Here is a 121896-nt window from a genome sequence, read left to right as displayed (position 1 = left end):
TTTGCCAAAGCACAGCCCACACACCACTAGATGGATATCTCCAACCACCAATTTACCATCCTGAGACAAGGCCGAGCATAGCCCACGAAGATCTCCTCCACGGCACAACCCAAGGGGGAGCGCCAACCCAAACAAATCGATGGAACCCAGACTAAGAGATTAGCAATAAAACAACACATTTTTCATTTTTGGGGAGGTGGGTCTAAATCGGACCTTGTGGGCCCGTAAGCTATGCCTCAATTTGTTTAAATTCTGCTAACCACACATGCATGCTAGTATAATGTGCATCTATGCGCACAAGGGTGTGTCAATAGATTAGTTGGCATGTACAGTGGGGCAAAAAAGTATTTAGTCAGCCACCAATTGTGCAAGTTCTCCCACTTAAAAAGATGAGAGAGGCCTGTAATTCTTTGTCCTCCAAACACGACGAGTTGGGTTTTTACCAAAAAGTTCTATTTTGGTTTCATCTGACCGTATGGCATTCTCCCAATCTTCTTCTGGAACATCCAAATGCTCTCTAGCAAACTTAAGATGGGCCTGGACATGTACTGGCTTAAGCAGGGGGACACGTCTGGCACTGCAGGATTTGAGTCCCTGGCGGCGTAGTGTGTTACCGATGGTAGGCTTTGTTACTTTGGTCCCAGCTCTCTGCAGGTCATTCAGTAGGCCCCCCCGTGTGGTTCTGGGATTTTTGCTCACCGTTCTTGTGATAATTTTGACCCCACCGGGTGAGATCTTGCGTGGAGCCCCAGATCGAGGGAGATTATCAGTGGTCTTGTATGTCTTCCATTTCCTAATAATTGCTCCCACAGTTGATTTCTTCAAACCAAGCTGCTTACCTATTGCAGATTCAGTCTTCCCAGCCTGGTGCAGGTCTACAATTTTGTTTCTGGTGTCCTTTGACAGCTCTTTGGTCTTGGCCATAGTGGAGTTTGTAGTGTGACTGTTTGAGGTTGTGGACAGGTGTCTTTTATACTGATAACAAGTTCAAACAAGTGCCATTAATACAGGTAACGAGTGGAGGACAGAGGAGCCTCTTAAAGAAGAAGTTACAGGTCTGTGAGAGCCAGAAATCTTGCTTGTTTGTAGGTGACCAAATACTTATTTTCCACCATAATTTGCAAATAAATTCATTAAAAATCCTACAATGTGATTTTCTGGATTTTTTTTCTCATTTTGTCTGTCATAGTTGAAGTGTACCTATGATGAAAATTACAGGCCTCTCTCATCTTTTTAATTGGGAGAACTTGCACAATTGGTGGCTGACCAAATACTTTTTTGCCCCACTGTAGGTTTTATAAGGAAATTAAGGTGTGTGTGTGTGACGGCGGCCACATAGTTCTTATGGTTCCCCCAACAATATGACACTGCTGAGGGGGGGGGGGGGGGGTCGGCAGTGTTTGATCATACCAGCCAACATCTGGTCATAAGGAGGAGCTAAAGTTAGCAGCACATGCTGCTCTCATTACTGTAAAATGGGAGTCACATTCATGCAGGCATGACCCCACTACAGCCCAGTGCTGTAAAAGCAGGAGAGAGGGAGGAAAATAGAGGGAGAATAAAGCAGGGTGGGTGGAAGCCAAGATGAGATCCTGGGTGAGAGGCAAGAGAAAGGGATGAGAGAAGTGGGTGGGCGTGTTGGGGCTAATGCTGTTGTTTCGTGGTTGATGGTATGCCAGCTGGTTAGTATGAGGATGGCTGCCGTGGTGCTGGACTGGAAGGAGAGAGGAGAGGGACTGGGAGAGGGGCTGCTGGGTAGATCAAAGCTATGACAAGCTTGTTTGATTTTAATCAGCTCTACACACCGAGTGCTGCTAACCACACCTCTCGGGCCAACAAAGCCCAGTACAGTGGTGGATTCTAGCTGCAGCTTTGACCACAGAGCCACCCACCATCCCTGGCAGGCAGACATGTTTGAGGACCACCACCCCATCAGAGACTGGGGCTAATATGGTTTTCTTTGGATCCCTCTGGGTAATTCTTCTCACTGATCTCCTCAACATGATCAGACATCAGCTAACAATTCATAAGCCACCCAGGCCAGGAAAGGTTGTCAGCATCAAACAGCTGAGGGCTCTGATAATGTCATCAGATGTATGTTATTCCCTCATTGAGATCATCAAAGGGACTGGGCTCCCCCAAAGGGTGAGGTCATCACTTGGAGATACAGACATGTTGTAGAAGTGTCTGTGCAGTCAAAGTTAAAGTATGATGATCATCACTGTAACTGGGATGAATTCAGGGGATGTAGAGAGGGAAGAGAAAGAGAAGAACGATATGAATAGGGTCCTTAAGTTCTATGAAAGTGATGATGTTTGAGCCTAAGTTATGAGAAAATTAAAGCAAAAGGATAATATAACCAGTCCCATATGTTCCCTCCCTACACACAATTGTCTTTCTTGGGAAAAGGCTCCTAATCATCTCACTGCTCCCTGTCCTGTCCAGTTCATTAGAGGTGATGTGGATCCCCATGGTCACGGCAAGTCAGAGGCCCTCACATGGCCTCACTTTTTAAACAGAACCCCACCCCTCTACACTCCTACATCTCATTCTGACTGTCCTAGTCTACAGTGTTGTTTATAAGTGACATGTGAAAGTTCAGACACATGGAACAAGTAATCTGTGCTCTTTTACACAATCCAAGGCTGCTGTGGTGGGTGGTGTCTGTGATGATCTGCCATGAGAAACAGAGCAGGATATGGAGTGCTTGTGACGTGGTGATCGTACAGGTCGGAAGGGTTTCTCCCCCACCAGACACATTCAGGGTGGGACAGGAAGGAATGTATTTTTTAATTTTACCTTTATTTAACTAGGCAAGTCAGTTAAAGAACAAATTCTTATTTTCAATGACGACCTAGGAACAGTCAGCTGGGGGATTTGAACTTGCAACTTTTTGGTTACTAGTCCAACAGTCTAACCACTAGGCTACCCTGTCTATTCCAATGTTCTAGCTAATCATCATTATCATTACTATCATTATCATTATCTTCATTATCAGCATCATCGATTTGGGCTTTTAGGAGTTAACACGTTAGGAAGAGAGACCTACCTTCGAATTAAAAGTTTTAGTAGCCCAACACCCAGATTGGAATGTATTTTCTACAACTATTGCCGTTTTGGAAAAATGTATTCGATTTTGATATTGATTTGCTACAGAACAGATAGCACTGCCCACCAAATCTTATAATATAATGATAGTCGCTTTATTAGCCTTTTCCACTTCATTTGCTAAACTTTATATATACATATATTTATTAACCCTAAACAGCCAATGCTAACATAGTATGGTCTGTCTAGACTCTAGAGCCCTGTAGTAGACCTACTAATTACTTTGTTACTTTTGGATTACTTTCCCTTTAAGAGACATTAGAAGAAGTCAAACGACCGCTCTAACCCCAGCTGTTTGATAGACCTCCTTGACAACCGTTGCCGCGTCCTCAACTAGGCGCGCTTGGAAACCGAGATTTCAGCAGAGTGAAGGAAGTTGAAGGTGAATTTGAAGTTAACAAGTGGCAAGTTTTGTCTATTAAAACTCATAGCATCTCCGAGGGCTATTTAAGGTTTAATGTTGTTTAATATATACAGCCTGTTATAAAGTTTCTAACGATATTATTTACTCCATCATGTAGCCTACGTTCTGTGTTTTTTCTAACTAACGTTAGCTAGCTAGCCAGCCAGCAAGGTCATCAGCCAACGTCAATTTAAATGCTAGTCCATGAAATGCATTCATTTCAAGTGCTTTTGTCCTAAATTAGCATAATGTCTAAGTTCTCTAGCTAGTTATGTAATAGCGAATTAGGCATTTGCGATTGTCCAGGTCTGTCTGTCATGATAAAATAATGAGTTGCGCATTGAAAATAATAAATACTGGTAGCTACAACGAAGCGCGTGCTGGAATGCTTACTAACGCTTATTTCTTGAGGCAGACATCTACAGATGTGTGTCTGAAGATGGAATCAAAGCAGGTGCCCCAAAACCATCCCCATGGGGTTGGTGTATTTGTGCCACACACCCCTAGCAAACCTGCAGAACACAAGTTACCCCCACTGCAAAGTCACAGGAGCAAACTTCCCCCTGTCAGAAAGTACCCTGTGATTGAGCAGAAAGGGTACTACTCCGAGCTCATCACTACAGCAGCAAAACCCCACCTACAGGTAATAATTAGCCTACACATTCAACTGTAGTCAGAGGGCAGCTAAAAACACTACCCTGTGATATGTTTGCTCTAAGAAATATTTTATGAAGTTATGAGCTTACACTAACTGCCTATTCATGTATCAGTCCTGTACAGATGGGCCAGAAACCCAACAGAGCTTACTGTGTCAAGCGGGCTATGAGTCCAATACTCCTAAAGGTGAAACTTTTACCCAGGGCCTGTTGGATGATAAAAATCACACTAAAATTACAACAGATACTTTACATATGTGTAAATATGTATTGGTATATTCTGTAAATAACAATTGATTTATTTGGGCCCATATGTATTCTGTTCCTCAGTAACCACATTCCGGACTCCATCTGACCTGCACAGTCTGGTTGAGAGGGACAAGCATGGACCCACCACCCAGCACCAGCAGCACACGGACTTCTCCACTGGAGGTTACACAGCCAAAGTCCAGCTGCCCTACCACAGCCTGCCTGGACAGCACCCCCGCAAGATAGAGATAGAGAGGTGTGTGCATCTGTGAGGGTCACAGCTAAATACACACACACACAGTATGGGGAAGTGAATGCTCTGACATGTGTTGAGTCTCTTCTCAGGCGCAGACGGGAGTACCTGAAGCTGGATATTGCCCAGCTCCTGACAGAGCAAGGCATAGACTCCAACCTCCTGATGCCTCGACACCATAGCATTGAAGAACATGTAACCACACCAGAGAATCCACTCCCACCTGTCTCAAACTACCTACCTCTGGAGGTGAGCTCCTCAAACATCTTTATAGATAAAACATACATTTTTCATTAATAAAACACTATCACATTGTGGTCCTTGTTTGACTCACTCGTCTTTCTTGGTTTTCTCCCCTAGGTGTTTGACAATGAGGAGTTTGACTGTCGCACTCCTCAAGACTGGCTTGCCCTGGGCTATGAAAACGGATCAACTGATCACAAACCCATACCTGCCAAAGCTCTGCTGCCCACCACTGACAATATACCACCAGGTTGGTGCTTTGATAATAGCTCTTAATTTGAATGAGATGTTTACATAGGGATGTCCCAAATAGAAAGGATTGTAATCTACAGGTTCTGTCTGTTGTAGTGAACAGTGCACCATATCATCATTCTTCATCATGAGAACAGAAAATAGGTAGACAGTTTCCTCTCTCTTGTCTTCTCTGGTTCTGTAGAGGACCCCAAAAGCCCCAACCTGGAGTACAGCTGGCAGTTTGTTGGGGTTCTTGACTACAGCCAGGAGAAAGGGCTTTATCTGGTCCAGAAGGCCGACAAGAATGGCAGAGTGAGGGATGCCAATGGAAAACCAGTCCTAAATGAAGGACAGAGAACAAGTAATAGTTTATTACCACTTCTAGTGTATCAATGCAGTATTTTCTTGACCTGTATACAGCATACACAAAGTCTCATTCTCTGTCCCATCTCCTTGACTTTAGTAGGTGTGTTTCTGCTGTCAGCCACTCAGTACTGGATTTCCAGGATTAGGCTGCTGTTCAGTGCAGAGGACCCTTGTCTGTTTTCCCAGCGGGTGCAGTTTGCCCAGCGCTGCAGAGAGAACACAGAGGCCCTGCTGCTCTACCACCTGTCTGTAGACTGTATGCCAGTGTGGAGTGGCACCTCGTCTCTCAATGCACAAAGTCTTGCCCGTGTCAAAGAGCATGCCCTCTCTACACCTGGCCTTCGACTCAAACTGTGAGAGACATCCCTCATTTTCTAATCTAATACTCATATTTTACAGTTAGCTAAACAGTCTCTACCATGAATGAAAGGCTATCTTTTTCTAAAGCAGACTGACCATCAGGCTGTGTTTATTGAATAAGAGCAGGATATGAATGTCAGGAGACTGAATTGTGCATAATACTGTACAGTAAATGGAGCATTACCCTGTGTAATGTTGTGTTGTGGTGGCAGGCTGCAGGAGTGTATTGTACGTCTGGAGAAGGAGATCAATCTGGAGTATGACCGCACCATGAACCGGATCAGCTTTGACAGGGTAGTGCTCACCAACCCTGAGGATTTCTCCCACATCACCCTGCCCCAGAGAGAGCCAGAACGTGTGCCCCAGAACGGTGAGTTCACTGGAGGAAGGGCATGTTTATTCGAATATCCAAACGGAGTGGACGTTAGTGTTCGATTACTTGTGTGAGTGTTATACTACAGTTTACTATAGAATAGTACAGTACTTACTATATAATGATGTAGTAAACTAGTATATAGTATATTCTACACACTGTTGTATCCCTCGATTGTGTAGTATTTACGATATATCGTTTTGTAATATACTAGAATACTATAATAAATAGTACAGTATACTACAGACTGCAAAAACACGACAGTAAATACTACAGTAATGACCTCAAAAACTCTACAGTCCGCAAAAACACTACAGTAATTACTAAAGCATGTACTACAGTATTTAATTTGTATATACCCTGCCCATTCCCATTCTCCTCTCCCATATCCCAATTTGTGCCACCCATAAGTGAGAAACCTACATGACAAGTATAGACCATATATTGTGTTCCCTACAGGTTATAGATGCGAGCAGAAGATCTGAACTATCCATTCACACCTCAGTCCTACTTACGTATAGGTTATGGAAAATGTGCTCTTTGAGTATTTTGTCCAATAGGTTTCCTCAAGGAAGCCCCCACTTCTATGTCAAAGATAATAAAACAAAACCACTATAGTAAATACTACAGTAAGGTCTGCAAAAACACTACAGTAAATACTACAGTCCGCCAAAATACTACAGTAAATACTACAGTATACTACAGTCCGCAAAAACACTACAGTAAATACTACAGTATACTACAGTCCGCAAAAACACTAAAGTAATTACTATAGTATATACTACAGTTTTTTTCCCCCAGTATTTATACAATAGTAAATGGTAAATACTACAGTATACTAAAGCCATGTCTGCAATACTGCAGTAAATACTACAGTAAAGTCCGCAAAAACATTACAGAGAATACTATGGTATTTTTTCATGTGGGATTATAACAATGAAAAAGCTTTGTCTAAATTCAATTATATTTGTGACATTGATACATACAGGGATATAGCATGACATTTGAATTTCCTTTATTTAATTAAACAACAAACTTTTAAATTGAGTTTTTATGACAGTGCCATGAGCTAGCGCATTTAGCACTCCAGTCAGCCCTGACAACGATATGCTATTTTCTCCTCTTCAAATAGCAATTACATGCGCACACAGGAGGTTCCACAAGACCTGATGTACATTTAACATTTTAGTCATTTAGCAGATTTTTCACCTAGTTGGCTAATGCTCTTAACTGCTAGGCGACCTGCAGCTCTGATGTAACGGCGTTAAGAACGTTCCGTAAGCTCACAAGTGTTACGGATGGAATCATCCAATCGGTACCTTTTGGGTGGCTCAACCCACTGGCTCAACCCACTGTTTCCAATAACTACCGGAGAACTGCAGGCAGGGGGGGATCTGAAAAGAAATCATGATATTATTGGAATAGTGAAACATTTAAAATGACCATCCCCGGCCTCCCGAGTGGCACAGCGGTCTAAGGCACTGCATCGCACTGCTTGAGGCGTCACTACAGACCCCGATTCGATCCCAGGCTGTGTCACAACTGGCCGTGAACAGGAGTCCCATTGGGCGGCGCACAATTGGCCCAGCATCGTCATGGTTAGGGGAGGGTATGGCCAGGGGGGGCTTTACTTGGCTCATCGTGCTCTAGCAACTACTTGTGATGTGCCGGGTGCCTGTAGACTGACCTCGGTCGTCAGTTGAACGGTGTTTCCTCCAACACATTGGTGCAGCTGGCTTCCACGTTAAGTGTTAAGAAGCGAAATTGGGGAGGAAAAGGGGGTAAAAAAAAGCCCATCCCTCTACTAGTAAGACATAAGATTGGGTTCAGGGGGCCAGGGTCTCTTTGTGAACCCTGACAGAAATGGGTTTACGAGATGAGCAGTCGATGACACCTGTAATGACATCTCTTAAACATTGTACACCTGACATGTCCACAGGCTTTGTGTCTGTCCCTACATACCCCTTTGAGAAGAACCGTGCTGCGTTTGCCTTCAACTCCCTGCTCACCAAGCCGGAGGTGATCTCTGCCTTGTCCAATGTGCGGGGCGAGTGCAACAGGGTGGCTGCTATGAGTCTGTTCCATATCACCTTCACCAAGTCGTTGCGTCTAGAGGAGTTTGAGCTCACCCAGTCTCAGACACATGCACAGGTATTGTAACACACAGCCCTAGAAACATTATTATACTCTGCTGGCATCAGTCCTGCTCTCTGAAGAATATCTTTGAAGAATTCTAATTGTTGTGAAATTCAAGACAGTTACTAGCAGCAAAAGCTAACCCATCCCTGGTCCCTCGTGGCCCCTTAGGTGCAGCTGTTCCTGCGGGACTCATGGGTGACCACCCTGTGCAAGGGCATCCACACCAGCCTGAGAGATGTGGGCCCTGGCTGGTTTAGTCTGACGGAGTCCCGCTGGGAGGTATACAGGATGTCCAAGCTGTGCAGCCTCATGGCCCTGGTGCGCTACAGCCTGCAGGACTCACTGCGCTTCCTGGTGCAGGACTCCCTGGTCAGCCTGGCTCAGCTGCTGCTGGATGCCTGCCACAGTGTTCTCCACTGCCCACAGGACCTGATCTGGGGCTCCAACCTCATCAACAGCCCCTACAAGTGAGATCACATCACCACTCTGTCTCTATTGCTCTCTCTTTCTCTCTAACTACTCTCTATTCTCTTTCTTTGTGTCCCTCATAGGGTTGCGAAGTGAGGGTATATTACTGGTAACTTTAGAAGTTTACAAGTAAACTACCAGATTCGGGTAACTTTCAATTTTTTGAATAAACTCAGCAAAAAAAGAAACGTCCTTTCACTGTCAACTGCGTTTATTTTCAGCAAACTTAACATGTGTAAATATTTGTATGAACATAACATGATTCATCAACTGAGACATAAACTGAACAAGTTCCACAGACATGTGACTAACAGAAATGGAATAATGTGTCCCTAAACAAAGGGGGGTCAAAATCAAAAGTAACAGTCAGTATCTGGTGTGGCCACCAGCTGCAAACCAGTTGCGACGAGCAAACCCGTATCCGGGAGCGTAATCATAGCCTCAAACGCATTAGCATAACGCAACGGACATAAATACCCCTAGAAACTTTTCCTATTCATGAAAATCGCAAATGAAATTAAATAAATATATTCAAACACAAGCTTAGCCTTTTGTTAACAAACATCTCAGATGTTCAAAATATGCGTTACAGCCAACGCTAGACAAGCATTTGTGTAAGTTTATCATGGCATAATGCTATGCTAGGCTCTGCTGGCAGCAGGCAACATTTTCACGAAAATAAGAAAAGCAACCAAATTAAATCATTTACCTTTGAAGAACTTCGGATGCTTTCACTCAGGAGACTCCCAGTTAGATAGCAAATGTTCTTTTTTCCAAAAATATTATTTTTGTAGGCGAAAAAGCTCCCGTTTCTTCACCATGCTTTGCTGAGAAATCGACCAAAAAATGCTACAACTATTAACGCCAAACTTTTTTCAAAATTAGCTACATAATATCGACAGAAACACGGCAAACGTTGTTTAGGATCCATCCTCAAGGTGTTTTTAACAAATATATTCAATAATATATCTGTGGAGGCAGTTGGTTTCTCATAAGAAGCGATTGGAAAAATGGCTACCTCAGTATTTTACGCAAGGTTTTCTGCGGGAGACACCATGTGACCACATGCCATATATGGTCCCTTACAGCCATTTTTCAAGGGAAATGCCTAAAAAGAGTTCACAATACTGTAGACACCTTGGGGGAAACGTGGAAAACGTAAGCTCATTCGTAGCTCATTCACAGCCATATAAGGAGTCATTGGCCTGAGGCGGTTTTAAAAAATGCGGCACTTCCTGGTTGGATTTTTATCTGGGTTTCGCCTGTAACATCAGTTCTGTGGCACTCACAGACAATATCTTTGCAGTTTTGGAAACGTCAGAGTGTCTTCTTTTCAAAGCTGTCAATTATATGCATAGTCGAGCATCTTTTCGTGACAAAATATCTTGTTTAAAACGGGAACGTTTTTCATCCAAAAATTAAAATAGCGCTCCCTAAATCCAACTGGTTAAGTACTGCAGTGCATCTCCTCATGGACTGCACCAGATTTGCCAGTTCTTGCTGTGAGATGTCACCCCACTCTTCCACCAAGGCACCTCATCTAAAATGATCTGCCGCAATTGTTGCAACCCCTCTTCAAAGGGGGAGACACTCTAGACCCAAACTGTTACAGACCTATATCTATCCTACCCTGCCTTTCTAAAGTCTTCGAAAGCCACGTTAACAAACAGATCACGACCATTTTGAATCCCACCGTACCTACTCCCCTATGAAATCTGGTTTGAGAGCTGGTCATGGGTGTACCTCAGCCACGCTCAAGGTCCTAAACAATAAGAGACAATACTGTGCAGCTGTCTTCATCGACCTTGCCAAGGCTTTCGACTCTGTCAATCACCGCATTCTTATTGGCAGACTCAACAGCCTTGGTTTCTCAAATGACTGCTTCGCCTGGTTCACCAACTACTTCTCAGAGAGAGTTCAGTGTGTCAAATCGGAGGGCCTGTTGTGCGGACCTCTGGCAGTCTCTATGGGGGCGGCCACAGGGTTCAGTTCTCGGGCCGACTCCTTTCTTTGTATACATCAATGATGTCGCTCTTGCTGCTGGTGATTCTCTGATCCACATCTACGCAGACGACACCATTCTGTATACTTCTGGCCCTTCTTTGGACACTGTGTTAACAAACCTCCAGGCGAGCTTCAATGCCATACAACACTCCTTCCGTGGCCTCCAACTGCTCTTACATGCAAGTAAAACTAAATGCATGCTCTTCAACCGATCGCTGCCCGCACCCGCCCGCACTTCTAGCATCACTACTCTGGACGGTTCTGACTTAGAATATGTGGACAACTACAAATACCTAGGTGTCTGGTTAGACTGTAAACTCTCCTTCCAGACTCACATTAAGCATCTCCAATCCAAAAATTCAATCTAGAATCGGCATCCTATTTCGCAACAAAGCCTCCTTCACTCATGCTGCCAAACACCCTCGTAGCACGCGCTTCAGCAGGTATATCTCACTGGTCATCCCCAAAGCCAACTCCTTTTTTGGCTGCCTTTCCTTCCAGTTCTCTGCTGCCAATGACTGGAACGAATTGCAAAAATCACTGAATCTGGAGTCTTATATCTCCCTCACTAGCTTTAAGCATCAGCTGTCAGAGCAGCTTACCGATCATTGCACCTGTACATAGCCCATCTGTAAATAGCCCACCCAATTACCTTATCCCCATATTATTATTTATCCACCGCAGTATCTCTACTTGCACATTCATCTTTTGCACATCTATCACTCCAGTGTTTAATTGCTAAAATGTAATTATTTTGCCACTGTGGCCTATTTATTGCCTTACCGCCCTAATCTTACTACATTTACACACACTGTATATCAACTTTTCTATTGTGTTATTGACTGTATGTTTGTTTATTCCATGTGTAACTCTGTGTTGTTTGTGTCGCACTGTTTTGCCTCATCTTGACTAGGTCGCAGTTGTATATGATAACTTGTTATCAACTTGCCTACCTGGTTAAATAAAGGTGAAATAAAAATAAATAAATGTTTAAAAAAAAGTTCCCGGACATTTCTGGGGGGAATGGCCCTAGCCCTCACCCTCCGATCCAACAGGTCCCAGACGTGCTCAATGGGATTGAGATCTGGGCTCTTTGCTGGCCATGGCAGAACACTGGCATTCCTGTCTTGCAGGAAATCAAGCACAGAACGAGCAGTATGGCTGGTAGCATTGTCATGCTGTAGGGTCATATCAGGATGAGCCCGCAGGAAGGGTACCACATGAGGTAGGAGGATGTCTTCCCTGTAACGCACACCGTTGAGATTGCCTGCAATGACAACAAGGTCATTCTGATGATGCTGTGACACACCGCCCCAGACCATGACCCTCCACCTCCAAATCGATCCCACTCCAGAGTGCAGGCCTCGGTGCAACACTCATTCCTTCGACGATAAATATGAATCTGACCATCATCTCTGGTGAAACAAAACCGCGACTCGTCAATTAAGAGCACTTTTTGACAGTTCTGTCTGGTCCTGCGACGGTGGGTTTGTGCCCATAGGAGACGTTGTTGCCGTTGATGTCTGGTGAGGACCTGCCTTACAACAGGCCTACAAGCCCTTAGTCCAGCCTCTCTCAGCCTATTGCGGACAGTCTGAGCACTGATGGAGGGATTCCTGGTTCCTGGTGTAACTCGGGCAGTTGTTGTTGCCATCCTGTACATGTGTGATGTTGTGATGTTCAGATGTACCGGTCCTGTGCAGGTGTTACACGTGGTCTGCCACTGCAAGGACGATCAGCTGTCCGTCCTGTCTCCCTGTAGCGCTGTCTTAGACGTCTCACAGTACGGACATTGCAATTTATTGTTCTGGCCACATCTGCATTCCTCATGCCTCCTTGCAGCATGCCTAAGTCACGTTCACGCAGATGAGCAGGGACCCTGGGTATCTTTCTTTTTGTGTTTTTCAGTGTCAGTAGAAAGGCCTCTTTCGTGTCCTAAGTTTTCATAACTGTGACCTTAATTGCTTACCGTCTGTAAGCTGTTAGTGTCTTAACGACCGTCCCACAGGTGCATGTTTATGAATTGTTTACGGTTCAGTGAACAAGCATGGGAAACATTATTTAAACCCTTTGCAATGAAAATCTGTGAAGTTATTTGGATTTTTACGAATTATCTTTGAAAGACAGGGTCCTGAAAAGGGGACGTTTCTTTTTTTTGCTGAGTTTTGTTTTTATCACATGATATCTTGTGGCCTTTTTGGCTACTTCAGATTTAAACAATAAAGGAGAGCCGCACACTCTAGGAGATCAGATGCAAAAATATTTTGTGTCCAACGTTTTCACAGACAAGCTGCCTTCATCAGGGTATAATGACAAACATTGTTGGGTGACTCGTTTATACAGTGGGGCAAAAAAGTATTTAGTCAGCCACCAATTGTGCAAGTTCTCCCACTTAAAAATATGAGAGAGGCCTGTAATTTTCATCATAGGTACAAAATGAGAAAAAAAATCCAGAAAATCACATTGCAGGAATTTTTAATGAATTTATTTGCAAATTATGGTGGTAAATATGTATTTGGTCAATAACAAAAGTTTATCTCAATACTTTGTTATATACCCTTTGTTGGCAATGACAGAGGTCAAATGTTTTCTGTAAGTCTTCACAAGGTTTTCACACACTGTTGCTGGTATTTTGACCCATTCCTCCATGCAGATCTCCTCTAGAGCAGTAATGTTTTGAGGTTTTGCTAGGCAACACGGACTTTCAACTCCCTCCAAAGATTTTCTATGGGGTTGAGATCTGGAGACTGGCTAGGCCACTCCAGGACCTTGAAATGCTTCTTACGAAGCCACTCCTTCGTTGCTCGGGCGGTGTGTTTGGGATCATTGTCATTCTGAAAGACCCAGCCACGTTTCATCTTCAATGCCCTTGCTGATGGAAGGAGGTTTTCACTCCAAATATCACGATACATGGCCCCATTCATTCTTTCCTTTACAAGGATCAGTCGTCCTGGTCCCTTTGCAGAAAAACAGCCCCAAAGCATGATGTTTCCACCCCCATGCTTCACAGTAGGTATGGTGTTCTTTGGATGCAACTCAGCATTCTTTGTCCTCCAAACACGACAAGTTGAGTTTTTACCAAAAAGTTATATTTTGGTTTCATCTGACCATATGACATTCTCCCAATCTTCTTCTGGATCATCCAAATGCTCTCTAGCAAACTTCAGACGGGCCTGGACATGTACTGGCTTAAGCAGGGGGACACGTCTGGCACTGCAGGATTTGAGTCCCTGGCGGCGTAGTGTGTTACCGATGGTAGGCTTTGTTACTTTGGTCCCAGCTCTCTGCAGGTCATTCACTAGGTCCCCCGTGTGGTTCTGGGATTTCTGCTCACCGTTCTTGTGATCATTTTGATCCCACGGGGTGAGACCTTGCGTGGAGCCCCAGATCAAGGGAGATTATCAGTGGTCTTGTATGTCTTCCATTTCCTAATAATTGCTCCCACAGTTGATTTCTTCAAACCAATCTGCTTACCTATTGCAGATTCAGTCTTCCCAGCCTGGTGCAGGTCTACAATTTTGTTTCTGGTGTCCTTTGACAGCTCTTTGGTCTTGGCCATAGTGGAGTTTGGAGTGTGACTGTTTGAGGTTGTGGACAGGTGTCTTTTATACTGATAACAAGTTCAAACAGGTGCCATTAATACAGGTAACGAGTGGAGGACAGAGGAGCCTCTTAAAGAAGAAGTTACAGGTCTGTGAGAGCCAGAAATCTTGCTTGTTTGTAGGTGACCAAATACTTATTTTCCACCATAATTTGCAAATAAATTCATTAAAAATTCTACAATGTGATTTTCTGGATTTGTTTTCTCATTTTTTCTGTCATAGTTGAAGTGTACCTATGATGAAAATTGTAGGCCTCTCTCTCATCTTTTTAAGTGGGAGAACTTGCGCAATTGGTGGCTGACTAAATACCTTTTTGCCCCACTGTATAGTGTCAAAAGACAGACACAGGTGTGTTCCACTCTGCTAGCCAGCACCTCGCATAAATAGGTGTTCATTTCTTTCACCTCTGGGTACTACAGATTATCACAGGTGTCTGTAATTAGCTTTGGCTTTGGTAAAATATATCAAATAAGATTATTTTAAATTGTTACCTGGGTGGTTTGAGCACTGAATGTAGATTGGCTGACAGCCGTGGTATATCATACCGTATACCACGGGTATGACAAAACATTTATATTTACTGCTCTAATTACGTTGGTAACCAGTTTATAATAGCAATAAGGCACCTTGGGGGTTTGTGGAATATGGCCAATATACTATGGCTAAGTGCTGTGTCCAGGCACTCCACGATGCGTCGTGACTAAGAACAACTCTTAGCCTTGGTATTTTGGCCATATACCACACCCCTCGTGCCTTATTGGAGCAGTTTAGATTAAATGATTGAACAACATGTATGTGTACATTTATTTTGCAACGCTTGCGCACACAATGCGAGCGGTGTGATCAGCATTTTAGTTATGCACTCCTATGTATCTCCACAGGCCGAAGAAGAACCCGCTGTTCTTGGTAGATCTGGTTCTGGATGTGACTGGGGTCCACTACAGCACTCCTCTGGAGAATTTTGAGACTTCCATCATTACCCTGTTTGATAAGGGGATCCTTTCCACCCACAATGTGCCTCAGCTGGATAAGGCAAGATAAGACACCATGCATTCCATCATTTTGACAATTTATTTAAATTACAGTAATGAAGTTAGAATTTATTTGTTTCACACTTCTGCCGTATATGATGATGGCTTTCTGTGTCTCTCAGTTTGTGATGCAGAAGATGTTCATCAGTGGCACTCCTCTGTTGGAGTCAGTGGGTCTGTGGGAGCCTGCGGTGGCAGAGCTGAGGGAGAGGGTCCGTGCCGCCCTGCGTCAGGCTGCCATCCCACTCCGGGCCTACGCCCGCGAGTATGAGAGATACCTAGAGCTGCACAACTCAGACATAGAGACCTTCCTTAAGTAAGACCTGTCTCAGTAGAACTTGTAGTTGTAGCACTTGTGTCTGTGACTATGTCTGTAACTAAGTCTTTGTGTGTATGTGTCCCAGGGCCCACAGCCAGGAGGAGCAGACTCCCCAGGAGGTGAAGAGGGAGGTGGTACAGCACCTAAAGGAGAAGGAGCGTCTAGACCACTCCTTCCCATCCTCCATCGTCATCGGCCCCTTTACCGTCAGTGTGGAGAGTGTCCGCCAGAGCCTGTCCAAGAAACGCAGAGCCCTGGCTAACGCCGTGCTCGACCGGCTTGCCCTCAAGCTCCGCAAGCAAGTGGAGGACGTAAGTCTCAAGACTTTTCAATAGATTTGTGTAGCAAAGTACAGGAATATCATACTTGAGGATGTACATGTTGTGTCAATGTTGTTTAGTAGGCATTGCATGTGACGTTAAGTGCAGATATGTTTGTTAGTATTCATACCAGTCTGTACGGTGTGTTTTGTTTGTTTCCAGGCATGTGAAGAGTGTAAGGCTGTCAGCAGGAAGCTGCATGAGAAGCCGAACAGCATTGAGGAGCTGACCGACCAACGTGAATGGATGAAGCAGATCTCAGATCAGCTCAAGGCCCATGAGGTACAGAGAATAAATGATACAGACTTGCAGAGAATAGAATACATAATTTTTGGTACTGTAAAGATCATCCTCTTGATTAGAGAGTTCTCATTTTGTGTGTCACTTTCCTCAGGAGCTCCTATCCAAAGCCATGTCAGACTACGAGTTGATCGATGAGTTCTTCTACACCCTGTCAAATGAGGACTTCAATGGAAAGTAAGGCTGGCTGTTACAACACTTTGAAAGATTGACGTACTGATTTTGTATTGGAGATTTTAAAGTTTTATTTATTTTACCTTTATTTAACTCGGCAAGTCAGTTAAGAACAAATTCTTATTTTCAATGGCGGCCTAGGAACAGTGGGTTAACTGCCTGTTCAGGGGCAAAACGACAGAGTTGTACCTTGTCAGCTCGGGGGTTTGAACTTGCAACCTTCCGGTTACTAGGCTACCCTGCCTCCCCGTGAGAACGAGAGGTCAAACTAGGAGTGTGGGAAGTAAATAATAGGTTTGCGTGAATGCTGAAAGTGAGAGTGCGAGTGTCTGTCCCTTTTGCTGTGCAGGTGGACAGCCATTGGGTGGCCACATAAGATTGTGACCCAGATGGAGATGGTGTCGTCCCAGCATGTTGAGGATGAAGAACGCTTCAACAAGATCCAGCAGGCTGACCAGAACAACTTCCAGGAGCGCCTGGACTCTCTACAGGTGAGCCATGCTTTCAAATCCCCAGCCTTTGAAAAAAATTACCCTTTTCTGTTGCCTGCCTCTGCATATGTTGGTGCAGATGGTGGTGGCTGGCTTTTCTGGGTACACGGACATCAGCCGAGCCCACGAGGTGGCCAACGAGGTACGACGTGTGGGCAAGCAGCTGAAGGAGTCCCAGACCATGGCCCAGACATACAACAACCGGGACCGTCTGTTTGGCATCCCTATCACCAACGTGAGTGTGGCGTTATTGACTCCATCTGTCTCCCCAATGGCTTCTACTTGAGTTGATGTAGACTATGCTGTTGTTGAGCAATCAACCAACATGTAAAAACAAAGGCTGACTTGTACTGACTGACTGGCTGCTGTGTCTGTGTTGCAGTACGACCGTCTGCAGAAGCTGATCAGGGACTTCCAGCCGTTCAGAGACCTGTGGACCACCACGTCAGACTGGCTGCGGTGGCACGAGAGCTGGCACAATGACCCCCTTTCCATCATTGACCCCGAGCAGCTGGAGCGCAACGTCACAGACGCCTTCAAGACTATGCACAAGTGTGTCAAAATGTTCAAGGACATCCCCGGTGAGCAGTGGTAGATAAAGTACTCATTTGTCATTCTTGAGTAAAAGTAAAGATACCTTAATCGTAAATGAATCAAGTGAAAGTCACCTAGTAAAATACTACTTGAGTAAAAGTCTAAAAGTATTTGGTTTTAAATATACTTAAGTATCAAAAGTATAAGTATAAATCATTTCAAGTTCCTTATATTAAGCAAACCAGACGGCACCATTTTTATTTTTTATTGACGGATAGCCAGGGGCACACTCCAACACTCAGCAATAATTTATAAACAAAGCATTTGTGTTTAGTGAGTCTGCCAGATCAGAGGCAGTAGGGATGACCAGGGGTGATCTCTTGATAAGTGTGTGAATTGGCCCATTTTCCTGTCAAAATGTAACAAGCACTTTTGGGTGTCAGGGAAAATGTATGGAGTAAAAAAAAAGTACATTACTTTCTTTAGGAATGTAGTGAAGTAAAAGTAAAAGTTGCCATAAATAGTAAAGTAAAGTACAGATACCCCCAAAAATGACTTAAGTAGTACTTTAAAGTATTTTTACTTAAGTACTTTACACCACTGCCGGTGAGTGACGCTTTATCAAGTAATCAAATCTGATTTGTATACAAAGTGCTTAACACAACCATGGCCTAAACCTCCCTTCTGCAGCCTAAACCTCCCAAAAGCAAGAATCAATGAGTGGCAAGGGGAAAAAGATCTGTCTCTCTACCTCTTTCCTTCTCTCTCTCCCTCCCTACTTACCTACACACACACACACACCAGCGTGTCAGGAGGTGGCTGCTGACATCCGGGGGAAGATAGATGACTTCCGTCCCTACATCCCTCTGATCCAGGGCCTGAGGAATCCTGGGATGAGGGGCAGACACTGGCAGCTGCTGTCAGACCGCATCCACATGAATGTCAAGCCCAAGGCCAACCTCACTTTCTCCCGTTGCCTGGAGCTAGGCCTGCAGGACCATGTGGATGAGATAGCACGGGTGGCCGAGGTGGCAGGGAAGGAGTACGCCATCGAACAGGTACTGGATAACTGCGTGCAGTAATAAAGTGGCTAATATCTGTTACAGCCAATAGCGCTGACGGACACAGTTATCTAATATCCTAATTTTGGGCTGAACTGAATGTGTCCCTGTCCTCCCTCTCCCCATTCAGGCTCTGGATAAGATGGAGCATGAGTGGTCGACGGTGGCCTTCGAGGTGTTGCCCTACAAGGAGACGGGCACTTACATCCTGAAGAGTCCAGATGAGGCGTCACAGCTGCTGGATGACCACATCGTCATGACCCAGAGCATGTCTTTCTCCCCCTACAAGAAACCCTTTGAGGAACGCATCAGCACGTGGGAGAGCAAGCTCAGGATGACTCAGGTACAGCAGAAAGATACATAAGTCTGACTGGGTGTCATTGGAAGGAGAAGGAGGCTAAAGTAACATTGAAAGTGTCCAACTAGGTGAATGGAGAGCCATTCTCACCATTTTAAAATCCCTGTAGTAGATGTTGTTCATTCTTCATGAGATGTTTCAATGCCTCATTAATGTTGTGTGACTGCCCTCTGCTGGTGCTTGCAGGATGTGCTGGAAGAGTGGCTGACCTGCCAGCGCTCTTGGCTTTACCTGGAGCCCATCTTCAGCTCTGACGACATCAACCGCCAGTTGCCTGTAGAGGGAAAGAGGTACCAGACCATGGAGCGCACCTGGAGGAAAGTGATGAAGAGCGCCTATGACAACAAACAGGTGAGATACTGTAATCACAACACAATACAACAACAACCCACATCATGCTTAGATTGACTTCAATAAGGTTTAGTGTTGATACTGAGTGTAAACTAAATGTGTATTGTGTGTGTGCATACATGCATGTGTGTGTCTAGGTGATTGACCTGTGCCCGGACCCCCGTCTGTTGGACAGTCTGAGGGATTGTAATAAACTGTTGGAGCTGGTGCAGAAGGGTCTGAGCGACTACCTAGAGACCAAGCGTGGCTCCTTCCCCAGGTATGCTGTCACTATTGACTGTGTTTCAGCACTAACCAATGTGACTGTTTATTTAGATTCAGTATTACAGATGAATTCGATAGTTGTTGATTAATACCATTAGAAACAACTTTGAATTGATCTTTCTCAGAAATGGCAACATAGAGAACTTTTGCCTTTGCAGGTTCTATTTCCTGTCTGACGACGAGCTCCTGGAGATTCTCTCCCAGACCAAGGATCCCACAGCAGTACAGCCTCATCTGCGCAAATGCTTTGAGAACATTGCACGGGTTAGTCTGTCTCTCTCTATCCCCCTGCACCCCTTTTCATATATTCCTTTTCTCAAGTTTTAACTCTTTCTATCTCTTCTCCTTCTCTGTGTCCCACAGCTTAAGTTCCAGTCAGACCTGCAGATCACTCATATGTACTCTGGGGAGGGGGAGGAGGTCAAGCTCTGCCTGCCAGTGTGGCCCTCTGGGAATGTGGAGGACTGGCTGAGAGAGGTGGAGAAGTCTATGAAGGCCTGTCTGAGGGACAACATTGAACGCTCGCTGAAGGTCTATCCACAGGTCAGCCCCTTACCAAATCTACAGTAGTAGTGCATGGGTAAAATTTTTGGGGAAGCCAAGCCAGGGGGAAAAAAGCCATGTTACAATCTATGTGTTGTGATAATTGGGTTGTTTGCTCTATAACCTGTTAGTTCATATGCCACCGTGATATATAGGCCTAAGGCCCAGACAATAAGAAGACAACAGTCACACAGTGGCAGAATAAATTCAACCACATGGTTGTTTCATCACAAAACCGGAGAGCAACATCTGTCTTGTGAAGTCCACAAAGGATATTTGAATGTAACAGTTACATGACCTACAGTATGGGCAAGCAAGTTAATAATGTTTTGTACATTTTCGAACTTGTAAACAACTACTGATTTAGAACCACAGAGTTACCGCAAGTCACAAAGAAAACAGGAGATGCCTCCTCTATTCAAGCACCATTTCAACTTCAACATTTCAATATCATCAAATCACCTATGCTTGTTCTAATACAGTGACAACTTAAAGATACCAAAAACAATTTAGACCAATCAACGTAAGCTAAATATGTGTGGCTGTCCATGTTACTGATTTCTGTGCGTGTGTGTGTGCAAGTAGAAAAACATGTAGAGTCGCCGTACTTGTAGAGAAATGCCAATGCCATTCTCCTGTCTTTCATGTTGACCAAATGGTCTATGACTGTCATACAGTAAACGCTTTACATTTTTGTTGTCCGAGGCTACCTGGCAAAAATGCTTGCTCGCTAAACCTAACTTCCTTTAATGGGCAACAATGAGCCAGCTAGTTAATATTAGTCTTCTACATCTAGCTACATATTGAACTCCCATCCTCTCAGGCCAGGGGCACAAGGTATGAATTTATAGTTGGATCAGATTCACCGTTGTAATCATTGGCCAGTATGGAGAATTAAGTAAAAGTCCAAATCCTTATCTCCATCCATGGCTAATTTAGGAAAGGGACGATTTTAACTAGCTAGCTAGCCAGCCATCGGAAGACAACGACACAGTGAGATGCAACAATTCAAGTTTTTTCTGTCAATTACGTTATGCTTTTGATGTGATGTGATTGGTGTGAAGATAATTCCGAACTGACTTCCCTTGACACTTTTCTTTTGGTTCGCCAGGGCCAACCACAGTTGAGCTCACTGATTTTAGCTCAACGCTGATTGGCTATTATTTTAGAATGTTTTTATCATGGGAGACCAAATGCTTGTTGGCTTCCCTTGCTATCGAATTCAATGCTGTGGTTGGCAATGATATCATACATGTTTAGGCCAGACAGCATCAGATACTTAACCTCTTGAGAATAGTGGGCAGTATTTTGATGTTTGGATGAAAAACGTGCCCAAATGAAACGGCCTATTTCTCAGGCCCAGAAGCTAGAATATGCATATAATTGGCAGATTAGGATAGAAAACACTCTAAAGTTTCCAAAACTGTCAAAATATTGTCTGTGAGTATAACAGAACTGATATTGCAGGCGGAAACCTGAGGAAAATCCAACCAGGAAGTGCTGTTATTTTGAAACCTCTCTGTTCGATTGAATGCCTACCCTCCATTTAAAGGGATATCAACCAGATTCCTTTCCTTATGGCTTCCACATAGTGTGAACAGTCTTTAGACATAGTTTCAGGCTTTTATTCTGAAGAATTAGCGAGAATGATCACATCGCGTCAGTGGATAGCTGTGTGTCCCCAGAGTTTTGCATGCACGAGCAGCTGGAGCAGACATTTTCTCTCTTTCCTATTGAAAAAGCTACCATCCGGTTGAAATATTATCGATGATTTATTGTAAAAACAACTTGAGGATTGATTATAAAAAAAGTTTGGCATGTTTCTACGAACTTTACGGATACTATTTGGAATTTGTGTCTGCCCGTCGTGTCCTGCACGAGCCTGTGGATTACTCAACAAAACGCGCCAAAGAAATGGTTTTTGGATATAAAAATAATCTTTATCGAACAAAACAAACATTTATTGTGTAACTGGGAGTCTCGTGAGTGCAAACATCCGAAGATCATTAAAGGTAAGCGATTAATTTTATTGCTTTTCTGACTTTCGTGGGGCCTACTTTGCTGCTAGCTGTTTGTAATGTTTTGTCTGCTGAGAGAGCTGTGCTCACATAAACGCTTGGTTTGCTTTCACTGTAAAGCTTTTTTACATTTTTTTATCTGACACGCCAGGTGGATTAACAACAAGCTACGCTGTGTTTTGGTATATTGCACTTGTGATTTCATGAAAATTTAATATTTTTAGTAATTTAATTTGAATTTGGCGCTCTGCAATTCAGTGGATGTTGACAAATTATCCCGCTAAAGGGATCGGTGCACCAAGAGGGGTTAAGTGATAATGGCCAAAAAGGCGATGTTTGGAGGATATATCGGCATGGGTGTTGTTTGGCTTTCTAGGGTTGCTACCCAGGCTTTCTGGTCGTTCGTTGTATTAGTTCTGTTGCCTTAGACGTGACCCAGTCTTTCAGTCTTTTTGTTCTGTATCTATGGACGCGACCCAGTCATACCTTCTAAATGTTCCATTGACATACTGGCTAGCAACGTTCTTATCCTTTGCTTGCTATCTAGCCAACTATGGCTAACTTAAAGTGCAGACAGAATAAAAGCAAAGTATTTGCATTTGTTTAAGCTGTTTTCTAGTGACATTTATTTGGATAATGTTACAGCCAGAACATTGAGCTAATGAGGCGGGATTTCGCCTGGCATAGAAAATGTGCTCACTCGTTAGGACACTGTTGTTCAGAGAAGCTATCTAACAACACAATCACTTCAAACTGAAGCTGGAAAGACTGCAAACTAGCTGCACTTTGTTTTGTTTTACCGTTTTTCAATTGAAATTTCTTTGTATATATCCATGGATATGATCGTTTTTTTCTTGGTCCATTTTCGGGGGAAGCCTGACTTCCCTTGGCAACCATGAATACACACAACTACCAATATATCAACCGGTTGACAGAAAACTACACAGTTCAAACATGATTTTGTCTTACTGTATTGTCATCTGTTACACTGGGCTAAGGTTTTTGGATTTTCCAAATAGTGCCCAAGCTTTGTGAAACGCACTGACAACTGTGATGTGTGTGTGCCCTCCTGTCCCTTCCCCTTAGCAACCACGTACAGAGTGGGTGTTATCATGGCCTGGGCAGGTGGTGATCGCTGGCTGCCAGACCTTCTGGACCACTGAGGTGTCAAATGCACTGGAGCAGGGAGACCTGACTGACCGACTCTATCCCCAGCTACAAACACAGGTTTGTATCCTAAGTTTTCCCAAAGCTTGGCTAGACCCTGGCTATAGATGGGTTAGTTGACAACGTTACGAAAACCATGTGTATTTTTGTGATTTTGGATGGCCAGATTGCTAGCAAGAATGACAAGAAACTGCCACGTGGGGAATCGTAAGTGTCTTGTTTTTAAGTGTTTTGTCTGATTTCATGTCAGTACTATTGCTAAAGTGTGCTAGCTAGCTAACAACTGTAACAATGTATTTGAGAGACAACAAGTGCTTATTGTGCAAATGTATTTATGTTTTCAATAAACATTGGAGAGGAAATATAGCTTACATGTTGTCAATCTAAGCTAACCTCGTCTATTTGGCCCATAGTTGCACACAAGTCAGTTGTTGCTAAACAACCAACCTGTCTAATTTGTAGCTGAAGTTCAGATGTGCATGGAAAACATTTGAAATTTTAGTAATTTAGTAGACGCTCTTATCCAGAGGGACTTACAGTAGAGTGAGTGCATAAATGTTCATACTTTTTTCTCTGTGGGAATCAAACCCACAACCCTGGTGTTGCAAGCGCCATGATCTACCTACTGAACCAACTGGGACCATCAGTATTGCTTCAATGGGCTATGATATCATTGTGAAGAATGTGAAAGAGAATATGTGACTGACAGTGTCCTCCCCTTTGTTATGGTGTAGCTGGGAGACCTGGTGCAGCTGGTGAGGGGCCGCCTGTCTAAGATGCAGAGAGCCGTTCTGTCTGCCCTCATCGTCATAGAGGTCCATGCAAAGGACGTGGCAGCCAAGCTGGTAGAGGAGGGCGTCTCCAGCATCAATGACTTTGAGTGGATCAGCCAGCTCAGGTTTGACCTGCCCAACAAAATATACCTGCTGCTCATATGATGTACTTCTGCCTTAAAGAGCTAACAATTTGGGTTGAACCATTGTGTGCAGATGACATGCAAAAATCTGTGAACATTCCAGATTCTTAATTAATATTTGTTTCTAGGTATTACTGGGCTCGAAATGACCTGTATATCCGGGCGGTGAACGCAGAGTTCCTCTATGGATATGAGTACCTGGGCAACTCAGGACGCCTGGTCATCACCCCACTCACAGACCGGTAAGCTTTGGCTACCCTTCATTGGGTCTCAATGACTCCCGCCCTTGTTATGAAAGCATGTCTCACCCATAGAGATAGATTGAGGAGTCTAGTGCCCAAAAGCCCGTTTTAGCATAGGCAGCGCCATTGAGGACTTTCCCCATTTTGAAGTAGTCAATTCCATTTAGATGACCAGGAAGGATCAGCCCATGAATTATACTTGTGATGAAACATTCCATAACTGCAGTTGGCAGTAAATCGCCAACCTTGGCTTTAAACGTGTTCAAACAACACACAAAAGGTGGCAGTGTGCACCCTTTGTTTGCCAACTCATAGAAGTAGTAGAAGTAGAAAATGGACTACTTCAAAATGGAGACGGCCTCAATGGTGCTGGCGATGCTCTCACAGACGCCGTAATGGGATAGATACAATGATGCAATGTTTATCTAAAGCTGAATGTCACTCAAACCGACCACTTTGAGCACTTCAAGCACTCGATCACTCGATATGTGTGTTCACGAGTCAATCTCAAACGCTAGTTGTCGAGTCATCAAGGGCTCCACGGCGCCTTTTGGAAGCCTCTTTATTTAGTGGGCATCCTATGCCGACTGCACCCTTGGTAGCAACTTCTTCCCATGAATCTTAGCATGTTACCTAGCATCAACAGTCACTACTACGTCGCCCTCAAAAGCAGTCAGAATAAATCAAGAAATCTGTAATTAATTAATTTTCAAGTTTAATTTTGAGGATGTCTTAGTCTAGCTGTTTACACCTAGCAAAGTAGTCCAGTGTATTTCTGATCATGTACATGAAAACTTGTCCATAATTTTTTTATTTCACCTTTATTTAACCAGGTAGGCTAGTTGAGAACAAGTCCTCATTTGCAACTGCGACCTGGCCAAGATAAAGCATAGCAGTGTGAACAGACAACACAGAGTTACACATGGAGTAAAAAATTAACAAGTCAATAACACAGTAGAAAAAAAATGTCTACCGTAATTGCTGGACTATTAAGCGCACCTGAATATAAACCGCACCCACTGAATTATTAAAAAATATGTATTTTGTACATAAATACGCCGCACATGTCTATAAGCCGCAGGTGCCTACCGGTACATTGAAACAAATTAACTTGGTCACTATCTTCCTCCTCCTGTGCACTGAAACCACTGAAGTCATCTCCTTCGGTGTCGGAGATGAATAGCCTCAGAATTGCTTCATCCGATGTTGGATCGTTTTCATTGTCGCTCTCGTCACTTTCATCCGGAGGCAAATACCCCGCTGAGCTCATGCTGCCCCTTCGACACGCAGCAGTCCAGCCTTTCGAAACCCGTTGATGATAGTGGATTTTTTGACAATGCTCCACGCTGTCAGGACCCACTGGCAGACTTGACCATAAAATGCTCTTCGCATGCAGCCCGTTTTAGTGAAGGATTTCTCCCCACTTGTCATCCAAGCCTCCCACTGAACACGGAGCGCCACCTTAAATGCAGGATTTACACTGATGTCGAGTGGCTGCAAATACTTTGGGCCATCTGCTTTTCTTCCCTCTGAAAGGTTTGTTGTTTTTTTGCACTGAGTCAGTTCCTCACGCTGCTGTTTACAAAGTCTTATAATCGACTCATTAAGGCCAAGCTCCCGTGCAGCAGCTCTCTTTCCTTTTCCAACAGCCAGATCGATCGCCTTCAACTTGAAAGCTGCATCATATGCATTTCTCCGTGTCTTTGCCATGATGAGGGTGACAAAATTACTACCGTAATCAGAATGATGGGAAGTTTGAGCGCGTTCGATTTTACGTCACATTATGTGACGGTGCTCAGTTTTTTGGCGGCATGAATCTTGTGAAAGCAGGAAAAATCCATAAATTAGCAGCGTCATTGTATGCGAGGTTCAAAGCGTGGGAATAAAGTAGCGGCTTATAGTCCAGCAATTACGGTATATACATTGTGTGCAAAAGGCATGAGGAGGTAGGCGAATAATTACTTATTTTACAGATTAACACTGGAGTGATAAATGATCAGATGGTCATGTACAGGTAGAGATATTGGTGTGCAAAAGAGCAGAAAAGTAAATAAATAAAAACAGTATGGGGATGAGGTAGGTAAAATTGGGTGGGCTATTTACCGATAGACTATGTACAGCTGCAGCGATCGGTTAGCTGCTCAGATAGCAGATGTTTGAAGTTGGTGAGAGAGATAAAAGTCTCCAACTTCAGCGATTTTTGCAATTTGTTCCAGTCACAGGCAGCAGAGAACTGGAATGAAAGGCGGCCAAATGAGGTGTTGGCTTTAGGGATGATCAGTGAGATACACCTGCTGGAGCGTGTGCTACGGGTGGGTGTTGCCATCGTGACCAGTGAACTGAGATAAGGCGGAGCTTTACCTAGCATGGACTTGTAGATCAGATCAAATCAAATCAAATGTATTTATATAGCCCTTCGTACATCAGCTGATATCTCAAAGTGCTGTACAGAAACCCAGCCTAAAACCCCAAACAGCAAGCAATGCAGGTGTAGAAGCACGGTGTAGATGACCTGGAGCCAGTGGGTCTGGCGACGAATATGTAGCGAGGGCCAGCCGACTAGAGCATACAGGTCGCAGTGGTGGGTGGTATAAGGTGCTTTAGTAACAAAACGGATGGCACTGTGATAAACTGCATCCAGTTTGCTTAGTAGAGTGTTGGAAGCTATTTTGTAGATGACATCGCCGAAGTCGAGGATCGGTAGGATAGTCAGTTTTACTAGGGTAAGTTTGGCGGCGTGATTGAAGGAGGCTTTGTTGTGGAATAGAATGTTTGATATGAGTCTGGAAGGAGAGTTTACAGTCTAGCCAGACACCTAGGTACTTATAGATGTCTACATATTCTAGGTCGGAACCATCCAGGGTGGTGATGCTAGTCGGGCGTGCGGGTGCAGGCAGCGAACGGTTGAAAACCATGCATTTGGTTTTACTAGCGTTTAAGAGCAGTTGGAGGCCACGGAAGGAGTGTTGTATGGCATTGAAGCTCGTTTGGAGGTTAGATAGCACAGTGTCCAAGGACGGGCCGGAAGTATACAGAATGGTGTCGTCTGCGTAGAGGTGGATCAGGGAATCGCCCGCAGCAAGAGCAACATCATTGATATATACAGAGAAAAGAGTCGGCCCGAGAATTGAACCCTGTGGGCACCCCCATAGAGACTGCCAGAGGACCGGACAGCATGCCCTCCGATTTGACACACTGAACTCTGTCTGCAAAGTAGTTGGTGAACCAGGCAAGGCAGTCATTAGAAAAACCGAGTCTACTGAGACTGCCGATAAGAATATGGTGATTGACAGAGTCGAAAGCCTTGGCAAGGTCGATGAAGACGGCTGCACAATACTGTCTTTTATCGATGGCGGTTATGATATCGTTTAGTACCTTGAGCGTGGCTGAGGTGCACCCGTGACCGGCTCGGAAACCAGATTGCACAGTGGAGAAGGTACGGTGGGATTCGAGATGGTCAGTGACCTGTTTGTTGACTTGGCTTTCGAAGACCTTAGATAGGCAGGGCAGGATGGATATAGGTCTGTAACAGTTTGGGTCCAGGGTGTCTCCCCCTTTGAAGAGGGGGATGACTGCGGCAGCTTTCCAATCCTTGGGGATCTCAGACGATATGAAAGAGAGGTTGAACAGGCTGGTAATAGGGGTTGCGACAATGGCGGCGGATAGTTTCAGAAATAGAGGGTCCAGATTGTCAAGCCCAGCTGATTTGTACGGATCCAGGTTTTGCAGCTCTTTCAGAACATCTGCTATCTGGATTTGGGTAAAGGAGAACCTGGAGAGGCTTGGGCGAGTAGCTGCGGGGGGGGGGGGGGCGGGGCTGTTGGCCGAGGTTGGAGTAGCCAGGAGGAAGGCATGGCCAGCCGTTGAGAAATGCTTGTTGAAGTTTTCGATAATCATGGATTTATCGGTGGTGACCGTGTTACCTAGCCTCAGTGCAGTGGGCAGCTGGGAGGAGGTGCTCTTGTTCTCCATGGACTTTACAGTGTCCCAGAACTTTTTGGAGTTAGAGCTACAGGATCCAAATTTCTGCCTGAAGAAGCTGGCCTTTGCTTTCCTGACTGACTGCGTGTATTGGTTCCTGACTTCCCTGAACAGTTGCATATCGCGGGGACTATTCGATGCTATTGCAGTCCGCCACAGGATGTTTTTGTGCTGGTCGAGGGCAGTCAGGTCTGGAGTGAACCAAGGGCTATATCTGTTCTTGGTTCTGCATTTTTTGAACGGAGCATGCTTATCTAAAATGGTGAGGAAGTTACTTTTAAAGAATGACCAGGCATCCTCAACTGACGGGATGAGGTCAATATCCTTCCAGGATACCCGGGCCAGGTCGATTAGAAAGGCCTGCTCACAGAAGTGTTTTAGGGAGCGTTTGACAGTGATGAGGGGTGGTCGTTTGACTGCGGATCCGTAGCAGATACAGGCAATGAGGCAGTGATCGCTGAGATCCTGGTTGAAGACAGCGGAGGTGTATTTGGAGGGCCAGTTGGTCAGGATGACGTCTATGAGGGTGCCCTTGTTTACAGATTTAGGGTTGTACCTGGTGGGTTCCTTGATGATTTGTGTGAGTTTGAGGGCATCTAGCTTAGATTGTAGGACTGCCGGGGTGTTAAGCATATCCCAGTTTAGGTCACCTAACAGAACAAACTCTGAAGCTAGATGGGGGGCGATCAATTCACAGATGGTGTTCAGGGCACAGCTGGGAGCTGAGGGGGGTCGGTAGCAGGCGGCAACAGTGAGAGACTTATTTCTGGAGAGAGTAATTTTTTAAATTAAAATTAGTAGTTCGAACTGTTTGGGTATGGACCTGGAAAGTGTGACATTACTTTGCAGGCTATCTCTGCAGTAGACTGCAACTCCTCCCCCTTTGGCAGTTCTATCTTGACGGAAAATGTTATAGTTGGGTATGGAAATCTCAGAATTTTTGGTGGCCTTCCTGAGCCAGGATTCAGACACGGCAAGGACATCAGGGTTAGCAGAGTGTGCTAAAGCAGTGAGTAAAACAAACTTAGGGAGGAGGCTTCTGATATTGACATGCATGAAACTAAGGCTTTTTCGATCACAGAAGTCAACAAATGAGGGTGCCTGGGGACATGCAGGGCCTGGGTTTACCTCCACATCACCCGCGGAACAGAGGAGGAGTAGTATGAGGGTGCGGCTAAAGGCTATCAAAACTGGTCGCCTAGAGCGTTGGGGACAAAGAATAAAAGGAGCAGATTTCTGGGCATGGTAGAATATATTCAGGGCATAATGCGCAGACAGGGGTATGGTGGGGTGCGGGTACAGCGGAGGTAAGCCCAGGCACTGGGTGATGATAAGAGAGGTTGTATCTCTGGACATGCTGGTTGTAATGGGTGAGGTCACCACATGTGTGGGAGGTGGGACAAAGGAGGTATCAGGGGTATGAAGAGTGGAACTAGGGGCTCCATTGTAAACTAAAACAATGATAACTAACCTGAACAACAGTATACAAGGCATATTGACATTTGAGAGAGACATACAGCGAGGCATACAGTAATCGCAGGTGTTGATTACCTTGCTAGCTGAGCCTGAGCCAGTCACTGACTTATATGAACGAAAGGGAAGCTAACCAACCAGCTAGTGCAACACTAAATGCAATTCTCCTTCTATAAGCATGCTAGCTAGTTACTGTAAAATGCACTGATGCTTCTATACGCAAGCTAGTGTAACGGATGTGAAACGGCTAGCTAGCCAGCGGTGGTGCGCGCTAAATAGCGTTTCAATCGGTGACGTCACTTGCTCTGAGACCCTGAAGTAGTGGTTCTCCTTGCTCTGCAAGGGCAGTGGCTTTTGTGGAGCGATGGGCAGCGATGCTTCGTGGGTGACTGTTGTTGATGTGTGCAGAGGGTCCCTGGTTCGCGCCCGGGTATGGGCGAGGGGACGGTCTAAAGTTATACTGTTACACTAGCTAGTTACCTTGCTATTTTAGTAACATTATTTTATCTCAATGAATGATTTTTAATGAAGCAGTAAGCAACGTGCTCTGCCGTGAGTCTGTACAGTATCGAGTCTGAGGCTGAGCTGTGCATTTATCTGCCCCCCCAATGTTACAACATAGCAATTGGTGCTTTGGAAACATGCTGAAATACAGACTGGCTGCTGGGAACATGTCTACAACTTATCAGCAAGCTGTTAAACTATCGTAAATAAGTGACAAGCTACACACTGTTTATAAGTGCAGTGCCTAAAATCTATAGCTAGCAGGAGATAAAATTCCATCCCAGTGTTTGTCAGTGAAGCTAGCAGCAGGCAGGCTACAATAAGCTAAAACCAGTTGATGAAAACACTGGGGACTGATATACTTGCACATGGCTGTTCGATAAAGGATTTAGGGTTTGTGAGTCTATGGTCTCACCCCTTGCTCCCTCCCCCTCTCAGGTGCTACCTGACCCTGACAGGGGCACTGCACCTGAAGTTCGGAGGGGCCCCTGCGGGTCCAGCAGGAACAGGGAAGACAGAGACCACTAAAGACTTGGGGAAAGCCCTGGCTATCCAGACTGTAGTCTTCAACTGCTCGGATCAGCTGGACTTCATCGCCATGGGCAAGTTCCTCAAGGGACTGGCCAGGTTAGTCCTTATATAAAACACCAAACTGGTATAAATATAACTTGTATGTGCTACAAAGAACACAAGCCTTTTTCTAAAATTAATAAAATTGTATTTTCTCCTCATCAATCTACACACAAGACCCCATAATGACAAAGCAATTTTTAGCACATTTATTAAAAACAAAACACTGAAATATTACATTCCATAAATATTCAGACCCTTTACTCAGTACATTGTTGATGCACTTTTAGCAGCGATCACAGCCTTGAGTCTTCTTGGGTATAACGTCTTGGCACCTGTATTTGGGGAGTTTTTTTCCCATTCTTGTCTGCAGATCCTCTCAAGCTCTGTCAGGTTGGATGGGGAGTGCAGCTTCACAGCTATTTTCACTTTTCTCCAGAGATGTTCAATTGGGTTCAAGTCTGGGCCCTGTCTGGGCCACTCAAGGACAATCATAGACTTGTCCCGAAGCCACTCAGGGTTATTGTCCTGTGGGAAGGTGAACCTTCGTGCTTCACCGTACGGATGTGTCCATGTTTCTTCCAGACGTGACGTTTGGCATTTAGTAGTCCTTTAGGTGCCTCTTGGCAAACTGCAAGCGGACTGTCGTGCCTACTACTGAGGAGTGGCATCCATCTGGCCACTCTACCATGAAGGCCTGATTGATGGAGTGCTGCAGAGATGGTTATCTTTCTGGAAGGTTATCCCATCTCCACAGAGGAACTCTGGAGCTCTGTCAGAGTGACCATCGGGTTCTTATTCACCTCTCCGACCAAGGCCCTTCCCCCCTGATTGCACAGTTTGGCAAAAAAGAGTCTTGGTGTTTCCAAACTTCTTTCATTTAAGAATGATGGAGGCCGAGTGGCGCAGCGGTCAAAGGCACTGCATCGCAGTGCTAGAGGCATCGCTACAAACCCGTGTTCTCCCAAGTCTGTACGGGAGATGCAGCGATGGGACAAGACTTTAACTACAAATTGGGGAGAAAAGGGGGTAAAATAATAATAATAAATGAAAAATAACAAAAGAGAAAAAAACTACAATTTAGAAAACAAATTGAATGATGGAGGCCACTGTGTTATTGGGAACCTTCAATGCTGTAGAAATGTTTTGGTACCCTTCCCCAGATCTGTGACTCGACACAATCCTGTCTCGGAGCTCTACGGACAGTTCCTTCGACCTCAGGGCTTGGTTTTTGCTCTGACATGCACTGTGAACTGTGGGACCTTATATAGACAGGTGTGTGCCTTTCCAAATCATGTCTAATCAATTGAATTTACCGCAGGTGGACTGCAAACAATTTGTACAAACATCTCAAGGATGGATCAATGGAAACAGGATGCAGCTGAGCTCACTTTCGAGTCTCATAGCAAAGGGTCTGAATACTTAAATAAATAAGGTTTCTGTTTTTTATTTTTAATACATTTGCAAAAATGTCTAAAAACCTGTTTATGCTTTGTCATTATGGGTTATTGTGTGTAGAATGATGAAGAAAAAACACAATAAATACAATTCATTTTAGAATAAGACTGTAACGGAACAAAATGTGGGAAAAAGGAAGGGGTCTGAATAATTTCCAAATGCATTGTATATCCTGTTGAATGTATTTAAATTGTTTTGTGGGGCTACTGTGATCTACTGTATCTCCTGTAGTTCTGGAGCCTGGGCATGTTTTGATGAGTTTAACCGCATTGATGTGGAGGTGCTGTCAGTGGTGGCCCAACAAATCGCCACCATCAATAAGGCCCAGCATCAGAGGGTGAACAAAAACATACACAAACACAGTCATAGACAACATGTACACAGTCAAAAGTGCATACACGCATGAAAATATTACAGATTTGTATGTCTGTGCCTGCGTTTGTTTGTGTCTCTCAGGCAGAGCGATTTGTGTTTGAGGGGCAAGAGATCCCTCTTGTTGCGTCTTGTGCTGTTTTCATCACCATGAACCCTGGTTATGCCGGCCGCACTGAACTACCAGATAACCTAAAGGTAGCTACATAAAATTGCCCAAAAACATTTAAAAGTTCACATCCCTGGCAGGGTATTGTAAAAACAAAGCACTGAGGTGTGACTGTAACACATTATTTTTCTATCTGTTTGTCTTAAGGCTCTGTTCCGTCCTGTTGCTATGATGGTCCCTGATTATGCTATGATCGCTGAGATCTCTCTCTACTCCTTTGGCTTCAGCGATGCTAAAGTCCTCTCCAAGAAGATCACCACCACCTTCAAACTGTCCTCCGAGCAGCTCAGCTCCCAGGTGGTACCCTAGTCTACATAGAATCTTTGCCCCAGTACCCATACCCGCATCATGCCTTATTGAGGGTCAAGCTTTATATACAGTGCTGTATTTCTTTGTGAAAGTTGTCGTGGAAATTATAATCAATAATGAGTAGAGACAAGGTCAGTCATCAATCAGGGTATTACTTTATTCAAAATGTATTAATAACATCAATAAATTATTGCAATAATGAAGCTGGTCAACGACCCACCCGTAGGTGATTCGTTGACAGCCCAACGAGCAGATTTGAGCCACAGCATTTTATAGCAAAGTACATGCCCTGAATGTTCATGACAAACAACAGATGTATGGAATGGGTCACAAGGTTAGGATTTGTATGAAAGATACTAATAATTTACAGCAGACTATATCTGCTGTAAAGACTGTTCTCATTGTGTAGAAACCAGGGTCTGACCCCCAAAACAAAGTTCCTCTCATCATTATCCATACCGGAGCCATCTCCACCCTGGTACCTCCCAGCACATAAACACCAACACATTCTATAGAATGCGGGCTCCGAGAGAGGACAAGACCATCATAAATCAGTTGTTAGAGTTAAATCTCAGAAGCTCCTCTCAGTTCACACAGACACAATAGAGTTCTAAGAACCCTATTTTGTTGCATAAAACAACCATTTGATGCAATAACAGTATTATTAACATAATCATGTAATTTCTCCACGATAAAGTTTGACTGATGTATATGTGTGCAGGATCACTATGACTTTGGTATGAGAGCTGTGAAGACCGTGATCTCTGCTGCTGGAAACTTGAAGAGGGAGAATCAAGATATGAATGAGGTTAGAACAACACTTTATATGCCTAAATACACTGACCAGGCTATCAATAATGTAATCGGCCTGATGTAATCGGCCTGTCTCCCACCTCTAACTTCCAGGAACTGATCTGTCTACGGGCCATACGAGACGTCAACGTCCCCAAGTTCCTCCAAGATGACCTCAAGCTTTTCAACGGCATTGTGTCCGATCTCTTCCCCAAGATACGGGAGGAGCCCATCGACTACGGCACCCTGGAGAAGTCAATTCGCAATGTGTGTGCCAAGAAGAACCTCAAGGATGTGGATGGTTCGTACTCTATGGGGACACACAGCTTGTTTTTGTACTGCTTATTAGTGATACTGTGCTATTGAGATTAGAATATAGGTATAAATTAGGAGGGAAATTATATATATTTTTTAACATGGTTTCATTTCCCATGTGTAAATGCAGGATACATCACCAAGTGTATTCAGCTGTATGAGACTACTGTAGTGAGGCATGGACTGATGTTGGTGGGACCGTCCGGCTCCGGAAAAACCAAGGTCTGCATTCCCCAAAAACCTCTCTTTACCAGCAGCACATGATATGTATTTGAAGATGATTCTGGTATTACAAATGAATGTAATATATTGCCATTGGCTTGGATTGTGTGTCAGTGTTATGAGATCCTAGGGAAAGCGATGACGGCTCTTCAGGGCCAGGTCTCTGTGAGTGGTGGTGTTTATGAGGCTGTACAGACCTATGTCCTCAACCCCAAGTCCATTACCATGGGACAGCTCTACGGGGAGTTTGACCTATTGACACATGAATGGTGAGTAATTGCTCCATGTGCACATAACAGACCATCGCATGCCATATGTAGATTTGGGCACATACAATACATAAACACTTATACACCTGGTACATTACAAACACACATACAGTAGATAGCATATTGAATATCCTGTGAACACTCTCACACATCCATGCACACACACTCATGCCTCTTCTCCCTCTGTGTGTCTCCCTTCAGGTCGGATGGTATCCTGTCCTCTCTGATCCGTGGGGGGTCGTCCTCCATGGACGAGGAGAAGAAGTGGTACATGTTTGATGGGCCAGTGGACGCTGTGTGGATCGAGAACATGAACACTGTGCTGGATGACAATAAGAAACTCTGCTTGAGCTCTGGAGAGATCATCAAGCTCACAGACGTGAGAAACCTTTACATCTCTTCTGTCAGTTTTCCCTCTCTCATTTTGTTCCACACCTCATACCAGTTATGCACATTCAGAATACATGTGTGTATCCTCCTCCAGGTGCAGACGATGATGTTTGAGGTGCAGGACCTGGCGGTGGCGTCCCCGGCCACAGTGTCTCGTTGTGGGATGGTGTACCTGGAGCCTAGCATCCTGGGCCTCACGCCCTTCACTGAGTGCTGGCTGAGGACGGTCCCCGAACCCCTGAGGCCCTACACAGACCAGCTCAATTCCCTCTTCATCAGGTTTCTCCAGGTAACATAGAGGGCCGCTCAACAGGCATTTTACTAATGTTTATTCCACTTTACAACTGTATCATACGTTAGTTGTTGTGAGTGTCTGGCTGTGTCAGGCCTTGTTCTGTTGGGTCTCAGGTAAAATTGAGTCTGTGTGTCTCTAGGATTCCATCACGTTTGTAAGGAAATCTGTGAAAGAGGTAATCTTCTCCATGGACAGCAACCTCACATGCAGTCTGCTCAAACTGCTGGACTGTTTCTTCCAACCCTTTATCCATCGAGAGGTCAGTGAACACCACTCCATGCCACAAACACCCATACAATCTACCCACCATCAGGAGACAAAAGGGATGAGTGATCAGCTGAGGTGATGGAGATGTTCATCTCTTGATGACTAGTCTGTCATGTACTGTGTGTTTGGCCAGGGGGAGAGGCCACTTCTGCAGGAGAAGCTTGACCGGTTAAAGGAGCTGATTGAGCCCTGGTTCATCTTCTCTCTGGTGTGGAGTGTGGGAGCCACAGGGGATGCCCCCAGCTGCCAGCGCTTCAGTGCTTGGCTCAGGGCCAAGATGGCAGAGGAGAAGGTTGAGTTGTGTTTTCCAGAGGAAGGCCTGGTGTATGACTACCAGCTTGATGATGCAGGAATCAGCAACATGGGAGACGAAGAGGAGGAGGACAGAGGGAGGAAGGTGAGCATTTGAAAAGCAAACATTCTGGAAATACCTTTAGAGACATAAAGGGCCATACAAGTGACATACATCCTGTTGAGTAGGTGCACTGGGTCAGTTGGATGAAATCTGCCCAGAATGTGGTCATCACGCCAGAGACAAGCTACTCTGACATCATCGTACCCACACCAGACACAGTCCGCATTTCCTTCCTGATGGATATGCTGCTGTCTAACAAGAAGCCTGTAAGTGCCGCCCAATAAGGCACTCATAAATAGTGTATTATCAGTGTATCATTCCTGGTGAAAGCTTTTGTGAGTGTAATGGAGGAGTCTTTCTGTGAGTAGAGTTGTTCTTAGTCAGAGGCTCTGTGTTGACCAGGTGCTGTGCATTGGACCGACCGGCACAGGAAAGACCCTGACCATGTCTGACAAGCTGCTGAAGAACATGCCTACTGAGTACATTACACACTTCCTTATGTTCTCTGCTCGTACTTCAGCCAACCAGACACAGGATTATATTGATAGCAAACTGGACAAGAGGTAAGCCTTTTACCAACATCTCTCTTTGTACTGTATGATCTGTGCTGTAATGTCTAAAGGCATTCTCATTCCTTTATATACTGACCTCTCCAACCAAAGCATGTATTTGTCAGGCGTAAGGGTGTGTTTGGGCCTCCCCTGGGGAAGTATTTTATCTTCTTCATTGATGACCTGAACATGCCCATTCTGGAGACCTACGGGGCCCAGCCCCCCATTGAGCTTCTCCGCCAGTGGATGGACCATGGAGGCTGGTATGACAGGAAGCAGATAGGTGAGGACCCTTCCTCCAAAGCTGAGTCTGCACATCTAGCTCCCATGGCTCTGTGAAGGCCACCACGTTGAACTCTGCTTTGTCCTGCAGGCACTTTTAAACACCTGGTAGACATCAACTTTGCGTGCGCTATGGGACCCCCAGGAGGGGGCAGGAACCCCATCACCCAGCGTTTCACACGCCACTTTAACTTCCTCTCCTTCACTGAGATGGAGGACGCCAGCAAGAAGAAGATCTTCTCTACTATCCTGGGCAACTGGATGGGTGAGACGGCCTGACTGCCGAAAATGTATCCAACTGATGTTCATTTTGGTGAAGGGTTGAGGGTGGCTAGGTATGGTTGAGGCACCAGTCACATTGAGGAGGTAGTTTGTTAAGTTGCTGCAATCCTTTCTAATATATTTGTTGCTTTCTTACAGATGGAAATATAAGTAAAAAGGAACCAGGGAGTAAGTCAGAGAGGGAGACAGAGAGACAGAAGAAGGAGAGAGAGAAAGAGAAGACTGACGCTCTAGAAATATGTTACCATGCATCATTATTTTAAACTCAGCAAAAAAGAAATGTCCCCTTTTCAGGACCCTGTCTTTCAAAGATAATTCGTAAAAATCCAAATAACTTCACAGATCCTCATTGTAAAGACTTTAAACACTGTTTCCCATGTTTATTCAAAGAACCATAAACAATTAATAAACATGCACCTGTGGAACGGTCGTTAAGACACTAACAGCTTACAGACAGTAGGCAATTAAGGTCACAGTAATGAAAACATAGGACTCTAAAGAGACCTTTCTACTGACTGAAAAACACCAAAAGAAAGATGCCCAAGGTCCCTGCTCATCTGCATGAACGATTCTTAGACATGCTGCAAGGAGGCATAAGGAATGCAGATGTGGCCAGGTCAATAAATAGCCATGTCTGTGGCCAGGGCAATGTCACAATGTCTGTGAGATGCCTAAGACAGCACTACATGGCGACAGGACAGACAGCTGATCGTCCTCGCAGTGGCAGACCACGTGTAACAACACCTGCACAGGATCGGTACATCTGAACATCACACCTGCGGGACAGGTACAGGATGGCAGGTACAGGATGACAATTGCCGGAGTTACACCAGGAACGCACAGTCCCTCCATCAGTGCTCAGACTGTCCGCAATAGGCGGTAAGGCTGTTCCTCACCAGACGGTAAGGCTGTTGTAAGGCTGTTCCTCACCAGACATCACTGGTAACAACGTCGCCTATGGGCACAAACCCACCGTCTCTGGACCAGACAGGACTGGCAAAAAGTGCTCTTCACTGACGAGTCACAGTTTTGTCTCACCAGGGGTGATGGTTGGATTCGCCTTTATCGTCGAAGGAATGAGCTTTACACCGAGGCCTGTACTCTGGAGCGGGGTTGATTTGGAGGTGGAGGGTCCGTCATGGTCTGGGGCGGTGTATCACAGCATCATTGGACTGAGCATGTTGTCATTGCAGGCAATCTCAATGTTGTGCGTTACAGGAAAGACATCCTACTCCCTCATGTGGTACCATTCCTGCAGGCTCATCCTGACATGACCCTCCAGCATGACAACGCTATGTGTTACAGGGAAGACATCCTCCTCCCTCATGTGGTACCCTTCCTGCAGGCTCATCCTGACATGATCCTCCAGCATGACAACGCTGTGTGTTACAGGGAAGACATCCTCCTTCCTCATGTGGTACCCTTCCTGCAGGCTCATCCTGACATGATCCTCCAGCATGACAACGCTGTGTGTTACAGGGAAGACATCCTCCTCATGTGGTACCCTTCCTGCAGGCTCATCCTGACATGATCCTCCAGCATGACAACGCTGTGTGTTACAGGGAAGACATCCTCCTCATGTGGTACCCTTCCTGCAGGCTCATCCTGACATGATCCTCCAGCATGACAATGCCACCAGCCATACTGCTCGTTCTGTTCGTGATTTCCTGCAAGACAGGAATGTCAGTGTTCTGCCATGGCCAGCAAAGAGCCCGGCTCTCAATCCCATTGATCACGTCTGAGACCTGTTAGAATCGAGGGTGAGGGCTAGGGCCATTCCCTCCAGAAATGTCCGGGAACTTACAGGTGCTCATGGACACATTATTCAATTTCTGTTAGTCACTAGTCTGTAGAACTGTTTCAGTTTATGTCTCAGTTGTTGAATCATGTTATGTTCATACAAATATTTACACGTTAAGTTTACTGGAAATAAACGCAGTTGACAGTGAGAGGACGTTTCTTTTTTTGCTGAGTTTAGTCATTATTAATACGAGTATATGTTGATGAAATTCTAAACTATTAAATTGTTACTGGTCTTTTACTCACACAAAAAGTAAAGTTCTCCATATGTCTTTGCTAATTTTATATCCAACCCGTCTCCCTTACCCCTCTTTTCCCTCAGGACCTGTTCCAGAGATCCAGCCTCTGAACGGGCCTCTGGTGGACGCCACTATCTGTGTCTACGCCACCATCACTTCCCAGCTCCTTCCCACACCAGCCAAATCCCACTACACATTCAACCTTAGGGACCTTTCCAAGGTCTTCCAGGGCATCCTGATGGCAGAGGCTACCAAGATAGAGGTAAATGACTGACGGCTCAAACATGAGATCATACAGTATAGAAACCCTGAAAGGCTCTTCAAACGGAGGATGTGCTGCTTGTTTTGATTCTCAGGACAAGATGCACTTGCTGCAGTTGTGGTACCATGAAAGCTGCCGGGTGTTCCAGGACCGGCTGGTGAGTGCTGAGGACCGGGACTGGTTTGATAAGCTCCTACAGGCCCGCATTGAGGAGTTTGGCTGCAGCTTTGAGGATGCTGTGCCCTGCCAGCCGGTCCTGTTTGGAGACTTCATGATTCCCGGAGCTGACAACAAAGCCTACCAGCTCATTGAGGACAGGGAGAAGGTGAGACTTCACTGCTAAACTTAAAGGGCAACTCCACCACTTTTCAACCTTGTTTTCATTATCTTCAGAACAATACCAGTGCAAACATACAGTATGTGAAAACAGCACATTTCTACAAAAATATAACGTTACAAAGTTCTACCCGATGGCTTCATCAAAAGTTAAAGAATTTTAAAAACAGTGTTTTTAACACTTTGCTGTGACATGGGGAGCAAGAAAATACCCTCCCTTGGACTAGAAACTCGTTGCACTTTTTGAAAATCACTTTTCTTTAGGACCTTTCTTATCTTTTTAACCACAGATCATAGAATCACGCTGTTTTCACATATGTAGACACTGGTTTGGTATGGGAGATGATGAATATGAGGTTGAAAAGTGGCGGTATTGCCCTTTAAAAGACTTCCATAAAAACGTTTGGTGACACTACTAGGGTAGTAATGAGATTTATGGGTGTTTTTCATCCCAATACTGTCTTGTGACTCCCACAGCTGGCCAGAGTCATGGAGGAGTACATGGATGACTATAACCAGATCAGCACCACCAAGATGAAGCTGGTGCTCTTCATGGATGCGATCCAGCATGTGTGCCGCATCAGCCGCATCCTGCGCCAGCCCCTGGGAAACGCCCTCCTCCTGGGGGTCGGGGGCAGCGGGCGCCAGTCACTCACCAAGCTGGCCACGCACATGTGAGGATCATACCTTCTATTTTATTAAACATCTGAAAGAATGTTACTGTGATAATATGGTGTTAATATGTTGATTTACACCTCAGGTCAGACTATGAGTGTTTCCAGATTGAGCTCGCTAAGAACTACGGCCACACAGAGTGGAGGGAAGACCTCAAGAGCATCATGCTGAAGGCTGGCCTGCAGAATGTACAGATCACCTTTCTGTTTGTAGACACACAGGCGAGTACTTTTTCACAGTGTCAGCACTTACATTTACATTTACATTTAAGTCATTTAGCAGACGCTCTTATCCAGAGCGACATACCCACTTATCGACATGCCCTCTAACCCTGTGTGTTTTACCTCAGATCAAGAGCGAGTCGTTCTTGGAGGATGTGAATAACATCCTGAACTCTGGTGACGTGCCCAACCTCTATGCGGTGGACGAGCAGGAGCGCATCCTGACCGCTATGAAGCCTGTGGTGCAGGACCTAGGCCAGCAGCCCACCAAAGCCAACCTCATGGCTGCCTACATAAAAAGAGTCCGCAGTAACATCCACACCGTGCTCTGCATGAGGTCAGACTCATTGCACTGTATCCATACATGCATTCGGAAAGTATTCAGACCCGTCGACTTTTTCCACATTTTGTTACATTATCGCCTTATTCTAAAATGAATTAGATTTCATTTTTTCCTCATCAATCTACACACAATACCATGTAATGACAACCCCCCCAAAATGGACATTTTTCTCATTTCTTACAAATAGAAAACCAAAATATCACATTTACATAAATATTCAGAACCTTTACTCAGTAGTTTGTTGAAGCACCTTTGGCAGCGATTACAGCCTTGAGTCTTCTTAGGAATAACGCTACAAGCTAGGCACACCTGTATTTGGGGAGTTTTTCCCATTCTTGTCTGCAGATCCTCTCAAGCTCTGTCAGTTTGGATGGGGAGTGCCGCTGCACAGCTATTTTCACGTTTCTCCAGAGATGTTCGATTGGGTTCAAGTACGGACACTGGCTCGAGGACATTCATAGACTTGTCCCGAAGCCACGCCTGCGTTGTCGTGGCTGTGTGCTTAGGGTTATTGCTTCTACACCTGCATTGCTTGCTGTTTGGGGTTTTAGGCTGGGTTTCTGTACAGCACTTTGAGATATCAGCTGATGTACGAAGGGCTATATAAATAAATTTGATTTGATTTTGATTTGATTGTCCTGTGGGAAGGTGAACCTTCGCCCCAGTCTGAGGTCCTGTGCGCTCTGGAGCAGATTTCTATAGAGGATCTCTCTGTTCTTTGCTTCGTTCATCTTTCCCTTGATCCTGACCAGTCTCCCAGTCCCTGCCGCTGAAAAACATCCCCACAGCATGATGCTGCCACCACCGTGCTTCACCGTACGGATGTGGCCAGGTTTCTTCCAGACGTGACGTTTGGCATTCAGGCCAAAGATTTCCATCTTGGTTTCATCAGATCAGAGAATCTTGTTTCTCATGGTCAGAGTCCTTTAGGTGCCTCTTGGCAAACTGCAAGCGGGCTGTCGTGCCTACTACTGAGGAGTGGCATCCATCTGGCCACTTTACCATGAGGCCTGATTGATGGAGTGCTGCAGAGATGGTTATCTTTCTGGAAGGTTATCCCATCTCCACAGAGGAACTCTGGAGCTCTGTCAGAGTGACCATCAGGTTCTTGGTCACCTCCCTGACCAAGGCCCTTCTCCACCGATTGCTCAGTCTTGGTGGTTCCAAAATTTTTCCGTTTAAGAATGATGGAGACCACTGTGTTCTTGGGGACCATCAATGCTGCAGTAATGCTTTGGTACCCTTCCTCAGATCTGTTCCTCGACACAATCCTGTCTCGGAGTTCTACTGACAATTCCTTCAACCTCATGGCTTGGTTTTTGCCCTGACATGCACTGTCAACTGTGGGCCCTTATATAGACAAGTATGTGCCTTTCCAAATCATGTCCAATCAATTGAATTTACCACAGGTGGACTCCAATTAAGTTGTAGAAACATCTCAAGGATGATTAATGGAAACAGGATGCACCTGAGCTCAATTTTGAGTCTCATAGCAAAGGATCTGAATATTTATGTAAATAAGGTATTTCCGTTTTTTATGTTTTTAAACATTTGCAAAAATGTCTAAAAACCTGTTTATGCTTTGTCATTATGGGGTATTGTGTGTAGATTGATGTGGAATTTTATTTTATTTTTTCAATTTTAGAATAAGGCTGTAACGTAACAAAATGTGGAAAAAGTCAAAGGGTCTGAATACTTTCCGAATGCACTGTATATCTGCCTATCACGCCTACACTGTCACTGTTGCATACACACTCCGTCACACACACCACCAAGCACACACCCACCCACTGCTTTTGCTGCTGCCATACTGTTTACTATTATTAAACCTTCTATCGGTCAATTTCTCCTAATCCCCGCCTTCATGCACAGTACCAGTCAAAAGTTTGGACACACCTACTCAGTCCATGGTTTTTCTTTATTTTTAATATTTTCTACTTTGTACAGTAATAGTGAAGACATTAAAAACTATGAAATAACACATATGGAATCATGTAGTAACCAAAAAAGTGTTAAACAAATAAAAATATATTTTATATTTGAGATTCTTCAAAGTAGCCACCCTTTACCTTGATGAAAGCTTTGCACACTCTTGGCATTCTCTCAACCAGGTTCATGAGGTAGTCACTTGGAATGCATTTCAATTAACAGGTGTGCTTTGTTAAAAGTTAATTTGTGGAATTTCTTTATGCGTTTGAGCCAATCAGTTGTGTTGTGACAAGGTAGGGGTGGTACACAAGAACTGCTCAAATATGCAAAGAGAAACGACAGTCCATTATTACTTTAAGACATGAAGGTCAGTCAATACGGAAAAGAACTTTGAAAGTTTCTTCAAGTGCAGCCATAAAAACCATCAAGCACTATGATGAAACTAGCTCTCATGAGGACCGGCACATGAAAGAAAGACCCAGAGTTAGCTCTGCTGCAAAGGATAAGTTCATTAGAGTTACCAGCCTCAGAAATTGTAGCCCAAATAAATGCTTCAGAGTTTGAGTAACAGACACATCTCAGCATCAACTGTTCAGAGGAGACTGTGTGAAACAGGCCTTCATGGTCGAATTGCTGCAAAGAAACCACTACTAAAGGACACCAATAAGAAGACAACACTTTATTGGCCAAGAAAGACAAGCAATGGACATTAGACCGGTGGAAATCTTTGGTCCTTTGGTCTGATGAGTCTAAATTTGAGATTTTTGGTAGGTGAACGCATAATCTCTGCGTGTGTGGTTCCCGCCGTGAAGCATGGAGGAGGAGGTGTGATGATGTGGGGGTGCTTTGCTGCTGACACTGATTTATTTTATTTTATTCAAGGCACACCTTTTTTTTGTGTGTGTGTGTGAATTTTTACCCCTTTTTCTCCCCAATTTCGTGGTGTCCAATTGTTGTAGTAGCTACTATCTTGTCTCATCACTAGAACTCCCGTACGGGCTCGGGAGAGACAAAGGTTGAAAGTCATGCGTCCTCCGATACACAACCCAATCTAGCCGCACTGCTTCTTAACACAGCGTGCATCCAACCCAGCCGCACCAATGTGTCAGAGGAAACACTGTGCACCTGGCAACCGTGGTTAACGCGCACTGCGCCCGGCCCGCCACAGGAGTCCCTGGTGCGCGATGAGACAAGGACATCCCTACCGACCAAGCCCTCCCTAACCCTGACGACGCTAGGCCAATTGTGCGTTGCCCCATGGACCTCCCGGTCAAACCCTAAAAACCGCTGCACCTCCTTTACCGTGGTCGGAGTCAGCCAATTACGCACGGCTGCAACGCGGTCACACTCCATCACCACCCCATAGGTGGAAATGTGATAACCCAGGAAGAAAACGACTTGTTTGGAGAACACACATTTCTCAGCCTTGATGTACAGGTCATGCTCCAGCAGTCACCCAAGTACTTTACGCACCAGAGACACATGCGCGGCGCGTGTGGCAGAATAGATCAGTATATCATCGATATACACCACCACACCCTGCCCGTGCAGGTCTCTGAGAATCTCGTCTACGAAAGATTGAAAGACGGCTGGAGCATTTTTTCAACCCATACATCGTGACGAGGTACTCATAATGGCCAGATGTGGAACTAAATGCGGTCTTCCACTCATCTCCCTCCCGGATACGCACCTAATTGTACGCACTCCTAAGGTCCAGTTTTGTGAAAAACGCGCTCCTTGAAATGATTCCACCGCAGTGGCGATGAGAGGTAGCAGGTAACTAAACCCCACTGTGATGGAATTTAGACATCTATAATCAATGCACGGACGCAGACCTCCCTCCTTTTTCTTCACAAAAAAGTAACTCGAGGAGACAGGTGACATGAAGGGCCGAATGTACCCCTGTCCCAGAGATTCAGTGACATATGTCTCCATAGCCACTGTCTCCTCCTGGGACAACGGGTACACGTGACTCCTGGGAAGTGCAGCGTTTACCAGGAGGTTTATCGCGCAATCCACTCGTTGATGAGGTGGTAATTCTTTTTACAGAAAGCGGTAGCCAAATCGGCATATTCAGAGGGAATGAGCACAATGGAAACCTGGTCAGGACTCTCCACCGTCGTCGCACCGATGGAAACTCCTCTGCACCTACCAGAACACTCCTCTGACCACCCTTGGAGAGCCCCCTGTTTCCATGAAATCTCAGGATTGTGATTAGCCAGCCAGGGAATCCCCAGCACCACTGGAAACGCAGGTGAATCAATAAGGAAGAGACTAATCCACTCCTTATGATCCCCCTGCGTTACCATGTCCAGTGGAACCGTGGCCTCCCTGACCAGCCCTGACCCAAATGGCCAGCTATCTAAGGAGTGCACGGGGAAGGGTTGATTTAGCGGCACCAGCAGAATCCTTAGCCTCAACACGAGTCCACGATCCATAAAGTTCCCAGCTGCGCCTGAATCGACTAGCGCCTTATGCTGGAGAGAGGGAGAAAACTCAGAGAAAGAAATGAGTAAAAACATGTGACCAACAGGGAGCTCTGGGTGAGTCTGGTGCTGACTCACCTGGTGTGACCGAGAAGTGCTCTGCCTGCCCTCTCAGCTCCCAGACAAGGTCCTCCAGCACCGATCGCAGTGTGTCCTCTCCGACCACAACTGGTGCAGGAGGAGCCTCCTTCTCCGGTCCCCCTCGATGCGGCCCCCCCTAACTCCATAGGGATTGGAGCGGGAGTGCCAGGAGGTGGAACTAACAAGGCCCGTTCTGGACACCCGCGGGCAGCCAGCAGGTTGTCGGATCGACATGTCAATGAGTTCGTCGAGGGAGAGGGTGGCATCCCGACAAGCTAGCTCCCCGCGGACGTCCTCCAGGAGGCTAAATCAATTAGTGGTCCATCGGGGCCCTGTCGTTCCACCCCGCTCCCAGTGGCCAAGGTCCGAAACTTCAGCGCATTGTCCTGCACGCTCCTCGTCTCCTGTGGAGCGCCAGACGAAGAGCACTGGATCCGGACGCCGCCGGAGGAGTAGGTTGAACAGGTGGCGGAGGAGCTGGGGGTGAGGTAGGGAGACCACTCCTCTCCCATCGGTCCATTCTGTCCATCATTTGATCCATTGCTGACCCGATTCGGTGGAGAATGGCCGTATGATGGAGGACACGCTCCTCTATAGATGGGAGAGGGGGTGCAGCTGCTCCTGCTGACTCCATGGATATGTTGCGGGCTTCTGTCACACAGCCAGGAGTGGTGGGTGCGGAGTCAAGCGCAGAGAGCAGAGGATAATGGGGGAAACCGAACTTGGGCACCAAACAGTCAGTGAACATAACCTGCAACCAACCTAGACTAACAGAGAACAAGCCCGCACAAAAGCAGGCGGGCCTAACAGGCTTAAATAGTTCTGAACCAAAACTCAAACAAGAAACAGGTGCAACCAATAAGACATAACAAACAGAAAATTAAAAGGGGATCGGTGGCAGCTAGTAGACCGGCGACGACGACCGCCGAGCGCCGCCCGAACAGACAGGGGAGCCACCTTCGGTGGAAGTCGTGACAATAACTTCCTCTCTTATTTGATATTTGTCATGTTTTCTTTATTATTTATAGTTATATTTGTATTCGTTATACTACTGCACTTTTGGGAAGAGCTTGCAAGGTAAGCATTTCACTGTTCTTGTGCATGTGACAATAAAACTTGAACTGAACTGCTCACTCACAGCATCTGAAAGGTACAGTAAAGAGATCAGCTAATGACTTGAACCTCTACTAATTTCTCTTTACCTCTCTCCACCTTCTTTTTTTTTTTACCTCACCTCCATCTCTTCCCTCACTCTCCTGTCCTCACCTATCTTCTCTCCACCTCTCCGTTCCTCACCACGCCCCTCCTCCCTGCCTCTTTTCCTCCTCTCCCCATGTCTAGTCCTATAGGGGAGGTGTTCCGGGCACGGCTCAGACAGTTCCCGTCTCTGGTGACCTGCTGCACTATAGACTGGTTCAGTGCCTGGCCAGAGGAGGCCCTCCAGTCTGTGGCTGCCTCCTTCCTCTACGAGCTGCCAGAGCTGGAAGCCAGCCCCACTGCAATGAAAGGCCTGGTGAGGAGAAACAGAGAGTGTTTGATTGTGTTCTTGTCTCCTGCCAGCCTCCCCTCACCACTGTTGTGTCCCTGTCTAGATTATGATGTGTGTGGAGATCCACCAGATGGTAGCCAGGAAATGTGCGCAGTACCTGGCTGAGCTGTCCAGATATAACTATGTCACGCCCAAGAGCTATCTGGAGCTACTCGCAATCTTCTCCTCTCTCATCGGCCGCAAGAAACAGGAGCTGCACAGTGCCCGGCAGCGCATGAAGACTGGCCTGGACAAGGTGAGAAGAGGGACCCTCAATGCCACAATTTTTGTATCTAAGAGGTCATCTTCTCTTCTGTGTCTTTTGCTTCAAATGTATTTTGTATGCTTTAAATGTGTGTCTGTGTTCATATGGGTCTGCGTTTAACCGTGTGATTTTACTGTGTGCCTGTGTGTGTCTATAGCTATTGAGGACAGCAGAGGATGTGAGTAAGATGCAGGAGGAGCTGGAGATGATGAGGCCTCTGCTGGAGGAAGCTGCCAAGGACACAGTGATCACCATGGAGAAGATCAAGGTAAATTAGACCAAGAACCCTCATCAGGCTCTTCAAATGCCTGTACATGCTGTATCCTTTATATAGCACATGTGTTATGCATGTTAATCTTTGTGTGCGTGTGTATGTGTGTGTGTTGACAGGTAGACACTGTGGTTGCAGAGGAGACCCGTACGGCGGTGCAGGCAGAGGAAGCCAAAGCCTCACAGAAAGCATGTGTGGCCGGTGCCATCGCTGAAGACGCCCAGAAAGACCTGGATGAAGCGCTGCCAGCTCTAGACGCCGCCCTCACCAGCCTTAAGTCTCTCAACAAGAACGACGTTGTTGAGGTGACATTATTTTGCCCTGTAATGGTTTATGGTTGTACTTGTACTTTTGGCTTGTTGTTTTCCTAGATTGCCCTGTACTGTATGAGGGCTTTTGTACTGTATGACTGGGGCTGGGTCTTTCTAGGTGAGGGCCATGCAGCGCCCACCCCATGGGGTGAAACTGGTGATAGAGGCTGTTTGCATCATGAGGTCCATCAAGCCTAAGAAGGTGGCCGGAGAGAAGCCAGGCACCAAGGTGGACGACTACTGGGAGCCTGGCAAGAGCCTTCTGCAGGACCCCGGGAAGTTCCTAGAGGGCCTCTTCAAATTTGACAAAGTATGTCAATGTCCTGAGGACACGTTATCCCAAACAAAGCTTTTTTACTTTCTTTCAGTTTAAATGGAGCTTTTTGACTGGAATCATTTTGGCACCGATCTCCTCTGTAGGAAAATATTCCAGACTCCGTGATCAAATTAGTACAACCCTACATTGATAATGAAGAGTTCCAGCCAGCCAACATTGCTAAGGTGTCCAAGGCCTGCACCTCCATCTGCCAGTGGGTGCGAGCCATGCACGTGTACCACTTTGTGGCCAAGGGTGTGGAGCCTAAAAGAGTATGAATATATTTGCTTTAAATGCTGCCCTCTCTTGTACAACAAGACTATTGCATCTGCATATGCACTATTTGTGTGAGTGTTGATGTGTGTATCTTTCACTCCTGTGTGTGCGTGCTCATGCAGAAAGCTCTGCAGGAGGCCCAGGAGGACCTGGCTGTGACCCAGCTCATCCTGGACGATGCCAATGAGAAGCTGGCACAGGTGGAAGAGGGCATCGCAACGCTGCAGGCCAAGTACCATGACTGTCTGGCCAAGAGAGACGAGCTGGACAACAAGTGCCAGCTGTGTGAGAACCGCCTGGTCCGCGCAGACAAGGTCAGAGAGAGAGAGATGGGGACAAAGCTTCTGCATTTTAGACTGGGTTTCTGTATAGCACTTTGTGACATCTGCTGATGTAAAAACGGTTTTATAAATACATTTAATTGATTGATTGAAAGCTCACTGATAACAACACACATATTTGCGCTGGCTTGGCAGGTGCAGGACAAATCTGAAAGGATATAGAGGCCAGACCGACCATACACAGGGTTGAAAAGAATTTATAAAAAATACCAGATTTAAAAAAAATCTGGGTTATTAACAGGTCATTTTGGTCATCTGTGTAAGTTTGGGTAATTTAAACTTGATTAATATACAGTTGAAGTTGGAAGTTTACATACATCTTAGCCAAATACATCTAAACTCAGTTTTTCACAATTCCTGACATTTAATCCTAGTAATAATTCCCTGTTTTAGGTCAGTTAGGATCACCACTTTATTTTAAGAATGTGAAATGTCAGAATAATAGTAGAGAGAATGATTCATTCCCAGTGGGTCAGAAGTTTACATACACTCAAATAGTATTTGGTAGCATTGCCTTTAAATTGTTTAACTTGGGTCAAACATTTCAGGTAGCCTTCCACAAGTTTCCCACAATAAATTGGGTGAATTTTGGCCCATTCCTCCTGACAGAGCTGGTGTAACTGAGTCATGTTTGTAGGTCTGCTTGCTCGCACACGCTTTTTCAGTTCTGTCCACACATTTTCTATAGGATCGAGGTAAGGGCTTTGTGATGGCCACTCCAATACCTTGACTTTGTTGTCCTTAAGCCATTTTGCCACAACTTTGGAAGTATGCTTGGGGTCATTGTCCATTTGGAAGACCCATTTGCGACCAAGCTTTGACTTCCTGACTGATGTCTTGAGATGTTGCTTCAATATATCCTCATAATTTTCTTTCCTCATGATGCCATCTATTTTGTGAAGTGCACCAGTCCCTCCTGCAGCAAAGAACCCCCACAGCATGATGCTACCACCCCCCGTGCTTCATGGTTGGGAGGGTGTTCTTCGACTTGCAAGCTTCCCCCTTTTTCCTCCAAACATAACAATGGTCATTATGGCCAAACAGTTCTACATTTGTTTCATCAGACCAGAGGACATTTCTCCAAAAAGTATGAACTTTGTCCCCATGTGCAGTTGCAAACCGTAGTCTGGCTTTTTTATGGCTGTTTTTCAGCAGTGGCTTCTTCCTTGCTGAGTGGCCTTTCAGGTTATGTCGATATAGGACTCGTTTTATTGTGGATATAGATACTTTTGTACCTGTTTCCTCCAGCATCTTCACAAGGTCTTTTGCTGTTGTTCTGGGATTGATTTGCACTTTTCGTTCATCTCTAGGAGACAGAACGCGTCTCCTTCCTGAGCGGTATGACGACTGCGTGGTCCCATGGTGTTTATACTTGCGTACCATTGTTTGTACAGATGAACATGGTACCATCAGGTGTTGGTCATGAAATTGCTCCCAAGGATGAATCAGACTTGTCTACAATTTTTTTCTGAGGTCTTGGTGGATTTATTTAGATTTTCCCATGATGTCAAGCTAAGAGGCACTGAGCTTGAAGGTAGGCCTTGAAATACATCCACAGGTACACCTCCAATTGACTCAAATGATGTCAATAAGCCTTTCCGAAGCTTCTAAAGTAGAGGTCGACCGATTAATCGGAATGGCCGATTAATTAGGGCCGATTTCAAGTTTTCATAACAATCGGAAATCGGTATTTTTGGGCGCCGATTTGACGATTGTTTTATATATATACAGTGGGGCAAAAAACTATTTAGTCAGCCACCAATTGTGCAAGTTCTCCCACTTAAAAAGATGAGAGAGGCCTGTAATTTTCATCATAGGTTCACTTCAACTATGACAGACAAAATGAGGAAAAAAATGAATGAATTTATTTGCAAATTATGGTGGAAAATAAGTATATATATATATATATATATATATACACACACATTTGTTAAATATACCTTTATTTAACTAGGCAAGTCAGTTAAGAACACATTCTTATTTTCAATGACGGCCTAGTGGGTTAACTGCCTCGTTCGGGGGCTGGACGACAGATTTTCACCTTGTCAGCTCGGGGGATCCAATCTTGCAACCGTACAGTTAACCAGTCCAACGCAACGAGACTGCCTGTTACGCGAATGCAGTAAGCCAAGGTAAGTTGCTAGCTAGCATTAAACTTATCTTATAAAAAACAATCAATCATAATCACTAGTTAACTACACATGGTTGATGATATTACTAGAAATTATCTAGTGTGTCCTGCGTTGCATATAATCTGACTGAGCATACAAGTATCTAAGTATCTGACTGAGCGGTGGTAGGCAGAAGCAGGCGCGTAAACATTCATTCAAACAGCACTTTCGTGCGTTTTGCCAGCAGCTCTTTGTTGTGCGTCAAGCATTGCGCTGTATATGACTTCAAGCCTATCAACTCCCGAGATGAGGCTGGTGTAACCGAAGTGAAATGGTTAGCTAGTTAGCGCGCGCTAATAGCATTTCAGACGTCACTCGCTCTGAGCCTTCTAGTAGTTGTTCCCCTTGCTCTGCATGGGTAACGCTGCTTCGATGGTGGCTGTTGTCGCTGTGTTGTTGGTTCGAGCCCAGGGAGGAGCGAGAAGAGGGACGGAAGCTATACTGTTACACTGGCAATACTAACGTGCCTATAAGAACATCAAATAGTCAAAGGTTAATGAAATACAAATGGTATAGAGGGAAATAGTCCTATAATTCCTATAATAACTACAACCTAAAACTTCTTACCTGGGAATATTGAAGACTCATGTTAAAAGGAACCACCAGCTTTCATATGTTCTCATGTTCTGAGCAAGGAACTGAAACGTTAGCTTTCTTACATAGCACATATTGCACTTTTACTTTCTTCTCCAACACTTTGTTTTTGCATTATTTAAATCAAATTGAAAATGTTTCATTATTTACTTGAGGCTAAATTGATTTTATTGATGTATTATATTAAGTTAAAATTGTTATTGTTGTAATTGTGATTATTACAAATAAATAAATAAATATCGGGCGATCAATCGGTATCGGCTTTTTTGGTCCTCCAATAACCGATATCGGTATCTGCGTTGAAAAATCATAGTCGGTCGACCTCTATTCTAAAGCCATGATATCATTTTCTGGAATTTTCCAAGCTGTTAAAAGGCACATTCAACTTAGTGTATGTTAACTTCTGACCCACTGGAATTGTGATACAGTGAATTATATGTGAAATAATCTGTTTTTAAACAATTGTTGGAAAAATGACTTGTGTCATGCACAAAGTAGATCTCCTAGCCGACTTGCCAAACTATAGTTTAACAATAAACTTGTGGAGTGGTTGAAAAACGAGTTTTAATGACTCCAACCTAAGTGTATCTAAACTTCCGACTTCAACTGTATATATATATATTTTTCCCTTTATATCTGTGTTCATGTTGTCCATGATTTTCTGGTAGATAGAACATATGGTTCAAGAGAAAGTATCAGTACTTAATTTGTAAATTGGGAGGTGCCGGAAATAAAAAAGTTAGCACTAGAGGAGGGTGACCTGAGGAGCTCTGAGGTACCGGAACACATTAAAAGAATCGCCTTTATAATAAAACATTGCATGCATATCATCATATTTGTGTAGTGGCATAGAGCAGTATAGTAGGTAGAGGCACTTGCAGAGGAACAAATTGGCCTGTTATAAACACATTTCATGCAATTCTATGCCATTTTACATGGCTGCCGACTTAAGCAGAATCTTTTTTTAATAGTGCAAAAATGATTGAAATGACAGATGCCTTTTACATGGACTAACTGAGAATATGAGATCAATTAAAAACAACCTTGTCTTGAATCCATGAATATCCTAGGCCTAGGTGTGTACAATATGAGGAGGAAATTATAGTCCTAAAAAAGCTTTCCACTTTCACTGACTCACCCAATGATGCACAGCTCACTCACCGGCGATGGCCGATGCGCTCGTGCCAAAAGCCTATCTCGCTCGGTTTACTTTAATAAAAAATACTGTTCATGCAATAGGCCAATTTGGAAGTTGATAAAATATGTTGGCAGCCTACCGACACATTAGAGTCTTCTCTTTTCAGCAGGAGCCATTTGCATTAAAAACCTGTGTTTTCCCGTGATTGTATTTGAAATATTGCGAAAGGCCTGTTTTGGCTGTATGCTGTTCATTGACAGATTTGCCACATTTTACCGACTGAAGGCGATGCCTTGTGATTGGGCTACACACAATCCACAGCTAGGCTATTTAAAGAAAAATAACCTATTGATCTCTAGGTTACAATGTTGCGCAAACCATAAACCCGGGCCGGCCAAACCAGAATCAATTCTACAATATCAGGCACGGGCTAAAAAAAAACATTTTCACATTGACTTTTTTTAGGGGGCAGCAGAATTACAGAGGAGGCAACTCAAATGAACTCTGACCACATTTATTTGAATCTTTACATTTCAAACAGTGATTTTTTTTTTTTTTCATGCCTCGAGAAGTACTGGATCCTGGCATATAGGTTACGTAACGAAACAGTCCAAAACGGAGAGTTGACTGTTCCTTTTCTGACATGATCCGGCTCAAAGCACTGCAAAATAGCCTAATTAATGAAAAAACATTAAATTACTTTGAATGTAATTGCAATTAACTATTCCAACTATTGACTTATTTCACAACTGCCACCAGTTTGGCCCTGCAACATTTGCAACAAAGATATGTTGACAAACAGTACTTCATGGGCGACTCCACTTCCTGATTTGGCCTCGTTTGGTTTGTTAAGAAATGCTAGCGGCCATGACTGAATTCAAACGTGAGTTGGTTTCGAGATGACGGCCTAGGAACAGGCACTGGTAAAGGTAAAAAATAAAATTTGTTGATGGGTTATACTTAGTATAATGTTTCACAGCTTTGTGATTCTATTTTCCACATTAAAAATATAATATTTTATATATTTTATATGTTATTAAAATGACCTCAAATCCTTGGAAGTAAAAAAAAAAAAAGATTACTGGTACATTTCCAAAATTACCAGTAATATTCCCCACTTTGCAACCCTACTGTTGATTGTTACACTGTCACTTTGTTCTTTTCATTTTACACAAGTTTCCCCCCCCCCCTTCCAATGTAATTTCTGCAATGCCCTATTTATTTACATCAGACATAACTCAGTGTTGTCTGCTGTGTCTGTGGGTACTGATGATATGAGTGTGTTGTGTGTGTCTCTCCAGCTGATTGGAGGGCTAGCGGATGAGAAGGTGCGTTGGAGGGAGACCGTGCAGCACCTGGAGTACATGGTTAATAACGTGTCAGGAGACGTGCTGCTAGCAGCAGGATATGTGGCCTACCTGGGACCCTTTACTGTGGGTGCTGCTCTGTTGTTGTGCTACTGTTACATGTATGTGTTATGCTGTCGTATTAGTGAGAGTTTTGTACAGTAAGTAGTGCTTTTAGGTATTTTGTGGAGAGAATGACCCATGGATGACCATTGTGTTGATTTGGTGTGCTGTCTGTATATGACCTTGCCAGGGAGAGTACCGGGCCTCCATGGCAGATGAGTGGCTGCGTGGATTTAAAGAGCAGAGGGTGCCCCACACAGAGGAGCCCAACCTCATCAGCACTCTAGGGGACAAGGTCAAGATCCGCTCCTGGCAGGTCAGAACCCCTCACAACACTACTAGCACAGATAGAACATAATATCCTATATCAGACTGACCTGGGGTATCAAATAATATAGCAATGCAAAATAATCCCAATATCCCATTGTGTGCGTGTGTGTGTATAGATCACAGGGCTGCCTAAGGATACCCTGTCGGTGGAAAATGGTGTGATAACACAGTACTCTCAACGCTGGGCTCTTTTCATTGACCCACAGGGACAGGCCAACAAGTGGGTCAAAAACATGGTGAGAATGTTCAGTGATTCCTGTGTACTGGTCTGATTCCAAACATAGTCCACAGAGGGAGCCATAGAGCTAATTCTCTCATTATCCACAACCATTACTGCACAGCTTTAGATAGTATCTTTAGAAAATAGAGAGAACCAAAATGTCCTGCTTTACATTGTGTAAGTAAATGTGTTTTTTTCAGCATCTGTATGTAATGAGACACCTGTATTTAAAAGGGGATATGGTCATATTTACTATGTATATGCAGAAGTTGTTGGTTAGACATGATGGTTGAACCCTACTTCCTTCTTCCTCTCAGGAGCGTGACAATGGATTGGACGTGATGAAGCTGAGTGACCGGGACTTCCTGCGTAGTCTGGAAAATGCCATCCGCTTCGGGAAGCCTTGCTTACTGGAGAACATCGGAGAGGAACTAGACCCTGCTCTAGAACCCGTCCTACTGCGACAGGTCCTTACCTAGGGCACATAGCACGTCGATACGACACTCAGTCAACACACAATAAAGTCAACTCATTGCAGTTGTTGCTTGTTGTCGCCCTCAGACGTTCAAGCAGCAGGGCAGCACAGTTCTGAAGCTGGGAGACGCTGTCATTCCCTACCACGATGACTTCAAAATGTACATCACCACCAAGCTACCCAACCCACACTACTCCCCTGAGATCTCCACGAAGGTTACCCTCATCAACTTCACCCTGTCCCCCAGGTATTGTGCTCACCCACCTTCACTTAGACACTGGCCCCTACTCCCTGGCCGGTTGACCTCTGACCCTGACTTGTGTGTGTGTGTAGTGGTCTGGAGGACCAGCTGCTGGGTCGGGTGGTGGCTGAGGAGAGGCCTGACCTGGAGGAGGCTAAGAACCAGCTGATAGTGAGTAACGCTCGTATGAAGCAGGAGCTGAAGGAGATAGAAGACCAGATCCTTTTCCGCCTCAGCTCCTCAGAGGGAAACCCTGTGGACGATGAGGAACTCATACGGGTGCTGGGAGCCTCCAAGATCAAGGCCGGAGAGATCCAGGTCAGACATGGGGAGCAGTGTAACCACCACACTTCAACTTGACCCCTTTGGATTTCCCAAAATAAGGCTTTTACATGTTATTTCCAAGTGTATTTTTAACTCTGCCCCTTTGCGAAGAACATACTGTTTACTGTTCAATCAACTGTTGAGTCGTTGATGTGGCACTATGACCATGCAAAGGCTAATGTCATTGTCAGGCCAAAGTGATGGTGGCTGAGGAGACAGAGCGGGACATTGATGCCACTCGTCTGGAGTATGTCCCTGTGGCTGTGCGTACTCAGATCCTCTTCTTCTGCGTATCGGACCTTTCCAACGTGGACCCCATGTACCAGTACTCCCTGGAGTGGTTTTTGGGCATCTTCATGTCGGGCATTGCCAACTCCGAGAGGGCAGGTAAAGAGAACTCATACACCCACATAAATGTAGACACACACATACTGTATTTGTACACATTTTAGGACAACCCTTTCACAACTGAATGCTTAACTGCTATCACAGCAATGTAAAAATCGTGGCCAAACACTTTTCTGTAGCATGTATCATTAAGCAACAAAGGTAGCATGAATATATCCAACCCCCTTAACAAACTCTTTTCCCATTGTGTTGTCCCTGTGTGTCCCTCCCAGACACGGTGGAGCAGAGGATCATCAGCATCAATGAGTTCTTCACCTTCAGCCTGTACAGCAATGTGTGCCGCTCTCTGTTTGAGAAGCACAAGCTCATGTTTGCCTTCCTGCTGTGCGCTCGCATCATGATGAATGAGAACAAGATCGATATGGTAGGAGGAACTGGTGGTGTTTAGTGTTTGGTCTGTATTGTTGTTTTTTAAAGTGTATCTGTGCTCATACTCTGTTTGTGTTCCACCTGCCAGTCTGAGTGGCGGTACCTGCTGGCGGGGGGCATGCCCCAGCAGCAGCTGTCCAACCCTGCAGTGAGGTGGCTGTCTGAGCGTGCCTGGCAGGACATCTTGGGCCTCAGCGCTTTGCCCACCTTCAACAGCCTGGCAGACAGCTTCCCCAAACACATGAAGGCCTTCAAGAGGATATTTGACAGCAGCGAGCCAAACAGGTCTTCACACACACAAATACTTTCTTCCAGATTCACAGAGAGGTGCTGTATACACACACAAACACAGAAGATACATTTTTCATAAGCACAGCTAGGGTTGTCCTGATACCCGTATCGCAATACCACAATTCTTAATTTTCCATGTCAAAAAAGAAAACATCAAGCAGACTGAACTTTATGGTCCTATGTAAACTATTGTGTACTATAGCCAAGAAATGTAGTCCGCTTCATGTTTTGTTCACTTGCCATGATACTTCTAATTATCATGCCACTGATATTGTGCCTGCCAACTCTTCACTCTTAGAAAAAGGGTTCCAAAAGGGTTCTTCGTTTGGCTGTCCCCATAGGAGAACCCTTTTTGGTTCCATGTAGAACCATCTTTTGAAAGGAGTTCTAGATTGAACCCAAAAGGGTTCTACCTGGAACCATAAAGGGTTCTTCAAATGGTCATCCTATGGGGGCAGCTTAAGAACATTTTTAGGTAGCACCTTTTTTCTAAGAGTGTAGACACAACACATGCTAGTTTGCAGTGTGTCAATAGATACTGCAAATTACGCCTACTCTGACTGCTGACTGGTGTCTGTGGATGTGTGCGTGTGTGTCTAGGGAGCCAGTCCCAGGGGAATGGAATACCCAACTGGACTCTTTCCAGAAGCTGTTGATATTACGCTGCCTGAGAGCTGACCGCATGACTCACGGCCTGCAGGACTTTGTTGCTGCTCATCTGGGCCAGCGCTTTATAGAGCCACAGGTGCTGCACTTTTGCCTTTCTGGGTAGTGAAGACATCCTAAGTTGCATTTACCTCAGTGCCACTGTCAATGCCATCTTTGGTATATGTTGTTTTGCCTTGTATCTAACTCAGTGTAAACTCTTTACCACCAGGTTTATTCTAAAGCCATTTGGCTTAAATATTTACAATATAAACTCAGAGTTTTTCCCAATGTAGGTCACCTCATTGTTTATTTTATGTTTCTCATACCTCGTTCTGTACTGTATCTCTCTCTCCTTCCTCCCTACCTCCCCCTTCCTTCCATCCATCCCTCCTTCCTTCCATTTCTCCCTCAGGCATCAGATCTGTCTGTTGTATTTAAGGAGTCGTCCCCCTCCACGCCGCTCATCTTCGTCCTATCTCCCGGAACCGACCCTGCCGCTGACCTCTACAAGTTTGCTGATGTCATGAAGTTCTCCAAGAAGATGAGTGCCATCTCCCTGGGCCAGGGGCAGGTCAGTAGGGCCTGGGGAATGCCTGGGAAAACTCACTCCTCCCACCCACGGGACATCCCACTGGAAATTAGTCCTCCCAATGAGGTCACTCTCATTTGTCATGCTAAGAAAAGCTTAGTCTCCCCACCTCAGTGATAATTACCAGTCTATTTCTATCCAGAGGACTAGGACTCTGTGTCCTGTATGTATCCCCTTCTAAAGACGTGCTACATTCACCATCACCATGAGTGCAAGCCAGTCTGAGAAATAACTGAGACAGACAGAATTAAGCCCAGGCTCAAAGTCATGATGTTTGAACCTAAGCCTTGTGATATCTACAGTATTGGTATCATCTTGAGACCTCTGTGCAACTGGTCCTGTGTGTTGTGGTTGTGTGTCAGGGTCCCTGGGCTGAGGCAATGATGCACAGTGCCATGGAGAGGGGCAAGTGGGTCTTCTTCCAGAATTGTCACCTGGCACCCAGCTGGATGCCCTCCATGGAGAGACTCATTGAGAACATTGACCCAGATAAGGTGGGCTCACCTAGAAGAATACATATCCACACAAACACACAACTTAAGCTATACAGTAAAGCGAGATGTAGAAACCTTTGTCACTCTTAAAACTGCCAACACCCTATTCACTCCTCTTTAGGTACACCGGGATTTCCGTCTGTGGCTCACCAGCCTGCCCAGCAACAAGTTCCCCGTGTCTATTCTGCAGAATGGCTCTAAGATGACCATCGAGCCTCCCAGAGGCATCAAGGCCAACCTGTTGAAGACCTACCTAAGCCTGAATGATGACTTCATCACTACCTGCACCAGGGTCTGGCTTCTCTCACTCCCATACTATACTGTGTACTGTATTGTGTAATTCAAGTGGAAAACTACATACCCAGACCCCTCGTCTAACGTTGTCCCCTGTTCCTCCTCTCCTCCAGGCTGCAGAGCTTAAGTCCCTGCTCCTGTCTCTGTGTCTGTTCCACGGTAATGCCATTGAGCGCAGAAAGTTCGGCCCACTGGGGTTCAACATCCCATATGAGTTCACTGACGGTGACCTCCGCATCTGTATCAGCCAGCTCAAGATGTTCCTGGATGAGTACCAGGACATCCCCTACAAGGTGGGGAAGACTCTCTCTCTCTCTCTCTCTCTCTCTCTCTTTCTCTCTCTCCTAGCCTCCTTTTCTTCTAGCTTTTCCTTTAGTATTTCTCTTTTCATCTCCCCTCTCCTTTATCTTTTATCTCCTCTCATTTCTTACCCTTTTATCTCCTCTAATTTCCTACCCTTTTATCTCCTCTCATCTCCTACCCTTTTATCTCTGGTTCCATTCTTTTAGCTATTCTCCACTGTCCACTATTCCTGTCTACAGTCCTAAAACGTATCTCTCTTCTCTCCCTGTAAAGCTTCACACGTCCTTGTCCACTGTCTGATGCACTGCAAATATTCCAAATTGATTTCTATTGTCATTGAAATGTAATTCTTGTTACAGATATTTTAACTATCAGCTGAAACAAATACTTCTAGCAAGATTATGCATTTTTTATGTTTCAGTGTGTCCTTTTTTTCTGGTGCGTGTATGTGCCTGTGTTCTGTAAGTGATTGATTATGCCGTTGTTCTCTACTCTATCTGTCCAGGTTCTGAAGTACACTGCGGGGGAGATCAACTATGGTGGTCGTGTGACCGATGACTGGGACCGCCGCTGCATCCTCAACGTGTTGGAGGACTTCTACTGTCCTGCTGTGCTCGGTGCCGACTACGCCTACTCCGCCTCCGGAGTCTACAGGCAGATCGACACTGAGCTCGACATCAAGGTCAGAGAAGGAGACGGTTAGTTTGGTCTGATTAAGCATTAATAAACACTGGTTAATTCCCAACCATCAACCACTAATATCCGTTTTGCTTGTCTCTCAGGGCTACCTGGCATACATCCGTGGCCTGCCCATCAATGACACACCTGAGATCTTTGGTCTCCATGACAATGCTAACATCAGCTTTGCTCAGAACGAGGCGTTTGCCCTGCTGGGAGCCGTGGTGCAGCTCCAGCCTAAAGCAGCAGCCAGCGGGGGCAAGGCCAGAGAAGAGGTACTGTGTGTACTGTGTGTGTCCTCTCCTGTGTCTACTCTCGCTGAAACTCTACCCCAGCAAGAAACAGGTTTTGAACTTTTGTTTTGTCCTATCTGGGGTCATGTCAGCAGCTTGTCTTACTTATATTTGTTGCTTATACAACTCTTACTCTAGCCTCCTTAGCTGTTAGACTTGTTAACGAAAGCTCATAGATAATACTCAGGGTACCATTCTGTTGACATGCTAACATACAATGCCTTCAGAAAGTATTCACACCCCTTGACTTTTCCCAAATGTTGTTGTGTTACAGCCTGAGCTTAAAATAGATTACATTGAGATGTTGTGTCACTGTTCTACACACCCATAATGTCAAGCTGGAATTATGTTTTTAGACATGTATAAAAGAAAATTACATCTGAAATGTTCTTGAGTCAATAAGTATTCAACCCCCTTTTTATGGCAAGCCTAAATAACTTCAGGAGTAAAAATGTGCTTAACAAGTCACATAATAAGTTACATGAACTCACTCTGTGTGCAATATTAGTGTTTAGCATGATGTCTGAATGATTCCCTGATCTCTGTTACCCACACATACAATTTATCTGTAAGGTCCCTTAGTCGAGCAGTGAATTTAAAACACAGATTCAACCACAATGACCAGGTAGGTTTTCCAATGCCTCGCAAAGAAGGGCACCTATTGGTAGATTGGTTAAAAAAACAACAGACATTAAATATCCCTTTGAGCATGGTGAAGTTATTAATTATACTTTGGATGGGGTATCAATACACCCAGTCACTACAAAGATGCAGGCTTCCTTCCTAACTCAGTTGTCGGAGAGGAAGGAAACCGCTCAGGGATTTCACCATAAGGCCAATGATGACGTTAAAGCAGTTACAGAGTTTAATGGTTGTGATAGGAGAAAACTGAGGATGGATCAACAACATTTGAGTTATTCCACAATACTAACCCAAATGACAGAGTGAAAAGAAGTAAGCCTGTACATAATACAAATATTCCAAAACATCATTCTGTTTGCAATAAGGCAGTAAATTAAAACTGCAAAACAAATGGCAAAGAAATGAACTTTATGCCCTGAATACAAAGCGTTTTGTATGGGGCAAATCCAACACAACACATCACAATAACAGTTTTCATATTTTCAAGCATGGTGGTGGCTGCATCATGTTACGGGTATGCTTGTCCCATCGGCAAGGACTAGGGAAAAAAAAAATTAATAAAAAGAAACTGAATAGAGCTAAGCACCGGCAAAATCCTAGAGGGAAACCTGGTCCAGTCTGCTTTCCAACGGACACAGGGAGACAAATTCACCTTTCAGCAGGACAATAATCTAAAACCCCACTATACACTGAAGTTGCTTACCAAGATGACATTGAATGTTCCTGAGTGTCCTAGTTACAGTTTTGACTTAAATCGGCTTGAAAATCTATGGCAAGACTTGAAAATGGCTGTCTAGCAATGATCAACAACCAACTTGAGAGAGCTTGAATACTTTTTTCAATAATAATAATAATATACAAATATTGTACAATCCAGGTGTGCAAAGCCCATAGAGACTTACCCAGAAAGACTTACCCAGAGATTGCTGCCAAAGGTGATTCTAAAATGTATTGACACAGGGTGTGAATTCTGTATGTAAATGCAATTTTTCTGTATTTTATTTTCGATACATTTGCAAAAATGTATAAAAACTTGTTTTCACTTTGTCATTATGGGGTATTGTGTGTAGATGGGTGAGGAAAAACAATACATTTCATTCATTTTGAATTCAGGCTTTAACGTAACAAAATGTGGAATAAGTCAAGGGGTATGAACCTGTACCTTCAGAAAGTGTGGTGGGGTTGTGTTGAGTGATTGTGTGTTGTATGTTTGAAGGAATTCAGGCTGGGCTGGTAATGGATCTTGTTTTTTTCCCTGTAGATTGTAGAGGAGATAGTGGCAGGCATTGTTGAGAAGGTCCCCCAGCCTATCAGTGTTCAGGAGGTGATGACTAAGTACCCAGTCCAGTATGAGGAGTCCATGAACACAGTCCTGATCCAGGAGGTCATCAGGTAACCTAGTCCTGTCAAAAACCACTGCTGAAGTCCCTAACATTCTGTCTAGTGCCATATCTGTTTCTCCCACCATTAACTTCAAGACAGTTCCAGTTACCATCACAATATTCCATTTCAGAGAGCTCTTCTATAGTCAACATTCTCCTGAGTATCTCTTTCTTTCTCCTATCCCTCTCCACCCACCCTTCTCTCTCAGGTATAACCGGTTGTTAGTGGTCATATCCCAGAGCCTCAGTGATATTGTGAAGGCTCTGAAGGGCTTAGTGGTGATGTCATCAGAACTGGAGCTTATGGCCAACAGCCTATTCATCAACAAAGTCCCTGACATGTGGCAGGCCAAGGTATTTACAGGAACATATACATGAACATATTTAGAGTTACATTATTGTAGTCCTCTATGCTGAGGGACCTGAGTTAATTTAAGTTTGAACCTAGTATCTAGGTGTGTGGCAATAATAAACTATGTAAGCAGGCAGCATGTGAAAATTAGTGTGTGGACTGGATTGGGCCTAAACTAGTAGGTAATATATCCCTAAAGAATATATAGTTTACCCACTAGGAAATATAATATGCACACACAGTATTGAAATACACAACAATTAGATATCCCTTGAACTATGCAAAATAATAATCACAAACAACCGATGGTTATGAATTATTATTAAAAGGAAAACATGTCAATTCAGTTTCAATAAACAACGCAAGTTGAAAACATGGTATACACCAACAGTTATCAACCCCTTTTGAATCACTAAATCAATCACAGCTACTGTATATACACACTCATCTAATTAGCACAGACCTGGTACCAGGGTTTAGTTTAACACCTCAGAGCGCTCATAGATACTTTATATGGGGATCCCCTTCAACACAATAAAAGAAACAAAGAAGTCACAAATAGACTCACAAATCGTTCTAGTCTTTACTGGCGCGTGACCGAGGCACAGCGCGCAAATGGAAACCACTAGTCAACGAACCTGTGGCTATCCCAAATAGATGCGATCAAGGAGTCAATGGAAGATTGGCGCACATTCCACAAATCTGATCTAAAAAAGTGAATAATCGTCAAATCCGTCATGATTTATGTATTGTAACAGGCCTACAATGTGCTTACTTAAGTCCGATTTGGCTGTTTTCACTGTATGACATGTAGAAGTTGTCCCTTTTCAGATTTAAAAATAGTGACTGGTAAATGCTAACTCCCGTTTGTATAAGCTGGTTAGCATATCTAGCTTACAGAAATCGTTGATGGTAGTCAAAGTCGTGTTTAACTGTAATGCAGTTGATTGGTAACCATGACATGAACATGTGTTAGGGATGACATCTATACAAGCATTATACTCAGATTTTTACCTCAACATATTGTGAAATACACATATAAACAATAGCCTAAATATAGACAAACTTTGCTGGGGGGCAATAAGAGCCCCACAGTGCAGGTGTCATAATACCCATAAAACCTAGCAGTCAAATAAGGAAATGGTTACAATCCTTTTTCCACCATTCAGTTTTCCCATAGGGAATTTTATAAACACTTAAAATAAGGGCTGTGTTTCGTGTACACTTATCCTGGCGTGACGTTTTTTAATAACCATGTAAATCTCTCGGACAACGTGACTTTTATAAATATATTCGGCTCTATTAACTCTCAGATTCAAAAATGCTAATTAGCATCAAAGTAGACATCATGCAAGACTACAAATCCCTGCAAGCTCCTGCACATCATATCTAGCAGACACCTTTGCTAACAGTTATTGTGTCAATTTAAAACTTGCACAAGACAGTTCACAGAATTATCCATTTAAAGAAATGTAGGCAATTTATTCATTCCTAAATGTAGCTAACATTAGGTAGTTCATCCAGAGATTCTTACCTTTGCCTCGATTTGGCGGTCTTGTCCAGATCATCGTGACATTTGTAGTTCTTTGATAGCCACATTAGTAGCTAATTAGCATTTCATTTTTAAGGGGTAAATACAAGCGAATATATTGATAAAAGTCACCTTGTCCTAGAAAGACTTATACGGTTATCAAAATGTCATGCCAGGGTAAGCCTACACGAAACACAGCCCTTATTTTAAGTGTTATTAAAAACCCCTATGGGAAAAACTTATGGTGGAAAAATTATTGGAACCATTTCCTTGTTTTACCTCTAGATGTAATGGGTATTATGACTCCTACTGTGGTACTATATGAGGAGATTCAGAATCTTTCCCCCATGGCTGTTTCCCCCAGCCCTTTCCATGGTAATTCCATTGTTTTGGTCAAGTTCGATTGACCTCTTTACCGCATCTATGAAACACACTGAAATCACTCTACACTTTTCCTTTTGTGAAAACCCCCACGGGACCACTCATTAAGTATTCCCTCTGTCTCTCCCTGTCTTCCACCAGGCCTACCCCTCTTTGAAACCCCTGGCCTCCTGGGTGTCTGACCTGCTCCAGAGGATCAAGTTCTTACATGGCTGGATCTCTGACGGTGTCCCACCTGTTTTCTGGATCAGTGGCTTCTTCTTCCCCCAGGCTTTCCTCACAGGAACACTGCAGAACTTTGCCCGCCGCTCTGTGGTCTCCATAGATACCATTGGCTTTGACTTCAGGGTGAGATAGCAGCACACTCTCATTCCCTTCCTCTCTTCCCTCCTCCCCAAATGTGAATGTATTTCATATTGGAGGTTACATTTATAGTGAGCAATTAACCCTGTTGGAAAATGGATTACTTGTTTTTGATTGGGTATTACTTGGCCGATTTCTACGTTGGAAGTTTTTGATGACATCCTTGAACTTAATGACATCTGTGCCTTCTCCTTTATGTCCCATCCCAGGTGATGAGGGAGTCTGCCTCTGCGCTGAAGGAGAGGCCTGAGATGGGTTGCTACATCCACGGCTTGTTCCTGGAGGGGGCGCGCTGGGACGCCAAGGTAGGCCTGCTCACTGAGTCCCGGCCCAAAGAGCTCTACACTGAGATGGCTGTCATCTGGATGGTTCCTGAGCCCAACCGCAAACCACCCACTTCAGGAGTTTACATCTGCCCCATCTACAAGACCCTCACACGTGCCGGTCAGTGCCTGAGCAATACAACAGGCCAATACTGCACCTACTATATACACTGCTGTACAAGGATCTGGCTCCAACAGTGTTTGTGTGTGTGCTGGTGTTTGATTGCATATCCTTATATTAGTGTGTCTGTCTGTGTAATAGTGTATTAGCCCGTGTGCTTCTTTTAGGTGGTTTATTACATGCCCAAAATAGACCCGGTGTCTAATAACGAAATGCTTCATACTGTAGCTATGTATTTTCCATCGTCAGCTTCCAGGGACTATTACAGTTTGTTGACAGATGAGATCACCATGATTTACCTTAATCAGCATAAAAGGGAGTACAGTAGTTTGAGTCTGGTCCTGACTGCAGCTCCGTGTTTTCTCTATAGGAACTCTGTCTACGACAGGTCACTCTACTAACTACGTGATCGCTGTGGAGCTGCCCACACACACCACCCAGAGATACTGGATCAAACAGGGAGTGGCCCTCATCTGTGCACTGGACTACTAAACACAATCAACACACACACACACAGTTTCCCTTTCGCTTACTACAAACACAACAGAAACATCAAAATCAAACAAACTGCACTTTCCTGGCAGGATGCACATTTTTACTGAGGGGGAATGTTTGTATGTTTCTACAGTGCCTTCAGAAAGTATTCATACCCCTTGACTTATTCCACATTTTGTTGTGTTACTGCCTGAATTCAAAATTTATTAAATTGACATTTTGTCTCACCCATCTACACACAATACCCCATAACGACAAAGGGAAAACATGTTTTTAGACATTTTTGAAAATGTATTGAAAATTAAATACAGATATCTCAGTTACACAAGTATTCACACCCCTGAGTCAATACTTTGTAGAAGCATTTCTGGCAGCGATTACAGCTATGAGTCTTTCTGGGTAAGTCTCTTAAGAGCCTTTCACACTGGGATAGTGCAACATTTGCCCATTATTTTTTTCAACGTTCTTCAAACACTGTCAAATTGTTGTTGATCATTGCTAAAACAACCATTTTCAGGTCTTTTCATAGATTTTGAAGTAGATTTAAATCAAAACTGTAAGTCAGCCACTCAGGAACATTCACTGTCTTCTGAGTGAGCAACTCCAGTGTAGATTTGTCCTTGTGATTTAGGTTATTGATCTGCTGAATGGTGAATTCATCTCCCATTGTCTGGTGGAAAGCAGACTGAGGCTGGTTTTCCTCTAGGATTTTGCCTGTGCTTAGCCATTCCATTTATTTTTTATCCTGTAAAACTCCCCAGTCCTTAATGATTACAAGCATACCCTTAACATGATGCAGCTACCATTATGCTTGAAAATATAGAGTGTTACTCAATAATGTGTTGTATTGGATTTGCCCCAAAGTTAATTGCTTTGACACATTTTTTGCATTATTAATGCCTTGTTGCAAACCGGATGCATGTTTTGGAATATTTTTATTCTGTACAGGCTTCCTTCTTTGCACTCTTTCAATTAGGTTAGTACTGTGGAGGACCTACAATGTTGTTGATCCATCCTCAGTTTTCTCCTTTCACAGCCATTAAACTCTGTAACTGTTTTAAAGGCACCATTGGCCTCATGGTGAAATCCCTGAGCGGTTTCCTTCCTCTCTGGCAACTGAGTTAGGAAGGAAGCCTGTATCTTTGTAGTGACTGGGTGTATTGATACTCCTTCCAAAGTGTAATTCATAACTTTACTAGGCTCAAGGGATATTCAATGCCTGCATTTTTTTTACCCATCTATCAATAGGTGCCCTTCTTCGCGAGGCATTGGAAAACCTCCCTGGTCTTTGTGGTTGAATCTGTGTTTTAAATTCACTGCTCGACTTTTAAGGACCTTACAGATAATTGTATGTGTGGGGTACAGAGATTAGGTAGTCATTCATAAATCATTTTAAACACTATTATTGCACACAGAGTGAGTCCATGCAACTTATTATGTGACTTTTTAAGCACCTTTTTATTCCTGAATTTATTTAGGCTTACCATAACAAAGTGGTTGAATATTTATTGACTCAAGACATTTAAGCTTTTCATTTTAAATTAATGAGTAAATATGTCAAAAAACATGATTACACTATGACATTATGGGGTATTGTTTGTAAGCCAACGACACAAAAAAATCTACATTGAATTAATTTTAAATTCAGCCTGTAACACAAATGTGGAAAAAGTCAGCAGGTGTGAATACTTTCTGAAGTTTATTTTAGTTGTGCTATTTTGGAAGAGGAGAGCAATAAAGCAGTTTCCTCCACTATAATCCGATAATATTTAAACTGATGAACCAGTAAGGCACACCGTTTATTCAATGCACTTTAAGACTGTATGCAAAGTTTAGTTCAGTCTATATTTAGTCTCTGCAATAAATTATATACTCTCAAGATGTCAGATTAAGCTATGCCGTCATACTATTTATGTTGGGATTATGTGTTTAAAATGACTGCCAGAATGACAGTTTAGCTAAGCAGGTGATGTGGCCTGCTTCAGTTTTCAAGGATGACCATCCCTCTTTCTTTACCCCCACCCTTCTCTCTATATATCTGTTTCTCTCTCCATCTCTCTTGATCATCAGTTTTTTCCTTGCCACTCATTAATTGTTGCATTTGGGGAGGGTTTAAGCCTGGGTTATATTAAGCACTTTGTATTCAAGTCACTCACCTGGGATGTCCTTCAAAATGTTGACACACTTGTGCATGCTTGAAGGAGAGTTTGTTTAAAAGCAGATACATTTTAAAACACAAATTACCATAGGGTATATCTTTTTATTTATTTAATTCCATTCAATTCGCCCCTGTCGGGCCTAGCTGTCCTAATACAGACTACTAGTTATTTGCCGACAAAATGTACTGCTCCTTTAAGAGGAAGCCTGTTGAGAAATTACTTGAGTAGAGGGTAATGCTTACGCAAACTCCCCTCAGTCATTAGCCCATGTGACAAAAGGACGTTGGAAAGTTACGAGGCCAGTTTAACTGAAGGCATCTGACAAGAATTACACATTTTCTACTCTAGCCTATTCAAATGTGGACATGTTTATTGTTTGTTTTTTTACCCTGCGGAAATGCAGGATTATTGTATTGAACTTGAATTTAATGATTGGTTGAAGAAGATCAATAGGCTGCTGTTGTGTATATACCGTAAAGTATTTTCCATTTTATTTTAGAAAAGTTTTAGTACAAAACCTTTTTAATCGTGGGACTATTAACTCGTAGGCTATTGTCTTTTCAATGTTTTAAACATCCCGAGGCACACAGGAACTGTCCAAGAGAAAGTGAACACCGAATGCGCGCCCTTAGCGGTGTCAAGGAGTCATTTCTGCTTAGGGTAAATTACGGGACATTCGCGTCATTTCACTTTCAAAGTCATATTAGCCTTTTGAGGTCAGTTTTAAAAAATCCTAGGTGACCACTCACAGACACATCTGTGTGACCATGCTACAAAATGGTAACGGTAAGGAGCAACCTTCTGAATCGCCGAAGGCTGAGCCAAAACTTGACACCACATCAGAACCTCAAACCGAACCAGACTCCACTGACAACGCGGCGCCGGCTGCACAGGAAGACACGAATTCCACCCAATTCCCTATGCCCGTTTTCCCAAAATTGGAGATAAAGCGTAACGCGGTGACAGACGAGTATAAGATCTCCAGTCAGGTCCTTGGGTTGGGGATCAATGGGAAGGTTCTGGAATGCACCAATAAGAAGACTGGGGAGAAGTGCGCACTGAAGGTAATACCACCTACCTGTGGAAATAGCCTGTTGCTCAGAGTTTGAGTCCTGATGCCATTTGGTGATATTGGGATCTTGCATAATATATACCTAGTCTTGATGAAATCATCTAGAAAAACTAAGAACTTTGACCTTTTGAGTGTATTTTTTATCAGATTTCTCTCTGCCTCTTCAAACTAATGGACATTACATACATCTTCTATTGAGGAAAAGCAAGGAAAGGCCATGATGGTGTAATAGCACAGCAATTAACGTGTGTTTGAGTGTGGTGTACCAGTATCCATATGTGTGTGTAATGCATCTTCTACATATCTATGTTTTTTTTACGGTGTGCGTGTGCTGGCAGTGGCATATGACCCTTGCGTAGGGTATCCGTTCCGGTGCTGACTATGCACCTGGAAGATGGGCATGGGGGAAAATGCAATGTGCTGAGGCTCAGAACAAATGTGGTACTCTGGTTTTGATTTGCACATGTGTGCTTTGCATGTTACATACACTATTCTGGTTGAGAGGCAACAAACGTGTGATCTGACCAAATAGAACCAACATCATTGGCATGATGCAAGATACTGTTATCCTGCTGAGCTAAACGCCTAGGTTTTGCCCCAGAGCTGGTGGAATTAAAGTTTTCTTATCTCATGCCTCAAATCAAAGTTTATTGGTCATGTACACAGTTTAGCAGATGTTATAGCGGGTGCAATGGAAAGCTTATGTTACTAGCTCCTAACAATGCAGTAAAGTACACAAATAATATAAAAAAGAAGGAAAAACTAAAAACATATTCAACTAATTCAATTAACAAGCCAAGTAGCACTGTAGCAGTAATTCAAATGCAATCTATACAGTGATGTAAAGTACTTAAGTAACAATACTTGAACGTACAATATTTTTTACATCTTTATACTTTACTACTTTCCTAAAGAAAATAATATACTTTTTCTGACACGCAAAAGTACTTGTTCCATTTTGAATGCTTAGAAGGACAGGAACATCCCTGGTCCTCCCTACTGCCTCTGATCTGGCAGACTCACTAAACACATGCTTTGTTTGTAAATCATGTGTGAGGGTTGGAGCATGCCCCTGGCTATCCATAAATAAAAATACAATGGTGCCTAGTTTGCTAAATACTTTTGCTTTTGAAACTTAAGTATATTTTAGCAATTACATTTACTTTTGATACTTAAGTATATTTAAAACCAAATACCTTTAGACTTTTACTTAATTAAGTAGGATTTTACTGGACGACTTTCACTTTTACTTGAGTCATTTTCTATTAAGGTATCTTTACTTTTACTCACGTATGACCATTTTTCCACTACTGAATCTATACGTATATACACCACATGAATTTACACAAGATATACTAAGAATGATATGTACAGTGGTAGGTAGCGTGAGCTATTTCAAGAATATGGTATATAAATAAATATGTGGTGTTTATAAACAGTGTACTGAAAATGTAATGTAGAGTCCTAGGAATATCAGGAACACATACACACGTGACACACACAGACATTGTTCTGGTCAAGCAATGGAAAGCTGTCACCGCCAGTACAGGGCTACAGAGGGAGCGAATTACTGTCCACAGCGGTTCAGCCAGATCAGAATCCCCAAACCAGGGACACAGAGTCACACACACACAGGACAAGAGGGGGGCGGGGTCAGGACAAAATTATTGGATAGAGTACAGAATCAGAGAACAGAGAGAGAGGAAAACAGAAGAGAGAAAGTCATTTTACAGGGGAGCAGAGTCTTATGTGTCGGAAATTGTCCTGAATTCAAGTCAATCTTGTCAATCACATTCAGTTTTTAGAGTTTTCAGAGTTTGAGACAAAATACTGCAGAGTGCAATTAGTCGGGAAAACACCATTTGTCAAGTGGATGGATGCTGTGGATAATTAGTACTGAGCATGTTAAATTGGATTACTTTATATTGGCCTGCTGCCTGACATTGTCTGCTATAGTTGCCTATTGCAGGTAAGAAGTTGTGTTGTTATAGTCTGGTTGACACCTAACTCAAAGTCCTCCTGACTTCAGAGTCTGGAAAGGCTATTGTGATGTTGTCGGCACGATCTGTTGATAATTAATGGGATGTCCCTTTTTACTGATTGGTTTTCTTCTGTGTCTCTCACTCACACCCACATGGACAACCACACACAGCCCCCTAAGCACCGTCCCCTTCCAATACAACGGTTGGATTTTCAAATCCAAACAACATCAAGTATTAACCTCCCAGGATTATTTATTTTTTATAGAGAACGAATCCAAGCTCAGCCCATTTCTGTGTGAATACTGCATTCACAACGGACTCCTGTCCAGACCAGTGTGTTACTGCTCCCCCTCTACTGTGTACCATGTGAGTCGCATCATCCAGTCTAGTGTTGTTTAGCCATATCATTGCAATCACAGCTGGGTGTCTCACCAGGTGCCTGATCACAGCAGTGTAGTTAAGGTTAGGGTTAGGTTTAAAATCAGATTTTAAGATGATAAATTGTAGAAATAGGCAGAGTTTATGACTTTGTGGCTGTGGTAACTAGTGACGACCAGGTCACAGTAACCAGGAACTACCCATGGAGTCGCAGGGCAAAGCTGCCCTACATGGGCCCTCACTCTGACCTCATTTACAAGCTTGTTTAAGGCTGGAGAGCGAGAGAAATTGAAATAAATAAAATATTAATTGCAGGGACACCACCACCCACTGAATGCCAAATAAAACACAAAGTATGACGTGGATTGGAAAATATTCTGGCAGGTGTGTGGTGGTGTTTGTGATTGTACAGAAACCAGCCTCTGTGTATACAGTAGTTATTAAACCTTCAGTTGCCTGGGTGAGCCTTGTGCATAAAGAATCACATTGACACTGCTGGTAATTTACAACTCGATTTCCCCTTTGTTTTTAATACATGACAAACAGGCATAGAGAGAACGAGGCATGGGGGTGAAGGGCTGTCAAGCTCAGTCACTTATTAATTAAGTCCACTCCTGAGTGCTAAGTGTAATGGATGGGTTTAATCCACTCTACTAGACCTTTTAATCTAATTCAATGAAAGCGATCAGGGTTCTCTCGTCTTGGACTTGCCTGGCTGCCAGCTCTAAGAATCAGTGTCTAGCATGAAAATACCCTGTGTTGTTCCATGAAGGAACTCCTGAGATTCAATTTGCTGTATGTTCCATTAGAACCTCTATTTGGCAGGTGAATGTTCCATTCTGGAACTCCCATTTCTTCCAACCAAACTTTTACTACACTCTCTTCATAGCCAAGCTCTTCTTCTTTCAAATAGTTTTTTAGATTCATTTCATTGTAATGTTTTGCATCTATTTGGTTTTAGCTCACTGTTCAGTTTCTTCAGCTTCTGTTCATTTTGTGGTTGTTCTTCTCATATTATGAGCCATTGACAGGGCTTTTCCTTCTTGGCAGGGTTAGCAGGGTTGTGGTCCATCTGTGTCCCACTTAAATTACTATGCTTTCGGTTCACATGAAAGTGATCTGAGAGTCTGTAGTGTGTAGCAGAGGGAACCTACTAACCGGAACAGTGCCCCCAGCCCCAGGAAAGTCAGCCATGCCAATAAAAACAGTTAATCAGTCAGAGAGGGATGGCGGGATGATATGTATTATAGATTAAACGTACTGTTCATGTGAATGTATATTTCAGGATTATATCTGACTACATACCTCAAAGAGGTATTACTATGAAGTACTATATTAGTACAATGTAACAATGTCTACCTATGTAGCCTACAATATATGTTATTACAATATATTTGCAAAGATTTAGCTACATTTTGTTTCAAGTGGGATCTTATTTTCTCGTCAGTATCATATGTTACTAATCTAATATCAGCAGTATCTCTTCATTTTAACATTCATAAGGCCTTCAGTATACACTGAGTCTACAAAACATTAGGAACACTACTCGTTCCATGACAGCTGGACCAGATGAATCCAAGTAAAAGCTATGATCCCTTATCGTCAGTTGTTAAATCCACTTCAGTCAGTGTAGAGGAAGGTGAGGAGACAGGTTGAAGAAGGATTTGTAAGCCTTGAGACAATTGAGACATGGATTATGTATGTGTGCCATTCAGAGGGTGAATGGGCAAGACAAAAGATGTAAGTGTCTTTGAACGGTGTATGGTAGTAGGTGCCAGGCGCACTGGTTTGAGTGTGTCAAGAACTGCAACACTGCTGGGTTTCACGCTCAACAGTGTTCTGTGTGTATCAAGAATGGTCCACCACCCAATGGACATCCAGCCAACTTGACACAACTGTGGGAACAATTGGAGTCAATATGGGCCCACATCCCTGTAGAACGCTTTCAACACATTGTAAAGTCTGTTGAATGAATTGAGGATGTTCTGAGGGGAAAAGGGGGTGCAACGCAACAGTAGGAAGGTGTTCCTAATGTTTTGTACACTTAGTGTACGTGTTAGGTTATTCTTTTTTAAATTCCTGGAGTTAGTGGTTCTTTACACTCCCTAGCTACTTACTCGTTTACTCTATTTTCTTCACTTTATTGGTTGAATAGAGACTTAGGGCTCTATTCAATCCATACGGTGGTAATTCAATGTTACAGCGTGATATCCATGTAAAGGCAATGTTCCCGCGTTAGTGGAGACTGCATTCACGGTAAACGCTGCATATGTCAGAAATGAACTTGACCTTTATCACACTGTCTTGAATAGAGCACTTATAAAGCGAAAGGTATGTTAGACAAACTGTTACTGAGATACACAGATCGATATCCAGACTGCCCTCAACCTTGAACAGTTTCTAAACTTCATCATTCACATCAACGTGTAAAGCTTTGATGTTGTACCAGTGTGTGTGAAAAGGTCTATGAATTGAAAATATGAGATTCTTAAATGGATATCAGGACACAAAGCTCTGTTAGGAAGGGGCTGGGTAGATTAAACCAGATTAAGCCTGTCTCACTGCCGGGGCCTCAGCAGAGAAGGGGCTGACTGGTTGAGAGGGGAATTTTTATTTTATTTTTTTATTTCACCTTTATTTAACCAGGTAGGCTAGTTGAGAACAGGTTCTCATTTGCAACTGCGACCTGGCCAAGATAAAGCATAGCAGAGTGAACAGACAACACAGAGTTACACATGGAGTAAACAATTAACAAGTCAATAACACAGTAGAGAAAAATAAATAAATAAATCAGGGACAGGTGTGCTCTTAGGGCCCATAGTGTCTGCAGAGGGCCCAGATGATGTCACCTCACATTAGAAATGAGTCCATTTGAGGATTAACTCACTCAACTTTGTGTGTCTTAAATCAAATTCATTATAACAGGTTTAGACTTTACAGTGAAATGCTTACTTATGAGCCCTTTCCCAACAATGCAGAGATAAAAAAGTATGAACAATTTGCTGGAAAAAAAAAGGAAAAGGCAACACAATAAAATAACAATAAGGCTATAAGGGCACAAGACGAGACACAAATGTAGACACAGGAGGCAGATGGTAAAGCTCCGATATTTATTATAATAAAGAGAGTAGGCAAAGGCAGGTCGGGGACAGGTGAGAGTTTGTAAACCAGGTCAAAGTCCAAACAGTACCAGAAGATAGGCAGTCTCGAGGTCAGGCCAGGCAGGGGTCAGAAACCAGATCCAAGTCCAAAACAGTACAAGGGGATAGGCAGGCTGGTAGTCAGAACAGGCAGAGTGGTCAGGCAGGCGGGTTCGGAGTCAGGACAGGCAAGGGTCGAAACCAGGAGGACTAGAAACAAACAGAGACTAGGAAAAATAGGAGCAAGGAAATACGCTGCTTGACTTGGCAAACCAGACGAACTCTCACAGAGAGACCGGAAACACAGGGATATATACATTGGGGATAACACGCGACACATGGAGAGGGTGGAGACAATCACAAGGACAGGTGAACCAGATCAGGGTGTGACAAAGGCTATTGTTACGAACCGGCTCGTAGCCCATAACAAAGAGGAAGATAATGCAGAGATTAAACAAGCATATTTATTAAATAAAGTAAACTATATCCATGTAACAATGGTGTGTGTGAGTGAGTGGATGTGTGAAAAGATGTTAATAATGAGGGGTTTTGAGAGGTGCCAAAACTAATTAACAAAAAGATGCCACAACCAAAATCCAAGTGTGTCTGCATGGAGAGAGTCTCCTCAATCTATGGGAGAAAGGTGTATTTATCCCCGGGACACACCCGGGCACAGGCGTGTCCAATTTAGCTGACAACGCTCCCTGCTCCGCCCACCGACATCCTATTAACCTCTCTAGGGTAAGTGGGATGCTAGCGTCCCACCTGGCCAACATCCAGTGAGATTGCAGAGTGCCAAATTCAAATACAGAAATACTAATTATAAAAATTCAGAAAACAAAACCTATTTTACATAGGTTTAAAGATGAACTTCATGTGAATCCAACCACGGTGTCAGATTTTAAAAAAGCTTTAACCTGTTAGTCCTATAGGGGCAGTATTTCATTTTTGGATAAAAAGACGTGCCCGTTTTAAGCGCAATATTTTGTCACGAAAAGATGCTCGAATATGCTTGGAATTGATAGCTTTGGAAAGAAGACAGTCTTACGTTTCCAGAAATGCAAAGATTTTCACTGTGAGTCCCTTAGAACAAATGTTTCGGGCAAAACCAAGATGTATGACCAACCAGGAAATGCACAGGATTTCTGAGGCTACGTTTTCCATGATCGCCTTATATGGCTGTGAATGCGACAGGAATAAACGGACTCTTTCTCTTGTTTCCCCAAGGTCTCTGCAGCATTGTGACGTATTTGTAGGCATATCATTGGAAGATTGACCATAAGAGACTACATTTACCAGGTGTCCCGCTAGGTGTCTGCGTGCCAATTGGTGCGCAAAAGTCAGGTCCCGGTATTTTTCCATTCAAATCTCAGAACAAACCAGGCTACAAGGACGGTGCTTTCAATGGAGAGAAATATGACAAACCACCTTCAGGATTGATTCAAACAACGTTTTCCATGTTTGAGTCGATATTATGGAGTTAATTCGGAAAAAAGTTCGACATGTAGGTGACTGAATTTTCGGTTAGTTTCGGTAGCCATATGCATAGTAACAAAAGGGAACGATGTGTCCTACACAAGAATCTTTCAGGAAAAACTGGACATCTGCTATGTAACTGAGAGTCTCCTCATTGAAACATCTGAAGTTCTTCAAAGGTAAATTATTTTATTTGATTCCTTGGCTGGTTTTTGTGAATATGTTGCGTGCTAAATGCTAATGCTAACGCTAAGCTAGCTATCACCACTCTTACACAAATTAGTGATTTTCTCTGGTTCTAAAGCATATTTTGAAAATCTGAGACGACAGGATTGTTAAGAAAAGGCTAAGCTTGAGAACAGGCATATTTATTTAGTTTCATTTGCGATTTTTAAAAATCGCTAACGTTGCATTATGCTAATGAGCTTGAGGCTGTAGTAACGATACCGCATGCGGGATGGGGCGGACTAAGAGGTTAAATAATACCTTACGATTATTTGAGAACATAGCCCAACAGACAAATCATTACAAACCAGCCAAGTAGAAGAGTTACACAAGTCAGAAATAGAGATAAAATAAAAATCAAATCAAATTAATCCCTTACCTTTGATGATCTTCATATGTTTGCACCCAGAAGACATTCATTTACTCAATAAATGTTCCTTTTTTTCGATAAAGTCTCTTTATATCAAAAAACCTCAGTTTTGTTTGCGTGTTTTCTTCAGTAATCCACAGGCTCAAACACAGTCAAAACAGGCAGACAAAAAAAAAATCAAAATTGTGTCCGTAAAGTTCATAGAAACATGTCAAACAATGTTTATATTCAATCCTCAGGTTGTTTTTAGCCTAAATAATCGATAATATTTCAACCAGACAATAACGTCGTCAATATAAAAGGTAAACAAGAAAGGCACACTCTCGGGATTGCGCATGAAAAAGCTCTGTGACACGGCAGGGTCCACTCATTCAGACTGGGCTTACTCCCTCATTTATCAGAATACAAGCCTAAAACAATTTCTAAAGACTGTTGACATCTAGTGGAAGGCATAGGAACTGCAATTTGAGTCCTAAGTTAATGGATACTGTAATGGCATTGAATAGAAAACTACAAAACCCCCCTCAAAAATACTTCCTGAATGGATTTTTCTCAGGGTTTCGCCTGCCAAATCAGTTCTGTTATACACAGACACTATTTTAACAGTTTTGGAAACTTTAGAGTGTTTTCTATCCAAATCTATCAGTTATATGCATATCATATCCTCTGGGCCCGAGTAGCAGGCAGTTTAATTTGGGCATGCTTTTCATCCAAAATTCCTACCCTATAGAAGTTAAGGAAAACAAGACAAAAACCTGGGACCACCAAGGACCCCGGAACGCCACACCATCCAAACATAAACAAACCAAATACAGGGAACAGGGAATACAAAGTAAACAGTGGCCAGTCACGTGGAGGACACGCATATGTCACAACACGCTGTATCTCTGAAGAAACTATAGAACCACTGACGGATGGAGATCAGCATCCCCAACGTCAATATCGTGTTCTATTAAGTTTGTAAGTGTAGGTGTATCAGGAAACAAAACTGGAAAACTCAGAATCCGATCGACCAACTCGTCTCGCCAATCAGCAGGTAGATGAGCGAGAAGGCTATCCAAAATATCCAGTGACTCTGAATTGTTTATATCTACCCTGCAGTACGCAGTCATCGGGACATCCTCCTCACCATGCACAGACCTAGCATGACAAAAACAAGAACCCGACGATGTAACGGTACTGGCCAAAATAACAGGTTACCGTCCTCTGCAGACTCCCACTGTTCGGCCCCAGAGGAACGTGCGTAAAAGGGTTTTAGCAGATTTATGTGGCACAGTTGGTGCGCTTTCCTTCATTCCGGAGTGGCAACTAGATCGTTTTGCTCAGTGCACTGGTGCACAACCATATATGAACCTTGGAACTTGACTTGAAAAGGTGAAGCAACAATTGGCAGCAGAGCAATAACCTGGTCACCTGGACTAAAGTGACACGGCTCAGCACACAGATCAAATATTCATTTCATCCTCACCTGTGAAGATGATAGCTTCTCTTTAGCCATCTCACCAGCAGCATACAGGCGTCACCGGTAATCACAAGATAACAGGGACTGAGTTGGTTTAGGAGACTTCCAGTCATCCTGGAGCACTGCTAGAATCCCGCGCACATTATGTCCGAACACTAAGTAATTTGGACTGAAACCTGAGCTCTCCTGAGAAACCTCCCTGACGTCTACCAGTAACCATGGCAACACCTCCATCTCCGTACAATAAGCTCTCAGCAAAGACTTAAGTGTTTGATGGAAACGTTCCAGCGCTCCTTGACTCTGCAAGTGATAGTTGCTAGCCAAATTGTATTTAATATGGAACTGTTGGAGAACCTGACCAAACAGATGAGAGGTGATATTAGAACCTTGGTCACTGAATAACCTTTCAAACAGCGAGAAACTGAGTCAAAGCTTTTAGCACAGACTTAGTTGTGATAGACCGGAGAGGTTTAGGCAGCAGGAAACTTAGTGGTCTGACACATCACAGTGAACAGGTAACTACTACCATTCTTAGATCAAGACAGAGGGCCAACAGTCAATTATCAGACAGTCAAAAGGCTGGCTGAGTACAGGAATAGGAAATAGCGGTACCGGCTTAATAGCTTGATTTGGTGAGATCGTTTATAAAGAAGTGCATTGGAGATGTTGTACCCACTGTGACTATTAAAACCTACCCTATCCAGAAATTGTAGATGTGTGGCAGAATTCGCGCAAAACTGAAAGCGTGATCCACCGCATTTAACCATGGAAACCATATAAACAGTGTAGCTATTCCCTCTGCAAGGCAATCAAACAAGCGAAATGCCAGTACAGGGACAAGGTTGAGCCGCAATTCAACGGCTCAGACACGAGACGTATGTGGCAGGGTCTACAGGATCTCACGGACTACAAAAAGAAATCCAGCCACGTCACGGACACCGACGTCACGCTTCCAGACAAACTAAACACCTTCTTTGCCCGCTTCGAGGATAATACAGTGCCACCGTCTTGGCCCGCTAACAAGGACTGCGCCGCCCTCCCTCTCCTTCTCCGTGGCTGACGTAAGTAAAACATTTAAACGTGTTAACCCTCACAAGGCTACTGGCCCAGACAGCATCCCTAGCCGGGATCCTCAAAGCATGTGCAGACCAGCTGGCTAGTGTGTTTATGGACATATTCAATCTCTCCCTATCCCAGTCTGTTATTCCCACATGCTTTAAGATAGCTACCATTGTTCCTGTACCCAAGAAGCCAAAGATGAACTAAATGACTACCACCTCGTAGCACCCACTTCTGTCATCATGAAGTGCTTTGAGAGACTAGTCAAGGATCATATCACCTCCACCTTACCGGCCAACCTAGACCCACTTGAATTTGCATACCACCCCAGCAGGTCCACAGATGACGCAATCGCCATCACACTGCACACTGCCCTATCCCATCTGGACAAAAGGAATACCTATGTAAGAATGCTGTTCATTGACTACAGCTCAGTATTCAACACCATAGTACCCTCCAAGCTCATCATCAAGCTGGAGGCCCTGGGTCTTAACCCCTCCCTTTGCAACTGGGTCCTGGACTTTCTGACAGGCCGCCCCCAGGTGGTGAAGGTAGGAAACAACATCTCCATTTCGCTGACCCTCAACACTGGGGCCCCACAAGGGTGCGTGCTCAGCCCCTCCTGTACTCCCTGTTCACCCACGAATGTGTGGCCATGCACGCCTCCAACTCAATTATCAAGTTTGCAGACGACAACAGTAGTGGGCTTGATTACCAACAACGACGAGACGGCCTACAGGGAGGAGGTGAGGGTGTGTGGTGTCAGGAAAACAACCTCTCACTCAATGCCAACAAAACAAAGTAGATGATTGTGGACTTCAGGAAACAGCAGATGAAGCACCCCCTCTATCCACATCAAAGGGACAGCAGTGGAGGAGGTGTAAAGTTTTAAGTTCCTCGGTGTACACATCACAGACAAACTGAAATTATCCACTCAACAGTGCCTCTTCAACCTCAGGAGGCTGAAGAAGTTTGGCTTGTCACCCAAAACCCTGACAAACTTTTACAGATGCATAATCGAAAGCATCCTGTCAGGCTGTATCACTGCAACACCCTCAACCGGTCTGCACAACGCATCACTGGGGGCAAACTACCTGCCCTCCATGACACCTACAGCACCCGATGTCACAGGAAGGCCAAAAAGATCATCAAGGACAACAACCACCCGAGCCACTGCCTGTTCAGACCGCTACCATCCAGAAGGCGAGGTCAGTACAGGTGCATCAAAGCTGGGACTGAGAGACTGAAAAACAGCTTCTATCTCAAGGACATCAGACTGTAAACAGCAATCACTAACTCAGAGAGGCTGTTGCCTACATTGAGACCCAATCAATGGCCACTTTAATAAATGGATCACTTGTCACTCTAAATAATGCCACTTTAATAATGTTTACATATCTTACATTACTCATATCACATGTATATACTGTATTTTATACCGACTATTGCACCTTGCCTATGCCGCTCGGCCATCGCTCATCCATATACTTACATGTATATATTCTCATTCACCCCTTTAGATTTGTGTGTATTAGGTAGTTGTTGGGGAATTTTTAGATTACATGTTAGATATTACTACACTGTTGGAACTAGAAGCACAAGCATTTCGCTACACTCGCATTGACATCTGCTAACCATCTGTATGTGACAAATAACATTTTATTTGATTTTAAATGGCAGGTTTTGAGGAACGCAGAAACATCCCTCTTTAAACTAGGCCAAAATAAATGTTTCAGTATGCAATTGTAGGTTTTCCTGGAGGATCAGATGTCCAGCAACATCATCGTGGGAAGTTTTCAACATCAACTCACAAAACTTGACTGGTACAATATGACATAATGGCTCCGGAGGGGATGGCTGCCGTTTCACTGGCCCCTAACCCACTTAGCTTTTTTATTTTTGATTTTTTTAACTCATTTTGTATCTAATGTCGTTGCTACCATCTCTTATGACCGAAAAGAGCTTCTGGACATCAGAACAGCGATTAATCACCTCGAACTGGACGAAGATTATCTTTAATGAATCTGACATGAAGGATATACTGCTTCCCGGAGACCAGGCCCTCATCCCGTCATTCGCATGAAGAAAAGACAGAAATACATGGGGTGGAGGTCTGGGTGCCTTGCGAGAATTTGTCGGTGAGTGAGTAAACCACCACTACCCTCGGTAATTACGCATTGTATCCCGCTGCCATGGAACCCCCCCAGCATGCTGGCAGATTCCCCCAAGCCACGGATGTGCCCCCGAGACAACTGCTCAATCCAATGACACCACACAAAAATAACAAAACAAAATAACCATGCCCAATGTATTCCAAAGTGGAACATGTCGCTATGCCTAACAGGGGAAAAGAAAGGCTATAGCGCCGGGTAGCAAATAGCACTAACCTACTAACCTACCCAAATCTCCCACTGAGGTAAACAGCAGATTGTACTCACCTCCTCGGACCGATGTCCCAACAGCAAGTAGAGCAAGAGTTTCCAGCCTGGGAAAGGGCCTGGAAACGAACTAATGTTACTCTCTCCAACGCAGCACACAACCAACTATCCACCGCAGTGGCAAGTTTACCAAACAAACAGCAACCAAAACTAAGGACCAAACAGCACACCTCAAAAAAACGAACAAAAGATGCAAACAAATCACCTAAAGAGTTTAACACTAACTCCACGTTTTCTCCCAAACTAAATACACCTACCAGTTAGCTTAATAACACTAGTTTTAGGCCTACTGGCATACTTTTTCATGCAACGCACCTGTTTGATGATGTCACTGATACGTCTGGAGTGCAATAAAGATTGTGTCATCTGTGGATCTTTTGTGACGGTTTGCAAATTGGAGTGGGTCCCGGGTGTGGGATGATGGTGTTGATGTGAGCCATGACCAGCCTTTCAAAGCATTTCATGACTACAGATGTGAGTGCTACAGGGCGATAGTCATTTAGACAGGTTACCTTGGCATTCTTGGGCACAGGGACTGTGCCCACAGGGATTATGGTATAGTATGCTTGAAACATGTAGGTATTACAGACTGGATCAAGGAGAGGTTGAAAATGTACTAAAGTTTCCAACGTTGCCAGTCTTGCCTACATTACATTTTTATTTTAGTCATTTAGCAGACACTTATCCAGAGCGACTTACATTTACTCAAATTAGGAATTAGTCACAGGGAATTTCTTCACTATACAGGAAGTTAAGGGCATGAGGACCCATAGAACACAATAAGGCGAGGTTGAAAATGTACAGGTTAGGGTATTGTAATAATTTAATGTGGCAGCGTTCGAAAATAAACAACGTTTGTCGTTAAGGGTAGACCAAGGCGCAGCGTGATTTGAGTTCATCATATTTTATTAAAATGTGAACCAGCAAAATAAACAATTGAATGAACGAAAAGCTTCATTGTGCAAAAATACATGCAACCAAACAAAGACAAGATCCCACAACTGAAGGTGGGAAAACGGGCTGCCTAAGTGTGATCCCCAATCAGAGACAACGATAGACAGCTGCCTCTGATTGGGAACCATACTAGGCCAACAAAGAAAAAGAAAACATAGATATACAAAAACTAGAGTACCCACCCTAGTCACACCCTGACCTAACCAAAATATAGAGAATAAACAGATCTCTAAGGTCAGGGTGTGACACCAGTGCCATTGCTGATTTTATTCTACAGTATAGCATTGAAAACGTGACCAGAGATCGGGTAGTAGAGTGCCTGTAGATAATTTGAAAAACGTTTAAATTAAAACAATAACAGTAAAATAGTTATGCTATGTGTTTGCTGAGTAGTTAGCTGAAATTCACTACGTTTGTGTTTATTTTCCAAGTTTGATGGCAAACTTTGTGTACTGCTAACATTCACTTCCTGTCATTTTTCCTCATATTGTTAGTCCCATTGTTTAGAATTCTTCCGCATTTATGCAAAGACTTATGGGATATCAGAATCCTCTTGTCCTAACCTGTGTATTTTCAACCTAGCAATAAGGTATCCAAGATTCACTCTCACATGCTCTCCAGATACTGAACAGGAGTACGGCCACTCTTTTAGAGATACTGTGGGTTGTGAAGAATAACAGACATCAGTTAAAGAGGCCAACGGAAGTCCTTCGCTTCCACTTTCAACATACCCTGCAACAAAAAGGGAAGGACTTCCTCTTTATGGAGACTATCACTATAGGCATGGGTATAAAAATACACTTACACACTCATTAATGATAAAGAAGTCACGCCTAAGCACATGTATACTCTAAACCAGCCATACTCAACTGGCGGATTGCGGTCCGAGTCCGGACCCAGAGAAGGATCAATCCAGACCGGACATCATCTCATTTTGTTATATAAAAGTCAATACATTATTTTTAGAAAGCTTTAAAATCAACCGGGCACAGCAGCCTCTTTATCACTGTCTCTCTCAAAGCAACAGCCGCCTATACTAGTGCCCCGTCTAATCCAATCCCATGGTTATATGCAAATACAAAGGGCCACGTCTTACCCAATCACATTAATCCAAATATCCTCCGCGGAACCTTGGGACAAGCAGGCAGAATGAAACAGAAAGATTTGACAGCGGTTCAACTGTAAATATCACAGCTAGAAGGAGCTTATTCACGAGTATCTTTGCTAATATGGCTTGTAACATTTTTGTTTTGCACAAAACCAATGTGCCTGATATGCAGTGAGTCCGTGGCTCTCGTGAAGTGTGCCAATGTTAAGCACTATTATGACACCAGGCGTAGTAAATTCGATCAGAGGTATCCCCTAAACACAGAGATGAGAACAAACCAGATTAACCCAACTCAAATCCCAATATGAAAGGTCCACCAAAGTCCTTGTCAATTTCCTTACAGCCCAACAACATGCAATGGAGGGTTCACTGAGGATAGCTTGGGTTTTGAAAACACAAAAATACTTTTTCAGACGCTGAGATGATGAAAGGATACATGTTTGAAGTTGCTGACACCTTGCTTGAAGGTAAACAAAAAGATGAGCTCAGCGAAAATCTCAAACAGATCCCACGGTCAGATTCCACAGCAATGAGGAGAACTGAAATAATAATACAACTTGATGAGGCCATTCAGAATGCAGCATGCATTTCATTATCTGTGGATGAATCAACAGATAACACTGATAATGCCTAGCTTCTGGTGTTCTGCAGATTTTATAACGAAACAAAGAAGCTGTTGGGCTGCTGCCAATGACTGGAACGAATTGCAAAAATGACTGAAGCTGGAGACTCATATCTCCCTCACTAACTTTAAGCTGTCAGAGCAGCTCACAGATCACTGCATGTGTACATAGCCCATCTGTCATAGCCCATCCAACTACCTCATCCCCATATTGTTATTATTTTACTTTTTTGCTCCTTTGCACCCCAGTATCTCTACTTGCACATTCATCTTCTGCACATCTTCTCCAGTGTTTAATTGCTAAATTGTAATTACTTTGCCACTACGGCCTATTTATTGCCTTACCTCTCTAATCTTACCTCATTTGCACACACTGTATATAGATTTTCTTTCCTATTGTGTTATTTTTTTGTTTATTCCATGTGTAACTCTGTGTTGTTGTTTGTGTCGCACTGCTTTGCTTTATCTTGGCCAGGTCGCAGTTGTAAATGAGAACTTCTCAACTGGCTACCTGGTTAAATAAAGGTGGGAAAAAATATTATACTACAGAAGCACACACACGGGGAGAGGATATCCATGAGGCCATCAAAGGGATGCTGACAAAAAGGGGGATAGATCTGAAGTCAGAGGTCTCCATCAGCATAGATGGAGCTCCTGCCATGATAGGAAGAGGGAGGGGACTGGTTGCACATTTGAAAGAGGACCACTGTCACACCCTGACCTTAGAGAGCCGTTTTATTTCTCTATTTGGTTAGGTCAGGGTGTAGATTGGGTTGGCATTCTATGTTTTCTATTTCTTTGTTTTTGGCCGAGTGTGGTTCCCAATCAGAGGCAGCTGTCTATCGTTGTCTCTGATTGGGAATCATACTTAGGCAGCCTTTTTCCCACCTAATGTTGTGGGTAATTATGTATTTTCTGTGTGTGTTTGTGTGCGCCACGGTTGCGTCACGTTTGTTTCTGTTTACCTGTTCTTTTTGTGAAGGTTTCACTACGATTAAAAGAAATGTGGAATTACATGCACGCTGCGCCTTGGCTCATCCATGATAGGGAGTTTGAAGACAGTGAACGTGACATCATATCACGGCATCATCCATCAATCTGTCCTGTGTGCTATTCTGGGAAAATAGTATTCTGAGGTCATGACAACATTGATGAAACTGATAAACGTTTTGAGTGCCACATCATCCCTACAACACCGCCTGCTACGGGGCATCCTGACAGAGGCCAATGCCAGTTTTAATGACTTACTACTGCACGACAATGTCAGATGGCTCAGCAAAGGCAGGGTTTGGGAATGCTTTTGGGCCATTCAGGAGGAAATCAAAGCCTTCTTATCACAGCAAAAGAGTGACAAGACAACTCAGTTTTCTCTGTTTTTGGAAGATGAGGAGAAGATGGAAACAGTTGCATTTTTGACAGACATCACACCTTAATCAACTGAATGTTAATCTGCAGGGGCGGTTCAACACAGTGTGTGAAATGATAACAGCAGTCCGGGCTTTCCAGAAGAATTTGGAGCTTTTCAAGAAGGATCCCCAGGGAGAACTTGTCCACGTTCCCAATCTTCTGGTGCAAACACAGGGAGACAAAGATGTTCTCAACCATGTTGATTTCATCCAGAAGCTGATAACTTCAAGGCTCACTTTGATGACTTCACTGTTGGAAGAGAACTGTTGGTGCTCATCCAGAACCCCTTCTTGGTCACATGTGTGGCAAAGTTGTCAGAAGAAGCAAAACAGATCTTCAGATGGGTAGATGTTGCATCACTACAAATGGAGTTGATTGAGCTGCAAGAAAATGTGTCTTTGAAGGAGCAGGCTGCTGATTGTAACCCTGTCACTTTCTGGGGAAAGATGGTGCCTGCAGCTGATGTCCCTGTTCTCAAGAAACTGGCACTATACATCCTGACCATGTTTGGCTCCACATACAGCTGGGAATCAGCCTTCTCCACAATTAACTTTATTACAAACAAATACCGCACCAGGCTCACCAATGAACACCTGCTCCAGTGTCTCAGAGTTGCTCTCACACTTTTGTGCCAAAGTTCAAAGCATTGGCAGGAGACAGAAAGTGTCATTTCTCTCATTAATGCAGGGCAAGACCCAGAGTGACTTCTACATGAACATTGCATGGCCCACAGTGACCTTCTGTGCATTCAGATGATTCTTTTTGTTGAATTATCCTTTGTTCTCTTAAAATAAATACATTCGTTTTTATTCAAGGCCCAATGGTTCACAGTGCACTTTTTGCATAGACAATTATGCAACCACTTTTGTTTTTCAGCAATGTTGTAATTCATTCAAATTCTTAGTCTCATTTCATGTATTTAATGTACATTTTATATAACAACATGTTTCCAAAGTCGTAGACGACTATGTTTGTTCCTACGCTGTACCACAGCGCCGATAAAGGACAATATCCAACCAGACCTTTGCCACCTCGGGAATTTGTGTCACTGGACCTTTTCAAGTAGTAGTTGAGTACTTCTGCTCTAAACACACACATAAAAACACACTAATTCACAATATAAATATGCATCTACCCTAAAACGAAGGATCATTTTTATTATTTTGTGTGAAATGTATATAAAACCTAGTTCCTGCTTCCTCTAGTAACATTGTAAATCTTCAAAAAGGGTTGATGACTGTTTTGGTTGAAGTTTTAACGGTGTATTTTATTGACTGCTCTTAACAACACATGCGTAACTTGGCCACTCATAGGCCATTCAGTTTGGATGGATGATGCCATGAGGATATGATGAGATCTTGTCTCTTAGGACCAAATCCAAACTTTTGTCCACTTTACCTGTGTTAAAAAAATGCATTAGTTGTTCATTGAGGGAGACAGGTTGTCGATTATGACTTCTGTTATCGAATGAGACCTTTAAGTCTGTTTATAGCCAGTCATTCTAAAACCACAGCTTAGATGAAACTCCGTCTCCATCCGCATCTGTACAGTAGCTTCCACATTTCTCACCATCCACGTTATCATATAATTGAATCTGTAAAAAGTGTGTTAGAGATTGTGTAAGGTTGTGGTAAAGGATGAGTGGTAGCCAGACTGGCTGTGTTGTGTTCTGTTCTCAGCTGGCTGGTCTTGTATCCAGCTGGAGCCCACTCTGTCACTGTCAGCACCCAAAAATATCCTCTGATGGAAGACAGGTGCTATGTCAAGGCCTGCTGTGTGTGTGTGCATGCGTATGTGTGTGTCTGTGCATGTGTTATGTCTATTTCAAGTCAAGGTTTGTGTTTAAGTCATTGCACACAGGCCCCCTAAACATGTATGGTAGGGAACCGAAAGAGGGAAAAAATACAATTCCTACCCCACCTCTTCCTGTTTCTCTCTCTCAGATCCTCTATGACAGTCCCAAGGCGAGGCGGGAGGTTGAGCTACACTGGCGGGTGTCGGGGGGGCCATACATCGTTCGCATTCTCAGTCTGTACGAGAACATGCATCATGGGAAGAAGTGCCTGCTCATCATCATGGAATGGTAGGATCCTGCACTGTCAGCTCTTTTACCCAGAATCCTCTGCTCTCTGTGGGAATACAAGTTGTTGTTCTGTCCTCAGCCACTAGCCATAAACTATTGACATAGTGCCAATCCCTCATAGCTTCTCTTTGACACCATTAGGCTTGATGGAAAGCTCACTCACTTGGCCTTGGTGTGTCTATGCAGGCCAAGTATGTGGCAGGCCTGTGCCATGGCTGGGGCTCCACCTGTGCCTCACAAAAAATTTACACCTGACTCTCTTGATATACTGTAGTATTCTCTCATCCTCTGGTCAATAAACCAGTCAAGTGCCAAGGAAATAAAGAACATATGGTATGTGGAAGTTTAAACATGACATAAGCAACATAAACCTTGTGTTTAGATGCTGACAATTATTTCCCTTGAGGTGCATTTTCAGAGACATGGAAGTATAGTGCACTGACCAGTCGTAGACAGGGAGCCTGACGGTTCAGAGCTGAGTTAAGGGTGTGTTCTCTGTAAAGTAATTTCTCTTTGTGGTCAGCTCTTTCCTGTCTCAGAGAGGGTCAGAGGAGAGCACCAGCTCAGCTAGCGTAATGAAGGAGAATAGTCAGTAACTGAGTTGGACATAGATGTTGGATTTGGACTTGGATCTCTCTCTTACTCACTTCTTCCATACTCACTCTTTCTATCTCTCACATATATACACACACACACACTCAAAAGATCATACAGTGAGTGTACAAAACATTAGGAACACCTGCTCTTCCCACAACAGACTGACCAGGTGAATCCATGTGAAAGCTATGATCCATTATTGATGTCACTTGTTAAATCCACTTCAATCAGTGTAGATAAAGGTGAGGAGACAAGTTAAATAAGGATGTTTAATCCTTGACACAATTGAGACATGGATTGTGTATGTGTGCCATTCAAAGGGTGAATGGGCAAGAAAAAAGATTTAAGTGCTTTTGGTAGTAGGTGCCAGGCGCACTGGTTTGATTGTGCCAAGAACTGCAACACTGCTGGGCTTTTCACGCTCAACAGTTTCCCGTGTGTATCAAGAATGGTCCACCACCCAAATTACATCCAGTCAACTTGACACAACAGTGGGAAGCATTGGAGTCAACATGGGCCTGTATCCCTTTGTAACGCTTTTGACACCTTGTTGAGTCCCTGCCCCGACAAATTGAGGCTGTTCTGAGGGCAAAAGGGAGTGCAACTCAATACTAGTACGGTGTTCCTAGTGTTTTGTACACTCAGTGTATAAACAATGCTTTCCACATAACAGAGAGTGATTCACAGTGTTTTTCTAAAGACCTTGAGATCTTGAAGGAGGGTAGAGGAGTTACAGTGTATATGGAATTTTGAATGTCAGTGTGTGTTTGTGTATAATGACAAAATGGGAAGACGGAGGGGGAGAGGAAGTGCATTGCATACTGTTCTGTTCCTAGTCAAACGTTGTCCCACTAACATCGCGCTCATCAAGACTGCTTCTAAATGGTTCCCCTTTTCAATGTAATATTTTAGGGCCTTTTATTGACGTAGCAGAGATTATCTTGTAGAAACATTTATAATGTGGGAGAGTGATAAGCAATGTTGTTTTTAGAACTCCATGACATCATCTCAATATTATCTCAATGTGTGTGTTTCTCTGGTTCCAGTATGCAAGGTGGAGAACTGTTCAGCAGGATCCAGGCCAGAGGGGACCAGGCTTTCACTGAGAGAGGTGAGGGGGCTCAGAAGGGAGGGAGCCAGGGAAGGAGGACTGTGCTACATGTTTCTGGGAATGGATGTACTACAGTGCCTTCCAAAAGTATTCATGCCCCTTGGCGTTTTTTCCCATTTTGTTGCATTACAACCTGTAATTGAAATAGATTTTTATTTGGATTTCATATAATGGACATACACAAAATAGTCCAAATTGGTGAAGTGAAATTTAAAAAATAACTTTTTTCAAAACATAAAAAACAGGAAAATGGTGCGTACATATGTATTCACCGCCTTTGCTATGAAGCCCCCAAATAAGATCTGGTGCAACCAATTACCTTCAGAAGTCACATAATTAGTTAAATATAGTCCGCCTGTGTGTAATCTAAGTGTCACATGATCTGTCACATGATCTCAGTATATATGCACCTGTTCTGAAAGGCCCCAGAGTCTGCAACACCATTAAGCAAACGGCACCATGAAGACCAAGGAACTCTCCAAACAGGTCAGGGACAAAGATGTGGAGAAGTACAGATCAGGGTTGGGTTATAAAAAATATCCGAAACTTTGAACATCCCACAGAGCACCATTAAATCCATTATTAAAAAATGGAAAGAATATGACACCACAACAAATCTGCCAAGAGAGGGCCGCCCACCAAAACTCATGGACCAGGCAAGGAGGCCATTAATCAGAGAGGCAACAAAGAGACCAAAGATAAACCTGAAGGAGCTGCAAAGCTCCACAGTGGAGATTGGAGTATCTGTCCATAGGACTACTTTAAACCGTATACTCCACAGAGCTGGGATTTACAGAAGAGTGGCCAGAAAAAGCCATTGCTTAAAGAAAAAAATAAGCAAACACGTTGTGGGAGACTCCCCAAACATGTGGAAGAAAGTACTCTGGTCAGATGAGACTAAAATGGAGCTTTTTGGCCATCAAGGAAATGCTATGTATGGCGTAAACCCAACACCTCTGATCACCCCGAGAACAACATCCCCACAGTGAAGCATGGTGGGGTAACATCATGCTGTGGGGATGTTATTCATCGGCAGGGACTTAGAAATTGGTCAGAATGGAAGGAATGATGGATGACGCTAAATACAGGGAAATTCTTGAGGGAAACCTGTTTCAGTCTTCCAGAGATTTGAGACTGGGACGGAGGTTCACCTTCCAGCAGGACAATGACCCTAAGCATACTGCTAAAGCAACACTCGAGTGGTTTAAGGGGAAACATTTAAATGTCTTGGAATAGCCTTGTCAAAGCCCAGACCTCAACCAATTGAGAATCTGTGGTATGACTTAAAGGAGCTAGGGGCAGTTTTGCCTTGAAGAATGGGCAAAAATCCCAGTGGCTAGATGTGCCAAGCCTACATAACCCAAGATACTTGCAGCTGTAATTGCTGCAAAAGGTGGCTCTACAAAGTATTGACTTTAGGGGGTGAATAGTTATGCACGTTCAAGTTTTCTGTTTTTTTGTTGTCTTGTTTGTTTCTTCAAAGTGGTAGGAATGTTGTGTAAATCAAATGATACAACCCCCCCAAAAATCTATTTTAATTCCAGGTTGTATAGCAACAAAATAGGAAAAATGCCAAGGGGATGAATACTTTTGCAAGCTACTGTATATACTGTATGTGTGACCCCTCTTTCTTCAGGCAGCTTTGTTCTGACACACACACACACACAGTTAAAGTCGGAAGTTTACATACACCTTAGCCAAATACATTTAAATTCAGTTTTTCACAATTTTAAGGATGTGAAATGTCAGAATAATAGTAGAGAGAATGATTTATTTCAGTGGGTCAGAAGTTTACGGCGGCAGGGTAGCCTAGTGGTTAGAGCGCTGGACTAGTAACCGGAAGGTTGCAAGTTCAAACCCCCGAGCCGACAAAGTACAAATCTGTCGTTCTGCCCCTAAACAGGCAGTTAACCCACTGTTCCTAGGCCGTCATTGAAAATAAGAATTTGTTCTTAACTGACTTGCCTGGTTAAATAAAGGTAAAATAAAAAAAACATACACTCAATTAGTATTTGGTAGCATTGCAATTAAATTGTTTAACTTGGGTCAAACGTTTCAGGTAGCTTCCCACAATAAGTTGGGTGAATTTTGTCCCATTCCTCCTGACAGAGCTGGTGTAACTGAGTCAGGTTGGTAGACCTCCTTGCTCACACACACTTTTTCAGTTCTGCCCACAAATGTTCTATAGGATTGAGGTCAGGGGTTTGTGATGGCCACTCCAATACCTTGACTTTGTTGTCCTTAAGCCATTTTGCCACAACTTTGGAAGTATGCTTGGGGTCATTGTCCATTTGGAAGACCCATTTGCGACCAAACTTTGACTTCCTGGCTGATGTCTTGAGATGTTGCTTCAATATATCCTCATAATTTTCTTTCCTCATGATGCCATCTATTTTGTGAAGTGCACCAGTCCCTCCTGCAGCAAAGAACCCCCACAGCATGATGCTGCCACCCCCCGTGCTTCACGGTTGGGAGGGTGTTCTTCGACTTGCAAGCTTCCCCCTTTTTCCTCCAAACATAACAATGGTCATTATGGCCAAACAGTTCTACATTTGTTTCATCAGACCAGAGGACATTTCTCCAAAAAGTATGAACTTTGTCCCCATGTGCAGTTGCAAACCGTAGTCTGGCTTTTTTATGGCTGTTTTTCAGTAGTGGCTTCTTCCTTGCTGAGTGGCCTTTCAGGTTATGTCGATATAGGACTTGTTTTACTGTGGATATAGATACTTTTGTAACTGTTTCCTCCAGAATCTTCACAAGGTCTTTTGCTGTTGTTCTGGGATTGATTTGCACTTCTCGCACCAAAGTATGTTCATCTCTAGGAGACAGAACGCGTCTCCTTCCTGAGCGGTATGACAGCTGCGTGGTCCCACGGTGTTTATACTTGCGTACTATTGTTTGTACAGATGAACGTGGTACCTTCAGGCGTTTTGGAAATTGCTCCCAAGGATTAATCAGACTTGTGGAGGTGTACAACTTTTGGCTGATTTATTTTGATTTTCCCATGAGGCACTGAATTTGAAGGTAGGCCTTGAAATACAACCACAGGTACACCTCCAATTGACTCAAATGATGTCAATTAGCATTCCAAAAGCTTGTAAAGCCATGACATCATTTTCTGGAATTTTCCAAGCTATTTAAAGGCACAGTCAATTTAGTGTATGTCAACTTCTGATCCACTGGATTTGTGGTACAGTGAATTATAAGTGAAATAATCTGTCTGTAAACAATTGTTGGAAAACTTTCAAAACTTTGAAATAACACATATGGAATCATGTCGTAACCAAAAAGTAAATCAAAATATATTTTATATTTGAGATTCTTTAAATAGCCACCCTTTGCCTTGATGACAGCTTTGCACACTCTTGGCATTCTCTCAACCAGCTTCATGAGGTAGTCACCTGGAATGCATTTCAATCAACAGGTGTGTCTTCTTAAGCAGCGTAAAAGAGGGGTGGCTGGGGTCTTTGACAATTTTTAGGGCCTTCCTCCACCTGGTGTAGAGGTCCTGGATGGCAGGAAGCTTAGCCCCAGTGAAGTACTGGGCCGTACGCACTACCCTATATAGTGCCTTGCGGTCAGAGGCCGAGCAATTGCCGTACCAGGCAGTGACGCAACCAGTCTCGCAAATGCTCGCAAATGACGCAAATGCTCTCGATGTTGCAGCTGTAGAACCTTTTGAGGATCTCAGGACCCATGCCAAATCCTTTTAGTTTCCTGAGGGGGAATAGGCTTTGTCGTGCCCTCTTCATGATTGTCTTGGTATGTTTGAACCATTCTAGTTTGTTGTTGATGTGGACACCAAGGAACTTGAAGCTCTCAACCTACTCCACTACAGCCCCGTCGATGAGATTGGGGGCGTGCTCGGTCCTCCTTTTTCTGTAGACCACATTCATCTCCTTAGTCTTGGTTATGTTGAGGGATAGGTTGTTATTGTGGCACCACCCGGGCCAGGTCTCTGACCTCCTCCCTATAGGCTGTCTCGTCGAGTAGGTGTTCCACAACTTTTGACCGGTAGTGTATATGATACACCCACACAATGGCAACACAATGACTCTTTTCCTCCGCGTTAGTAGAATTGATTAAATCTAAAGATATTTGTCAAAAATGGATTAGAATGTAAAAAGGTACAAATATATAAATAAATACAAATAAGATGATGAGAGGAAACCCAGTGACCAGCATTGGAAGAAGTAAGATTAATTTTGGCCGACATTCTGCTAAATTTGTCATCGATTAAACACTTGATCTCAATAAAGTTTTCTGTTCCCAAAACTAGAATCTGTCACGAAAAGAGTGGACTAAGTTTTGTAGACTTTACCCTTTGCCAGGGTTTCAAAAAATTGCGGTAAGGATTGCAAAAGCAAATTGAGTTACTGCGCAAGCGCATTTCACAGAGTAGGCGTTCCCTAACGGAAATGTACAAATACATGCTAGAACGGGCCAATAGGATCTTACTAGCTGGTGCTTGGCTCTGCCCACCTCCTTGCTTGTTTTGCCAACTATGATTTTCTCCCATTGGAAATGACAGGCTGTGGTCTATCTTGGGTTAGTTATAAAAAATCTTTGCTGTTTTGACTAGCTTGGCTATCCAGCAGTTCGTTTGTCTGTCCCTCGAGCATGATGGCGAATCTGATGAACTACTACATTTTAAGAGAATAGCGAGTGAAAAGTAGCTGGCTACACTCATATTGTTCCAGACTATTAAACAAAACGTTAATTGAACAATAAACGTTGGTGTCTCAACACTCTTAGCAAACTCTGTCATTGTTTCCCAAGATCACCTCAGCCCAATCTGCGTGTATCCGGCCAATATACTTGGCAGGTCCAAAGTACGGACATGAGCATGGCACACATAATAAACTGAACACAGTCTTTACAGGGGGTTACACACTGTTTTAATGTTACATACAGTGTTGTCCTGAGACTGTGTCTCTCTGCTCTCCTCTTCTAGAGGGCTCAGAGATCATGCGGGATATTGGCACGGCCATCGAGTTCCTCCACAACATGAACATCGCACACAGAGACATCAAGGTGAGCAATGTCACTCACACACAGATCAAGATAAGAGCAACAGATAGTGACAAACAGAGTTGGCATGCATTTATTAATACTATGTATAAACAGTGACATGTTTAAGGATGGATACATTTCACTTCCTCTCCCTTAGCCTGAGAACCTGCTGTACACCCATCAGGAGCTCAATGGTACTCTCAAACTGACAGACTTTGGCTTCGCTAAGGAGACCACGCACAACCTCCTGCAGACCCCCTGCTACACCCCTTACTACGTGGGTAAGTTACTATACTACTGTAGGAATAGGAATATGTGTGACAATCAGATTTATTACACTATATTACTTTGGACATAAGTGGTTTCCATCATGTAATTGTATTTTCCGTCTGTCTGTCTCTATTTGTGTGTGTTTCCATGTTGATAAGCCCCTGAGGTTTTGGGCCCGGAGAAATATGACAAGTCGTGTGACATGTGGTCTCTGGGTGTCATCATGTACATCCTGTGAGTACTGTGTGTGTGTGTGTGTGTGTGTGTGTGTGTGTGTGTGTGTGTGTGTGTGTGTGTGTGCGCGCGCGTGTGGTTGGTTGGTTTGTTCTTCATCCTGGTGGGGACCTAAAATCCCCACACAAATAGTAAAACAAGGAAAATTTTCCCTCGTGGGGACATTTCCCACGTCCACATGAGGACAAAGGCTATTTTAAGCTTAGGGGTTAGGGTTACAATTAGGGGTAAGGGGTTAGGATTTAGGTTTAAGGTTTGGGTTAAGGTTGGGGTAAGGGTAGGGTTAGGTCCCCACGATGATAGAAGCGCATAACTTGTGTGTGTTAGATTTCCTGTGTGTGCATATACAGTACATACAGTGGGGAGAACAAGTATTTGATACACTGCCGATTTTGCAGTTTTTCCTACTTACAAAGCATGTAGAGGTCTGTAATTTTTATCACTTCAACTGTGAGTGACGGAATCTAAAACCAAAATCCAGATAATCACATTGTATGATTTTTAAGTAATTCATTTGCATTTTATTGCATGACATAAGTATTTGATACATCAGAAAAGCAGAACTTAATATTTGGTACAGAAACCTTTGTTTGCAATTACAGAGATCATAAGTTTCCTGTAGTTCTTGACCAGGTTTGCCCACACTGCAGCAGGGATTTTGGCCCACTCCCCCATACAGACCTTCTCCAGATCCTTCAGGTTTCGGGGCTGTCGCTGGGCAATACGGACTTTCAGCTCCCTCCAAACATTTTCTATTGGGTTCAGGTCTGGCTAGGCCACTCCAGGACCTTGAGATGCTTCTTACGGAGCCACTCCTTAGTTGCCCTGGCTGTGTGTTTCGGGTCGTTGTCATGCTGGAAGACCCAGCCACAACCCATCTTCAATGCTCTTACTGAGGGAAGGGATTGTTGGCCAAGATCTCGCGATACATGGCCCCATCCATCCTCCCCTCCAATACGGTGCAGTCGTCCTGTCCCCTTTGCAGAAAGGCATCCCCAAAGAATGATGTTTCCACCTCCATGCTTCACGGTTGGGATGGTGTTCTTGGGGTTGTACTCATCCTTCTTCTTCCTCCAAACACGGCGAGTGGAGTTTAGACCAAAAAGCTCTATTTTTGTCTCATCAGACCACATGGGCCTGGACATGCACTGGCTTGAGTGCATTGACCTTGCGTGTGCTGCAGGATTTTAATCCATGACGGAGTAGTGTGTTACTAATGGTTTTCTTTGAGACTGTGGTCCCAGCTCTCTTCAGGTCATTGACCAGGTCCTGCCATGTAGTTCTGGGCTGATCCCTCACCTTCCTCATGATCATTGATTCCCCACGAGGTGAGCTCTTGCATGGAGCCCCAGACCGAGGGTGATTGACCGTCATCTTGAACTTCTTCCATTTTCTAATAATTGTGCCAACAGTTGTTGCCTTCTCACCAAGCTGCTTGCCTATTGTCCTGTAGCCCATCTCAGCCTTGTGCAGGTCTACAATTTTATCCCTGATGTCCTTACACAGCTCAATGGTCTTGGCCATTGAGTTCAAACAAGTGCAGTTAATACAGGTAATGAGTGGAGAACAGGAGGGCTTCTTAAAGAAAATCTAACAGGTCTGTGAGAGCCGGAATTCTTACTGGTTGGTAGGTGATCAAATAGTTATGTCATGCAATAAAATGCAAATTAATTACTTAAAAATCATATAATGTGATTTTCTGGATTTTGGTTTTAGATTCCGTCTCTCACAGTTGAAGTGTACCTATGATAAAAATGACAGACCTCTACATGCTTTGTAAGTAGGAAAACCTGCAAAATCAGCAGTGTATCAAATACTTGTTCTACTCACTGTACATAGTATATAATCGAGGGTTAGTGTTAGGGTTAAGTCAGTGCAACTTAATAACTATCAACCTCTACGCAATTGTCTTCTCTGCAGGCTGTGTGGGTTCCCTCCATTCTATTCTAACACAGGCCAAGCCATCTCTCCAGGGATGAAGCGGAGAATCAGGCTGGGCCAGTACGAGTTCCCAAAACCTGAGTGGGCTGAAGTGTCAGAGGAAGGTGAGACTGGGTCGGGTTACCCTGGCTTTTGTTTAGTTAGTATAGCGTTGCATTCCTCCAATGACTTCAGTCCCAGGGACCTTTTACTCTAGAAAACATAAGCAAACTTCTAAATAGTCAGTTTCACAGCACAACACTCATCCAAAAGCACACACAGACATGCACAAGGCACAAAAACACAGAATAGCAGCTCTTAAATTCCAGGAATAATTTGACTGAATCTCTGAAGTCACACTGAGGAAGGAGACACGTTCTGTCTCCTAGAGATGAACATACTTTGGTGCGAGAAGTGCAAATCAATCCCAGAACAACAGCAAAGGACCTTGTGAAGATGCTAGAGGAAACAGGTACAAAAGTATCTATATTCACAGTAAAATGAGTCCTATATCGACATAACCTGAAAGGCCGCTCAGCAAGGACTACGGTTTGCAACTGCACATGGGGACAAAGATTGTACTTTTTGGAGAAATGTCCTCTGGTCTGATGAAACAAAAATAGAACTGTTTGGCCATAATGACCATCGTTATGTTTGGTACCAGATCAATGTGGAGCTATATACAGGTTGTACCAGATCAATGTGGAGCTATATACAGGGAGTACCAGTACCAGATCAGTGTGGAGCTATATACAGGGAGTACCAGATCACTGTGGAGCTATATACAGGGAGTACCAGATCAATGTGGAACTATATACAGGATTACCAGTACCAGATCAGTGTGGAGCTATATACAGGGAGTACCAGTACCAGATCAATGTGGAGCTATATACAGGGAGTACCAGTACCAGATCAATGTGGAGCTATTTTCAGAGAGTACCAGTACCAGATCAATGTGGAGCTATATACAAGGAGTACCAGTACCAGATCAATGTGGAGCTATACAAGGAGTACCAGTACCAGATCAATGTGGAGCTATATACAGGGAGTACCAGTACCAGATCAATGTGAAGCTATATACAGGGAGTACCAGTACCAGATCAATGTGGAGCTATATACAGGGAGTACCAGTACCATATCCGTGTGGAGCTATATACAGGGAGTACCAGATCAATGAAGGAGCTATATACAGGGAGTACCAGTACCAGATCAATGTGGAGCTATATACAGGGTTTACCAGTACCATATCAATGTGGAGCTATATACAGGGTTTACCAGTACCAGATCAATGTGGAGCTATATACACGGAGTACCAGTACCATATCAATGTACAGAGATACGAGGAATTTTAGGTAGATATGTACATGAAGGCAGGGTAAAGTATCTAGGCATCAGGATATACAATAATAAGAGTAAAATAAGGAACAGAGAAGCAGCAGGAAATGATTTGTGTAAAAGTGTGTATGTGTATGGGTGTGTGCGTGCGTGCTTGCGTGTGTACATATGTAATGTATGTGAATGTGTGGGAGTGTAAATGTATTGTGTGAGTGTGTATATGGTGTGTATAAATGTCATCACACTCCCTCATCTGATTGGTCAAGTAGGCGGGTCTTCTGACTTTGTGGCTGTTCATCCACCCAGGACTCATCCGTCCACACTGAGGAATATACATTGTCAGTCACAGACTTCATTAGAAAATGTGTTGATGATGTTGTACCCATAATAGCAATCCGGACATACCCCAACCAAAAACCCTGGATGAACCTCAATGACTCGGTCGTGCGCGACGCTTACAAGGCAAGCAGGTACGAGCTCCGCGAATCCATTAGGGATCCAAAAGACAATACAGACTCGAACTTAAATTGATGACAATCACGAACTACAAAGGCCCACCCTCCCAGACGAGCTTAACACATTCTATGCTCGCTTCGAGTCAGACAATCCGGAGCTGCCCAGGAAGACTCTTACTGCTCTGGAAGACCAGGTGCTTTCGCTCTACGAGGCTGACATGAGAACTCTCAAAAGAGTGAATACTCACAAATCCGCCAGGCCATATGGGATCCCTGGCCTCAGAGTGTGTGCTGACCAGCTGGCAGGCATCTTCTCTGACATTTGCAACCTGTCCCTGTCCCAAGCTGTAGTCCCCACCTGCTTCAAGGAGAACACCATCATCCCAGGGCCCAAGAAAAACAAGGTGACATGACCTAATGACTATCGCCCCATCGCACTCACCCCGGTCATCCTGAAGGGCTTTGAGAGGCTGGTCATGGCCCACATCAAGGCCAGCATGCCAGGAACACTGGACTCAGTCCAATTTGCCTACCGCTCCAATAGATCCACAGAAGATGCCATTTCCATCGCTATTGACACATCCGTAACACATATGGACAAGACAAACACCTATGTGAGAACGCTGTTCATTGACTACAGTTAAGCATTCAACACTATTGTTCCTTCCAAACTCAGAGCCCTGGGTCTGGACACCGCCCTCTGCAACTGGATCCTGCACTTCCTGACGAGCAGACCTCAGGCTGTGAGGATTGACAACAACACCTCCTCCACACTGACTGTTAACGCAGGGCCCCCCCAGGGGTGTGTCCTCAGCTCTCTGCTGTACTCCCTGTTCAGCCATGACTGCGTGGCTTTGCATGACACCAACTCCATCAACAGGTTTGCTGACAACACCACGGTTGTTTGCCTGATAACCAACAACAACTAGTCAGCCTATAGGGAGAAGGTAAATGAACTGGCATTGTGGTGCCAGGACCACAACCTCTCCCACAATGTCAGCAAAAAGGAGTTGGAGTTGATTGTTGAACCATAGGTAAGCATGCACAAATGTGTGTCTTTCATTGAATGTTGACCCCTTTCCTCTTATTGCTTTTCCTCTTTCAGCCAAACAGTTGATCAATCAGCTGCTGAAGACAGACCCCAACGAGAGAATGACCATCACACAGTTTACGAACCACCCCTGGATCAATGTGAGTGTGTGCACGCTTGTGTGTGAAAGCGTGCATCAGTTCATGTATGTCAGTCTGTAACATCATGCCTGATGGTGTGTCTGTGTTCTGTCATTGCAGCAGTCCATGGTTGTTCCCTCCACACCGCTCCACACCACACGGGTCCTGACTGAGGACAGAGAGATGTGGGATGACGTGAAGGTCAGAATCAGACCAGCACTGACACCTTCTGGCCATCCAGGGACTTACATCACTTCCCAGGATCAGCAGAATCAAATCAAATCCAATTGTATTTTTCACGTGCCGAAATAACAACAGGTGTAGGGCCTTACCGTGAAATGCTTACAAGCCGTTAACCAGCTATGCAGTTCAAGAAATAGAGTTAAGAAAATATTTACTTAACTAAAGTAAAAAATAAAATGTTAAAAATAACAATAACAATAACGAGGCTATATACAGGGCTCCCGGTACCGAGTCAATGTGCGGGGGTACAGGTTAGTCAAGGTAATTTGTACATGCAGGTAGGGGTAAAGTGACTATGCATAGATAATAAACAGCGAGTAGCAGCAGTGTAAAAACAAAGGGGGGGGGGGGTCAATGTAAATAGTCCGGGTGGCCGGAGTCTTATGTCTTGGGGGTAGAAGCTGTTAAGGAACCTTTTGGACCTAGACTTGGTGCTCCGGTACTGCTTGCCGTGCGTTAGCAGAGAGTTGGGTGACTGGAGTCTGTAGTGTCATGGCTGTAGTGCCACGACACTAAAGCCCCGTCAATGTGAATGGAGGCGTGTTCGGCCCTCCTTTTCTATAGTCCACAATCAGGTTCTTTGTCTTGTTCACGTTGAAGTAGAGATTGTTGCATCAACACATTTTCTTGTTTGCTTATGGCCTTATACAGCTCATTGAGTGCGGTCTTAGTGCCAGTATCGGTTTGTGGTGGTAAATAGATTGCTACGAAAAGTATAGATGAAAACTCTCGGTAGATAGTGTTGTCTACATCTTATCATGAGGTACTCTACCTCAGGCAAGCAATATCTCGAGACTTCCTTAAAAACTTCTTGCGACTCTCAAACCCGGATCCGGGAGCGTAATCATCGCCTCAAACTAATTAGCATAACGCAGCGGACATAAATCTTCCTGGAAAATCTTCCTATTCATGAAAATCACAAATGAAATATATTGAGACACAGCTTAGCCTTTTGTTAATCACACTGTCATCTCAGATTTTCAAAATATGCTTTACAGCCAACGCTAGACAAGCATTTGTGTAAGTTTATCATGGCATAATGCTATGCTAGGCTCTGCTAGCAGCAGGCAACATTTTCACGAAAATAAGAAAAGCAATCAAATTAAATAATTTACCTTTGAAGAACTTCGGATGTTTTCACTCAGGAGACTCCTAGTTAGATAGCAAATGTTCCTTTTTTCCAAAAATATTATTTTTGTAGGCGAAATAGCTCCCGTTTGTTCTTCACGTTTGGCTGAGAAATCGACCGGAAAATGCAGTCACTACAACGCCAAACTTTTTTCCAAATTAACTCCATAATATCGACAGAAACATGGCAAACGTTGTTTAGAATCAATCCTCAAGGTGTTTTTCACATATCTATTCGATAATATATCCGTCGGGACAATTGGTTTCTCATTAGAAGCGATTGGAATAATGGCTACCTCAGTACTTTACACAATATTTTTTGCGGGAGCCAATCATGTGACCACTTGCTCAATGTGGTCCCTTACGGCTATTCTTCAACATAAATGCGTAAAAAGACGTCACAATGCTCTAGACACCTTGGGGAATACGTAGAAAGCGCAAGCTCATTCGTAGCCCATTCACAGCCATATAAGGAGTCATTGGCATGAAGTGCTTTCAAAAGATGCGGCACTTCCTGATTGGATTTTTATCTCGGTTTCGCCTGTAACATCAGGTCTGTTGCACTCACAGACAATATTTTTCCTTTTTTGGAAACGTCAGAGTTTTCTCTATCCAAAGCTGTCAATTATATGCATAGTCGAGTATCTTGTCGTGACAAAATATCCCGTTTAAAACGGGAACGTTTTTTATCAAAAAATTAAAATACTGCCCCCTAGTCACAAAAGGTTAATGGGTATTGACAAATAGACACACACCCCAACCCCTCACCTTACCAGACGTAGATGTTCTGTCCTGCCGATGCACAGAAAACCCAGCCAGCTGTATATTATCTATGTCGTCGTTCAGCCAAGAATCTGTGAAACATAAGATATTACAGTTTTTAATGTCCTGTTGGTACGATAGTCTCAAAACGGAGATCATCCAGTTTACTCTCCAGTGATTGCCTGTAGAACGAATGGTAGAGGCTGGTTACCCACTCGCAGACTAATTCTCTCAAGGCACCCCGATTGCCACCCCCTGTATTTCTGTCTTTTCTTCACATGAATGGCGGGGATTGGACCTAGTCTCAGAGAAGCAGTATATCCTTTGCGTCAGACTCATTAAAGAAAAAAATATTAGTCCAGTTCGAGGTGAGTAATCACTGTTCTGATATCCAGAAGCTCTCTTTGGTCATAAGAGACGGTAGCAGCAACATTATGTACAAAATAAGTTACAAACAATGCGAAAAAACACAAAATAGCATGGTTGGTTAGGAGCCCATAAAACGGCAGCCATCCCCTCCGGCGCCATTGAGTTTACATCCAGGCAACATCTGAAATACGGTTGATATTATGAACATTACACATGGTTTTCCCATGTAGATATCTCAAAATATGAGTGGAATTTCATTCCTTTTGTGGAATTCATGTGAAATGGAATTGCTCCCAAACTTTGGAGTTGACCCTGGAGTGGTTGACCTTCCACAAGTGGAGGCAGACATCACAGTCTGGTTTGAGAACATGTTTATTAACAGAGGGCTTATTCCCTCCTCTTTATTATGCTGTATATTCAGAGCAGAGCTTTATCTTCTGTCTATCTACCATCTCCTATTTATCTATCATGAAATTCAACCTCCCTTACTCTGAATCTTGTTATTTCTCTTTCTTCTCTATTTCCCTCTCTCCTAACTCCTTACGCTCTGTGTACTATAGGATGAGATGACCAGTGCTTTGGCCACCATGCGTGTGGATTACGACCAGGTGAAGATCAAAGACCTGGACACTTCCAGCAACCCTCTGCTCAACAAGAGGCGCAAGAAGGCCGCTGCCGGGGGCAAATTGGGAGGCACCGTCTGCAACAGCCAGTGAGAGACTGACATGGGAGGGAAACCACACCCGGAACAGCGGAAAAAGTGGAAGGGAAGTCCAGAGGAAGGAGGGTAGATACAATTGGAACAGCTGAGAGGAAAAAAGTTGTGGGAGGTCTGTGCAGGAATGTGTAGAAGAGACTTAGCATGCGGAGTGTGTTCATACAGCAGAGGGGGAAGAGTCATGCCTAGAGGAGGGAGGGGGTACTGCTAGGGAACAGCAGGGAAATGTGATTTGAAGCTTCTCAGCAATCAGTTGAACTGAAGGACACATGAAGTGATGACAAAGTCTGCATCTCTTATCAGCAGGCCTTCATACTGTAGGCCTTCCATAATTTTAACTTGATTGTGTTTTTGTGTATGTGCGTGTTAATTTGAAAGGTTGTTCAGGATCTTCTCTATATAAGTTCATGTATATTTTTTGTGTGTGTTGGTAAGGGAGAACGGGTTGGTTGTCACAGTGCTAATTACTCCCAATCTAAATGGCAATGTGTAATTTGTAAGGTAAAAATGTGTGAATTATTTGAAGGAATTCATCCAGCTGATCACTACATGTCAGCATGACAAAACATTGAGATGAGGGGAATTGATGTTTTTCATAGGTGGAAGTAAAATATATATATATTGGTATTTTCTTTGTAAATGTTTGTGGGAGTATCCATGAACAATTATGTTTGTTGAAAAGAGGAAAGGGAGAACTATATTTCAAACATATTTCTGAGTTCCAAGGTCAAGCCATGTGGTAGCCAGCATCTTAGTTAGCTTTGGGGAGCTGGTTGGGGATGGTTGTTACTTGGAATGTGGGGTTGGTTGTCACTATCAACTCCATTATAATAAATCCCAAGCTCTTTTGTGCTTGTGCCATAAAGAGCTCATTTAGTTTCCTCTCCCTCACACACATTTTTTTCAAACACACACAAACACACAAATTTACTCAAAATGCCATATTTTATTCTCACGACATAAAATGCTGAATTTTATTCAGAATATCGTTTGATCAAAAAAAGGCTATTTCTAAGACTATATTGCTTAATTTCCTATTACAAAAGCCATAAGCTACCAGCAAACAGGCACTGTCCCACTGGGCACACACTGGTTGAATCAACATTGTTTCCACACCATTCAGTACGACAGGTAGCCTAGTGGTTAAAGTTTAGAGCCTGTAACCGAAAGGTTGCTGGATCAAATCCCTGAGCTGACAAGGTAAAAAGATGTCGTTCTGCTCCTGAACAAGGCAGTTAACCCACTGTTCCTAGGCATTGAAAATAAGAATTTGTTCTTAACTGACTTGCCTAGTTAAATAAAGGTACAAAAAAAAAAAAAATCCATTCAATGAATTGATGTCTGTGCCCAGTGGGGTGTGACATCCAATCCCACGAGTGTGTTTGATGGATTATAACTCCATGTTGGAATAATTCATGAGGATAGAAAACAGTCTCCATTTGAAGCCAATACCTTGGTCTTTCTCCTAATATTGAAAATAGTTTATAAGATCTACTGGTGCTGAGAAATACACACAAGACCAACCCAGGTCTCCCCTAATGAATCTTGAGCTGTGCTGGATCGCCTATCCATTTCAGGTTCTTTCTCTTTCCAATGCACAATAGAGGAGCACATATCACAGATCATACACCTGAAAACATGGGTGCATGGTGGAAATGATGATGAGACAGGTAACGAGACAGACCAACCATTGACTGTCAGTGAAGCCATCACACTCCTAGACACACATTGCGATCCTAGATTATCTGTGCTGTTTTGTTACAATGTCTGTTTTTTGGTCCTTTTTTCAGCGATTAAAACAAACTTTGGAACATTTTTGTCCTGTCAATTGCTTATGGCCTAAAATAGAGTCATGGCAGTCTCACACACACGCACAAAATTGTCTCACAGGCATCAAAGTCAACACAGGCAACTCACATCATCTGAGTAGCACAGCAGTCACTGTCATGGTTGTGAGATCATGGCAGCCTTAGAGATGGATCAAAATGTACCGTACAGAATGGGTACCTGGAGGAAAATGGGGGACGGTCATGGTTTTTCAATTTCAGTCAAGGGGAGGGTTTACTATTTTTTTTAAACTAGTCCAGGAGAGGGTCATGTCATATGTAATTGATGAAATGTCCAAATTTCTCATTGTTATAGAACGATTTGCTCTTAAAGCTATATATGGATGTGTGCCCGATGCCACCCCTCATCTCTGATTCTCCGCTGAGCGCGCAATATCAAGTGCATCTATAAGTTATTTAGTGTGATCTCAGTCAAATGATCCATAGCCTATAGGCTATAAAGTGCATGCTCGGAGAAGCACAGAGCAAAGTTATTTTTCTCGTTAGCTGCTGGGATCAGTGGAGGATCCTCAGAGAAGGACGGGGAGTACCATCCTCCTCTGGGAATTTCCTGAAAATAATAATAGTGACACATAAAAAAAGTGATTTGAAGGTTTGGCTTGGAAAGTTTTTTTTCGCCTGGTCACTGACAGGTAATGTGTTTTGCACTGAAGTCCACAAGTGAAGGGCAAAGGTGAGAAAGGGGGAGAGCACGTAGATGCGAGCAAAGTGATCATGCTGTTCGTATGTGACTGCTATGAAAGTGAACTGTGTTTGTGTGTGATTAGGGGTGTATCTATTCCACAGGTTCTGTTAAAAAAACATTTCTTAAACGGAAGCAAACGGAACGAAATGCGGATTAACATACCTGGAAATTGTCCAATAGAAACTCTTGTTTGCAATGAACTGTTGGACTAATGATTACACCCTAGATCAGCTAGATATAGGTAAGAGTGTGCAAGGCAGTATTGAATGTGTCACTGTCACCTTGATTACTAAAAATTAACTCAACCTGTGCACCTACTTTGTAAACTATCATTCATAGGCTAGCTTGTAGCAACCTCATGATGGGTATAGGGAAAATTAGAGTATCATGTAGTAGCCTAAACCTATCGATGTTACATTGAGCTGGGTGAATGGAATATGAATGACAGTCATCCAATATTCTGTAATAGAAGTAAGGCCATGCTCCTAGAAAAATGTAACATCCTCCCTCATCTATAAAGGCACTGACCGCCACTGGCTGGAATGGTGTAAATAAAACTAAGCAGAATAACACAATGCAATGGATATTCTAACCTAACCTCATTTAACGTTTTTGTGTGCTGCCTAACCAATGGCTGTGCTGTGTAGGCCTACAGTGGCAGTTCAGGAGGAGAGTCAAAGGCTTCTTCCAATATTTTGGGGGATTAGGCCTAGTCTAAATGCCCTGTTTAACGGGTGGACTAGCCTACAGCTTATGTACTGTTCATTTTGAGAAGGAGAGCGTGTAGATGGGAAGGAGGACCGGAGGTCAACTTTGATAGTGTAATACCACTATAATTGATTTTATTAAAAACAATATGTTTCTTGCCCATGATGTAGGCCTATTTATCAGAGTTATTGACCTCACAAATAGCTAGATTGAAGTAATTTACATTGTGGTGCTGAAACTTGAAGGAGCAGCAGTAGCACAATCGGAAATGGATAGCTCATGTTGCTGAAAGTAGGCAAATTCAAATAGGCATCATTCATTTCAAAAGTCTTCATTTTAATTAGACTTTACTAACATCAAGAGGGCTTTGTGTTGGAGCCTATTTATTCCTATTGAAGAAGAGTTTGGCCTAACTGTTTGATGGAAGAAATTAGGCTAATATATCCATAGATTTAACAGTCAATTCCTCCACCCACCATGCACTCTTTAAATAGCCAACCTCCTTGCCAGTGAAGGGCTGTTAAGTTAAAACCAAGACTGTTACACGGAGTGGAACAGGGGAACCCAAGAGAAGACTCAGATGAGGAGACTGGGATGAAGTAACCAAGGTATTTATTGAAACACAGGGGGAAGATGGAGTGCAGGTCAGGGGAAGCTTGGACAAGTTACTGGACATCAGATGCGAAGGCTGAGCCTGGAGTGATAAGGGTTGAGACAGGGTAAGCAGGTCCGGAGGGGAATCCAAGGGAGCAGTAGAGTGGGGAATCCAGGACAGAGTAGCAGGATGATGAGACATGGGACTGGAGACAGTGACCAGAGTCAGAGCGGAGAGAACTGTAGCGGAGAGGAAACCAGCGTCAGGCAAGGAAAACTGGCACAACAGGATCTGAATAGTAACAAATGGCTAGAGACGTTGACTGGCTGAGCAGAGATTACGATCTGGCCGTGTGGAAGTGGCAGGGCTGAGTATTTGTAGAGGTCTTGATTATGGAACAAGTTGCAGCTGGTGGGGATCTGCTCTGACTCCAGCACACATGTCTCCGCCCACACAATCACACACACAGAGGGAGAAGGAGAGTGTACTGGGGGAGTGGCGGCAGCTCAAGGAGACACAGGATGAGCAGTAGAGGGCGTTGCAGGAGCAGATGTGACAAAGGCTCGAATTGAGGGTACAGTTGAAGTCGCAAGTTTACATACACCTTCGTTTTTCACAATTCCTGACATTTAATCAGAGTAAAAATTCCCTGTCTAGGTCAGTTAGGATCACCACTTTATTTTAAGAATGTGAAATGTCAGAATAATAGTAGACAGAATGATTTATTTCAGCTTTTATTTCTTTCATCACATTCCCAGTGGGTCAGAAGTTTACATACTAATTGAGTGTATTTGGTAGCATTGCCTTTAAATGGTTTAACTTGGGTCAAACATTTCGGGTATCCTTCCACAAGCTTCCCACAATAAGTTTCCTCCTGACAGAGCTGGTGTAACTGAGTCAGGTTTGTAGGCCTCCTTGCTCGCACACACTTTTTCAGTTCGGCCCACACATTTTCTATAGGATTGAGGTCAGGGCTTTGTGATGGCCAATCAAATACCTTGACTTTGTTGTCCTTAAGCCATTTTGGAAGTATGCTTGGGGTCATTGTTCATTTGGAAGATCCATTTGCGACCAAGCTTTAACTTCCTGACTGTTGTCTTGAAATGTTGCTTCAATATATCCACCTAATTTCCCTCCCTCATGGTGCCATCTATTTTGTGAAGTGCACCAGTCCCTCCTGCAGCAAACCCCCACAACATGATGCTGCCACCCCCTGTGCTTCACGGTTGGAATGATGTTATTCAGCTTGCAAGACTCCCCCTTTTTCCTCCAAACATAACGATGGTCATTATGGCCAAACAGTTCTATTTTTGTTTCATCAGACAAGAGGATATTTCTCCAAAAAGTACGATCTTTGTCCCCATGTGCAGCTCAAACCGTAGTCTGTTTTTTTTGGGCGGTTTTGGAGCAGTGGCTTCTTCCTTGCTGAGACACCTTTCAGGTTATGTCGATATAGGACTCGTTTTACTCTGGATATAGATACCTTTGTACCCGTTTCCTCCAGCATCTTCACATGGGAATTTTCTGTTGTCCTAAGAGGCACTGAATTTGAAGGTAGGCCTTGAAATTCATCCACAGGTACACATCCAATTGACTCAAATGATGTCAATCAGCCTATCAGAAGCTTCTAAAGCCATGACATAATTTTCTGGAATTTTCCAAGCTGTTTAAAGGCACAGTCAACTTAGTGTATGTAAACTTCTGACCCACTGGAATTGTGATACAGTGAATTATAAGTGAAATAATCTGTCTGTAAACAATTGTTGAAAAAATGACTTGTGTCATGCACAAAGTTGATGTCCTAACCGACTTGTCTGGTGGTTAATTTCTTTACTATTAAATGAGGAGAGACAAACTTATCACACAAGTCAGAATTATACTTAAACTAAATCTTTAATCACGTATTAATAAGAGAGCAGGTCAATACATCGCACACATTTAAAGTGAATCGATTAAGTGCTCTACGATAATGATGGCTGGTGATGGCTGGTCGACAATTCACGATCAAATTATTCGTTGAGAGCCCTGAGACAAAAGTACAAAGGTATTTTACAGTCAAGATACACCCTTTTCTGGGGCCTCCCGGGTGGCGCAGTGGTTGGCGTCCGGGTTGGATGCGCGCTGTGTTAAGAAGCAGTACGGCTGGTTGGGTTGTGTATCGGAGGACGCATGACTTTCAACCTTCGTCTCTCCTGAGCCCGTATGGGAGTTGTAGCGATGAGACAAGATTGTAGCTACTACAACAATTGGATACCACGAAATTAGGGAGAAAAAAGGGGAAAAATAAAAAATTAAATAAAAATAAAAAAGATACACCCTTTTCAACCTACATGATGAACAACAGATATATAGAATGGGTCACAAGGCTAAGATTTGTATGAAAGATACCCATCTGCTGTGTCAACAGTATTCACTGTATAGAAACCAGTGTCTTGCCCTCCGGCTCCAAAGTGGAACCATCTCTCCCTGCTACGGTGTAGAACAGAAACATTAACTCATGCTCTGGAATGCTCTTTAGGTTTTATCACCCAAAAGACATCGTAAATCTCCTGTCAGTGTTATCTCCCAGAGGCCCATCCTCAGTAGAACACACACACAATAGTTAAGAAAATACTCCAATCTGTTGCATAAACAACCATTTGATGCAATAAAATTATTATAACATAATCTTGCAAATTTGCTCTCACACTTGCCAAAACTATAGTTTGTTAACAAGAAATTTCTGGAGTGGTTGAAAAACGAGTTTTAAGTGCATGTAAACTTCCTGACATCAACTGTTTATGAGAAGGTATGCTATCGGCCTACTTTTATGAAAGAAAATGACAAAAAGCACAGGCCTACTCTACCCCTTGTTCGGTTAAGATTTTGAAGAAAATGAAACGGATCAGATTATATAAAGTGATCATTAACAGTGCTTTGGTCCACTATGCTTTATGCTAGAAACAAGCTTTAAAATAGTCGGGAAAGACGTGACTCCGATGCATATAGGGATATCATTTCTTTGACCTTCCGAGGCTAAGCTACAACCTTCTAAAGCAGTGGCAGTGGCGATTTTAGCATGTAAATCTTGGTGGGGCAAACAAAAACAACAATGTGGGATACATGCCAGCAACGCCACAACACAACACAACAAACACAACACTAAACAATACATGAATTGCACTATAACAGTGACAAACGGTGCCCACCAACTGTTAGGGCCTACATAAAGCTGTCCCAACAGCAGAGTCCCAATAGCAGTCCCAACACCTTACCACTGTTACACCTGGCTAACAGCGGAGCCTTGTCTGGCAACGAAACAGTTCATTCAGCCTCATTTACTGCCTTTAAAAAAACATAGCTGATATGGCTGACTTGCTTAAACAAATGTGGATTCTACTGACATTTGAGATGTACAAACTATAGCATAAGGGGACGACAAGCTGATAAGAGGCAATCCGCAATCCGTAAGACACTGTATGTAGGTCTATAACCTCTCATATAGCCTTAATAATAACTCTTGCAGAATTAAGCATTTCTTGCAGTAAAATGGTAGGAAACATTTTGATTTGGGAACAGGAGTGGAGAAATATGTTTTATGTATTTCTGCATCTTGTGAGAACGCAATTAGATACCATCTGCAGAGGTGCCATCTTCTTCATAAAAGCATAATAAAAGCTGATTGAATTTCAACCACGTAAAATATGCATCAAAGCCGATCTGAAATCTTATCAGAAACATGTTGGGTTGTTTTCACAGCTTTATTTTTCCTTCCAACCGGTTAAATTGATGACATTTGGAGATTTTGCACAGAAAATCTGTGTTTCTTTTTTGCTTTATTGTCTTTTCTCCCCAGTCCCTAAATGTCTTTCCTTCGCGAAAGATGACAGAAAAAACTTTACAGATGTCAACTAGATTGAAGCATGAATTCATTCTATCTATCTATTACATTATTATGTTGAGCAAGTGTTTATTTAGTCTTCTAGGGCATCATATATTAACAGAAGAGAAGCATGTGTCTATAAATATAGACAAGTTAACTAACAAATAGCCTACCAAATTGTCGGAAATTATAATCAGACACATCTAAATCGGGCAACAACATAAAAAATCCTGCACCCCCTGTCAAAAAATTGTTCTGCTGTGTTTGGACATAGCACATTTTCTATATTTGTGGTTCAGTGTTTGGTGCGGGGCCTTATCACATTTAGTCGGGCAGTTGCAGATGGGTTATTTATGGGCGGGTGAAGGTGAACAAGCAGTTGACCCACGGGCCACTACTTTCCACCCATACTCTTGTCCATGAATAACATCCTGTATGGCTCTGGTTTGTTACCTATAAGAATTTATGCTGTTTTCAAGGCAAATGGTGGTCACAACAAAAATTGTTTTGATGTAGATCTTTCTTTTGTTTTCTTTTTTTGTTCACACACTTTGCATTTTGTTAATTGATAAATATAATCTATTAACATGTCTATTTTTTGAAAGCATTTTTACATTACAGCATTTTTTCACACCTGCCTAAAACCTTTGCACAGTACTGTACATTTTCTCAAGTTTTAAGTTCCTCGGCATACACATCACAGACAAACTGAATTGGTCCACTCACACAGACAGCATCGTGAAGAAGGCGCAGCAGCGCCTCTTCAACCTCAGGAGGCTGAAGAAATTCGGCTTGTCACCAAAAGCACTCACAAATTTCTACAGATGCACAATCGAGAGCATCCTGGCGGGCTGTATCACCGCCTGGTACGGCAACTGCTCCGCCCTCAACCGTAAGGCTCTCCAGAGGGTAGTGAGGTCTGCACAACGCATCACCGGGGGCAAACTACCTGCCCTCCAGGACACCTGCACCACCCGATGTTACAGGAAGGCCATAAAGATCATCAAGGACATCAACCACCCGAGCCACTGCCTGTTCACCCCGCTATCATCCAGAAGGCGATGTCAGTACAGGTGCATCAAAGCTGGGACCGAGAGACTGAAAAACAGCTTCTATCTCAAGGCCATCAGACTGTTAAACAGCCACCACTAACATTGAGTGGCTGCTGCCAACACACTGACACTGACACTGACTCAACTCCAGCCACTTTAATAATGGGAAATTATGTAAATATATCACTAGCCACTCTAAACAATGCTACCTTATATAATGTTACTCACCCTACATTATTCATCTCATATGCATACGTATATACTGTACTCTATATCATCGACTGCATCCTTATGTAATACATGTATCACTAGCCACTTTAACTATGCCACTTTGTTTACATACTCATCTCATATGTATATACTGTACTCGATACCATCTACTGTATCTTGCCTATGCTGCTCTGTACCATCACTCATTCATATATCCTTATGTACATATTCTTTATCCCCTTACACTGTGTATAAGACAGTAGTTTTGGAATTGTTAGTTAGATTACTTGTTGGTTATTACTGCATTGTCGGAACTAGAAGCACAAGCATTTCGCTACACTCGCATTAACATCTGCTAACCATGTGTATGTGACAAATAAAATTTGATTTGATGAGCTGCCAGGAACATAATCCCCCGCAGTAAGACTGTTGCGAGCATGTCTTTTTTCCACTGAACAATAGTGGATAAGGATCTGCTCTTGTGTGTCGTGTGAGAAGTGTTCCTGTGAATGAATATATCAATGGATGGATGAACCATGAGTGTCTCTGATTCAGAGAGGTTGGGTTAAATGCGAAAGACACATTTCTGTTGAATGCTTTCAGTTGTGCAACTGACTAGGTATCCCCTTTCCCCTTCCTCTTCATAGTACAGTCGTGACCAAAAGTATTGAGAATGACACAAATAATAATTTTCTGTTTCAGTGTCTTTAGATATTTTTGTCAGATGTTACTATAGAATACTGAAGTATAATTACAAACAAAACCCCACAAATTCTGACACATTCCAAGCATTGATTATGCAAGAATGGGTTGCCATCAGTCAGGATGTGGCCCAGAAGATAATTGACAGCATTCCAGGGCGGATTTGGTCTTGAAAACACTGCAAATATTGCAAATATTGACTCTTTGCATCAACTTCATGTAATTGTCAATAAAAGCCTTTGATCCACCCCTGATCATCTGATCACACTTCATAACATTCTGGAGTATATGCAAATTGCCATCATACAAACTGAGGCAGCAGACTTTGTGGAAATTAATATTTGTGTCATTCTCAAAACGTTTGGCCACGACTGTAGATACATTTCAATGTTGTTAACACACAGTAACAAAAAACCTGATCTAATTTGCATATTCATACTGATTTTCCCAGAATTGTCGGCTAGAAGTTCACAAGTTACCGCAAATTTACCGCAACAGTTCGCCCAAAAACTACTTTGCATGTCAAAATGTACGAAAAATTTTGGTTGGCAGTTGCAGTAAAAATAAATATATACTACATACAGTGCCTTGCAAAAGTATTCATCCCCTTGGTGTTTTTCCTATTTTGTTGCATTACAACCTGTAATTTAATTATATTTTATTTGGAAATCATGTAACGGATATACACAAAATAGTCCAAATTGGTGAAATGAAAAAAAAAAATAAACTTGTTTAAAAAAATTCTAAAAAATAAAAAACAGAAAAGTGGTGCATGCATATGTATTCACCCCCTTTGCTATGAAGCCCCTAAATGAGATCTGGTGCAACCAGTTACCTTCCTAAGTTACATAATTAGTTAAATAAAGTCCACCTGTGTGCAATCTAAGTGTTACATGATCTGGCAAATGTTCTCAGTATATACACCTGATCTGAAAGGCCCCAGAGTCTGCAACACCAGTAAGCGAGGGGCACCACCAAGCAAGCGGCACCATGAAGACCAGGGAGCTCTCCAAACAGGTCAGGGACAAAGTTGTGGAGAAGTACAGATCAGGGTTGGGTTATAAAAAATATCAGAAACTTTGAACATCCCACGGAGCACCATTAAATCCATTATTAACAAATGGAAAGAATATGGCACCACAACAAACCTGCCAAGAGAGGGCCGCCCACCAAAACTCATGGACCAGGCAAGGAGGGCATTAATCAGAGAGGCAACAAAGAGACCAAAGATAAACCTGAAGGAGCTGCAAAGCTCCACAGAGGAGATTGGAGTATCTGTCCATAGGACCACTTTAAGCCGTACACTCCACAGAGCTGGGCTTTACAGAAGAGTGGCCAGAAAAAAGCCATTGCTTAAAGACAAAAATAAGCAAACACATTTGGTGTTCGCCAAAAGGCATGTGGTAGACTCCCCAAACATATGGAAGAAGGTACTCTGGTCAGATGAGACTAAAATTGAGCTTTTTGGCCATCAAGGAAAATGCTACGTATGGCGCAAACCCAACACCTCTCATTACCCCGAGAACCCCATCCCCACAGTGAAGCATGGTGGTGGCAGCATCATGCTGTGGGGATGTTTTTAGAGCTTCTGGTCAGCGGGGTGGTGGCACCGGGATCCTCATCTCTCCCAAGTGGTCATTCTCTCTTTCTCCCCTTACCCATCTGTCTATCGCCTCCTTTGAATTCCATGCTGTCACAGTTACCAGCCCTTTCAAGCTTAACATCCTTATCATTTATCGCCCTCCAGGTTCCCTCGGAGAGTTCATCAATGAGCTTGATGCCTTGATAAGCTCCTTTCCTGAGGACGGCTCACCTCTCACAGTTCTGGGCGACTTTAACCTCCCCACGTCTACCTTTGACTCATTCCTCTCTGCCTCCTTCTTTCCACTCCTCTCCTCTTTTGACCTCACCCTCTCACCTTCCCCCCTACTCACAAGGCAGGCAATACGCTCGACCTCATCTTTACTAGATGCTGTTCCTCCACTAACCTCATTGCAACTCCTCCAAGTCTCCGACCACTACCTAGTATCCTTTTCCCTCTCGCTCTCATCCAACACTTCCCACACTGCCCCTACTCGGATGGTATCGCGCCGTCCCAACCTTCGCTCTCTCTCCCCGCTACTCTCTCCTCTTCCATCCTATCATCTCTTCCCTCTGCTCAAACCTTCTCCAACCTATCTCCTGATTCTGCCTCCTCAACCCTCCTCTCCTCCCTTTCTGCATCCTTTGACTCTCTATGTCCCCTATCCTCCAGGCCGGCTCGGTCCTCCCCTCCCGCTCCGTGGCTCGACGACTCATTGCGAGCTCACAGAACAGGGCTCCGGGCAGCCGAGCGGAAATGGAGGAAAACTCACCTCCCTGCGGACCTGGCATCCTTTCACTCCCTCCTCTCTACATTTTCCTCCTCTGTCTCTGCTGCTAAAGCCACTTTCTACCACTCTAAATTCCAAGCATCTGCCTCTAACCCTAGGAAGCTCTTTGCCACCTTCTCCTCCCTCTTGAATCCTCCTCCCCCCCCCCCTCCTCCCTCTCTGCAGATGACTTCGTCAACCATTTTGAAAAGAAGGTCGACGACATCCGATCCTCGTTTGCTAAGTCAAACGACACCGCTGGTTCTGCTCACACTGCCCTACCCTGTGCTCTGACCTCTTTCTCCCCTCTCTCTCCAGATGACATCTCGCGTCTTGTGACGGCCGGCCGCCCAACAACCTGCCCGCTTGACCCTATCCCCTCCTCTCTTCTCCAGACCATCTCCGGTGACCTTCTCCCTTACCTCACCTCGCTCATCAACTCATCCCTGACCGCTGGCTACGTCCCTCCTGTCTTCAAGAGAGCGAGAGTTGCACCCCTTCTGAAAAAACCTACACTCGATCCCTCCGATGTCAACAACTACAGACCAGTATCCCTTCTTTCTTTTCTCTCCAAAACTCTTGAACGTGCCGTCCTTGGCCAGCTCTCCCGCTATCTCTCTCAGAATGACCTTCTTGATCCAAATCAGTCAGGTTTCAAGACTAGTCATTCAACTGAGACTGCTCTTCTCTGTATCACGGAGGCGCTCCGCACTGCTAAAGCTAACTCTCTCTCCTCTGCTCTCATCCTTCTAGACCTATCGGCTGCCTTCGATACTGTGAACCATCAGATCCTCCTCTCCACCCTCTCCGAGTTGGGCATCTCCGGCGCGGCCCACGCTTGGATTGCGTCCTACCTGACAGGTCGCTCCTACCAGGTGGCGTGGCGAGAATCCGTCTCCTCACCACGTGCTCTCACCACTGGTGTCCCCCAGGGCTCTGTTCTAGGCCCTCTCCTATTCTCGCTATACACCAAGTCACTTGGCTCTGTCATAACCTCACATGGTCTCTCCTATCATTGCTATGCAGACGACACACAATTAATCTTCTCCTTTCCCCCTTCTGACGACCAGGTGGCGAATCGCATCTCTGCATGTCTGGCAGACATATCAGTGTGGATGACGGATCCTCACCTCAAGCTGAACCTCGGCAAGACGGAGCTGCTCTTCCTCCCGGGGAAGGACTGCCCGTTCCATGATCTCGCCATCACGGTTGACAACTCCATTGTGTCCTCGTCCCAGAGCGCTAAGAACCTTGGCGTGATCCTGGACAACACCCTGTCGTTCTCAAATAACATCAAGGCGGTGTCCCGTTCCTGTAGGTTCATGCTCTACAACATCCGCAGAGTACGACCCTGCCTCACACAGGAAGCGGCGCAGGTCCTAATCCAGGCACTTGTCATCTCCCGTCTGGATTACTGCAACTCGCTGTTGGCTGGGCTCCCTGCCTGTGCCATTAAACCCCTACAACTCATCCAGAACGCCGCAGCCAGTCTGGTGTTCAACCTTCCCAAGTTCTCTCACGTCACCCCGCTCCTCCGCTCTCTCCACTGGCTTCCAGTTGAAGCTCGCATCCGCTACAAGACCATGGTGCTTGCCTACGGAGCTGTGAGGGGAACGGCACCTCAGTACCTCCAGGCTCTGATCAGGCCCTACACCCAAACAAGGGCACTGCGTTCATCCACCTCTGGCCTGCTCGCCTCCCTACCACTGAGGAAGTACAGTTCCCGCTCAGCCCAGTCAAAACTGTTCGCTGCTCTGGCCCCCCAATGGTGGAACAAACTCCCTCACGACGCCAGGACAGCGGAGTCAATCACCACCTTCCGGAGACACCTGAAACCCCACCTCTTTAAGGAATACCTAGGATAGGATAAAGTAATCCTTCTCCCCCTTAAAAGACCTAGATGCACTATTGTAAAGTGGCTGTTCCACTGGATGTCATAAGGTGAAAGCACCAATTTGTAAGTCGCTCTGGATAAGAGCGTCTGCTAAATGACTTAAATGTAAATGTAATGTTTTTCCATTGGCAGGAACTCGGAAACCGGTCAGAATTGAAAGAATGATGGATGGTGCTAAATACAGGGAAATTCTTGTGGGAAACCTGTTTCAGTCTTCCAGAGATTTGAGACTGGGACGGAGGTTCACCTTCCAGCAGGACAATGGCCCTAAGCATACTGCTAATGCAACGCTCAAGTGGTTTAAGGGGAAAATTTAAATGTCTTGGAATGGCCTAGTCAAAGCCCAGACCTCAATCTGGCTGACTGGCACTTCTGGCGGATCCTGGCTGACTGGTGGATCCTGGCCGACTGGTGGATCCTGGCAGACTGGCGGATCCTGGCAGACTGGCGGATCCTGGCTGACTGGCGGATCCTGGCGGATCCTGGCGGATCCTGGCAGACTGGCGGATCCTGGCACACTGGCGGATCCTGGCACACTGGCGGATCCTGGCACACTGGCGGATCCTGGCACACTGGCGGATCCTGGCTGAATGGCGGATCTAACTGATCCTGGCAGACCCTGGCCGACTGGCAGATCCTGGCCGACTGGCAGACTGGCGGCACTGGGCAGACTGGTAGCTCAGACGGCGCTGGGCAGACGGGTAGCTCAGACGGCGCTGGGCAGACGGGTAGCTCAGACGGCGCTGGGCAGACGGGTAGCTCAGACGGCGCTGGGCAGATGGGTAGCTCAGACGGCGCTGGGCAGACTGGCGGCACTGGGCAGACTGGTAGCTCAGACGGCGCTGGGCAGACGGGTGGCTCAGACGGCGCTGGGCAGACGGGTGGCTCAGACGGAGCTGGGCAGACGGATGGCTCAGACGGCGCTGGGCAGACGGGTGGCTCAGACGGCGCTGGGCAGACGGGTGGCTCAGACGGCGCTGGGCAGACGGGTGGCTCAGACGGCGCTGGGCAGACGGGTGGCTCAGACGGCGCTGGGCAGACGGGTGGCTCAGACGGCGCTGGGCAGACGGGTGGCTCAGGCGGGCGCTGGGCAGACGGGTGGCTCAGACGGCGCTGGGCAGACGGGTGGCTCAGACGGCGCTGGGCAGACGGGTGGCTCAGACGGCGCTGGGCAGACGGGTGGCTCAGACGGCGCTGGGCAGACTGGCGGCACTGGCGGCGCTGGGCAGACTGGCGGCACTGGCGGCGCTGGGCAGACTGGTAGCTCAGACGGCGCTGGGCAGACTGGCGGCACTGGCGGCGCTGGACAGACTGGCGGCGCTGGGCAGACAGGTAGCTCAGACGGCGCTGGACTGAGGAGCACTGGTGCCTCTGGAATGAGGGGCTCTGGCGCCTCTGGCATGAGGGGCGGTAGCTCTGACAGCGCCGGACAGGCGGGAGACTCTGGCTGCGCTGGAGAGGAGGAAGGCTCCGGCAGCGCTGGACAGGCGGGACGCACTGTAGGCCTGATGCGTGGTGCTGGCACTGGTATGCCGTGCATACTATGCCAAACCAACAGCTTTCTTTCTACTCTGTCCAATACATCCTCCACACTCTCAGACTCAGCACTCTGCTTCGCCGACAGCTCCAATTCCATCCATGGCTCTGCCCAGGGTCCTTTTCCGTCAAGGATCTCCTCCCAAGTCCATTTATCCAAATAGTGCAGCCTCTCCCACTGCTGCTGCTGCTGCTGCTGCTCCTGCTGCTGCTGCTTTTGCCCGTTACCACGGGCAACGTTACCACGCTTGGTCCTTGGTTGGTGGGTGATTCTGTCAGGGTTTTCCTGTGGTGAAGTAGGAGGACCAAAACGCAGCGTGGTTATATTGACTCATGTTTAATAAAAACAGATAAACATGAACACTACAAAACAATAAACGTGGAAAACCAAAAACAGCCCTATCTGGTGCAAAACACAGAGACAGGAACAATCACCCACAAAACCCAACACAAAACAGGCTACCTAAATATGGTTCCCAATCAGAGACAATGACTAACACCTGCCTCTGATTGAGAACCATATCAGGCCAAACATAGAAATAGACAAACCAGACACACAACATAGAATGCCCACCCAGCTCACGTCCTGACCAACACTAAAACAAGGAAAACACATACGAACGATGGACAGAACGTGACAAAAAAATATTGACTTTGGGGGGTGAATAGTTATGCACACTCAAGTTTTCTGGTTTTTTTTGTCTAATTTCTTGTTTGTTACACAATAAAAAATATTTAGCATCTTCAAAGCATGTTGTGTAAATCAAATGATACAACCCCCCCAAAAATCTATTTTAATTCCAGGTTGTAAGGCAACAAAAGAGGACAAATGCCAAGCGGGGTGAATACTTTTGCAAGCCACTGTATATAATATATATTGCATTTATAATATATACTGTATATATTTCCTTATTTATTTATTTTTTTTCTGCCTCTTGGGCCCCCCAAGGCCCTGGGCCCAGTGGCTTCAGCCCTGATAAGCCTCTACATTAATCCGGCCCTGGATGCAGGCCTATAACCACTGGAGTAGCCTACAGTTCAGTTGTACTGCATGCAACCACATGTGGGGCGTACTAGTCTTGACCCACCAGGGTATAGAGCAGGCGGATCACTAACAGTTTGTGTTCTTATGCACGACACATCGCAGAGTGCCTGGATACAGCCATCAACCGTGGTATATTGGCCATATACCACAAACCCCTCAGGTGCCTTATTGCTATTATAAACTGGTTACTGAAGTAATTTGATCTTAGATCAGTAAAACAAATGTTTTGTAGTACCAATGGAATACGGTCTCATATAGCACGGCTGTCAGCCAATTAGCATTCTGGGCTGATAGTTTATAATGACTTGTAAGATCAATGCCTTGCAATGCAATTGTGATAAAGTGCGTCTCTGTGAGAGGTGTAGGAGTCAGGCGCAGGAGAGCAGGGATTTTTTTTGAGAAGCGTGTTTAATGTAGAGATCTGTACACATAGTCCACCAATACAAAATTGGCCCAGATGAATGTCCAAACAACGCGCTTGAAGGAATGCAAACTCGTGTCAGTACACGGAGAAACAACCACAGTACCGACACATACGTCAATGCGAAAACAATAAACAGCATAGAATACTGACCGCTAATACTCAAACTTAATCCTGCACGAATTACGGCAGGTAACAGGTGCCCTATATACCCACAGAAATCAAAGCAATTGAAACCAGGTGTGAAAAGGAACACAGACAAAACAACCAGAAAAAGAAAAAGGGATCGGTAGCGGCTAGTAAACCGGCGACGCCGAGCGCCGCCCGAACAGGGAGAGGAGTTACCTTCGGTAGAAGTCGTGACAGCAATGCAACATCCGTCTGCTCTGAGCACCGGTAGACCCAAAGTGAGTGATTTTTTTTGTACATGCCACCTTGTGATTCACTGAATCAATTCATATCGATATAACTGTCCAACAAAGAGCTGGAAATAATAATTGAAAAGTGCATAATTGTGAGCTTCTCCCACATAGCCGGTTTATTTGCAGTGGCAACTTTAGCCTGTAAATCTTGGTGGTGCGAACACCAAATTCTTTATAGATGCACACCAGCAAAACCACTGCACAACTCTAAACAATACATTAATTGCACTGGAACGGTGACAAACGGTGCCCACAAACTGATAGGGCGTACATAAATCAATCCCAACAGTAGAGCTTTCTTTTCAGCACCATGGAGTGAATCCTTACCACCTGGCTATCAGCAGAGCCTTGTATGACAGCAAAACATTTAAGTCAGCCTCATTTGCTGTCTTTTAAGAAAAAATAGCTGATATGGCTGACTTGCTTAAACAAATATGGTTGCTACTGACAATTGAGATGTACAAACTATGGCATAAGTGAACGATGAGCGGATTAGAGGCAATCCGTAATTTTGATTAAGACATTAATGAGCAAGATAAAACGGATGTAGTCAATATAGCTATTTGTTCAGCACTTTTGAAATGTACAGCGACAGAATTCAGAACATGGGCCGTTCTTACAGTATTCTCCCTGTAGACCAAGTCGGAACAATAGGGTAAATCAAGGGGGCATATGAGAAGACAATGAAAGCTCTTACAATATTTGTTGATGACATTGCTCTAAAACAGCCTATAGGCTACATGTGCACCACCAAGTCAGAACAGTATGCTAAGTTATGAAGGGAAAAGGTACCAAATTATTAGGGTGAGGCACATGGGCTACTAACAGCTTACTACACAACATACACTTAGGATTACTTTCTTAGCTACAGTATAAATATCTCCCTGGCATATTACATCATTTATGCAGCAGCATACAAGACATTTTTGGACTCGTGGAACCGATGTTGTGCTGTGCTCACTTGAACAGGAAGGTGGCGCGGTGATTCTTCTTGTGGGCAAAGTTTGTCATGAAACTTTGTCATGAAAGTCTGGCATTCACCGGATTTATGGTGCTTTCAAGACAACTGGATACTCAGAAAAAAAACAAAGTTGGATCATGATGTCAGTGACCTTCAAGTCGGAGCTTCAGAAAGAGGCCCGAGTTCCCGACTTGGAATTCCGAGTTGGGTGACCGTTCAAATCTTATTTCACCAGTCGGAGGATGTTTTTTTCCGAGTGTCCAGTTGTCTTGAACTCACTGAAGTCTGACATTTCCCAGTTCCGAGTTTCCAGTTGTTTTCATTGACAGCATGGCCAATATATTCTGGCCCATGGTGTTGCGTGGGAATGTTTATCATTTTAAGCTTCGAAAAGAGACCCTTA

General features: G+C 44.0%; 2 protein-coding genes across 2 annotated transcripts; both read left to right on the top strand.

Annotated features, from left to right (window-relative positions):
* The first annotated feature begins 1694 nt into the window (after positions 1–1694).
* Positions 1695–67834, top strand: dnah1 (dynein, axonemal, heavy chain 1). Its single transcript, XM_065000728.1, has 75 exons — positions 1695–1755; positions 4498–4672; positions 4762–4918; positions 5030–5162; positions 5349–5507; positions 5613–5865; positions 6085–6242; positions 8185–8396; positions 8553–8851; positions 15340–15490; positions 15612–15805; positions 15894–16119; positions 16291–16410; positions 16523–16605; positions 16952–17093; positions 17173–17328; positions 17476–17674; positions 18432–18685; positions 18819–19031; positions 19233–19397; positions 19535–19656; positions 19820–19925; positions 20025–20204; positions 23309–23449; positions 24124–24287; positions 24434–24547; positions 30944–31132; positions 32765–32870; positions 32990–33103; positions 33222–33371; positions 34105–34191; positions 34290–34476; positions 34621–34712; positions 34827–34981; positions 35183–35360; positions 35466–35660; positions 35806–35925; positions 36067–36330; positions 36414–36554; positions 36691–36851; positions 36965–37122; positions 37213–37386; positions 39526–39704; positions 39799–40029; positions 40518–40714; positions 40801–40936; positions 41065–41273; positions 47117–47288; positions 47368–47559; positions 47726–47836; positions 47959–48144; positions 48269–48460; positions 48571–48738; positions 48865–49056; positions 54288–54419; positions 54586–54711; positions 54842–54961; positions 55263–55412; positions 55507–55667; positions 55754–55979; positions 56177–56372; positions 56606–56757; positions 56851–57047; positions 57654–57798; positions 58114–58272; positions 58653–58784; positions 58906–59076; positions 59192–59371; positions 59887–60063; positions 60164–60334; positions 62256–62386; positions 62586–62730; positions 64782–64988; positions 65213–65447; positions 65818–67834. The coding sequence occupies exons 1-75, from the start codon at positions 1695–1697 to the stop codon at positions 65937–65939; spliced, it is 12408 nt and encodes a 4135-aa protein (XP_064856800.1). The 3' UTR covers positions 65940–67834.
* A 512-nt stretch (positions 67835–68346) lies between these two features.
* LOC115143340 (MAP kinase-activated protein kinase 3-like) lies at positions 68347–105013 on the top strand. Its single transcript, XM_029683654.2, has 10 exons — positions 68347–69165; positions 87738–87877; positions 89521–89585; positions 94540–94619; positions 94756–94879; positions 95027–95102; positions 97023–97147; positions 99918–100003; positions 100103–100183; positions 103045–105013. The coding sequence occupies exons 1-10, from the start codon at positions 68869–68871 to the stop codon at positions 103198–103200; spliced, it is 1230 nt and encodes a 409-aa protein (XP_029539514.1). The 5' UTR covers positions 68347–68868; the 3' UTR covers positions 103201–105013.
* Positions 105014–121896: the final 16883 nt, after the last annotated feature.

This window comes from Oncorhynchus nerka, linkage group LG15, assembly GCF_034236695.1.
Source record: "Oncorhynchus nerka isolate Pitt River linkage group LG15, Oner_Uvic_2.0, whole genome shotgun sequence".
Lineage (NCBI taxonomy): Eukaryota > Metazoa > Chordata > Actinopteri > Salmoniformes > Salmonidae > Oncorhynchus > Oncorhynchus nerka.
The sequence above is the reverse complement of the archived record's forward strand: the minus strand, read 5'-3'. Positions and strand labels throughout refer to the sequence as shown.

Excerpts from the sequence above, each read along its gene's own strand:
- LOC115143340 (XM_029683654.2), top strand. The coding sequence starts at position 68,869 with ATGCTACAAAATGGTAACGGTAAGGAGCAACCTTCTGAATCGCCGAAG. Across the intron at positions 87,878-89,520 it reads CTGCTCATCATCATGGAATG|TATGCAAGGTGGAGAACTGT; the intron begins GTAGGATCCTGC and ends CTCTGGTTCCAG. Across the intron at positions 100,184-103,044 it reads AGATGTGGGATGACGTGAAG|GATGAGATGACCAGTGCTTT; the intron begins GTCAGAATCAGA and ends TGTGTACTATAG.
- dnah1 (XM_065000728.1), top strand. The coding sequence starts at position 1,695 with ATGGCTGCCGTGGTGCTGGACTGGAAGGAGAGAGGAGAGGGACTGGGA. Across the intron at positions 17,329-17,475 it reads TTGGCATCCCTATCACCAAC|TACGACCGTCTGCAGAAGCT; the intron begins GTGAGTGTGGCG and ends TCTGTGTTGCAG. Across the intron at positions 19,398-19,534 it reads GCGCCTATGACAACAAACAG|GTGATTGACCTGTGCCCGGA; the intron begins GTGAGATACTGT and ends GTGTGTGTCTAG.